Raw genomic sequence first — 142,788 nt, 5'->3', positions numbered from 1 at the left:
ACCTTCAGGAGAGCTTGGTCCTAAAAGGTGGAACAAAATCTAATTAACATTATACTGGATTTTTTAAAAAAGTGAGACGGGAAAAGGTAATGTGCATCCAACTTAAGATAAAAGAAGGTGTAATGTGCACATAGAATCATAGAATAGCAGAGTTGGAAGGGGCCTACAAGGCCATCGAGTCCAACCCCCTGCTCAATGCAAGAATCCACCCTAAAGCATCCCTGACAGAGGGTTGTCCAGCTGCCTCTTGAAGGCCTCTAGTGTGGGAGAGCCCACCACCTCCCTAGGGAACTGATTCCATTGTCGTACTGCTCTAACAGTCAGGAAGTTTTTCCTACTGTCCAGCTGGAATCTGGCTTCCTTTAACTTGAGCCCGTTATTCCGTGTCCTGCACTCTGGGAGGATCGAGAAGAGATCCTGGCCCTCCTCTGTGTGACAACCTTTTAAGTAATTGAAGAGTGCTATCATGTCTCCCCTCAATCTTCTCTTCTCCAGGCTAAAAATGCCCAGCTTTCAGTCTCTTCATAGGGCTTTGTTTCCAGACCCCTGATCATCCTGATTGCCCTCCTCTGAACACGCTCCAGCTTGTCTGCGTCCTTCTTGAATTGTGGAGCCCAGAACTGGACACCATACTCTAGATGAGGCCTGACCAGGGCCGAATAGAGAGGAACCAGTACCTCACGTGATTTGGAAGCTATACTTTTATTAATGCAGCCATATCGCACTGTTGGCTCATATTCAGCTTGTGATCTACAACAATTCCAAGATCCTTCTAGTTTGTAGTATTGCTGAGCCATGTAGCGGAACCATCAGGTACTTACAGTAGATTGTAAAATGGATTGCACTACTCCAGAGTGCCAGTAAAGGAACCATACTTTTGACTGTTCCCCTACATCTAACTCCCTGCAGGTAACTAGCCCAGCAGTGTGCAGGATGAGCTAGAATCTCACCCTCCAAAGTGCTATTATTATTTTCTTGCAGGGAGCATTGTGTTGTTGTTGTTGTTGTTGACGGAGTTCCTGAAGACAGAACTGATACGCTACACTTCCTCAGAATTCTACCAACTTATTCAGATTTTGGCCTTTCAAATAGTGAACAAAACTTTGGCGTTATCACTTATTTCTAGGAGGAAGTTTTAAAATTTTACATTTCCTTGTAGTAAAGTCTGGGGAACCATAACTTTAGTTTAGCTACTGCCTTGTGCAAAAGTGACCTCTATCAAATGCTATGTCCAGAATGCACATACCTTGAGAAAATTACCTCTCGTTTAAGGGCTTGGGGGGAAGCACAGGGGCTTTGTTCAAATTTTGGTGCTAGTAGGAAGTCAGTCCATAAGACCCGTTTGGCTACATTGCTTCCTGAGCATAAGCTTTTAACATTCCAACGAAAGATATTTATGTCCCCGTCAAAAGTGTAAAGCCATATTCCTGTAAGCTAGTTGGCTCTTCTAGTATATACATGCAGTCTAGAACACAGCTTTTTTTTTTTATTAGGCTGAAGGGATGTCTCTGCAGTTAAGATGAACTATATAAACAAAATGCTCTACAACTACAGTGGAACACCACAGATGTGTTATTTCAACCATGACATTTGAGGTGTCCACTAGTAATATTCAAATACCAACATTCAAGATGGATAGAAGAATAGAAAAAGGAATAAGGCCTTTTTTCAAAAAAAAAAAATTGCACATGTGAATACAAGAGCTTTACAATAAAGCTCCTGATTGCGAAAACAAACTTACATTTACCAGAAAAGGGGTGGGGAGCTGCAGTCAGGAGAAGTTTGAAGCGACTTTATATTCTTGATTTAAACTTCTATGCTATAAGTTCATGGTTATTTCACCCCCCCACCCACCCCCAGCAAGACAACTTGGGTGGTCCAGTTGGCAGCTCATTCACAAAAAATGCTGGTTTCTCAGGAATTCAAAGTTCATTTGTCTTTCATGACTGGCCAAGACAAATCAATGAACATATGCTGTTGAGCCCTCACTAGAGTTACTACAATTATGTACCTTTTACAGGACCAGCGGCATCTATCTGGTGTAAGAATGGTAATTCCAAGATTTTCAAAAGTTCATGTACGCCTACACCATGAGAGGTTCACACTTACTGTCTCATGGATTCATCTGGTTTATGCTGGTTTTTTGCTTCACTACCATATAGCAACTTACAAAGCAGCAACAGCGTATAACGTAAGGTGCCCTAAAGCTTTACTGTATCAGGACTAATTTAAGGTTCTCGACATTTAAAAAAAGCCCAACTTAAACAAAATAACGCTTTCAGTCCAGCACCCTATTCCCACAGTGGCCGAGCAGAAGTCTCCAGAAAGCAGATAAACAGGGCAGGAAGGGAACGTCCCTCTCCTATACACTGTCTCCATCATCCGGTATTCAGATACATTGCCCCTGAACATGGAGGTTCCAGCTATCTATCATGACTAACCATCATCATGCCCTCTAAGGGCATGTCTACACCAGCCCTATATCCCGAGATCGTCCCAGAATCGTTCCTGTGCATCCAAATGCCACACAGGGGATCCCAGGAGCAGGCAGGGACGATCCCTCCATTTTCCTGGGATAATGCTTGGGTGTAGAAAGGGCCTAAAGTCTGTCTAATCTTCCTTTAAGGACTTTATTACCATTATTTATACGCCGCCTTTCAGGATACAATTCGTAGCAAGGCAACTTACAAGTAACATAGAAACAGTAAAATCACCACAATGTTATTTCTTGATTGAAAGCCACTTTGAGTGGCTATCAGAAAGGGAGGTATAAAGGACAGAGATAGCCTAGCTACAGTTATCCATGCTCTGATAACCTCTCATTTGGATTACTGCAATGCGTTATACGTGGGGCTGCCTTTGAAAACAGTCCGGAAGCTTCAGCTGGTACAAAACAGGGCAGCCCGTTTACTAACAGGGACTGGCTGGCGAGATCACATTATGGCAGTCCTTTTCCAGCTTCATTGGCTGCCAGTCCAGGTCCGGGCCCGATTCAAAGTGCTGATATTGACATTCAAAGCCCTAAACGGTTTGGGGCCAGGTTGTCTGAAGGAACGCCTCCTCCCATATGTACCTGCCCGGACCTTAAGATCATCTACAGGGGCCCTTCTCCGTGAGCCCCTGCCAAAGGAAGGGAGGCAGGTGGCTACTAGGAGGAGGGCTTTCTCTGCTGTGGCACCCCGGCTGTGGAATGAGCTCCCCAGAGAGGTCTGCCTGGCGCCTACACTGTACTCCTTTCATCACCAGCTGAAGACCTTTTTATTCTCTCAGTATTTTAACACTTAATTTTAACTTAAATTTAAATTTTACTGTTCTAACTCGGTATTTTAATCTTTTATCAATTTTGCTGCGAGGTTTTTATCCTGGTTGTGCTTTTTATACTGTATTTTGTATTTGTGCTTTTAACCTGTTGGTTGTTTTATTATGGTTTTAATTTTTTGTGAACCGCCCAGAGAACTTCGGCTATTGGGCGGTATAAAAATGTAATAAATAAAATAAATAAAATGCAAAAGTGAGTGGATGAATCTGTTCTGGCAGCTATTGGAACCAGGACGTTGGACTTAAGATGGACCTTTGGTCCAGCAGGGCTTTTCATGTGATCTCATGAAGGATAAGAACGTGGGTGGAGAGGCAATACCAATTATAAAGGTAAGCACCATTACCTGCATAGGTCTTTGGTGCTTTTAAGGAACTACAGCCCAGGCAGGATGTTAGTAGAGATTACTCATGAAGGCTTCACTGTGCCCATTGCAAGCTACACTATTCTTTCTCCCTGCTCACCATTGGATACGGAGGCTACCACAATCTTGTTGCTAACAAACACTGAGCCACACCTTCTGAATACACACTTCGGGATTCACCCAACGTGAATCACCGGTTTGCGACTTATTTATAATAGCACGGTACAGTAGTACGACATTCACAATGAAGCCTTTATCGAGAGCAGTCTTCCCCATGCAGGCATCCTCCAGGCTTTAGAACAACAACTCCCAGCATCCCCAGCCAAGTTCATCAGTGGGTGATGGGAGTTGTAGCTCAACACGTCAGGAGGGCACCCGGTTAGGAAGGCTGCTCTAAAGCCAAATCATAGGGTTGCCAAATGCCTGCCCTCTAAGCAGCCACGACTCCCCTCCAGGCACCCCAAGTATTGGAGTCTTATGAAAACGCTCAACATTCCCGAGACAGGCTGTGGCACCTCAGTATAAACCTATACTGTTTAGCTTCACCCTACCCAGTGCCTGTTTACACTTCCCTGTGCCTGTTTGCATTCTCTTTCCCTCCTTATTGTTTACTACAACTTTATTAGATTGTAAGCCTATGCGGCAGGGTCTTGCTATTTACCGTGTAATCTGTACAGCACCATGTACATTGATGGTGCTATATAAATAAATAATAATAATAATAATAATAATAGAAGCTGCTTTATTATGACATAAGCAAGTGGCAGGCTGCCTCCTTCAACAGGTCTACGAAGCAGACTGAGAATGCAGTCAGGACATATATTCTCATGGGTTGAAATGCAAATTCTCAGAGATTATTATTATTATATTTATTTATATCCCGCCTTTTTCCCAGAACTGGGAAATCCCCAGGACTCTTCCAGGAGGAAGCTATGCATCTAAACCACTTTATGTTTATGGTGCAGTTAACTGTAGCCACAGGTATGACTAGAAAACGTGGCAGACAAGTGAAGCATCTCCCAAGAGTTGGGGAAGGGGTCACCAGGCATCAGTCTGGAGAGGTTTTGTCCTGAAAGTAGGACTAATTAGGAAACGGAACTACCGTATTTCTTCTATTGTAAGACGCCATCAATTGTAAGACGCACACTAATTTCAGTACCAACAACAGAAAAAAAACACCCTACGACACACCCGCAATTCAAAGACACACCCCATTTTTAGAGATGTTTATATGGGGGGAAAGTGCGTCTTAGAATCGAAGAAATAGGGTACCTGTTCATTCCAGTTTAGTAGACAGTGGAAACCTTTAGTGAAGGGTGACAAGAACATAGTCCAAGCCTTTATGACAGGGATGGGGAACCTCCAGCCCAGCTGACCCATGGTGCCTCAGGTACGCCCCTGTTCCTCCCCAAAGCCACCGCAAGGCAAGGTAGGAGGGAAATCCCCACTGTTTTATCCAGTCAGTGAAGTGGGGTTTCCCATGTGTTCTGCTCCCACCCACCCCAATTGGCAGGGCAAGTGGTGTGTGCTAAGGGGAATTCTCACTGTTATATTGGAGGTAACAGTGGGGATTGCTCTGCCCGCTAACATTGCACACCCTCCAATGTTCCCAACGGGGGATGGCGGACAAGGCAGGCACTTCAGTTACCCCGATATCTGTTGGGAGACAAATTCTGCCAAAAGTGGCCCTTCCAAGGAATTCCTGACATGTGCAGCTAGAGGAAGGAACTAGAGGATCGGCTATCCTTGACTTGATATTGACAAATAAGGATGACTCAGTGGATAAAGTGGCAATTATGGGAACTCTGTGGAAAAGTGACGTCATGCTTGAATTCAAGGAAGCAAAAGCTGAGTGTAGCCATACACATACTCTGGATTTCAAGAAAGCTGATTTTAATGAACTCAGAAGTATGATAAGTAAGGTCCCGTGGCAAGTGGTCCTAATGAGAAAAGGAGTCTAAGATGGGTGGGAGTTTTTGAAAAGGGAAATTTTAAAGGCACAATTACAAACAATTCCAACAAGGAAAAAAGATAGAAGACAACAGAAGAAACCAAGGTGGCTCCACTAAAAGCTTAAAAATGACCTGAAAACAAAAAGGGATACATATAGGAAGTGTAAAGAAGGCCAGGCTACAAAAGAAGAATACAGATAGGTGGCACAGAAGCGTCGAAATTACATCAAGAAGGCTAAAGCTGAGAATGAGCTGAGATTAGCGAGGGATGCTAAGAGCAATAAAAAGGCTTTCTTCAGATTCGTGAATAGTAAAACACAAGAGGAAAGAAATAGTGGTTCAACTGCTTAATGAGGACGGCAAATAGATAACAGAGGACAAAGAAAAGGCTGAAGTGCTCAATTCCTACTTCAGCTCAGTCTTCTCCCAAAAGCGAGTCTATGACCCCCCTGGAAAAAGTGAAGCACAAGCTGAAGGGGCAGGATTGTGGTTTGAGATTGTTAAACAAATGGTCAAGGAACACCTAATTTCTTTGAAGGAGTTCAAATCTCCAGGGCCTTGATGAACTGCATCCTAGAGTAATAAAGAAGCTAGCATAAGAACTCTCAGAACCACTGTCTTATGATTTTTGCAAAATCATGGAAAACAGGTGAAGTGCCGGACAAGTGGAGGACGACTAATGTTGTCCCTATCTTCAAAAAGGAGGAACCTTGGAACCACAGACCAGTTAGTCTGACATCCATCCCTGAGAAAATTTTGGAGCAGATTATAAAGAAGTCAATCTGTAAGCACCTTGAAAACAATGCAGTGATTACTAGAAACCAGCATGGATTTGTCAAAAACAAATCCTGTCAGACTAATCGGATCTCATTTTTTGATTGGGCAACCTCCCTTGTGGACTGTGGGAATGCTGTGGATGTCATATATCTTGACTTCAGCAAAGCTTTTGACAAAGTGCCTCATGACATTCTGATTAACAAACTAGCTAAAAGTGGGCTAGATGGAACAACTATTAGGTGGATTCACAGTTGGCTACAGAATAGGACTCAAAGAGTACTTTTCAATGGAACCTTCTAAAATTGGGGGGAGGTAATGAGCAGGGTACCGCAGGGCTCAGTCCTGGGCCCAGTGCTCTTCAACATTTTTATTAATGATTTGTATGAGGAAGTGCAGGAAATACTTATCAAATTTGCAGAAGACACAAAATTGGGTGGGATAGCTAATACCCTGGAAGACAGAAACAAACTTCAAAGTGATCTTGATAGGCTGGAGTGCTGGGCTGAAAACAACAGAATGAAATTTAATAGGGATAAATGCCAAGTTCTTCACCTAGGAAATAGAAACCAAATGCAGTTACAAGATGGGGGATACCTGGCTCAGCAATACTATAAGCAAGAAGAATCTTGGAATTATTGTAACTCACAAGCTGAATAGGAGCCAACAGTGCGATATGGCTGCAAGAAAGGCAAATGCTATTTTGGGCTGCATTAATAGAAGTATAGCTTCCAAATCACGTGAGGTACTGGTTCCTCTCTATTCGGCCCTGGTTAGGCCTCATCTAGAGTATTGCGTCCAGTTCTGGGCTCCACAATTCAAGAAGGACGCAGACAAGCTGGAGCGGGTTCAGAGGAGGGCAACCAGGATGATCAGGGGTCTGGAAACAAAGCCCTATGCAGAGAGACTGAAAGAACTGCGCATGTTTAGCCTGAAGAAGAGAAGATTGAGGGGAGACATGAGAGCACTCTTCAAATACTTAAAAGGTTGTCACATAGAGGAGGGTAAGGATCTCTTCTCCATCCTCACAGAGTGCAGAACATAGAATAATGGGCTCAAGTTACAGAAAGATAGATTCCGGCTGGACATCAGGAAAAACTTCCTGACTGTTAAAGCAGTACGATAATGTAACCAGTTACCAAGGGAAGTTGTGGGCTCTCCTACACGAGAGGCTTTCAAGAGGCAGCTGGTCACCCATCTGTCAGGTATGCTTTAAGGTGGATTCCTGCATTGAGCCGGGGGTTAGATTCTATGGCCTTACAGGCCCCTTCCAACTCTACTATTCTATGATTCTATGATCTGCCCCCCTCTCCCCCACAAACCTAAAAGAGCTCCCCCCCCCCGCTTTTTGATTTTAGGGCCAAGGTCTCCCTTCAATACAATTTACCACTTTAGCAATCTGAGGACACAAAAGAATCCACAATTCTTCTGTAAGTTCAAAGCTTCAGTGCTTGAGCTAAAATACAGAACGTTCGTTAGGCCTATGGTACTAACTAGAAAGCAATCAAGAGGCAGGATGGATAATGTTACAGCAATGCATTCTTCTGCTGCCACCGCCATCTCTGCCCCTTGCCAGTTCCAGTGCTTTTCAATCCACCAGCATCTGCTGCAGTGACTTCCTATTTTTAGTCTCATTCTGTATGTCTCCTTAACTCTTGCCCGTTCACTATATAAAGTAACCAACATTTACAAACTATGATCAAATCTGGAAACTCGCCACTTAAAACATTCAAGCAGGGGGAGGTTTTAGAGATGGAAGCAGGACTAACAGGTTGAAGGGCAGTCATGGGTTACCTAAGTTTTAAATGGAGGTGGGGGTGGAAGAAGCAAACACTTGTTGAATAGTGCCCTGAAAGATACTGTCATCAGCCTAAGATGTACACAATAGGTAAGATATTTCGCAATGGATCAACGTTTGTTGGCACAGGCCTATATCAACAGAGAACTCCAGTGAAGTTACCCATTTTGTTTCTGTCTTTTTCTGGGGCCAATATGACAGCAAAAGATCAGTCTGAATGTCAGGAGAAAAGCGCAGGCATTTTTACAGACCTACAATGACGTCAGCAAGACAAACCTAAGAATTATAGAACTTGAACTGCTGAAAATTAACATCTGACCTTTTACCTTGCTGGCTATGAGTGTTAAAACGGTTGTGCACGTTCAGATGTGAACACTGTTTACACAGGGCCTTTGCAGTAATTTGTACTGCCTATGCATGATACAGAACAAAGTGCACCTTGAGGGGTGTGAGCTCCGGGCTCCTCTTGCTCAGGCGACACTTTTGTTTAAACAGGCCAAATTAAAACAAACCATGCCATCTTGATTATACTTGGCACACCTTTTCAAGACAAACCTTGGCTTGAACCATTAAAAACGCAGCAGATTTGATGTGCCGGCATTACCATACTTAATTTTGTGGGACAGTATACAAAGCCATTTCAATAGGCAAAAGCATGCTGAAGTGGTGGGCTTACCAGAGGCCACAATCTATTTAGAGCAGTACGACAATGGAAGCAGTGACCTAGGGAGGTGGTGGGCTCTCCCACACTGGAGGCCTTCAAGAGAGCTTCAGCTATTGGGCGGTATAAAAATGTAATAAATAAATAAATAAATAAATAAATTCAAGAGGCAGCTGGACAACCATCTGTCAGGGATGGTTGTATTGCGTTCAGTTCTGGGCTCCACAATTCAAGAAGGACGCAGACAAGCTGGAGCATGTTCAGAGGAGGGCAACCAGGATGATCAGGGGTCTGGAAACAAAGCCCTATGAAGAGACTGAAAGAACTGGGCATGTTTAGCCTGGAGAAGAGAAGAAGGAGGGGAGAGACATGATAGCACTCTTCAAATACTTAAAAGGTTGTCACAGAGAGGAGGGTCAGGATCTCTTCTCGATCCTCCCAGAGTGCAGGACATGGAATAATGTGCTCAAGTTAAAGGAAGCCAGATTCCGGCTGGACAGCAGGAAAAACTTCCTGAGTGTTAGAGCAGTACGACAATGGAACCAGTTACCTAGGGCGGTTGTGGGCTCTCCCACACTAGAGGCCTTCAAGAGGCAGCTGGACAACCATCTGTCAGGGATGCTTTAGGGTGGATTCCTGCACTGAGCAGGGGGTTGGACTTGATGGCCTTGTAGGCACCTTCCAACTCTGCTATTCTATGATTCTATGCTTTAGGGTGGATTCCTGCATTGAGCAGGGGGTTGGACTCAATGGCCTTGTAGGCCCCTTCCAACTCTGCTATTCTATGATTCTATGCTTTAGGGTGGATTCCTGCATTGAGCAGGGGGTTGGACTTGATGGCATTATAGAATTATATTCTATAATTCTAGATTGTTTTCTACCTTTTTAATGTTACAACTCCACTAGGCCCCTCATAGGATACACAAGTGATTCAATTAGATGGACAAGACAGGGGCAGGTGAAAATTCAGGAGTTGGGCCTGGCGGCAATGGGATGAGGTTTGGGAGTGTCAACAGCAAGCAGGAAGGCGAGAGTGTGCCAATTCAGGAGAAGCTTTGCTGGAAAAGTTGCCCTCAGAGGGAGGAGGGCTTGATGAAGACTGAAGGAGTGCCACAACAGCAGGCACAGAGGCAGCAGTGGGTGAAAGAGGAAAAGGTGGCTGATTACTATTCACCTGACGGGACGCACGTATGCCTTTCAGAATGATCTCTCCCAGCTTGGAGTGTGTTTACCAAACTGAAGACAGTGAACCCTCGGTTCTTCCAAAGGTTGGGTGGGATGAGGAGATTCTAAGCAATCTGACACAATCACTGGACAGAATCATAACTGCGTTGTGCCAGCCCTGCTTTGATACTTGTTCTGAGTTGAAAAAAACTACACATGAACCCAAGATTTTTCATATATATATATATATTTCATTTTAAAAGCAGTGAAAAGCTTTCCCAAAACTGTGAATCCACTTTAGAGAAATCATAAGTAAGGCTGATTTTTTAAAAGGCCACACAGAACCATTAACTGTAAAGGGAGGCAGTGACTGGAGATCAACCTCCCATAAAACAGAATTAATCTTCATTTACAAAGAAGCCGTAACAGCTTTTTGACTTTGGAGTCCAGCAATACCACTTTCCAGAAGAAATATTTCTCCCTCCCACTCTCAAGGTTCCTACTACAGTGGTATCTTCCGAGAAGAAGAAGCAAAAACATATTCCAGTTAGTCAAGGCTCATCAGAGGATTTGTCCCTGAACTGGATATCTCTTGAGAAGCCAAGCGCTCCATAAATCCCAGTCTCACAGTATTTACTTGTGTTACATTGCCCAGGGAAAAAAAATTAAGCTACATACAGGAAAAGTACTGTGTATACTCTGAAGGCCAGTTTACTTTGCCATGCAAGCAGCGTGTTCCAGGGGCAATACATTACAATACAATTTTAGTCAATTTTTGCATTTGTTTTCTAAAAAGGCTCATTTCTGCATGAAGACAACCTGAGCCAAGAATGCTACACCTTTGATAGCTCAGCTAAGTTACTGCTCAATTTGTATGGGGATTCTAAGAAGCCTCATGCACATCTATCTGTACACTCGCAACCTAGGGACAAGCCGTACATGCTAAGAGATCGAGGCACAGAAGTTTGCTTCTTGCAGTCTGCACATACGGAATTTCGTGTCGCATCTGGTATCTACTTCAGAAAGTGGCACCTTTGGCTGAAGAGATTCCTTCAACGCATTTGGCACTGTACATATTTTTATTTTGTTCATAAAATGTCTTATCTCACCTTTCCACTGTATGCAATAAAACAATTTAAATCTGCCATATAAACACGTATTTAAAAATCCTCACAGACATAAACGTTCTAAAAATAACTAAAAATAGAAATATTAAGCAGCACAGTCTTAAATGAATAGGGAAAGGACAGGGTGGAAAACAGTTGGAAAAATTGTAGGATTTGTTACATTTATAGCCTTTCTTCCAAAGGGCCCAAAGCATACATGCTCCTCCTCCTCTTAATTTTATCCTCACAACAACCGTGTGAGGTAGGATAGGCTGGGAATCATCGAACAGCCCAAAATCACAGTGAGCTTCAAGCCCAAGTGGGGATTTGAACCTTGGCCTCCCCAGTCACAGCCCAACACTCTAACCACTACACTCACACAGATGTCCCTGTTCATGATGATTTAAAAAGAAAATGCATAAAACTAGGTATAGGGAATCCTTTTCTTATTGTTTATCCTACAAAGAAAATGCTGTGATTTTCCAATCAAATTAAAATTATAATAAAAATGCAGAAGCAAATTTCTACCTCTCAAGGCCACAGGGATGAGTTTGGAAATGTGCGAAAGGCTTCAAGAAATGCATTCTCTGTGTCCCTAGGTCTCAACGTCAGAGCAAGTAACTTTATATTCTTTCAGGCGTTGGATTTACCTCTGTTGGCAAGTGGGTGGAAATATGTTGGGGTTGAACCTGGGAGATGTAAGTTCAAATTAGCTGGCGACTCTGTGGATGGACTTTGGGGAAGTTGCAATCTCTCTGTCTGTTTCCTATCAGTTAAATGGGAACGATCATATCCTTTCAACTACCTTGAGTGAATGGTCAAGAGCAAAAAGGAAACAACATTGCCCACCACGAATCTTTAAGGAAGGGTGGACCAGAAATGGACACAGCCATTTTACTTGCTAGAACAATCATGCCAAAATGTTTTAATTACCTTAAGATCGAGGCTACAAATACTGACAACATCATCGTCTTTCTCTCTCCGCTTCCTCTTCTGTAAGGAAAGAAAACACAAGTTATACCAGTTACATGCCTGGCTTTGAAATCTATTTAAGGCAACCTGCTTTCCTGCATTTGATGGGCCGTTGGAGAGTTCAAAACCAATCCTAACGCTGCCCTCCTGTTTACAACTCTGGATATAAACAAGCTGGAGGAATTTCAATCCAGCAATTAACGTCATTTGACTCAACATAAAAAGCGATACGTTTTAAAGTTTTCTTGCCTCCTTTGTGCTCACTAAGTTATGAGAAAAGGTTTAAAAAGAGAAACCAAGGAAAAGCTAGAAGGAAGGAGAGTGACAAGCATTAATGCAGCCATTAACACTTGGAATTCTTTCAAGAATTTACTTAATGAAATAAGATACTGGTTCAGATTCTTAAGTTCTCAGTTATGTTTAACGTCATAAAAAATTACCACGTGTTATAGGACACTGTAAGCATCTCCCACTTTGAGGTTTTACGCACCACAGTACTCTTGTAAATACCTCCTTACCCGCTCACCTCTGGTGAGTAAGACTTGCCTCCAGGTGACCAGGCGAGTCCCCCACTGTCATAGGATAAGAGTTATGTGTTCCTCCACCACAGCATTGTCCAGTGTTTATGAAGGATCCTCCATGCAATTATGTAGGACCCCTTTGTAAACTTAAAAAGTAGTATTACAGCTCCGTGTGGGGTCTCTGTAGCATGGCCTTCTTTAAACACAAGACACTGTGATTGTGGTGGCATGTGCACTTGGATGACCACAAGACAGGACTGTGCAACATAGGTTACATGTGCCACTGTCTTTCTCCATTAGTGTACAGCCCACATCACCATAGATGCTAGAAGTCCTGCTTCTTTTCCGCTTTTTGGACCTTCAGTGCTCATGAATAGTGCAAATGTGGCTCACGCATAATGAATCCCCCCTCCAAAATTGGCATGTGGCATGGTGCCGCACCACCCTCGCACACCCTGTTTAGCTACCTCTGTCTCCTTCCCCCTCCCCCTCCCTGCTGGTGGTGACAGCATTTGCGCCACACTGATTGGCCAAGCAGGGCTGTCCGTCATTGTGGCAGAGGGGCTGTCCTGCCTGCTTGGCACAGAGGAAATTAATTGCTATTAAAGCTCAAGCTTTGAACTTTGTCAAACTTTCATAGAAGCATAGAATAGCTGAGTTGGAAGGGGCCTACAAGGCCATCGAGTCCAACCCCCTGCTCAATGCAGAAACTTTCAAAAGTTTCTGCATGTCTACACTGCTCAAGTTTTTTAAAAACGAGCAAAATCAGTCTGGTAGTTCTCTAGTAATCACACTTACACTACTTACACTCTTCTATAAGATGCCAGAGTAATGCAATAGAAATATAGTGGAGAAGCATAGAAATAGGATTCAGACAAGTGAAACAGGATGGTAGACACAGACACATATTTTCTTTTTAATTTATAAAATAGTACCACAGTATTAAAGAGTAAAATGGGGGGGGGGAAGTCCTTTGTATCCTAAAGTATTCCTATCAATACCTATTAGATATTTACAAATGATTCAAAGAGACAATTTGTATATTAATTGTTCACGCACATGGGAAGAATATAAAACTATAAAATCCTCTGGTTCCATAATTTTCTTCGTATTAATCATGCAATGCTACACGAATTGCAGGCCACCAAATGTTTTAATCAAAAAATATATAGTTCTTGCAATTCAATTTTCCTCCCTGCCTATAGGCTATCGTCCCTTCCAACTCCAGACGCTAAAGGAAGTCCAAAGGTTTGTTTTTAAGACTGGCTAGACTAGTTTAATAGGTCTTGCCTTGGCTGGATCCTTCATTTTTCTCGGCCCAGTTGAGATTCATACAAGCAGCAGACATCTGACAGCAAAGCCAGCTGTTTCATGTCTACTAAATCAGATGCAGACTCTTAAGAAAGCCAACTGCATTCAAATGGCCCAGAGTAACAAAGGCCTATCCAGCTGATCTGCTGTTCTCAGACTGGACGACACTTTTAAACTCTCCTGAGATCAGTTCATGTGGAAAAGATATTTCTGCAAGAGGCACTAGACTGAAAAAAGGCAGGAAGTCATATTTAGACTCAGCAAAAGGTGCTGAAATGGTCTTTTGTTTTTTTAAAAAAATGGAACTTCTGAGAAAGGGAGACCATCTCTATAAAATAAGAGTTCTGAAGGATCTAGTAAGAGGAAGCATTTACAATGAGAGAAAGCTTCTTTGGATAAGATGGGTTTCTCTTTGTTTCGACACACAATATTACTTTAATCACATTTATACACTGCCCTTTCAAGGAGCTCAGAATAGTGTACAGATGTGTCATTGTCGTCATCCCCCACTTTGACCATGTTCAAATAACACGCTGGTCAAGCATTTTGAGCTAACCATTATAGCTTATAGTGTCAGGTGAACCATTCCTAACCATGGTGGCTACATAATCACCATTTAAACATGCTCACTAACCATTTGCTGCAACCATGGCTTAGCATGTTGTCTGAACAGGCCCATAATCTTCACAATTCTATGAGATAGTTAGGCTGAGAAATGGTGACTACTCCAGTACCGCCCAATGAGTTTCACAGTTGAGCAGGGATTTGGACCCTGCTCCAAGTTTGACACTGCCTCCATTACACCACAGTGAAAAAACTAAGAACCAGGAGATGCCAAGGTCAAACTAATCAAGCTCTTTCACCATGTACAGGCTCATCTTGCTACAAACTTAAAATCAGCTTATCATAACCTCCCTATTAGGGAACCCTGGGAATTGCATTACCAGGCTAGATGAAGTAGGATTCTTGGCATTCTCATATAAATATAAAGTCTCCTTGGGAAAAGCCATGTCCATTAAACTTGTATAAACATTTATAAATACATTTTAAGGCTTGCAATATACAAGCACCCTGATGGTGTTCCCTTTTTCTAACTGCTTTAAACGCACCTTTACATATTTTAAGCATTAATAACATAACGAGCTTCAGAGCTAAAGTGAAGAGAAAACAAAGTAACTTCCAAGGCAAGTGCTTAAGAGTACACAGATAGTCTCATTCTACTGCATGACCATAATCTTTTATATATAATCTCTTTATGTTTACAGAGTACCGGTAAGAGGAACTGCAGCCCAGATCTCACACAATCATGACAAGGAAAACGCTTCTTTCGCCAGGAGTTCCACGCCCAGCCCCAAATTCCTGCTCAAAACTTAAGAACTGCACTAACTTCTTAATAGCTTGCTGCACAGCCACAATGGCTCTGCAAATCAAGAATTTGCTACCCAAATGCAACCAACTGAATTCTTTGGAATCCCAGCTTTTGTCTTGTCCAATAGAAGCCCCTTTCAAGGCAATGCCAGTATTTGGTGAAAGCTCATATATGAGGGGCATCTTGATTTCTGGCATGAGTGAATTTCCCCACTTCTCACAGCTCTTTACATTGTCCAGAGTATCAGGAGGGGATAGTGGTGAACTTTTTGCCCCAGGGCAAAAAAGCAAGCAATTGTTGCCAGTTCACATATACTTTAATACTTTCACCCCAAACTGTAATAAATTAAATTAATAGAGAACATTATCATACTTGTGTTCCTAGCTTGAGCATGGTTAAAGTAAAACATCATCTTCTCCAATGGCACATGAAGATAAAAGTTGGATGTAGTAAATCAAACAAAGCCCATCATGAATTTGCATGATTTTGAGACAGGACTGCAGTTTCCACTTGTGTCTGTAGCCTGCACAGCAAAAATTACAGAGGTGAAACTTGCCAGCACTACCACGGTACCACAGAACACATCTGTGGCCAAAGTATGATTTTGATGGCAGTTTTGGGAGGATCCTTTGTAAAAGTGAAGATCCATGGCTAAGATTCACACTTTCCCCTCCTTTCTCCCCCTGCCTCCATACAGCTTCTTGGCTTCCATCCTTGTAAGTTCGTATCTATTTTAGATTTTCCAAAATGTATTGCCCAATATTGAGCCTTTAGTGCCCCCCCCCAAAAAAATATAGTATTTCTTTACAAAAAAGATTTAATCCGCCCTTCATCGTAACGGATTCCAGGGCAGTGTACAATAGTAAAAAATATAATATGATTTTTAAAAACCAGCAGAATACATCAATTTTCAGACAATAAGGCAAAAATATCATAAAACAATCCAGCAGAACAGAAGCAATAAAATTAATTTAATATGACTGGGCAAGTAAAATTATCTTGACCTGGTGCCGGAAACATTGTAGAAGCACCGCCGCCCACCCTTGCAAGGTACAGTAGGCATTATGGTGCCGGCAAGTGCCCTATTGGGAATGCCAGTTCTACTTCAGGTGCATTATAATACACAGAAAGAAGAAATTAATGGCAGCAATCACTGGTCTACGACATGGAAATACACTGCTGCACAATCTGCAGGGCTGTTGAGGCACGTCAGGTACATCGACTACCGTACAATAGCCGGCAAAGCTGGTTTGATCAGCACACTGAAAGGAAGAGATTATATTGGTCTTTCCAGGCAACGAACAAACAATCAAGAAAATAGGCATATTACGTGTTTCTTTGTGCAATATTCTAATTGTTAATTAATAACACTGTTTACTTCACTCACCAGAGTAAAATCCCAGTGGGGCCCAGGAGTTAGAAAAGTGAATGAGCTTCCTCTGCGCAGAGGGTACCTATGGACAGAAAAGGTTTTCTTGTTTTATGAGAGTAGTACCAAGGAATGAAAGTAGGAGAACTCTGTGACTTTTACCAAGTTCTGGATTTTTGGGCCTTCAAGAACATCCGCTAATATAAAAGGTCTAAATTATAGGTCGAATGTAACTACGTCTTCAAGCAGTAACACATTCTCATGCATCTCCCACCCTGGAACCCTTCTAGAAGGTAGAAGCGGAGCACATTTTGTTATTGGTATAGTAACTTAGGCTAGGTTCAGTCTGGTGCACCATGCAATACAGATGGTAGCATTGCTGTAGGGGGAAGGAGGGAGAAGAAGAGGGGCATTCTTCTGCTTTAACATTTTAAAAGTTAGTCATGCCAACCCTTGAGCTGGAATACAGAGTCTCCAAAGACAATTCATAAAATTGCAGGAGATTGCTAACTCCCCCCTCCCTCCATTTTATTTTATTTTAAATCTGAATGGTCATGTCTGTGCTAGAGCACTCAGCTTCTAGCAAAGTGAGTGTGGTTGTATTTTGAAGAAGCCATATATTTCTGACAAATATTCCAATTGCAACATTACCGTGATATTTCAATGGCCAATTCATCCTTACCCAGGTGGAACACTGCCAAAAGGTACATCATATGATGCTTCAGCTGTGCGATATACACTTTTTAATGGTGTTAAATCAACTGCCTTAAATCGTACTCCAGGACTAGCAAAGACTTAAGCAAATATGTTCACTCCTAAATTTCACTGCGGCAAAGGCTTTTTCATTTTATTCGTACTCACAAGACTTTACCCAAAGCTCAATTTTATACATCTCAAAAGAAATAATATAATACAATTGGCTAGCAATACCAGTTAATTTGACTAGATAATAGAATTCTGTACATGTTCGACAACTAGCACGATGTAACGTTTCCAGCCTATTACTCCATCTACATTGTAATGTTGGTAGCAAAGGAAGCTTTATACATGCTATTTGCTGCATTATATAATTGCCTAGGTCTCGCTGTTTACTGAGCATCAGTGCTATCCTTGAGGCAACTTAAACAAATACCTATTCTACGTAATTTTTACTGGATACATCCAAGATTGTGTGCAGGTTCAATTTTATATATAAAAAAAAAAAATTGGGAGGATGAGAGAGTTCATGTGTGATTGCTACTCAGTTCCCAGTAGATGTCAATGTGGGAGAGGAGTTCTTAAAGGCAAAAAGCCTAAAAAGCCACAGTCTCATAGCATGAACACTGATGTTGCTGTTGCACCTATGCAAGAGAAACTCTTTGTCCTGACCACTACCACCACTGGTAAGAACTCTGTACTAGCTCCTCCCCTGAAATCACTGGGTAGATTTCAAAGCCAGGGTTTTGTTATGCCCTTATGTGTCTGCTGCTGCTGAGAGCTCTTTTGTGCTAGACGATAAAGCCACATGTGTATACTAGAAGCTCCTAAATATTTACTTAAGGAAGACTGAACAATGCGAAGACTTCCTCCAGTGGATAGCTGCCATCAGTCTGGGGTTTGACAGGAAGCCTTGGTGCCTCTCTGTTTGGCTGCATAATATGCTAATTAGTCAATTGCCTTCTTTCTCCTGGCGCCATCAGGGACACTGTTAAACACTTAAAGGATCAGGCCCCAGGCCCATAAGGCGCAAATCTGCATAACGTTTGCATATGCCAAATTATTATTAGTAGTATTAGTATTAGTATCCCGCCTTTTGCCCAATACTGGGCCTCAAGGTGGTCTTACAAAGTTGAAAACATGCGTTGTAAAACCTAGGAAAAGAAATGTAAAAACAAACAAACCAACAAAAAATGTTTAAAATACACAACAAAATTATAAGTCATTAACATAGATGGAGGACCAAATTACTCTCCAAAGGCCTGCTGGAAGAAACAAGTTTTAGCCTGCTTCCGAAAGCCCATCAAGCAGGGAGCCAGCCTAGCTTCCCGGGAGCAGCCACCAAGAAGGCCCTCTTCCCTTGTTCCCACTAAGTGCGCCTGTGAAGATGGTGGGACTGAAAGAAGGGCCTCTCCAGAAGATCTCAAAGCACGGGCAGGCTCATAAGGGAGAATACAGTTTTTCAAATAACCTGGACCCGAGCCATATAGGGCTTTATAGGTCATAACTAGCACTTTGAATTGTGCCCGGAAACAGACTGGAAGCCAGTGGAGCTGTTTTAACAGGGGAGTTGTGTGCTCCCTGTAACCAGTCCGGGTCAACAATCTGGCTGCAGCTCTTTGAACCAGCTGGAGTTTCCGAACACTCTTTAAAGGCAGCCCCACGTAGAGCGTGTTACAGTAATCCAACCAGGATGTAACTAAGGCATGTGTCACCGTGGCCAGGTCCGACATCTCTAGGAACGGGCGCAGCTGGTGCACTAGCTTTAACTGTGCAAATGAACTCCAGGCCACTGCCGAAACCTGGGCATCCAGGCTCAGGGCTGAATCCAGAAGCACACCCAAGCTGCGGACCTGCATCTTCAGGGGGAGTGTAACCCCATCCAGCACAAACTGAATCTCTATTCCCTGATCTGCCTTTCGCCTGACCAGGAGCACCTCTGTCTTATCTGGATTTACCTCAATATATGCAAATTTAGAAATAATTACTAGCATTTATTTAAATTTCACAAAGCCAGGCAATTGATTTCCCATCCAAATCACACCAAATAAAATAAATTATTTCATTGATTCCCTCCTCAGGCTCAGAACACCCCAAATTCGTAGTTGCAATTGATCTGCAATGAGGAGGTGTGAAAAAATGCACCCAAGAGAATAGCTGGTAGGGGTTTCTCCCCGTCCCCCTGAACCCTTTTTTCCATGAGCCAATTCCCTGCTCAAAAATGAAGTTGCCTTGAATTAATTATCCCCCATTCAATTACTTATTATTGCTTCCAGAAAGTAAATTCAAAATATAGTGTGGTGCACAACTTGCTTCCAGGGAGGATTCAAAACCCTAGATGAGTGATGCGAGGAGGGAAGACTGGAGAGTGGGGGGCAGAGGTTGTAGAAGAAAAGTGGAAAGGAAGAATACCAAGAGGTGGAGCCAGGTTTGGGGATGGGAAGGAATGGAGCAAGGAATGTGTGGAGGAGACAGAGGGAGCCTGGAAAAAGGAAGTACAAGCAGGGAAGTGAAAGGATAGCTCCCCCCTTCTCCCGCTGTGCAGTTTATGGGGTTCTCTCTCTATACGGTAGGGACTTGTAACTTTTCCCCCACATGCAAATATATACAGAGGAAGACACAAGCAGAGCAGGTTGGAACATAAGGAGAGCCATGCTTGATGAGACCAAGGGCCCATCTAGTCCAGCTATCTGTTCACACAGTGGCCAACCAGCTGCCGACAAGGAACCCACAAACGAGACACACGGTATCTGAAGAACGACCTTCTGCCCAGATTAGTATTTTAGGAGGGCAATAAAACACCTTATCTATGTCTTTATCCCTCAACAATTTCTACGTCCCTTCTCCCACTTCTGTTTTGTTCCTCCCAAATTTTTCTGTTTCGTATCCCCAGGCTTTCGCATCTCTACCCCAACACATCTCTTCACACCCTCACATAGGTATAGTATTAAAGTGGAGATGGGAGCCTTTTTTTTCTGTAGAGAGCTCCATTCTCTCAGGGAAGGCATACCAGCGGTGGACAGGGCTAGCCGTGACCATCTTCAAACGTACTTCGCTTCCTCAGATGCAATCAAATCCAGAAAGGGTATCTCAGAATCTTGTGTTCTACAATTTTAGGCAAAGGAAATAATACTATTCTGATAAAACTCCACAGAAGGAACTTCAGATTATTCTAATCTGAAATAGGTTAGTAATTCTTAATACCTTTCCTCTTCAAGCACTTGCAATACATTTTCTTATCTAAGGTTTATTGTGTGTGTGTGCGCCTCTGTTCCTGTTCCAGCTGTTTGCTTCGCTTCCTTTTCTTACCTCCCAGCGCAAACACAGCAGGCTGCTAAGGGTTTTTGTTGTTGTTTTTAAACGGTATGTTCTGTGTTTTAGAATTTTAAATTTTGTATACTCGTTTTATCTCGATTTTAGAATTTCTGTAAACCGCCCAGAGAGCCCTGGCTATGGGGGCGGTATATAAGTGAAATAAATAAATAAATAAATAAATAAATGCTACAGGATGGATGGGAGCATACCATCGGCAGGATCCAGCCTGGGGGGTTGACTATTCCTCACCCCTGCAAGGTAAACTAGGCAAGTGCTCGTTTCTGTACAGACCACTTTCTGCCACTGAAAGCGTATGTGTGAGTGCTCCCTCACTCTTCATGGGCTTGGATAACCGCTGTTTGACTTGAAAGCTTGCGTAATGTTGCATCAACACAAAATGGTGCAGCGTTCAATGTCATTTGAACTGCGATCCGAAGTATGTCTGCTTAAATGTAAATCGCAGTGAACTGAATATCTGCTCACAGATACGTATGTACAGGATTGCAACCTTACCAAACCTTTTCTTATCCTTCACAGTCAACTGTGTACGTCTGACAGCCTGATGCCAAGGGCAGCAACGCAGGGCACCGCACCAGCACTCTCACTGACCCAAGCCTTTGGGTTTTTCTCCTCCTGGCTTTTGGAATCTGTTTCATGGCTACAGTACTGCACCAATACAAGGGCATCCCTTGAATGAATTCTCATTGTTGCCAAACACACACACACACACACACACACACACACACACACACACACAGAGCCTGCCCCTGCATCTAACTCACAGTTAGAAGTATTGGCTCAGCAATACTACAAACGAGAAGGATCTTGGAATTGTTGTAGATCACAAGATGAATATGAGCCAACAGTGCGATATGGCTGCAAGAAAGGCAAATGCTATTTTGGGCTGAATCAATAGAAGTATAGCTTCCGGCTGGCTCCTCCTTTTATGGTGGCGGCCATTTTGGCCGGGTGGAAGTGGGAGCACGTTGTCTCCGTGTCCAGCTGTGATTTTTTTTAAAAAAAGAAAAAAGAAAAAGAAGTATAGCTTCCAAATCACGTGAGGTACTGGTTCCTCTCTATTCGGCCCTGGTAAGGCCTCATCTAGAGTATTGTGTCCAGTCTTGGGCTCCACAATTCAAGAAGGACGCAGACAAGCTGGAGCGTGTTCAGAAGAGGGCAACCAGGATGATCAGGGGTCTGGAAACAAAGCCCTATGAGGAGAGACTGAAAGAACTGGGCGTGTTTAGCCTGGAGAAGAGAAGATGGAGGGGAGACATGAGAGCACTCTTCAAAGACTTAAAAGGTTGTCACACAGAGGAGGGCCAGGATCTCTTCTCAATCCTCCCAGAGTGCAGGACACGGAATAACGGGCTCAAGTTAAAGGAAGCCAGATTCCAGCTGGACATCAGGAAAAACTTCCTGGCTGTTAGAGCAGTACAACAATGGAACCAGTGACCTAGGGAGGCTCTCCCACACTGGAGGCCTTCAAGAGGCAGCTGGACAACCATCTGTCAGGGATGCTTTAGGGTGGATTCCTGCATTGAGCAGGGGGTTGGACTAGATGGCCTTGTAGGCACCTTCCAACTCTGCTATTCTATGATTCTATGACCCTGGTGGAGGAGAACAGGCTTAACAGGGCCGTGGATCTGTGGAAAAGCACCTGCCTTGTATGCACAAGGTCCGAGGTTCGACCCTGAGCAACTCCAAGTTACGTAGGGAGGTAATGGGCTCTCCCACCCTAGAGGCCTTCAAGAGGCAGCTGGACTACCCTCTGTCAGGGATGCTTTAGGGTGGATTCCTGCATTGAGCAAGGGGTTGGATTCGATGGCCTTGTAGGCCCCTTCCAACTCTACTATTCTATGATTCTAAGGGCTGGTGCACCTCTGCAATCACACTTTCCCTGAGTTGCTGCACCAGTGCAATCATCTGGCCATTTTGCCAAATGGTCACATCTTGCACCACTGCACTGGTGCGCGGTCTCCTGCTCTCGATCCCAACATCAGCAAATCCATCATGGGGGTTGAAAGCAGTGCACAGCATCCACTTGGATAGTACAGAACAGGTCATTCCCCTGTTGTGGTTGGATGGTGCCTTCGCTTTGCAAGCAACCAGAAATCTAGCCGGAGCATCTTGATGTTTATGCCATCTGGTTCTTTTTCTCATTTCTGCTTCGCCTCTCCAAAGATGCTTTGACAGCAAGTTCCTTTTGGCTGCCTGGCTGGAAGCTCAGCTTGTTTGTCTAACCTTCCCCACCCTCTCCCCTTCCAGCATTAATGTGCACCAAGGGAGGTAAACCAGAGCAGGAAAAACAAGAGAGGTTGGCTACAGACAAATATACTGGACCCTTGTGGCAAGCTTCCTGTTCTCCCTGCTTAACTTGAAGGAAAGTCAGCTACCCATCCCAGCTATATGTGCAAATCTTGTCAATCTGTTGTTGGAGAGGAAGCGTGCTGGAAACTTCAAAGCGAACGATATGCTTGGCTCCTTCCCAAAGGAAGATAACAAGGCAGATGAAGGGCCCCAGTTCATGCAACTCTTAAGTGAAGCACACCATGGAAAGGCAATCAGGTCAACAAAGACCCAGATAAGTACGATGTAATAATAACCGAGTCGTCAGCTAATTAAGACGTTTTAGTTAATCAGTCACCTGCCTTTTAACCGACAGATTAATTTTAACTAGGTTGACTCGTGCAGAGCATCCATACCCTAGTACTTTATTGCTCAATATCATACTTTTCTAGCTTTTCTGCGAGCACCCAGAAAAGCCAGGGGTGAGGCCGACGGGGAGTCCATTGATCTCCCCACAGAGCCACTGCCTCCCAGCCACCCACCGCTCACCTGCCCACCAACTCGTGAGACTTATGTGAGGCCTCTGTGTGCACCAGCGAGCCACCAGGCCTCCTTTCTGGGCTCCACTCTCCCAGTTCCTCCCCCACCGCTCCCTCCCAGCCCCTCTGCTTGCTCATTCCCAACCACTGCCCCTCTCCGCTCGCCTGTCTGCTGAGCCACGGGACTTACCTGAGGCTTCTGCGCAAACCACTACAGCAATGATGTTTCAGAGCCCCCACGCCCACACTCCTTCCCAGATGCTGCCACGTTTGCTTGCCTGCCAACCCATGGGACTTACCTGACGCATCTGCACACACTGGTAAGCTGCTGGCCTCCTCTCTGGGCTCCCCCTACAGCCATTCCCTTCTTCCCCGGGAACCTCACTAGACAACTAACATCCACTCGCAAACACCCCCTTTCTAGGGAAAGTACCATATTTCTTCGATTGTAAGACGCCATTGATTGTAAGACGCACACTAATTTCAGTATCACCAACAGAAAAAAAAACCCTAAGACACACCCGCGATTCTAATACGCACCCCATTTTTAGGGGTGTTTATATGGGGGGGAAGTGCGTCTTACAATCGAAGAAATAGGGTACTTGAGAGTGCCGTGGTAGAGCAACTGCAGGCATTCTTGAAGGATACTGATTATCTAGACCCATTTGAGTCTGTGTTTTGATCTGGTTACAGGGCCAAATCAAGAGAGGGACAGGGGGAGTGCAACCCAGTTAATTCTGCTTGATCTCTCATCAGCTTTTGATACAATCGACCATGGTATCCTCCTGGATTGACTCTGTGAGATGGGCATCGGAGGCACTGTGGTACAGTGGTTCCGGTCCTAACTATGGGGCCAATTTCAGACAGTAACATTGGGCTATTATTCAATGGTACCTTGGCAATTGAGCTACAGGGTTCCACAGGGTTCCATCTTGTCCCCAATGTTGTTTAACATCTATATGAAGCCCTTGGGAGTGGTCATTAGGAGAATTTGGAGCCGAATGCCATCAGTATGCTGATGATATGCAGCTCTATCTTCCTGTAACATCTGAATCAGGTGAGGCTCTGCAAGTCCTGGACCAGTGCCTAGACTCAGTAATACGCTAGTTGAGGGCCAATAAACAGAAACTAAATCCTGGTAAGATGGAAGCCCTTTGGGTGAGTGGTCCCTGCATCCAGGAGACATGGCTCTTTGCCTGTTTTGGATGTGGTTGCACTTCCCTTGAAAGATCAGGTTCACAGTCTGGGCTTATTCCTAGATCCATCATTGTTGCTGGAGACCCAAATGGCCTTTTACCAGCTCTGGCTGGTTCGCCAGCTGCAACCTCTCCTGGGCAAGGATAGCGTGGCCACAGCGGTACAGGTACAAGACTGGATTACTGCAATGCGCTCTATGTGGGGCTGCTCCAGAAGCTGGAGCTAGTGCAGAATGCAGCAGTTCAGCTGTTCTTGTGAGCTGCCCCTTTTCAGCATTCAACTCCTTTCCTGAGGAAACTGCACTGACTGCCTATCTGCTACCAGGCCAGGTTTAAAGTTTTGCCGCTAGTATACAAAGCCATAAACAACTTGAGACCAGGGTACCTGAGAAACTGCTTCCTACCTTAGCAATCTGCCTGGTCACTGAGGTCATCCAAGGGCCTGCTCCTGGTGGTTCCACATAGACCCATCCTCTGATTGGAGTCCACCAGGGGAAGAGCCTTCAGTGTGGTGGCCCCCTTCCTATAGAACTCCCTGCTTTTGGACATCAGGCAGGTGCCAACACTGGGTTGTTTCCGGTTCCTCCTGAAAACATCTTTATTTCAGGAAGCCATCCTTGATTGACCAGCCACGTTTTTTTATCAGATTTTTTTTAAAAAAAAAATAATTATTTAACATAATGTTTACATGTTTTATCCTATTTTGTATTTTTATTGTTCACTGCTCCGGAACCTGTCTAGATGTGGTGAGGTATACAAATATTGTAGATAACTATGTAAATAAAGCTTGAATGCCCTTTCTTAAGTTATCTAGAGTTCTACAGTCAACTTTTGGGGCACTGTTGATCTCTACTTCAACACACACTAAAGGCTACAAAAGAAAATGGCAGACCCACCTGGAGAGTTGTCGTATTTCAAATTGTGTCCTTTTGAAAAAGGAGTTCCCGACGAGACGTTCCTATCACTAGGCGGTTGAAAGAGAACTGAAAGAATGGGTGGGAACCTGTTAGGACACGTGCAGCGGCGGTGTTTTTTCCTCAGCTACACGAGTCACAAAACGAGGCTCTGCGCAGGCACAGAGCCCATACGGGTGATGTACAGAGACACCACGAAGAGGAACACAGCTATGTTGATCCATCCGTAGCCAGCACTGCCACTGGGATAGCTAGCACTATTAAGTCTGAACCGCCCAGAGAGCTTGTGAACCGCCCAGAGAGCTTCGGCTATTGGGCGGTATAAAAATGTAATAAATAAATAAATAAATAAGTCTGGAGAGGTGTGCACTCCTCTTAGGTAACAGTATATCTTGCAGCCCAACTTTTCCAAGCTGCAGAAATTACTTCAAGCCTCAAAAGCTTCTATCCGCATATTCAAATCTTTGCTAGCTGTTGTATGATGGGCTGTACAGAAAGCGGCAAGAATTTAATCTGGCAGCCCTGTTAACCTTCAACACTCTTCACTATCCAAAATAAATTCTTCAGACTGGGCAGCAATTCTCCATTTCCTTCCTATCTGGCTTCCAATCATCTTTGTGTCTCCAGTTTTAAAGAAGTGGAGTTCAGCTACTCAATTATGCTAAAGACATTTTGAATAACACATTTTCAGGCAGCTAGGCAATGCTAGTGACAATGTTCAATTATGACAAGGAAATAATCTTAATCATCCTTTAACATATGTAAACAGGGTAGAGACGGGCACAACTTTGAACATCTGTGTTCATCAGGGAAATTGTGCAACATGTATATGGCTTGGTAATAAAGAAGCTGCTCTTGCCAGGTTTGATTAGCATTGGATGGTGCAGCAGCATCTCTTACTATGTTCCTCCCCCAATCCTGTTGCCCACCTATCAGTTTGCCGGGGCAAAATAAAAGCCCTGCGGATTCCAATTCGCAAGGAGGAAATGTGGTCAAAGGCATACAGCGACAGTGTGAACTGAAGCAGGAGACCTTACGGCTGCACTACCTTTACGGCTGCAGTTGTTACAACGCCAGACATCTCTCGTTATGACCTAGCATACTTACCAGTGCCGTACCAGCATACTGCCGGTGCTTCAGTGACTGGGATTAGGTTGGCAGGGGAGTTCTTTCGGCCGTATACAAGTTATAACTTCTCAGACTGCAACTGTGAACCACCCAGAGAGCTTTGGCTATTGGGCGGTATAAAAATGGAAATAAATAAATAAATAAAATTCTAAACATGCATAGGATTGCACCCATAACTGGCTAGGGAATGCTGGGAGTTGCAGGACTTCTCCCTGTATAAACATGCATACGATTGCGCCCTTAAACTTCTGGGAACAGGAGGTACAGATTAAAAGGGGTGCTCGACTTTCTGGCAGTTTCAGAGAAACCACTCGCAAAGCATTCTAGCAGAGCTACCACTCGCCAATTTGCAACCCATGGGCAATTAGTAATTCTAGCAGCTGCCTCCAGTTCCCAAACAGCAAAGCCATGAAAATGACACAGTTCGGCTGGAAAAGGTTAAATAGTAATCAACGGGATGGAGGTGCAAAACAAAGCCCAACCACTAAACCCAAGTGGGTAGGACACTACTAATGATTTTAGGACGGCTTGTACTTTCCAGACCATCTGCAATAACCATTACATTGTTCTTTTTATATCCTTTGATGCTTCTTTTTATAGTCTTTAAAATTTCTGGAGGAAGCCCTTTAGGCCCCTCTCAGAAACGCAAATGCTGCTTGTCCTAAACACACTTAGTTTTGCATAAGACCTATGGACATAATAGGGCATACTTCTGAGTAAAGATGCATAGGATTGTGCTGTACATAGGCTTGTATTTGACTTTTCTGTCCTGCCTGAAGAAGCTAAGCAACACTGTTAAATTGATCAGAGAAGATTAAAAGTGTCATTTTTCCAGAGTAATTTGTAGGGTGGAGCATTATGTAGTGCCACTTGGCACTGACCCCAAATTCTCCACTTAAATCCTCCACTATCTCCCAGCATCAGACTTCCTGTATTGGAGAAGGGCCTTCCTTTCAGGTTGACTCCGGATTTTCCTCCCCACATGGGACTTCTGGTCCAAGCCAAACTGCCTAGCAACTTCTACTGTGTATGGATGTAGCTACACTGCAAAGGAAATTTAATCTCTGACAATATTCCAGGCTTACAGATACTACTCGGATACCTGGGGAGAATACTAATCACCTACAGGTTGGAAAAACTGAACAAACACACACGGCTGTCACTCTCACAAATAAATGATCGACACTCGCATATAAATGACTAACATAGGTATGCATAGCTGAGCAAATCTGTAACGTGGCTTTACAAATAAAGTCACAATATTATTACCCTTCAGAAACTCACAGAAAACTGCTCTACCATGGCTTCAAAATATAAAGCCACATTCAACCTGTAGATATTTAGGTATACGTTTAAGGGAGGAATCTATGGCTCCTAGACATCGTCTGAAGAGCAGTAGGGTAATTCGGATTCCCTGATCCAAGGTTGGAGACAGCACTTCAACCTCGGAGGGGTCACAGCCAGCATGGAAAGAACTGCATCGACTGCTCTCTGAGGTCGGGAACTCAGCGCAGTAAGAGGCGAGGGGAGGAGAATGGAGAGGCCAAGGTACATGTTATCCTAAGGCCTCTCAAGTCTCCTTCCCTTTCCGAGGGCTAAAAAGTGAAAAATTCAGGGTGGGAGCACGGGGAGGTGAAGATCGCCTCCACCACTCCTCCCACCCCGGTTAGGATTGTTGTGACCTCCTGGGTTCAGCACCTTATGAACATCAAGGGCAAATCCCATAGGATTGTGCCCTAAATAGGGCACAATTCTATGGGATCTTCCCTTGAGACTTTTAAGCCTCTGAACCCAGAGGCTTTGGAGTGTCCAACACAGAGTGGGATGCGTGGAGGAGACAATCCTTGCCACTGCTGTGCCTCCTACTCTGTATTTCAACTAGACAGGCCTTTTTGGCAGGAGGGGGAGGGACGCTGGGGAGGCTTCAGGATATGGCATAAACAGGCCTCCCCAGCCCCCTCCCCACCCATGGGAATGCTCCTTTGACCTCATCTCTGAGGATGCAAAAGCAACCTCAGAGAGGCAATGAATGTGGTACTCTCTACACAGGCTGCAAGGGGCAGGGAGCTCAGATTCCCGAGTTCGAAGTTGGAGACTCGGATCCAGGAATACGAAATTTCCTATGGACCCCCAGACTCTGCCTAGGGGCGACAGGATTGCTCCCTTAGATGTACAAAGTGTGAGGCTGCACCATGAAGCAGTTGTTATGGAAGACAGAGATGTGTGCTGGAGCTACCAAGGTGAAGAGTAACGCTGAGGCCAAGACAAAGCATTCAGCCAGATACAAGTTTTGCAGGACTTCTAGGCAGGCAGGCAGGCAGGCAGGCAGGCAGGCAGGCAGGCAGGCAGGCTTCCTCAGACAACTTAAAAAACAGAGCTGAGGCCCTATATAGAGAAGTGCAAACCCACAAGCTCCGCCCCCTCAGTGAAGGTAGCATCTATCAATGAGAGTGTACTTTGCTTATAGTCCTTCAACGCTCTATTCTTCTGGAGGGTTGGCATCGTGGGTGAGGAAAAGTTATTTATGTATTTAATGTGCTGCCTTTCCTCCCAAGTGAGCCCAAGATGGTACGTGAAATGATGTCTGGGCCAGCTATTCAGAGAGCTTGGATTGGCTACCTGGGGTTCCATTTGTACTGGAACCCCTTGTCTGATCATCCACACACGTGGCTTCAGGTCCCATGAGGATTTATGAGCTCTCTGACCCAACAGCAACCAGGTCCTTCCTGGGCCATTATTTGGGTCTACAGATGCAACAGCAACCTCCTCAGGGTGGGTTTGAATCAGCCATGACGAAAAGAAGGCCCCAACCTGGAACTGAGAAGCCATTCCCAATCTCGATACCCTTCCCTCTCGCCTTCTGCTGCTATTGGAATCCATGTCTAAGCTTCTAAATTCTGTACAAGACACAATTTTCCATACAGAACATGCATATTTGCACAATTTATTCTGTTTACAGGATTTGGGACGAAGAGCAAAGTTGCAAATATACACAGCTCTAGCTCTAAGGGGGTGGGTAGCACATTTTGGCCCTTCCCCACTTCAGGAAATGGCAATACAAACCAGGGCTTTGGGGGGGTTGTGTTTTTAAGGCTGCATCAAATTTCTAAGGGTCCAGATTCCAGCAATGTTCTCAGCCCTGCTCTTCACACAGAGAAGTTGCAACATGCTCAAGGCCCTCGACTGAGTTCATAGCAGAGCTCAACAAGAATCCTTACATGATTTAGGGTGGATTTCTGCATTGAGCAGGGGGTTGGACTCGATGGCCTTATAGGCCCCTTCCAACTCTACTATTCTATGATTCTGGGTCCAAGTCCAACACACACTCCACTGGCACTAGCTTATCAATTAAGACACTTTATCTCTCACCTCCTGTCCTAAAGGAGTCACAAGCAAACTTGTGCACACAACTGAAAAATGGAGGTGGACAGATCGTACCAACAAAACCTGGACCTCGCACTAAACATCTGTCACAACAGCCTCAGCAATCAATAGGCTTACTGTGGCCAATGTTCAAGGGGAAAAGTGAACTCTAATTCCAAAGAGGAACAGCAAAGAGCAGTCTTGATGGGAAAGTGCAGCTTGTGCTGTACTGATTTCAGTGGCAAGACACACGCCAGATTTTTTCCACATGGGTTATGGCACAGGCCACTTGCTCCTTGCTGCCATCCACCAGCCATTTGGGTTTTGCTTTGCCTCCTTTTTAAGTCAGCTCTTCAGCCATTCCAGACTAACAGCATTGCATTCCAAGGCTAGCTGAACACACTGTACATTCCCCCTACCCTGCTGAAATCTCTACCTATTTCAAGTGCTTCTTCAGGACAAAAGAACAGAAAATAGCAGTGGGCCAAATCCATGAGCAAGAACTTCACTCAAGAGACCATGCCAACTCAGAGCCATCTTAAGTCCTTGTGGGAATTATGCCCAACTAAGATCAACAGAAGTCATGACATGGGATTTGCCAAAAACCATATTTCCCACGGTCACGATGTTGTTTTCCTTTTAGTTCTTATTATAGATTATAGATTTATTTATAAGACAAGCTCTGCTTTAGCCTGAAGCAGTATTTCCAATGAACAGTTGCAACATTTTGGACCTATCTTTAGTTACTGGAACATCTGGGGGGGGGTGGAGAACAAATATAATCCTAATATAATCAAAATCCTTTTGATACTGTATTTTGTATTTGTGCTTTTAACCTGTTGGTTGTTTTATCATGGTTTTAATTTTTGTGAACCGCCCAGAGAGCTTCGGCTATTGGGCGGTATAAAAATATAATAAATAAATAAAATAAATAACAAAGTAAGGAGGACTACAGAGGACCTGTATTCTCTCCAGGAAGCAAACCCCCTTATTTTTAATCTATGGGATTGGGATCTGTATATAATAGGCCATGAGTTGCCTATTGTTGACTGGCAAGATCTTGCTTGTCCTTTCTAGCCAGAAGATTATCAACAGCCATGCTGGATCAGATCTAGTACAGCATTCCGTTCCTATAGTGGTCTGTGGGAAGCTCACACCATGAGCCACTATGAAGTCATGGAGTGTAAACAAACATTTCAACTGATGAGATTGGAAACTGTCTTACCAATAGAATACACACACAATCAGTTCAGATTCTACAAACCAGAAAGGCTGGTTTTGACTGTGGAAAGCCTCTCACGGGGCCTAGAAACAGGAGGAATTTTGTGCTCAAGAAAAGTGGTTGGGAGAGAGAAAACAGACAGGAAGGGTAAGAGCTTGGGAAGACTGAGAAAAAGGTCTATTCCCCCAAAATTAGTCAAAAGAGATAGTCAGAGTAGGCAATGGGGTTGAGATGCATAGTAATAAATAAATAAATAAATAAATAGTCTTAAAGCCATTTTGGTAGCAGAAGGCAGAGGCCTGAAAGAAAGAGGGGCAAAAAGAAAGGAGGGAATACGGTAGACACAAGAATGTAATGGTTAAGAAAAAGCACTTTGTGGTGAGGGAGAAGAGGCGGCATTTCAGATAATTCGATGAACAAGCAATATGTTTACTTTAGAGGTCTGCATAACTTTTCTCATGAATTTCATGAGTCAACGAACTCAAGCTAGCAAGCAAAAAAAAAAAAAGATAGAGACAAGGACAGAGCAAAAGAAATGACCAGGAAAGGGCTGAGGCTGGCGGCTCGGAGGAGGATGAGCAGGAAACACCTCTGGACTGGGGTCTGCTAGGAGTAATGCCTGCGCTATTTAAACAAACGTTACTTAAGAGAGTGGAGTGTGGGTGGCCCTTTCATTTCAATCCTCTGGTGGTTACGTTGAATTAAAGGCCTGTACTGCTCATAAAAGCAACAGAACAGCCATATGTATGTTCATCTGGTAGCTGCCTTTCTAAGTCTTTCTCTCTTGCCAATATCTAGGTAGCTGGCAAGTCGATGGAGTCAAGAAGCCTGTTGTAAGCCCATTTAACTGTGTGTCTGCACTAAGATTTGTGGTCAGTAAACAAATGTGCTGAATTGGCTATTAAATTCCAAAGAAACCCATCTTATTTGTGGATGCATAAAATGGCCAACCACCCCATGGCTAATTCCCCTTTTGCCCACCCATGAATCTTTTTCTCATACCTGGCGTTTGGCCACGAGCTTTTGTGCATGTACTTTCTTCAACCATTTACCAGTTGTGCCACAATTTTTTTAAATTACAGAACCACCATGCTGGGGCTATGAAGAGTCCTTAATGCCAAACTATACCTTATCATTTAAGGCAGTGGTTCCCAATTAGCTAAGGACTGCGGACCCCTTGTTTTTCAAATGCCAAGCCATGGACCACCCCTACTTTTGAAAAATTTGTTATCTCTATGGTAGTTACCTGTGCGAAGCAATTTTTTGGAGAAAATAAGGGGTAGCTCCTAATAAGCAAAGGATTTTAGGGATACTAAAAAACAGGCCATAAAATTTGTGATATTACCATGCAAAAATGACAATGATTTAGAGTTAGGAATATAACAACAAATTTAATTTTGCTAACATCTAGTTTACAATTGAACAAATTATGACTTGTCTAGCAGCTACTAAACCTAAATGTGATGGGAGAAATCATGTCTCTTTTTGTCCCGAGCAATCCCTTCCACATCTGGTTCAATATTTCCTACTTTTAATCTCAAATCTGGATCAACATCGAGCCAATTTCTATGCTTGTTCTTCATATAACAAAATGTCGAAAATGTTTGCTCACAAAGATATGTGGAACAAAAGGGAACTAGATGTTTCAAAGCTTTTTCACCTAACTTCTTATAATCAGGAAAAACCTTCAACCAGAACTGGTCCAGTCTATATTCTTTGAAAAATGATTTCAGTGAACCATCACAAGTCACGTCAATAAGTGTGTCTTGCTCTTCCGCAGAGTTGTTAGTTGTACATCACCACATTCAAAAGGATTCCTTCTCCATGAGTTTTCAGGATTAGGTGCAGGGAAGTAATTACTGAAGCTAGTCGCTAAATCACACAGATGCTCAGTGATGTTATATTTTACTTCTGGTAGGAATTCGTCATCAGTGGACTCCAGAAATGAATGGTGAATATGTGAATAGTGCCACGGACCCCCTGGGTGGGTTATGCGCACCCCCAATTGGGAACCACTGATCTAAGGCAAACTCAAATGCCTGGGACAATGCAGCCGCCACTGCTTGTGGGGAATAATGGCTTAATTTAGCTGTTTGAAGATAAAAGTAGGAGAGGCAACTGAGGTGATGAAGTCTACCCTTCATCCAGGTTCTCAACAGATTGCCCTAGATTAATACTACGTGAAAGTTAATACTAGTTAAAGAGGAACAAACCTCTAATTACGTTCTTTATCGTCACCATTTTCTAAAGTTGCCAACTTTTTAGTCGGTGCCTGCTGCTATTCTTTTAATTGCAGCTAGATATAAGCAGTTAGAAGATAGTTTTACCTACATGCCATGAAAAGCTCTACCTGCTAATCCATGCATATCAATCTGCTTGTTAGCGAGAACAGTTGAAAAGCTAGCAACTGTACCATTTCCCCGCCCTGCTATTTCATTGCACCAGCCTTTTCCTTTAATGTTTTAGAGCTGCTTTGAGGCATATTTAGCCTGCCACCCTAGCTAGCTTACCAATTCCCTCTGGAAAGAGGAGCTTCTGACATTCCAAAACCCTGGTTACTTTATAGTCTCACAGACATCTCTCCCTCCACTCCAACCCTGATTTATACCATATCAAGGTCTCCCAAGTTATAACTATGCATAATAAGAAAGATTTGTTTGTTTTGCTATTTGATAGTTGAAAGTAAAGGCATATTTGATATTTTTCTTATTACCATAAGAAAGGGTTAGTACAGAAAATCATGCGAAAAAACAGTACCAAGATAACAAATAAAAAGTGCAAACATTCCTCAGGCAAAAAGGATGGGCTTGTCTGGAAGAGAATCATAGAATCACAGAATAGCAGAGTTGGAAGGGGCCTACAAGGCCATCGAGTCCAACCCCCTGCTCAATGCAGGAATCCACCCTAAAGCATCCCTGACAGAGGGTTGTCCAGCTGCCTCTTGAAGGCCTCTAGAGTGGGAGAGTCCACAACCTCCCTAGGTAACTGGTTCCATTGTCGTGCTGCTCTAATACTCAGGAAGTTTTTCCTGATGTCCAGCCGGAATCTGGCTTCCTTTAACTTGAGCCCGTTATTCCGTGTCCTGCATTCTGGGAGGATCAAGAAGAGATCGTTTGGCAGAAATCAGGTTCTGAGTTAATCTACACAATGGCCCGGGTCACATGATCACAGGGATAATTAACAGACTCCAGGAGCTTGTTAACCCCCCTGTGCCATCTAATTTGCATAACTACCCTCACTGGGGCAGCTCCATGTGTCATCTGAACCGGGCAGGGATAGCTTGTCAGAGTGGTTAACAAACCACCCAGAACTCACGGCCTGTTGTAGAGTTGAGGAGTGGTTTGTTAATCACCGCAAAAAGCCACCCTTGCCAGGTTCAGATGACACAAGAAGCTGGGGGGGGGGGAGTTGGCAACCTGACACCTGTGGGCAGAACAACCCACCATGGCAGTGAACATGCAAACCAGGTCAAAGAGTGTATACATAATATCACTTTTATTTCCCTAATGATATGGCCTGACTACGCAGCAAAAATGCACCCGTCTGATGGTTCCCTGGCCTTCACAAGAATAGGAATCCCTATTTCTGCAGTGTGTTCAGTCAGTGAGAGGACAAGATGCATCTGCTTTCCACACAGTCATTGTGCAGAGTGCCCTATAAACATTTTGGGGGTAGAAGGGCAAGAAAGGAGCAGTTATCTCCCTCTGAAACCAATACTGGGAAAGATTCTGTACCTTTCCAATTTTCTTAAGAACGCAGGGTGCTTCCCTCCTACTTCCAGTTTTATTTAGCCGACATGATCTAATTAAGCAGAATCCCAGCATCAGCTTCTGCACTGCTCCAAGTTAATGTGCTCCAAGTAAATGACATACTCAACAATAGTTGTGACGGTGAACAATATGCATATTTATCTGGGAATAAGCCTCACTCACTTCTAACTAGCCATGCATAAGATTGTGCTGTAAAACTTTCTATTGCGAAATTGAGGCAGAAATAATTGATGCAATGCAACATGACTGGTGTAACTTAGGTCGAACCTTCTTCTGATTTACTTGTGGGGTGGAGCTCAGGCTGAGAGAAAGCATACCTTTCTATTTAAGGGAGGAAATAGTTTGTCAGGAAAACAAATTACACCCAAGCACAGAATAACCTTTATAAACATTGACATTGTTCTAACTACCCAAGACTGAAAGATGTTCCATTCAGAACAAAATATGCTGCCATTTCCAAAGTTCTTTCCAAAAGCAGAACCATGGAGCTACCAGATCAGAATGCGAGAAAAAGCTTCATTTATGCCACCTTGCGTTTGTGCATTTACACTGCATGTTGATTCAAGGTTACAAAAACATACAAAGTGTTAGACAAAGGCTGTGATGAATTTGGAGGGCATTCCCTTTAACACCTGGAAAGAATTGTAAATTACACACATGCAGTATAAAATTAGGTGCACATGTAATTCATTTTACAGGCAGCAACTAAAAATCTGGGGCCTTTGCAGGCAAGTGAGGAAAAAAACCGAAAACGCAGTTAGCATTGAGCAACAAAGATAGCTTGCAATAGATAAGTGGCTATCTAAACAATTACAAGCTTTTAAGATTGAGGAGTTTTAAGGGAGGCAAAATTCAAAGGTGGGGGACACCGCAAGATCAACACCAGTGTCAAGAAAGAGCCATTCTGACAAAGCCCCAGCCTACCAATTAGAGTGAAATATGCTGCTCTGTCATCTTTCTTCATAAACCTTTCTTCATATGGCTGCTTGAAAAGAATTGGGCTTGCTTTGCTTTTCCTGCCAGCGACACCAGTCATACTTAAAGGTGGACTACAGCCATAACACATTTTAAGGGGGTGGGGAGGTGTTTGTGTAGAAACTTCTATCAATTTTACTTGTTTTCAGAAGCTTGCAAGTCAAATTGATCATGCTTTTTCATTCACTTTCTAGTCTCTTTCAACTGTGTCCTACATAGGATAAGCAGGAGGAACCAAAGAAGGGCCTAGGAAACATAGCAAGCTACCTTTTGAATCAGAACATTGGCCCACCTAGCTCAGCCTCCCACTACATGATGCCCTTCAGGCGTATCGAACTGCAGCTCACATCATTCCCCATCAGTATGGCCATGGAACAACACACACACATACATACATAAGTCTTTTAAGTACATTTTTTTCAAATGCTTTTGCTAGTCAATTTCTTCTCCTTGGTGCTCAGCACCTAATTCTGGTACAACAGACTAACCCTTCTGATCGTGCTAGTGTGTTTTCCACTCTACTTCTTCACAATTTGTGTATGTTCTACCTAATTTACATTGCAATGTGCAGGCAAGGGTTGCCCATATTACAGGTAGTTTTTACACTGCCCAGTCTCCACAGTGCTTGATAACGAGATAGCACCATCTTCTACTGACATCTAGTGGATACAAGCTTACTTACAGGCCATACTGTAAGAAGAAATTGGAAAGAGCATGAGAAAATAGGTTTTCCCTGCTGAAAATCTCTCTTCTTCCCTTACACACACACACCATACTCCCCCTCCCAAAAATGCTCCAAAAAGCCAAACGGAGGCTTTTTAAAAGCCCAACTGCAATATAGTGGGACATTTACAGAAGGATTGTGTGTAAGAGAATGAGAGGGCAGGAGACGAAGAATGGGGTCTGGGCAATCACGCTGGGCCGGCACATACTAGCAGTAGAGTGCCCCCATCCACTTTGGAATACAGCCCCACCCACTGCTGGCCTGAAACCACTTTGGTCCACTGACTTTAGACTTAGAATTTAGGGGGGGGGGACTTAAAATTTAGACCCAAGTGTTTGTGTTTTGGATTGTTCCACAGTGACAGAAATCAAGCTATAGGCCAAGCGACACTTTTAACAAGGGACAGCTGAACTAAGGGTTCAAAAACAAGAGATGTGTTTAAAATCTCATTTTAAAGGCCAATTTCAGGGTATCATTGTCTGCCTGCTTCCTTAAGGTCCAAACCCCCCAGAACTACGCATTTGTTTTCATTTGCTAAGTAATATACATGTACCCACTGTTCTATGAGCCACCTTTAAACACTCTGACTAGGTTGCACAATCACAGAAAGAAAACAAGGCATGGTAGCTTATTTTGGCTAGCCCCTGCAAAGGGAAGTGAGGCAAGTGGCTACCAGGAGGAGGGCCTTCTCTGCTGTGGCACCCCAGCTGTGGAATGAGCTCCCTAAGGAGGTTCGCTTGGCACCTACATTATATCCTTTTAGACGCCAGGTGAAGACCTTTTTATTCTCCCAGCATTTTAACAGTCTATAAATTTTAACTCAGTGTTTTAAATTTATAATTTTGCATTGCTGCTGTTTTTATCTGGTTGAGCTTTTAGATTGTATTTTATATTATGGTTTTATACTGTTGTTTTATACTTTGAATGTTTTTAATTTTTGTGAACCGCCCAGAGAGCTCCGGCTATTGGGCGGTATAGAAATGTAATCAATCAATCAATCAATAATTTTCCCGCCCCATGCTTGCACGTCATGAGCCGCCAAATTATCCTTGCTGGGCATGGGTTGTCATGACATCCAAAGCCGGCAAGGATTGGTGGCTGGGATGATTTACAACCCACCCTGAAACCTATGGTGTGTTCCTGCCATCCACACTTGCTAGGTTCAGACGTCACAACAACCTGCACCCAGTAAGGGTAATTATACGTAGGAAGGTAAAATAAGCCACCATGGCTTATTTTCCCTCTGCGATTGTGTGAACCTGCCCTCTGCCTTTAACCAAATTTACAGGATTGCTCCAAAATCAAATTAAAATACATAGAATCATAGAATCATAGAATAGCAGAGTTGGAAGGGGCCTACAAGGCCATCGAGTCCAACCCCCTGCTCAATGCAGGAATCCACCCTAAAGCATCCCTGACAGGTGGTTGTCCAGCTGCCTCTTGAAGGCCTCTAGTGTGGGAGAGCCCACCACCTCCCTAGGTAGCTGATTCCATTGTCGCACTGCTCTAACAGTCAGGAAGTTTTTCCTGATGTCCAGCCGGAATCTGGCTTCCTTTAACTTGAGCCCGTTATTCCGTGTCCTGCACTCTGGGAGGATCGAGAAGAGATCCTGGCCCTCCTCTGTGTGACAACCTTTTAAGTATTTGAAGAGTGCTATCATGTCTCCCCTCAATCTTCTCTTCTCCAGGCTAAACATTCCCAGTTCTTTCAGACAAATAAAACCTGTCACTTGCTCTAAGAGCCTATTGATCATTTTGCTATAAAAAGGACCTAGAAACTTACAAGAAGTGGCCGCAAGCACTGCAATCCATAAAAATAGATATAAAATTCTTGTAAGATAGCTTTGCTGAAAGACAAGCCAAAGCTAGTATTAATAATGACAAATGTTCTGGCTTGTCTCACCATTGATAATTGACACTTTTACAAGCAAAGTGTCTGTTTATTAAGGATCAATCCATAAAAGCAATTTCAGGGCTGGGAAGCTAGTCATAATCAAATAACTATTTGATGATGATCAAATATTCTATGAAGTCAGAAAACTTTGGTGTAATAACTGCATTATTAGGTCATTTGATAGCACTAAGAGGAGGATTTGTTGCTCTCCTCTGCAGGAGGAGGAGCCCATGTGCCTATCACTCACATGCATCCCTCACTCAAGGGTGATCACACGTTGTACTTCAACTCCCTCCAGAAAGCTTCTACCTATCCTCCTTGCTTCCAAATTAACCAGCGGAGTCTAACTTCTCCCAGCATCTCTGAAAAGATACAAAGAATTCAAGAGGAAACACGTTAGAGCCATCACTTACTGGCAACAGAGGCCCACTCCTAGGATTTCAAGTGCTATCAAGCCAGCTATCTGTAGGAAGAATTGTGTGGTAGGAACAGCCCTGGCCTCCTGACTCTGGACATCGTTATCACTACCAGATTTGATGGGGATGCTTCCATGCTCATTGCCTTTCCCGCCCCACCTTCAAAATTGGGACGGGAATTATCTCTGCCTTAAAAAGTACATAGAGCTGTAAGGGGAACACGGTTGTCCTTTTTCACTTGCTCTCTCAACTCCATGTACCTTTTAAGGCTGAGACTGGTACCTGAGTAGTTGAGCAAAAACAGGAGTGACTAGGCAGGAAAGCTCCCTCTAAAGATATTTTAGAAGGAAGACAAAAGGTAAACTGGGGAATAAAAGAGTGATACCAAGCAAATTGTAAAAGGTGGAGTGTGTCTGTTTGTTCCTTTCTCCAAGTGCAGGTGGTGGTGTTTTCTTCCATTTCTGGGTCTGTTTTCACTCTCCCTGGGCCTGTTTTTTTTCTATTTCTTCTCTCTCTCCTTTCTCTGGGTCTGGTGTGTTTTCCTCTTCTCTCTCTCTCTCTCTCTCTCTCTCTCTCGTGTGTGTGTTTCCTTCTCTTTCTCTGAGCAGTAAAGTGTGTGTGTGTGTTTCCATCTCTTTTTCTCTCTCTCTCTCTCTGAGCAGTAAAGCGTGTATGTGTGTGTTTGTCTTGTGTGGATTGGGTGTTCCACTGGAGCAGAAAATGGAAAATTCAAATGAGTGGTTTTATGTTTGGGGCTCAGACCCTACCTCTATGTTACTCAAGTTTTGGAGCAAGTTACTTGTCTCTTAACCTCACCAGTTTTCCTTCAGTGATATGGGTGTTGTGTTACTCAACACCTCCTGCTGCAGCCATTCAGAAATGGCACTATGATACTATCTCAAAAATCTCAGTGGGAATTTGCACAGTCTCCTGTAATCTAGAAGATTGCTGGATGACTTGGAAAAGTTAGATATGGAGAGAGGTGAACAATACAGAGCCATTACCCAAGATTTAAAACACACACACACAACATCTAATTACAGCATGACAAAAAGAACTCTGCATGGCCTTATAAGCCTCAATAAATGTTGACCAGCTTAAAGGAAGTATAAGTATGTTGGTGGATTTTAATTGGGAGAGCTACAAAGAAAGGTCAGCAGAAGGCCATCTGGCAGTCAGAGGACTATTACAAGTTCAAGGCTGTGTCTCTACCCATGCAGCAAAATGGTCTGAGGTGGTAGAATGGACAGTACAACTTCAGACTGCGGATGGGGGAAATCGAAGTTCAAATGTTCCCTCAGGTTAAAAAAGTAAACAGACTCCCCATTCCAAGTTAAAAACAAAACTAGCACAGAGGTTGGGTTAGAACATTCCTCTTTGGTGTGCTTAGCGCATTTCTCTTTAGTGTGCTAACGTGTTTCCAGAGATTCTTTTTAATGAATTTTTGAAAGTGCAACCTCACCTCCCCACCTGCAATCACACAATATGCTGGGTGTAGTTGTTTTGTATTTTTTCTCCTTTCTTTTTGCCTTTTACACCACCTCTATACTTTCGGCCCTTGTCAACCCCTGGAATGCCCCACCCCACCCCCCGCTCCCTGCCAGAGCTTCTCCAAAATTGAACTTAGTCCTCAGGCTGAAAGGGATTTCCCACCCTTGGCTTAAGCCACTATTGATGCAGTGTTCAGTGTTTGCCTGTGCCATGGTTCCTGTGAATGTCAACGCTGCCTAGGCCTGCAAGGTAACCTGGTTTTAAAAAATGATACTCTAAGGCTAAGCCAAAGGACGACTGCCATCCTGTTTACATCTGGCTCAATATATAGTTATGGAGGAGAAGGGAATGAACCTGCCATCATCACTAGCCTTGTCATTCTGTCTGTTCCTGCTCATTTTCAGTACTGAGGGACTTGCTTCGTCAATGAAAATATATCCTTGACTTTCAAAAGGGATCAGAAACCTGACAGGAGATTATCATCTTGTACTGTAACTTAAAAGCCAAACTAAATTTTGGTGAATTTAGTGAATTCTTAACATTTGGTGGGCACATCCACTGACCAATTTCCTATAACAACTGTACTTAACAGGAATTCTTGCAAAGAATGTGGGATTAGCTTGGATCTTGATTTGATCCAGCAAAGCACTTCCTATGCCCTTATGCAAGAACGCCTCTCATAAAAACTTCACGCAGATTCGCTGTGCCTTAACTGTTAAATATGAAGCTACTTTATATAGTCACCTACCCTAGCACTATCAACCCCAGCCCATCCACCCCAAAAGTATCAATTCTAACCTTTCTCCAGGGTCTCAGACACCGGTCTTTTCCAAGCCCGATCACCCAATATCCTTTTTAACAAGCAAAGCCCATAAGTGAACCTAGATCTTTCTGCTTGGATCCACAGAACCACGCAGCTATGAATCCTACATACACAGGGGAACTTTGGGCTTGCATTTCTCAAACAGCAGCCCACCTGCCCCCTTGGTAAATCCCGTTTGAAACTCAGGGAGCTTTCAAAAGCAGATTGTGATATGTCAGGGAGGTATGCTATTCAACTGGGAGTGGGGGAGAAGCCTAAAACCCCACTGGGCATACCCAAGTTCTTGGGTGTATTTGTACTTGAAGCAGTTAGATGCGAGTCGGTTTGTTGTACCACTGAGCAATGAGTCTGGGCCATTAAACTTGTGCATGTGCTGAATACCAGCAGTGGGGTGTATTGGCTAGAGTGTTGGACTGGGAGTCAGGAGATCCAGGTTCTAGTCCCCATTCGGCCATGGAAACCCACTGGGTGACTTTGGGCCAGGCACAAACTCTCAGCCCAACCTACCTCACAGGGTTGTTCTTGTGAGGATAAAATGAAGGAGGATTACGTACGCCGCCTTGGGTTCCTTAAGGAGGAAAAAAGGCAGTATAATTGTAAATAAATAAACAAATAGATAATAAATAAATAGAGGAGGGCTATTGCTTTACACCAGCCCTGCCTGTCACCTGCCCGAGGGCATCTGGTTGGGCACTGCTGGAAACATGATGCAGAACGCAATGGACCTTTGATCTCACCCAGCAGAGCTCCTCCCATGCTGCTCTTGTTGCGACAGCCTTCCCCAACTTGGTGCCCTCCAGATGTGCTGGACTACAACTCCCAGCACACCCCAACCAACCAACTTGGGAGCTGTAGTCCAACACATCTGGAGGGCACCAGGTCTGAGAGGGAAAGGCTGCAATATGAGAATTTCAGGGCACATCACGGCGGTCTCTAATTGAAAGCAACAACAAGCCACTTACTAAAGCAGCCTTCCCCAACCTAGTGCCCTCCAGAGCATTGGGCTGCAACTAGTCCTGATGGCTACATGCTACCTCTAGGATCAGAGACAGTTGCTGGGGAACATGGGTGGGAGGCTGCTGTTGGACTCCACGCCCTGCTTGTGGGTTCCCAATCGACAGCTGGTCGGCCACTGTGTAAACAGAATGGACCCTTGTTCTGATCCAGCAGGCAAGGGCTCTTCTTATGTTCTAACTCCCAGCATACCCCAGCCACCACGCTGGGAGCTGTAGTCCCTCTGGAAGGCACCAGGTTGAGGAAGAATGTACTGAAGAGCCTGGCTGACTATATCCAGCCATTCTTAGGATTTCTGCCTCAAGGTCAGATCCTGATGTCTGCACTACGACACGGTTGCATTTACTTTGGGGGGGGTGTGTGTACGTGATCCAAAGGGAGAGGCGGGTAAGAAATAAATATATTATTATTATTATTATTATTATTAAAGTCCTTCCACTAATTATCATCAATAATCATTACCTGGCTGTAGTCGTCGGTTCATCCCTGCAACATAGAATCATAGAATAGCAGAGTTGGAAGGGGCCTACAAGGCCATCGAGTCCAACCCCCTGCTCAATGCAGGAATCCACCCTAAAGCATCCCTGACAGAGGGTTGTCCAGCTGCCTCTTGAATACCTCTAGTGTGGGAGAGCCCACAACCTCCCTAGGCAACTGCTTCCATTGTCGTACTGCTCTAACAGTCAGGAAGTTTTTCCTGATGTCCAGCTGGGCTCTGGCTTCCTTTAACTTGAGCCCGTAAACTTAAGCAACAGATGTTATAAGAGGGGGGGGAGAGAGAAAGGAATGCGCTGCTCCTTCATAACAAGCCCTCCCCCTGGCTTGCAGACCCACCCAGGCCCGCGCTAAACCCGGGATAAAGTGGGAAGAGGTGGGGGCGCCGACAGGAGGCACCCCCTCCCCCTCCCCCTCCCCCTCCCCCCCCACCCCCACGACCCTTCAGCTCCTCTCCACACGCTCGCCTGCACTTACCGCCCACAGGCGACCGCGGCCTGTTGGCTCCCGCCGGGGGTCTCCGTCGGCGAGGCGCTTCCCCCGCTGCCGTCCTCGTCGTCGAAGCCGCCAACGCCGCTACTGCGCCTCAGAGGCGCTCGCCCCGCGACGCTAGGCCTCCCCTCGTGCCGCCGCCTCCCCTTCCTCCTCAGAGGGGGCTTCTCAGCCAGAGGGCCGCTCTCCATGCCGGGCGAGACCAGACTCGTTGCTCCTGCTGCTGCTGCTGCTGCCGCCGCCGCCGAGCCCGGGCGAAGAATGGTTAATGGCGGCGACGGAGGAGGAGGAGGAGGAGGAGGAGGGAGGCTCCCTGCCCGGGCAAGCGGTTTGAAAATGGCAGCGGGAGCGGCCCCAGCCAATCAGCGTCGCCGTCCGGTTGCTAGGAGACGCTCGGGAACGAGGCCTAGCTGCCGGGCTGAGGCATAGCTGGGTTTATTATTGTTGTTGCTAGTCTTGTGGGACTTTAAATAGGGTGACCCTATGAAAAGGAGGACAGGGCTCCTGTATGCGGCAGGGTCTTGCTATTTTATTGTTTTACTCTGTACAGCACCATGTACATTGATTGCGCTATATAAATAAATAAATAAATAAATAAATAATAATAATAATGGGATTTCAGCAGGTGTCGTTTGTATAGATGAAGAACCTGGTGAAATTTCCTCTTCATCACACCAGTTAAAGCTGCAGGTGCCCTGCCCTCTTTTAAATCTGGTCACTCTAGTATAGCTCCTGCAGTTTTAACTGTTGTGATGAAAAGGGGATTTCACCAGGTTCTCCATATATACAAAGGACACCTGCTGGAATTCCCTTTTCAATGCAACTGTTAAAGATACAGGAGCCCTGTCCTCCTTTTCACAGGGTCACCCTAGCATAGCTGGGTTTATTATTGTTGTTGCTAGTCTTGTGGAACTTTAAATAGGGTGACCCTATGAAAAGGAGGACAGGGCTCCTGTATCTTTAACAGTTGCATTGAAAAGGGAATTTCTGCAGGTGTCATTTGTACATATGAAGAACCTGGTGAAATTCCCTCTTCATCACTACAGTTAAAGCTGCAGGAGCTAGACTAGAGTGACCAGATTTAAAAGAGGGCAGGGCACCTGCAGCTTTAACTGTTGTGATGAAGAGGGAATTTCACCAGGTTCTTCATATGTACAAATGACACCTGCAGAAATTCCCTTTTCAATGCAACTGTTAAAGATACAGGAACCCTGTCCTCCTTTTCATATGGTCATCCTAACTTTAAAGGCATTTAGGGGGGCAATCCTGTGCACGTCTATTGGGGAGTAAGCCCCACTGAGTTCAATGGGGCTTACTCCCAGCAGGTACCTGTGTAAGGCATTACAGCTTTACTGCGGGTCCGCAACTTGCGTGGGTCAGAAGTTCGTTTCGGCAAATCAGATTTGCCCAGCCAGGAAGGCTAGGATAGTGCAATGCTTGACACAGGCCTACTCAAGAGTAAGCCCTACACAGGCCTACTCGGGAGTGATTGCAGTGGGTGATTACATTTAGCTCAGGCTTTATAGAAGGTTAGCTGTGTTAGTCTGGTCTGGTAAAAACACCAAAGAGTGCAATCCTATGCATATTTTAGACAGGAAAAAGTCCTGGAAGTGCTGGGAGTTGTAGGACTTTTTTCTGTCTAAATATATATAGGCTTATGTGCTTTTTTCTATCTAACATCTATAGACTTATGCGCTTAACCCCATGACCATTTTGGTTGCCCCCTCACCTTTTCCAGCATTTGCAATAGCCTCTTTTAAAATGGGGCAGCAGCAACTGTACACTGTATTACAAATGTGAGTGTATCATAATTTTGCATAAAACAGTGAGGACACAAGCAGTTTTATTTTTCAAATCTTTTCCTAATAATCTCAAGCACAGTTTGCCTCAGCTGCCAGACACCAGCTATGTTCAGACAACATGATAATCAATGGCGGGGTAACAACTTGACAGTTATTTATCTAGTGGGTATTCCCCATACAACATGATAATATTCAACTGTGGTTTAGATTGGGATCACCATCGTGTTGACCATGGCTGAGTTTGGACGACATACTAAAAACTTCATCCCACGTACCTGCTTCCCTTGGATTATCCCTGTAGCGCTAAACTTTCGCAGTTGTTGTTGTTTTTGCTACCGGGCGACAGCGATCCTTTGCATACCAGGAAGTGAGTTTAAGGGGGAAAATGTAAAAAATCATTAAAAAATCAACGGATGACTCAATTCAATTCAAATTTTGTGTGCTTAAAGCTCTCCCTAATATCTATTACTGTGCCAATGTTGGTGTCTTTATCTTTAAAGCTTACGCAGATGTAAGCATTTGTTTAAAATCCTGCTCCTGCGCCCCAGCGGCGGCTCGGAAGATACGCTCAAAAAGTAGGGTCTAAATACGGCGAATCTTTTTGCTTTATTGCACAATTAAGGCAGGATGCATGGGAGTACTTCACAATCAAAGCAGATTATAAAGTGGAAAACTTCACATGCATTTCGCAGTGATTGCGCAGTATACGTTTGTATACGTTTACTGTTTTTAGCGTTTGTGAACCGCCCAGAGAGCTTTGGCTGTGGGGCGGTATATAAATGTAATAAATAAATAAATAAAATAATAAATACATAACGCTGGTGTGATAAAGTTCTTATTAATGGTTGTTTCCCATTCTGTTCATATTACCGCCCCCCCAGCTAATTAGCGTGTTGTCCGAACTCAGCCTATTAGTCCATGCTGAGTTGACTCTTCACCCCTCAGTCCTCCTGCCAGTATCCCATCAGCCATTGCTGCCAAAAATCTATCCAGCGAGCTGGACTAGAGCGGCAGCCGCCACTTTGACCACTCTTGCCCTGTGACTCTGTGGCTGACAAAATAACCAACGGTGGCCGCCACACAACACGATAACCAACGGTAGCTCAAATAGCCAACTCTGCACAGCGCTGGTTATTTGTGTTGATTATTTCGGCCAAATAATCAACCAACGGCTAAAAAAATCCCACCATACAACGTGATAACCCACGGTGGATTAAATAACTCCACCTCTCAGTTTTCACGGAGTATCCCTGACTGCTTTTGTCACTTTTTTCCCAGCTCTCTCATGTCCGTTCCAAAGAACGTTTGCAGTGTGCCCCCCCCCTTTGCGAGGTTGTTGCTGTTTGCTGCGAGGTCTGGGCTCAGTGAACAGCCAATCAGCTATGAGGGGCGTGTGCCTGGGTATCAGAGGTGTGCCAGAGTGTACCTGTCTGCCATTTTCGCCACATGTTTTGGATGGGTATCCAAAACATGTTTTACCGCTGAGTGTCCTTGTTCTTTTTTTAATACAAACATTTCTCTGCACAGGAGCGCATATTCAACAGAGTTCCTATCCCCCCCCCCAATGTGGTGTTGTGCATCTGTGCTCATGCGCATCCCTCGTGAGTCATTAAAAAAAACCCTGCCCCGTACCCATCTCCCTAGCCCCGCCCACTTCTACCGATATACATGCGCAAACACCATAACATGTTACATGTGGTCCCGCCAGGGCCGGTGCCAGACTATTTTGCGCTCTAGGCAAGGCAAGTTGCACCCCCCTAAAAAAAATTGCTAACTTCGATTCAGCTGTTCAAGAAGAGTTTCTGAACTATTATATTTTATTATTATTATTATTATTATTATTATTATTATTATTATCATCTTAAAATAGCTAATTTATATAAAACCATGACCCTTAAAGGGCAGTACTGCGCCTCTCTGAGGTCTGCGCCTAGTTGCCCTAATGGTAGGGCCGGCCCTGGCTCCGGCCACGGCACTCCTGTAATTGCAGTAAACATTGGCCATGTGTGCCCCATGCACGCCAATCGCGGAAGCAGGGAATGTTCAGAAGCAGCACTCTTCCGTTGCGAAAGGGCTGCAGGTGTAGATTAGGCCTTCGTCTTCGGGAGAAGCTGATAAAGTGGTCCCTAGAAGATTCCCCCCCCACCCATGCCCCTGCTGCCATTTCTTTCTGTATCTCTCACCTCCTAAAGCTCTCGTACATTACGTGCCTTTACTGAAGTCAGGAGGCCTGCTTCCAGGTACTATAGCAAATTTCATTCACTGCAGTGAACAGTTTTGGCAAAGAAACGTCTATCTCAAGTTTCCTTTCTCCTCAGAAGGGCATCGAAGGGAAAGAAAAGAGAAAAAGATCTACATTTAGAAGCAGTAAATGAGTGTCATCTGGTGCAAAGCAGTTTTGACCGGTTTAGTTATTTTAACGTTGCTTTTAAGCCAAAGTGTACAGTTTAGAGTGGCGGTACCAATACTAATGAGTTTTATGTTTATTACTTGGCATGCATGTGGGGGTCACAGCCTGCCAATAGCAGAAACCACCGTACAATGCAGGACTGGGTTGATACGTTTTACTGACTTACTTCCAACTCATTGGCCAGGGTGTCTATTATTTCCATATACTCCAGGTAAACTCTTTCATCTGCCCCACTGTCGCAGCCCCAAGGACTCCAGTGTGTGACTCCCCACTCTAGAGTCTATGGCTATGATTTGCCTCTGATGTATGGGGCAGAGATATTACTAGATATGGGCATGCCTAGGTGATGCAAACATCTGCTTTGTAGAAGGAGATGGTGGCTTCTCATATCTCACCCAGTTATCCGTGGTGGACGTGATCTTCATAGGTTCTAATTCCCGTACAATTGGCAGGTTCAGAAAGCAGCTTTCTCAGCAATTGCACCAATGCTGGTATGGTGGGAGATGCAGGACAAGGAAGGACTTCTTCACACAGTGCATCGTTAAACTATGGAACTCACTACCACAAGATGTAGTGATGGTCATGAATTTGGATGGCTTTAAAAGGGGGTTGGATCAATTCCTGGAGGAGAAGGCTATCCATGGCTACTAGCCCTGAGGGTTGTGTGCTATCTCCAGTATTCGAGGCAGTAAGCCTGTGTGCACCAGCTGCTGGGGAACATGGGTGGGAGGGTGCTGTTGCACCATGTCCTGCTTGTTCATCCCTGGCTGATGGCTGGCTGGCCAGTGTGTGAACGGACTGCTGGACTAGATGGACCCTTGGTGTGATCCAGCAGGGCTCTTCTTATGTTCTTATGTTTGTTCGTACACCCTGCCGGTCCTTCCAGAAGCAATACATTTTCCAGATCTTCGAGATGCTGATTCTTTCTTGTCATGACCTTTGGACCGTCCTGTGTATAGCAAAGAATTCTGATGTGGACGAGGCACAGGCTACTTTCTCAGGGGTAGGACAGTCAGTGCCATATGAAGGGCCCTTCTGGGCAATGGACATGTCCCTGCCATCATCTACTGGCCCAGAGGATGAGTCCCAGGAAGAAACTCTATCCTTCCTCAACCTGGTGCCCTCCAGATGTGTTGGGCTACAACTCCTATCATTCCACAGCCAACATGACTTCCGCCTAAGGCTGGTCTACACCGCTGCAGGCTTCAAACACATGGAGGCATTGAAATTAATTAATTAATGCATTTTAAAACATAATAACCCTGAAGTGCACGCCCCTAGGATCCCCTTAGTATTCATACCACATTTTGCATATCTAGGTTTCAGCCTTGGCACTATGGGGCAGACAGACAAACAAACGCCCTCCTTTATTATTGATTAATTTATTTCTTATATTTCTTTCCCACTTTTCCGCTTTCAATAGTGCTCAAGGTGGCGAAGATAAAAGGCAGATAAAATAGCAAAATTAGCATTAAATCATTAAAATGTATTGAATTAAAACAAACCAAAGAAAAGCACATCGAAAAGAAAGCAGTATGTCAGGGCCTCGCGACTCAAGCCAAGATTGAGGCAACCCTGCAAGAGCTTGCAGCATTGACAGAGCTATCCTGTACATGGCTACTCAGAAGTAAATCTAATCAGGTGATAGCTTTTTACCCAGATTGACTTGCACGGGTCTAGGATGGGGAGAAGGATCATAGAATCATAGAATAGCAGAGTTGGAAGGGGCCTACAAGGCCATCGAGTCCAACCCCCTGCTCAATGCAGGAATCCACCCTAAAGCATCCCTGACAGAGGGTTGTCCAGCTGCCTCTTGAAGGCCTCTAGTGTGGGAGAGCCCATAACCTCACCAGGCAACTGGTTCCATTGTCATACTGCTCTAACAGTCAGGACGTTTCCCTGGTGTCCAGCCGGAATCTGGCTTCCTGTAACTTGAGCCCGTTATTCCGTGTCCTGCACTCTGGGAGGATCGAGAAGAGATCCTAGCCCTCCTCTATGTGACAACCTTTCAAGTATTTGAAGAGTGCTCTCATGTCTCCCCTCCATCTTCTCTTCTCCAGGCTAAACATGCCCAGTTCTTTCAGTCTCTCTTCATAGGGCTTTGTTTCCAGACCCCTGGTCATCCTGGTTGCCCTCCTCTGCACACGCTCCAGCTTGTCTGCATCCTTCTTGAATTGTGGAGCCCAGAACTGGACACACTACTCTAGATGAGGCCTAACCAGGGCCGAAGAGAGAGGAACCAGTACCTCACGTGATTTGGAAGCTCTACTTCTAGTAATGCAGCCCAAAATAGCATTGGCCTTTCTTGCAGCCCTATCGCACTGTTGGCTCATATTCAGCTTGCGATTTACAACAATTCCAAGATCCTTCTCGTTTGTAGTATTGCTGAGCCAAGTATCCCCCATCTTGTAACTGTGCCTTTGGTTTCTATTTCCTAAATGTAGAACTTGGCATTTATCCCTATTAAATTTCATCCTGTTGTTTTCAGCCCAGAACTCCAGCCTGGGAGTTTCTGGGCTGAAACTGACCTGGGAGTCCCAGGTCAGAGGGCCTAAACTCCAGGTGGACTCATTTTCCACTATGACCACATCCAGAATGCATGCCATATATTAGCACTTACTCACTGCGAGTTATTATTTTGTCTCACTCCACCCTTTGCTCAATAGCCGGGAGCTTGGAGCCTCATCTTCCTGCAGAGCCCTGGAGGATCGTGCCGTCCGGCGCATAACGCTGTAACCCTTCTGACACTTCGCTCTCCTTCGTACCAAGACGCTTTGCTTCATGCCTCTGCCTTTTCGTGCAAAGAGCCATTGTCAAGGGACTCTCTCTGACTGCTTTCTTCTCTTTCAGAAGACTTCCGAGGACGAGAGGCAGCTTGGCAATTTGTTGGGGTGCTATAAAATCTCAGGTGGTTGTCAGTGCTGGTAGTTTATGGCTGTTTTCATAAGCTAGCTTCGGTATGTAGCTTGGCTGCAACCGACCGCATGCCTCCGGGGGCCCAACTGCAAGAAACGTACAGAGATGAGTTCATCCGAAGAAAGAGCAGCCACGGTGCCACATCAAGCAGCAGATGTAGGAGGTCCTCTGTCTTTTCATGCCCTGGAGACTTGTAGATGGCTCCAAGCAAGGACAGCTAGTGTCACAGCTTCCCTTCAGATCTGACAACAAGGCACTGAGATCAGTGCTCAGATTATGGTAGGGGGGAAGGTAGGAGGCCCCTCCAAGCTCCATCTTCTAACTCCCCGCCCCCCCCCCCCCCAGTGAGCTCCCAAACCATACCACCTAGCTTTCTAAAAACACTAGCTAAGAGGGTAATCACAAAAGCTAAGGAGGGGCAGGACTCTGGTTAGGCCTCATCTAGAGTATTGCGTCCAGTTCTGGGCTATGACTCCTCTGGCCCACAGGTAACTTGAACAGTGATTAACGAGCAAGGAGAGATATTCCCACGAGGCCCAGCGTATATACTTCTTCGAAGCTACTGTTCATGGGCTTCTTCACACAGTGAGTGCATAGTTAGATTATGGAACTCACTACCACAAGCTGTAGTGATGGCCACCAATTTGGATGGCTTTAAAAGGGGGTTGGATAAATTCCTGGAGGAGGAGGAAGAGAAGGCTATCAATGGCTACTAGTCCTTATGGCTAAGTGCTACCTCCAGTATCTGAGGCAGTAAGCCTGTGTGCACCAGTTGCTGGGGAACATGGGTGGGAGGTGCTGTTGCACCATGTCTTGCTTGTTCGTCCCTGGCCGAGGGCTGGTTGGCCACTCTGTGTGAACAGAGTGCTGGACTAGATGGGCCCCTGGTCTGATTCAGCATTAGGGCACACCAGGGTTATACTGTGAAATCACTGTGAATTGCGTGCAGAGGACTCCGAAGTTTTCCATCTTATAATCTGCTTTGACTGTGAAGTACTCCCAGGCATCCTGCTTTAATTGTGCTTCTTAGCCAAAAGAACTGCCCTATTTTGCTACCTCTTTAGGAGCGAATCATTTGTTGTTCTCTGAGCGGCCACTGGGGGTGCAGGAGGAAGATTTGATATGTTTAAAGTACAAATTAAACAAATGCTTACATCTGCGTACGTTTTAAAGATAAAGAATTAAAATTGGCACAGTAATAGATCTTAAGGAGGGCTTTCAGCATACCAAATTTGAATTGGATTGGGCCATCCGTTGATTTTTTAATGATTTTTTTACATTTCTCCCCCTTAAACCCTTTCCTGGTATGCAAAGGATCTTAGGAGTGCTGCTGCCCGGGGTGTGATTTAGCTAACAACAACAATGACAGCTTTACACTATGGGGAAAATTCGAGGAAACGGGTATGTGGGATGAAGCCCAGTGTCTCTGACTCACCTCTGTTAAGAACCATCAGATTGATAGGCACCAAGGACAGGGCCTTTTCACTGGTGAGCCGAAGAGGTCCATCAGAAGAGTGTTTTATCACACACTCACTACTGCCTACTTATGGATGTTCACACATCCTTTAGACGAAGACGTCCGCCTCCCGCACACCTCCTGCTCATTTTTCTGTAGCAAAATAGACTCCTTTTAATCCAACTTTTTTTAAAAAAACACGGAACGTGCCGCAATCTCCTTTTGTCTGCAGGAAAAGCGGCACATTAAAAACAGGCCATGTGGTCTTTGTTTACTTCCTCTTTCCCCTTCGGGAAGAATGAGGAGGCAATGAGGGACAAAAGCAGGGGTGGAGAAGCGATGGTAAGGAAATGCGATTTCTGCCCCGTGTGATGACGCAATATGTCTTTGGCACTCCCTCTCCCAAAAGAGGGTCTGGAAACAAAGCCCTATGAAGAAAGACTGAAAGAACTCGGCATGTTTAGCCTGGAGAAGAGAAGATGGAGGGGAGACATGAGAGCGCTCTTCAAATCCTTAAAAGGTTGTCACACAGAGGAGGGCCAGGATCTCTTCTCGATCCTCCCAGAGTGCAGGACACGGAATAACGGGCTCAAGTTAAAGGAAGCCAGATTCCAGCTGGACATCAGGAAAAACTTCCTGACTGTTAGAGCGGTACGACAATGGAATCAGTTCCCTAGGGAGGTGGTGGGCTCTCCCACACTAGAGGCCTTCAAGAGGCAGCTGAACAACCCTCTGTCAGGGATGCTTTCGGGTGGATTCCTGCATTGAGCAGGGGGTTGGACTCGATGGCCTTGTAGGCCCCTTCCAACTCTGCTATTCTATGATTCTAAGACGTATATGGCCCTCACACTGATGGCTTTTAAGTGGATTTTAAAAACACTTTTGGTGCTTGCTGGATGGTTTAATCTTGCCTTCAGGTTTTATTTACCGCGATTTTAGTTGTTAATTTTTTTTGTTCCTGTTTTGACATTTGTTGTGATATCTTTTAAGGACACTCTAGCTCCTCCCCCTTTCCAAAGCCCCACCCCTCAGACGGGATCAAGAGCCCCACGTGGGGAACACAAAAGAAGAGTGGAGCTAGTGTCTTGGTTGGGGAGCTGGCCAGGTTTTCCCTGGCTGGTTCTCTGGCCGCCACCTTGGCCTGGGAGCTGGGTTTGCAGTGCCTGGACTGGCCACAGCCCAGATGGAGCAAAGCAGACTCCCTGACTGACGTGCCAGCCAGCTGGCCACCTTGAGTGCCATTGCTCTCGGTAGAAAGGCGACGTACAAATCAAATAAATAAATGACATCATGGCCAGGGCTGTGCGCATGACATCATCCGGCCATAGGGTGGTCCGGGGCCAGTCCGCCCCCTGGACCCAAAAAAGTTCTCCACCTCTGGTCTAGTTAAAACAGGTGTGCAAGACCTCCAGTCTGCAGAGACTTTGGAAGGGGAGTCAAGGGGAGAAAGAGAAGAGGGACGCAGACGGTGAGATAGAGCAAGAGAAAGAGAAAGGGGGGCAGATTGAGAGAATGAGAGAGAAAATTTAAAAGTCCGTGCAAGTATGGGGTGTATGGATGAGTGTGAATGTGGTACGTATATGTGTGCATGGATGGGCGTGAATGGGATATAGGTGTCTATGGGGTATAGATATCTTATGGGATGTAGTTATCTTATGTAAACTGCCCAGAGAGCTTCGGCTATGGGGCGGTATGGAAAGGAAAGGAACCTCTCATGCAAGCACTGAGTCATTACTGACTCTTGGAGGGACGCCAGCTTTCGCCAACGTTTTCTTGGCAGGCCTTATAGTGGGGTGGTTTGCCGTTGCCTTCCCCGGCCGTGATTCCCTTTCCTCCAGCTAGCTGGGTACTCATTTTACTGACCTCAGAAGGATGGGAGGCTGAGTCGACCCGAGCCGGCTGCCTGAAACCAGCTTCTGCTGGGATCGAACTCAGGCCGTGGGGAGAGTTTCAGCTGCAGGAAATGCTGCTTTACCACTCTGCGCCACACGAGGCTCTGCATGGGGCGGTATAGACATGTAATAAATAAGATGAATGGGGCATGAATGAGTGGGTGGATGGCTGTGTGTGAATGGGCTCTGCCCCATCTACTTTGCGGTGTAGCCCTGCCTGCCACTGGCTCGCAGCTCCCCGGAAGTTTTCCCACGGGGGAATGCAGTCCTCTGGGTGAAAAACGTTTCCCTCCCCACGAGTTACGTAGCCACAACAGGTAGAAGAAGACAATCTTCTATAAGAAGGTCGAGCTTGGGCTGGGGGCGGCCTGCGTTGCTGCTCAATATCTTTTGTAAAGATACCGTGCCTTTCAGAGCTTGGAAACAGATGTTTTTAACTTAATCCTTGGAAATTTTCTGGCTCGATGCCTTTCAAATTGACAAGAACAGCCAGGGCTGGTTCGAAAGTTTTGACTCGTGATAAAGAACAGCGGAGAAATCCATGAGTAGCCTTATAAGTACTTGCGCAAGTATCTCCGTAGAGTCACTTTGCTACTTACATTCAGCCTGGGCCTCTGTGCGCTCACTCGTCAGCAGTTCAATCCTATACGTGTTTACTCTGAAGTAAGCACCACTGGGTTCAAAGGGACTAAAAATGCTTCCGGCCTCGTTCCGATCCTCTTCGCGCCGCTCTGTCTGTCTCCCGCTCTGCGGAGTGGAGCGAGATCCGGCTTCACTGCCGTCGCTACATGGACGGCGGCAGCGGCGGCGGTGCAAGATAAGCCACCACCACCACCCGCCCCCTTACCTGCATCCATCACGGGCTTCAATTGAGGCCCCAGTTGAAGCCGGACTTCCGCCTTCAACCGGGGCCTCAATTGAAGCCCGCGACGGAGGCAGGTAAGCGTCCCTCCTCCCTGCTCCCTTACCTGGCGCCGCCACCGCCACGTGGATGGCGTCATTGTTGGTGCCAGGTAGGCCAGCCCCCCGCCCCCCGCCCCTGCCCCCTTACCTGCATCCATCACGGGCTTCAATTGAGGCCCCGGTTGAAGCCGGAAGAGGCCTCGGCCTTCACTTCCGCTTTCAACCGGGGCCTCAATTGAAGCCCGCGACGGAGGCAGGTAAGCGTCCCTCCTCCCTGCTCCCTTACCTGGTGCCGCCATCGCCACATGGATGGCGTCTTTGACGGTGCCAGGTAGGCCAGCCGTCCGCCCCCCGCCCCCTTACCTTCATCCGTCACAGGCTTCAATTGAGGCCCCGGTTGAAGCCGGAAGCCGGAAGCCCGCAACGGACGCAGGTAAGCGTCCCTCCTCCCTGCTCCCTTACCTGCTGCCGCCGCCACCCGCCACATGGATGGCGGCGCCGGCAGCACCAGATGAGTCCCCCTCCCCCCCCCCACTTACCTGCAGGCGAAGCTCCGGATTGAGGCGATCCTCTTCGCCTCAATCCGCAGCCCCCCGACTCTCTTCGCCTCCGCCTTTTCCGGAGGCGAATTAGGCCGCCTCGCTCCTGCTTCTATGAACCGAAGAGAAGCAGAGCACATCCCTATTATATACTAGTTTTAATAACTTGATTCATGGTTTAATTTGTTTTTAGCTGTGTATATTTATTGTTTCCTAGTGATATAAGGTGGGATACAACTGTTTTAAATAAATGAATAAGCCCCTGAGCCCATGTAACTCCTGAACCGGAGGGCACTCTTTGGTCCTCAGCTCTTCCTCCTGCCCATGACATTTCTCCCGTGGCTTCCTCTCCCGCCCACGGAATCCCTCCGAAGTCCTTTCACCCACCCTTGCTCTCTCCAAACCCTCTGCCACATTCCCACCCTTCCCATGTCTGGTTGGCCACCTGTTAAGACATGCCTGTTATTTTTAACAGGGCCTCTGGCATCCGCTCCTTTCTCCCCGGGGGCATGTCGCAAACCGATTGTCAGAGCCGTGTTTTGTGTGCTGAATCTTGAAAACCTATTTCAGGCTGCAACATCAAGAGCGGTAATGGGGCAGGTTCATTAACCTGGGTTCCCTACAGCGTTTGACCGGGGCTCTTCGCACAGCCCTGTGGCACTGTTCCTCCTAGCCCTGAGGAAGAAAGGGAGGGTGGTCTGGAAGCAGGGCTGGCGTCATGGGTCAGCATGGATGGGCACCCACCAAGGGCCCACATCCTGGCAGAAGCCCACTGGGGAGAGCCCTCCGGAGTTCCTTGCCCATTGCATCCTGGTAGCCATGTTGAGAAAGTGGTAGCCACATTGAGAAAGAGGACGAGGAGTAAGGACAGCTGGTGACAATGCCAGTGACTAGGTAGGGTGACCCTATGGAAAGGAGGACCGAGCTCCTCCATCTTTAACAGTTGCATAGAAAAGGGAATTTCAGCAGGTGTCATTGGTATACATGCAGCACCTGGTAAGATTCTCTCTTCATCACAACAGTTCAAGCTGCAGGAGCCCTGCCGACATGACCAGATACAAAAGAGGTCAGGGCTTTTGCAGCTTGAACTCTGATGCCATGTTTCTCACCTGCCCAAGGGTCTCTCCTTCCCTTGCTCGGCTTCGTGCATTTTCTTCCGCTGCCCCTTACGCCTGGAACGCTCTTCCAGAACATTTGAGAACTACAAGTTCAATCACAGCTTTTAAAGCTCAGCTAAAAACCTTTCTTTTTCCTAAAGCTTTTAAAACTTGATTTTGTTCTGACTTTATACTGTTAGTTTTACCCTACCCTGTGCCTGTTTGGTGCATTCTCTTCCCCTCCTTATTGTTTTATTATGATTTTATTAGAATGTAAGCCTATGCGGCAGGGTCTTGCTATTTACTGTTTTGCTCTGTACAGCACCATGTACATTGATGGTGCTATATAAATAAATAAATAATAATAATAATAATAATAATAATCTTCACTAGGTGCTGCATGCATGCAAATGACACCTGCTGAAATCCCCTTTTCTAGACAACTGTTAAAGATACAGGAGTCCAGTCCTCCTTTCCAAATGGTCACCCTATGACTAGGTAGACTCACACAGGGAGGGTGTCTTGCCCAGGGGTCCTCCAATACCTGGAACCGGCACTGTCTGGAAACTGGGTTGTATATGACGAAAAAAGTGCACTCAGTTGGCTCTCTGTGCAGGACACTGAGAGGACGATTAGTAGCCCTGTGGAGTTCACACATCTTCACATTTCCCTTGCATGGTTTAAAACAGGAATGGGGAACTGCTCTGTCCCTTTAATACAAGATGCCAGCATGAGCATTTGCAGTGATCGCGGTAGACAAAGGCCTGCCTTATTCTGACTCAGGCTACAGGCTCATCTTCTCCCTTTGAATTCTCTTGCTGCACCTCTCCCTCTGCCTCCTTTCCCCATCCATCCCAACTGTCATGTCTAACCCTACTGCCCCTGTTTTGGGAGAAGATGTTTCAGGTAATCAATCAGAATCCAATTCGGACCTAGAGGAGGAGGCGCCAGACACCAGCCAGCCTGTACCAGTGGGGGAGGAAGCTCTCACGGACGATTCCCCAGCTGGGAGTCAGCCCTCTCCAGAGCTTATCTCTTCAAGGCCAAATCCTACACACTCAGTGGGAAGTGAGCTTTCTTCCGGAGGTGAGCATCCCAACAAGCTAGCTGATGATAGGGTCTGCCGGAAGCTCAAACGCACGGGGCGGAAGGAAGGTGTGAGAAAGTCGGTCCGACTAGGATTGCGCCAGAACCTGCCTCCGCACCAAGCTCTCTGAAGTTACGGGCATTTGGGAAAAGGGGCTTCCTGATTATTTATTTATTTATTACACTTATATACCGCCCTCATAGCCAGAGTTCTCTGGGCGGTTTACAGAAATTCTAAAATTGAGATAAAAAAAGGTCCGCATAGTTAAAGCAATGGTATTCCCCGTAGTAACCTATGGCTGCGAGAGCTGGACCATAAGGAAGGCTGAGCGAAGGAAGATAGATGCTTTTGAACTGTGGTGTTGGAGGAAAATGCTGAGAGTGCCTTGGACTGCAAGAAGATCCAACCAGGCCAGACTCCGGGAAATAAAGCCAGTCTGCTCACTTGAGGGAATGGTATTCAAGGCAAAACTGAAGTACTTTGGCCACATAATGAGAAGACAGGATACCCTGGAGAAGAGGCTGATGCTAGGGAAAGTGGAAGGCAAAAGGAAGAGGGGCCGACCAAGGGCAAGATGGAGGGATGATATTCTGGAGGTGACAGACTTGACCTTGGGGGAGCTGGGGGTGGCAACGGCCGACAGAAAGCTCTGGCGTGAGCTGGTCCACGAAGTCACGAAGAGTCGGAAGCGACTGAACGAATAAACAACAATAATACAAAATTAAAAAATTTAAAACACAGAACATACACACATAAAGCATTAAAAACCGTTAAAAAAACTAAACATGTGGGTGATTAAGATGTGCCGCCATATGCCTGGGCAAAGAGGAAAGTCTTAACCTGGCGCCGCTGGAAAGATAGCAGCGTTCTCCTTGGTCGGACAATTGTCTCGCTAAGTTTGCATAGTTTTGCCTAGGGGGACGTTTCCAAGAGATTATTAGACTTTCCTCAGATGGAAGAGACTGTTTGTTGCTTAATAAAAGCTTTGTGGATTACCTAGCAGGCCTCGTCATTTGCCTCCCATCGAAAGCAGGAGTTTTCAGAGAAACACGACACCAACCTAATACAACTATTACAATATAATAGTTCACTAACTGTTGAACTATTAGATTGTAAGCTCCTTCGGGCAGAGACCTGCCTGTTAGTTTGCTCATCTGGCGGCACAAGGATGGCCCTGTATCAAGAAGAAAATGTCGTTCAGGTCTCCCGAGAATAGGTCTTCTGGATCCCACACAGCCACTGGTACTCAGGGCTGCTGGAGATGCCAAGGATTGAACCAGGGCGGGGGTGTCGTATTTTGGAAAGGGGCTACATCTCAGTGATAGAGAGCGCACATTTTACAGGCAGGAGGCCTCCAGTTCGGTCCCTGGCATCTCCAGTTCAAATGATCATGGGTGGCAGAGAAAGGTCCTTCTCTGCAGGGGTCCCTGGAGAGATTCTGACAGTCAAAAATAGAAGATATTGGGCTACCAGTGGAGGCTGGTGGCTCCGAGGTCAGTGGGGCAGTGAATCCACTCCAGTGCTTCACAACTTGGATAGCTCCCTTAAAGTTCCAAGCTGGGGGCGGGGTGGGGGGAACCTCACCCACCAGTGCAGGCCAAATTCAACAGGTACCGCTCTTCGCAGTACAGAGAGACCCATGCTGTGAGTGCATCCTGTGCCACTCTTAAAGATGGGGATCTTATAAAAAGAAAACTCTAACTTAGTAGCACAGTCATGGTTGAATACACAGGGATTCAAATCCAGGCTTTGAAGAACACCGCAATGGATCAACGGATCTGCCCATTTCAGTTTCGCCTATATTATTTATATATATATATATATATATTTAATCTCAAGTCCTGTTTCCAGAGAGATTTGCGAATTGTGGGACTCACCCCTCCCTAGATTGACCCCTTGCTACAGTACGGCCATGCTGCCACATCCGCATGGATGAATGTTTGGCTCTTCCTCCCAGCTTTGTTCGCCTCTTGAGAAGGATGGAGTGTTTATTCCATGTTCCCCTGCTTTGGATAAGGGGGGATGGTGCCTCTGGAAAAAAACTGTTTAGCAGGGGTGCAAAAACCTGCAACAATGAAGATGTTTTGAATTACAAGTGCTATCATCCTCGGCCACTTGCCATGTTGGCTTGGGCTGATGGAAGCTGGAGTCCAATAGCATCTGGAGTAGAGTGACCATATGAAAAGGAGGACAAGGCTCCTGTATCTTTAACCACTGTGTAGAAAAGGGAATTTCAGCAGGTGTCATTTGTACGCATGGAGCACCTGGTGAAATTCCCTCTTCATCACAACAGTGAAAGCGGCAAAAGCCCTTGCCCTCTTTTGTATCTGGTCACTCTAATATAGCTCCTGCAGCTTTAGCTGTTGTGATGAATATGGAATTTCACCAGGTGCTGCATGCATGCAAATGACACCTGCTGAAATTCCCCATTTATTTATTTATTTATTTATTACATTTCTATACCGCCCAATAGCCGGAGCTCTCTGGGCGGTTCACAACAATTAAACAACTGTTAAAGATACAGGAGCCCGGTCCTCCTTTTTGTATGGTCACCCTAAGTAATCTAACTAGAAGGTTACTAGACCATGGATAACTGTAACTAGAAAATGCTGAAAGGCAAAATGCTTTAACGATTTGAAATAGCCCTATGTTGCTATTAGACGTACTTTATTTATTTATTTATTTATTTATTACATTTTTATACCGCCCAATAGCCGAAGCTCTCTGGGTGGTTCACAAAAATTAAAACCATAATAAAACAACCAACAGTTTAAAAACACAAATACAAAATACAGTATAAAAAGGACAACCAGGATAAAACCACGCAGCAAAAAATGATATAAGATTAAAATACAGAGTTAGAACAGTAAAATTAAAATTAAGTGTTAAAATACTGAGAGAATAAAAAGGTCTTCAGCTGGCGACGAAAGGAGTACAGTGTAGGCGCCAGGCGGACCTCTCTGGGGAGCTCATTCCACAGCGGAGAACCCCTGAAGCTTTGCCTATCAGCCACATCTACCAGGCTGCTAAATCTCGACCTGTTGAATTCCTGCCTAGCCCCACGCTCTGCAAGACAGAGCAGCCTAGAGGTGGTTGGATGAGTTCTGTGTGTGTGTGTGTTTCCCCAAACACAGCATCAGTGGAAGGTATCCAGAGATAAACCACCAGCCAGCAATTGGGCTGAATTTCAACATTTTCCTGAAAAAGCTTTTTTGAGTGACTCTGTTGCTTTAAATGAGCACAGGGCTTCATCTTCAGGTGGAGTCAGTTCCTGCTGGGTTATAAATTTGCTGGGAGCAGTGAAAGCAGCTGTTTTGCTGAAATCATAGCAAGCGCACAGCACCATCATGGTAAGTCTTTGCATTGTGCTCTGTTTTGTTCCGATTTTAGGCTGGAGGATGATGGCTACATTGATTTCTCCGGGGGTGGGTGGGGAGCCTTGTTGATCGCCCTGAGTTCGCTTTTCTGGAGAAGTTATTGATGAGTCTTCAGTTCATTGGGCTGGTGCTTTGCTCCTTATAAGGTAAAAACTAGGCTGTAGGAAAAGGGTACTTTAGATGGGTAACTTCTTCTCCAATCCAAACCCCCTACTGTTATTTTTCAATCCAGTGACTTAGCTGATCTTCTTGCAAAGTTATGGGTCTGGTTTCTGACAGCTGAGCTCTCTTTTCCTGTCTGGATCTTCAGAGGCAAAGTAAAAAAAAAAAAAGTTTTAAAAAGTGTTAGTTTGCAATATGAAGTCCAAATCTCTGCCCCCCCCCTTCGTCTCTATTTCTCCTGCCCTTTCCCCTACATTATTTCACACTTCAGTTATGAACGTGGTTGGGTGGGGGAGACCCCTGTACTTTTGCAGATTTCAAACCCCCCTTTCTTTCCTCCTCCCCTGTATAAGAGGAAACTGCCATATTGCCTTTGTCTACTCTAATCCCAAGGGTTGATATGCTAAAAGAATAGAGTAACATTTGTTCTTTACGTTTAAAATTCCTTTTAAGGCTTTGGACTCCGGGTCAAGCTAGAAATTACTTAACTGTAACTCTGGGGAAAGTCTCCAGAAGACTCAAATGCTTCCATTTATGCTATTGTGCTTTATTAAGTTAAATACTTTCACAGGGAGGAGAAATCCAATTATATATATATATATTTTTCTCTCCAGTGCAGAGCACCTTATGCTGAGGCTGAGATCCATTGTCAATTTACTCGCAAGCAGGCCCAGGAAAGTCAACAGGACTGTTGTGGAGTCAGTGTAGCTTAGGGCTGGATGTCTGAAGTGTGACTTCACTTCTTCCCAAGCAAAAAAATTTTGGATTCAAAGAGCTATTGTTCTCCGTTATCAAGTCGCCCCGTTGAATATTTGCATGGAAGTTTAAGTAGGAAAAGCAGCCACGCGGTGCTTTGCCTGCACTTGAGCAAACTGGGAAATGTGTTCATCTTTTATGGTAGTAGAGCAGAAAGTGTGTTGGGCGTTTTGGAGGTTTTGAGCACAAGACGGCTGTCGCGATCTGTGACACCTCCTGCCACTCTCAGGCTAGATTTCCTGCTTGTCACAGGCTCTGTTAAAAGGGTGGGGGACACCAGCCGCCTGCATGGAGCAGGTGGTGGTGCCCACAGGGCAAGCAGTTGAGAGACCAGGGGCGGGGAGGGGGGTGAACGAAAGGAATGTCCTCTGAGTGACTCTAGCGAATAGGGGGGAAAGATCTATGGCCGGCGTTCCCATCGTACAGAGATGGACGGGGTCGGTAGTGGGGCAGTGGATGGCTGTGGCGTTTGTGCCACGAAGGGAGGCAGAGCGTGAAACAGCCTCCAGGTCTGATCAGCAGATGCTGGAGCGAGGCTACAGGCCGTGTGGCTATCTCCGCTCGGCTCCGGCCATTGCTGCATTCTTACACATGAGTCACTGCGTCTGCCAACGTTAGTTGCGGTTAAGAGAACATGGGAGAAATCCGTGGCCGGCTAAAGCCATCTCGCTCGGATAAAGCGCCATTCGAAATAGTCGTGTCCCGCTTGTGGTATCTCAAATATGCCAGGCAATTGAACAGGGCTTACACCTGTTGCTGAGGAAGGCTTGTGTCTCGGGCTAATTCTGGGCTCTGAACCAAAATCTTATGGCAACTCAGCCTCCTCGCCCCCTCTCTCCTCTCAAACGCTACGTGGAGTCATCTCATGTAACTGATTGGCAGTAAGTTCAGGACAGGTGAACAGAAGTGGCACTTCTCGTGAGACATTCTCATGCGACGTTTCTCTCCCTCCCCCATAATACTAGAACCCAGTGGGGTCATCTCATGAAGCTGATTGGTGGGAAATCCAGGACAAAGAAAAGGAAGGGCTTCTTCACACAATGCAGAGTTAAACTCTGGAATTCGCTACCATGAGATGTAGTGATGGCCACCAATGTGGATGGCTTTAAAAGGGGGGTGGATCAATCCCTGGAGGAAAAGACAACTAGTCCTTATGGCTATGTGCTACTTCCAGTATCAGAGGCAGTTAGCCTGTGTGCACCAGTTGTTGGGGAACATGGGTGGGAGGATGCAGTTGCATCGTGTCCTGCTTGTGGGTCCCTGGCCGACAGCTGGTTGGCCACTGTATGAACAGAGTGCTGGAACAGATGGACCCTTGGTCTGAATTTATTTATTCCCTAAATACTAACTCAGGCACTGGCTAAAACCACCCTTGGTGAGTGCCCAGGCTAGGTAGTGCAAACCAGGAAGTATGTTACCATGGCTGAAGAGACCAGAAGGACAAGGCAGGTGACGACGCTTCAGGAAGGGCCCATTTGGAATGGATCATAGAATCATAGACTAGCAGAGTTGGAAGGGGCCTACAAGGCCATCGAGTCCAACCCCCTGCTCAAGGCAGGAATCCGCCCTAAAGCATCCCTGGCAGATGGCTGTCCAGCTGCCTCTTGAATGCCTCTAGTGTGGGAGAGCCCACCACCTCCCGAGGTAACTGATTCCATTGTCGTACTGCTCTAACAGTCAGGAAGTTGTTCCTGATGTCCAGCTGGAATCTGGCTTCCTGTCACTTGTGCCCATTATTCCGTGGCCTGCACTCTGGGAGGATCGAGAAGAGATCCTGGCCCTCCTCTGTGTGACAACCTTTTAAGTATTTGAAGAGTGCTATCATGTCTCCCCTCAATCTTCTCTTCTCCAGGCTAAACATGCCCAGTTCTTTCAGTCTCTCTTCATAGGGCTTTGTTTCCAGACCCCTGATCATCCTGGTTGCCCTCCTCTGAACACGCTCCAGCTTGTCTGCGTCCTTCTTGAATTGTGGAGTCCAGAACTGGACTCTAGAGTACTAGCTCATACTCTAGATGAGGCCTAACCAGTTCAAATTGAGCAGGGGGTTGGACTCAATGGCCTTATTTATTTGTTCATTTATTATTACAGTTATATCCCGCCTTCTTCCCTCCAAGACACCCAAGGTAATCCTTCCCTCCATTCTATCTTCACAACAACCACCCTGTGAGGTAGGTTGGGCTGAGAGTCTGTGACCAGCCCAAAGTCACCCAGTGGGTTTCCATGGCCGAGTGGGGACTAGAACCCCGACTCCCAGTCTCAACACTCTAGCCACTACACCACGCTGGCTCTTTTATAGGCCCCTTCCAACTCTACTGTTCTATGATTCTATGATCAGAAGCTGTTGCCATCCCAAAAGCATGGAGTGCATCTACAGGTAACGTCCAGACTGTGAATGCATGCTTTGCTCCTGATAATTATCAGTGGCGCTGGGGAAGGCTTTATTTAGCGTCAAGGTTAGGCATGGTTGACACCTGCTAAGGGGACACATCCTAGCAAGGGCCCCTGCTGTTGCTGACCGGGCTTGTCAGAACATCTGGATCTGTCTCTTCCTTTCCAGAGGGAGTGCCTGTCAATCCACATTGGCCAAGCTGGAGTTCAAATGGGCAATGCCTGTTGGGAGCTCTACTGTCTGGAACATGGAATTCAGGCGGACGGAACCATCCCCGGAAACCAGGCTGCCCAGAAGATTCTGCCAGAAGCTGAGCAAGTGGATTCCTCTTTTGAGACGTTCTTCTGTGAGACTGCATCTGGGAAGCACGTACCCAGGGCCGTGTTCATTGACTTGGAGCCTACTGTTATTGGTAATGTCATTGCCCGGAACTATTGGGAGAAACAGTCTTCTGATTCTCCTGTTTGGTGTCTTGAAAATAGGGATAGCTGAGGTTTATCAGTTCAAACTTTGCACTTTCAACTCAGTACATCAGGAGTACAGAACCTCCAGCCCTTGTGACATCCCAACCCAGGTGATGCAGTGTCTGAGGGTTGTCAGTGCCCCATCCCCTAGAGGAACCTCCTTGGGGGTCATCACCTACTGTTATCTCCGATATGAGATTGGAGATAACAGCAGGGATTCCTCTGCTGGTCCATGGCAGCAGCAGAACCCCTGCTGTTCTCAATAACCTCAGATCAGAGATAGAAGCAGGGGTGTTGGGCAAGGGGAGAGCAGTCATGGTGCACCACGGAGGTGAGTCCCATCTAAGATTGGAGAGAGCAGCGGGATGGAGGGCGGCCTGCACCTCAGTTCCTTTTTCCATGCTGGGAGGAGGTACAGATCCATGCCTCCAATTCAAAGTAAAAATAAATAAATGAGGGTGACAGGCCATGACCCCTGACATCATCTGGCCCACGGTGATGGCCCACTCCTAAACAGTTCAGTCCCCCAGCACTGCCCAAACTCAAACTCCGTTGTTTTTCAAAATTCGCACTTCTCTAAATTTGGAGAATTGCGAACGGAGTTCTCTGGTCACAAAATCCATACAAGCAGGCATGTGTTAGGGAAAAGTGCACACACAGCTGTGTATATTACTCAAAATCGTATTTTTAAAAAATGCATGATTACATTGAGGAAATTGCTTGCAAAATATTTGTATATCAGACAAAACTGCATGGAAGATACTGTATGTACTATGAGAAATGCCTTTGAATTTTCATGTGTGTGTTTTGAATTCTCAAAATTTGGGATGAACGGAATTTAAGATTGGAAAAATGAGGGACTGAGAGAAAACAGGCTTTATGGATTTATCCGTTCCTACTTAATAATGGATCCTGCTAACCGGTCCCCATCCTTAGCTAGTGTTAGTACATAGGAAACTGTTTTATCTGAAGTTGGCCATATGGTTCTTCTACTTCAGTCCTACCTGGAGATTGAACCTGGGACCTTCTGTACGCAAGACAGATGTTCTACTACGGATAGGGTCACCCAACAAAAAGGACAGGGCTCCTGTATCTTTAACAGTTGTCTAGAAAAGGGGATTTCACCAGGTGTCATTTGTATATATGGAGAACCTGGTGAAATACCCTCTTCATCACAACTGTTAAAGCTGTAGAAGTCCTGTCCTCTTTTGTATCTGGTCAAGGGGGCAGGGCTCCTGCAGCTTTAACTGTTACGGTGAAGAGTGTTACTGCTTTTAAATTATATATTGTTTTAACATGGTTAATGGTTTAATTTGTTTTTAGCTGTGTATATTTACTGTTTTATACTGTATCCTTTTATCTGTACGCCGCCCTGAGATCTTATAAGGCGGGATATAAATGTTTTAAATAAATAAATAAATTTCACCAGGTGCTACATGCATAATAATACCTGCTGAAATTCCCTTTTCAATCCAACTGTTAGATACAGGAGCCCAGTCCTCCTTTCCATAGGGTCACCCTAACAACTGAGCTATGGCCTTTCTTTCCATTTTATTCCCGGGAATCTTCCTGTGCCTTTCTGTATAACAGATTGAAATAAAACAGATTCCACTGCTCCTAATGGGCTGTAATGACTAGTTTCCCTGCATTATTTTTCTTAATATTTTATAGCATTCTTTTGCTATTTTTTTAAATAAGGAAATCTGTAACTAAAGGTTTCCCCCACTGTGGGAACAGAAACTGACATTGAGGCAATTAAGAAGCTGTTCTCATGAATTCCCCAGCCTAGGCGTACAAAAATATGCATGGTACGGAGAATTTGGATAGGGAGACATTTTTCTCCCTCTCTCAAAATACGAGAATCCAGTGGGGTCATCCCATGAAGCTGATGAGTGGGAGATTCAGGACTGATAAAAGGAAGGGCTTCTTCACACAGTGCATAGTCAAATCATGGAACTCACTACCACAAGATGTAGGGATGACCACCCATTTGGATGGCTTTAAAAGGGGGTTGGATCAATTCCTGGAGGAGAAGGCTATCAATGGCTAGTAGCCCTGATGGTTGTGTGCTATCTCCAGTATTCGAAGCAGTAAGCCTGTGTGCACCAGTTGCTGGGGAACATGGGTGGGAGGGTGCTGTTGCACCATGTCCTGCTTGGTTGGTCCCTGGCCGATGGCTGGTCGGCCCCTGTGTGAACAGAGTGCTGGACTAGGTGGACCCTTGATCTGATCCAGCATCAGGGCGCTTCTGATGTTGTTGATCAACAGGATGTAATAAAATGCTCAGGACCTTCAAACAGGAAAATTTAAATGCATAGGAGCCCTGGAAAGTCTGCTTAGGGTTCAAACTGTCCCCACTGGGCAGGCTGGTTCTGCAGTTGCATCTTATTACACCCCCTGACCCAAATCGCCACAAATCATTCCTGAAAAGATGCAGGAAGATGAAAGAACACTGAACAGCAGTGATGTAACAGCATGAAATGTGTGTGAATACAGGCTGATGGATCCAAAGTAAAGGGCTAGCATGGAAGTAAGGTAAACTTGCCTGTTTGGGCTTCTCGTGTATAGAATCATAGAATAGTAGACTTGGAAGGGGCCTACAAGGCCATCGAGTCCAACCCCCTGCTCAGTGCAGGAATCCACCCTAAAGCATCCCTGACAGATGGTTGTCCAGCTGCCTCTTGAAGGCCTCTAGTGTGGGAGAGCCCACAACCTTCTTAGATAACTGATTCCATTGTCATACTGCTCTAACAGTCAGGAAGTTTTTCCTGATGTCCAGCTGGAATCTGGCTTCCTTTAACTTGAGCCCGTTATTCCGTGTCCTGCACTCTGGGAGGATCGAGAAGAGATCCTGGCCCTCCTCTGTGTGACAACCTTTTAAGTATTTGAAGAGTGCTCTCATGTCTCCCCTCCATCTTCTCTTCTCCAGGCTAAACATGCCCAGTTCTTTCAGTCTCTCTTCATAGGGCTTTGTTTTCAGACCCCTGATCATCCTGGTTGCCCTCCTCTGAACACGCTCCAGCTTGTCTGCATCCTTCTTGAATTGTGGAGCCCAGAACTGGACGCAATATTCTAGATGAGGCCTAACCAGGGCTGAATAGAGAGGAACCAGGACCTCACGTGATTTGGAAGCTATACTTCTATTAATGCAGCCCAAAATAGCATTTGCCTTTTAAAGCAATGATTAATATAAGGATAAGGGGAGATTCCGGTTCATCATGCTTGTCAGCTCCACCTATTTCTCTTCTAGATGAGATCCGCACAGGTGCCTACCACTCCCTCTTCCACCCTGAGCAGCTGATCAGTGGCAAAGAAGATGCTGCCAACAACTACGCCCGGGGCCACTACACCATCGGGAAGGAAATTATTGACACGGTCCTTGGCAGGATTCGCAAAATGGTGAGCGGCTCAGCAGTTTCCCCAGAGGCCCGTCAGCAGCAGGAGTAGGCTTGGTGAATGGAGATGATGTGGTGGCACCTGGTTTCCAAAATTCAGAAAAACTTCAGGCTCCCAAAGCTGAACACGCTCACTTGGCATTCGCGGTTGAAACCTGGCTGGGCGAGGAAGGTGGGGGTCAATGTGACCCCCAAGTTTAAGAGTGCAGCAGCAGACGGGATCCGTTGGGTGGGAAGGGGGAGTAGTTGCAGTAGTCTGTCCCCCAATTGAGGTACTCTGGTGGTTTGGGAAGTGCTAGTAGTCCCAACACATCTGGAAAGCACAGCAGGTTGGGGAAAGCTGGTTTAGTGTATGCACCTGGCGATGAGGCATCGCGGTCAAATTGGGATGGTGTTGGTGTACCAGTACCACCCATCCTGCAGCCCAAGTCACTCTTCCTAAGCTGATAGAGCTGATTGTGTTGGGGGAACTCCAACACTCATGACGAGGTCCCCTCATGAGGATTTCATGGCTTCTGTGGCAACTGTGGACCTGTCTGTCCCCACACGTGTGGCAGGGCATACTTTCAAGACGTTTTTTGTTGACCAGGGTGAAAGTAATCTGTGGGCAGGGTTGTTCTAAGAACTCCATTGTCGTGGAGAGATCGCTAGCTAAGAGACCCACCTTCTTCAATCTGGTGCCCTCCAGATGTTTTGGACTTCAACTTCAAGGCCAATGGTCAGGAATGCTGATAGGTAGTTCAAAACATCTGGAAAGTATCAGGCTGGGGGAGATTGTACTGAGGATGGGGTTCTGAACTTCTACAGGGGTAAGGGACTTATTTTGATGGTCCATCCTGGACACGAATGGATCCAGGAGGATTCCTGAACATGCAGGAAAGGTTTTCTAGTTGCTAGAGCTGGTGATCCTGTTGAAGGTTTGTATGAACTATGGAACAGCCAAATGAGCAGGTGGTTGACATGATTAGAAGCTTGGCTATCAAAAGCTTGGGAAATACTGTCAAAGAGTCATCTCTTTCAATCTGTTGTCTGTCCACCAAAGGTCTCAAGGACAGTTCCAAGAACAGACTAGCAACATCCTTAACTTACTCACCCAACTCTTGGCATGCCGGCAGTCCATCCTAATAACCAAATTCCTTTTCCTAATACAGGCTGATCAGTGTAGCGGCCTCCAAGGTTTCTTGGTCTTCCACAGTTTTGGTGGAGGTACAGGGTCAGGCTTCACTTCTCTTCTGATGGAGCGACTCTCGGTCGAATATAGCAAAAAGTCGAAACTGGAGTTCTCAGTGTACCCTGCCCCACAGGTCTCCACTGCGGTGGTGGAGCCCTACAACTCCATCCTGACCACTCACACCACTCTGGAGCACTCTGATTGCTCCTTCATGGTGGACAACGAGGCCATCTATGACATCTGCAACCGCAACCTTGACATCGAGCGTCCGACCTACACCAATCTTAACCGACTGATCGGGCAAATTGTCTCCTCCGTAACAGCTTCCTTGAGGTTTAACGGTGCCTTGAATGTTGACCTGATAGAATTCCAGACCAACTTGGTGCCTTATCCCCGCATCCACTTCCCCTTGACCACCTACGCCCCCATCATCTCGGCGGAGAAGGCCTACCACGAGCAGCTCTCGGTGCCGGAGATCACCAACGCCTGCTTCGAATTCTCCAACCAGATGGTGAAATGCGACCCTCGCCGAGGCAAATACATGGCTTGCTGCCTGCTTTACCGGGGGGACGTTGTGCCCAAAGATGTCAACGCTGCTATCGCAGCCATTAAAACCAGGAGATCCATCCAGTTTGTGGACTGGTGCCCGACCGGCTTCAAGGTGGGCATCAACTACCAGCCCCCCACGGTGGTGCCCGGGGGAGACCTGGCGAAGGTGCAGCGGGCCGTCTGCATGCTGAGCAACACCACGGCCATCGCGGAGGCCTGGGCCCGACTAGACCACAAGTTTGACCTGATGTACGCCAAGCGGGCCTTTGTGCATTGGTACGTTGGCGAGGGCATGGAGGAGGGGGAGTTCTCCGAAGCCCGGGAGGACCTGGCTGCCCTGGAGAAGGATTACGAAGAAGTTGGGCGGGATTCCGCTGACGGGGAGGAAGAAGACGCTGAGGAAGAGTATTAGAACCGGTGTTTTTCTGTGCCAAATCTGCATGTAACCAGGCCAAGGAGGGGAAGGCAAAACCATACGGTTCTGTCAATAGTATTAATTGTTTAACATCAGGATTCTGATTTCATTTTTAAAAACAAAACACTTTTAACAGACTTCTGTAGCGGAAGGACTCTTAACACGCTGTACTTTGCCTAGAATGCACTCCCTGTCGCCTTCTTTATCTTGACTTCCTGCCTTTTAGTATTACACGAAGTAACGCTTGAGTGTGGGTCTGGGGAGGGGTGGGGGATGAAGAAAGCCTTGTCCTTGGCTATTGTGTGACACTTCACAGCACTGCTCAACAATGGGTGTGTGTGGGTGCAGGGGAGGGGTGGGGTGTAGCCTGTATTATGAAGGGTTACAATAATCTGCTTCTTTGTACTTTAATAAAAAGTTGAACAACTCCAATATAGCTTTCTTCCAATACAGCAGTGAGATCCCAAAAAACTGCAGGCAGGGAGGAGGCTGTTCCGTGCTCGGATGTAACAGTCTGCAGCTGGGAAGTCTTTGTGTGCAATTCTGCGAATTTTCTCTGGCATAATTTTCATTTTGCTAGACGTGAAAAGGAGTTCTCTAGGCCGTTGGATCGCCAATCCCAATATCATTCACCCATATTTTTTTTTGGTGCACTGAGACTTCTGCAGGCATTGGCTTCACATCCGAGCGTTGCTGTGCCTTAGCTTGGTTTAAAAAGCAAATAACGAAACGAAAGCTGAATTCAGCATTCCTGGGGAATGCCACGGTTAGAGCTGCATGCATGCAGGTAAACTAGCCATTCCAAGTCGCGAAGTATCCTTCCTGGCCAGTTCTGACTCCAGGTCTTGGAGAATCCGTGGACAAGATGCCTTCCACAGGCCCCCTCCCTCGGTGATATTCTACCTTCTTACTGCCATGGTCGCCAGCTGCTCTTGTTCCTCCTCCGCCTTCCAATCATTGCGTCCATTTGCTTGACAGACAGAGAGGCAGGGAGCAAGTAGGCCGTGGCATCTGTTCCTTTTCCTCCTTATTGCCACTGTTGTTTGGGCCGGAGCAAGACGCAGGTGAAGAAGCAGGTTGCAATGAGGAAGAGGAGTAAACCGTGGGCTCTTGTTCGTGGTGGTCCCCTGCTGGGACATATTCTAAGGGACTTGAACCCAGACAGACAGTGGATTTTGTTCACACTCACACCCAGGGCTCCATCACACGTGGGAAAACACGCTCCCGACTGTTGCTTCTACACTCCTGGTTCCGTGGCTCAGTTACTTCCCATTTCAAAACAGGAAGTAAACAATGACCACGAGGCCCATGCAGTTGGGCGTTGTAATCATGCAGTTTCTCCGGCACACAATAGGAGCGAGCAGCAACTTCTGGTTTTAAAAATCTGTCCATCTGTCAGGGATGCTTTAGGGTGGATTCCTGCATTGAGCAGGGGGTTGGACTCGATGGCCTTGTAGGCCCCTTCCAACTCTGCTATTCTATGATTCTATGAAATATTTTGGGCTTTCTGTGGGTTTTCTTGTGGCGTAAGGAAGGCCAGAAGGGGTGGAAGGCGCACGGGAGGCAGCCAACGTCGTGGGAGGGCCCGCCAAGAAATCTGTGAGGGCCCAGTCACGAGGGTAATAAAACGCTCGTCGGATGGAACACACATGTCTCCTCCCAGCTGGGAAAGGGGAAGTTAAGAGTGCCTAGGGATCTTGAGAATGCAAATGTTGCTGGAGCGCTGAAGTTCTCATTACTCTGCTTTCTATTCATAAAGCAGTTTGTCTTAAAACAAAGCAGAAGTCCCGGCTGGCTGGTTTCTGTTTCTGATTTCTCCTCTTCCCCTAACAATGGCTAAACATAGAACGCTGCCTTATACTGAATCAGACCACTGGTCCATTTATTCCTCTACTGCCAACCCTTCTCTCCACATTTCAGGCAGGCGTTTTTCCAGCCCTACCTGGAGATGCCAGGGATTGAATTTGAGACCTTATGCATGCAAAGCAGGTGCTCTGCCACTGAGCCACGGCCCCTCCCTGCGGTAATGCTGAAACAGCCCCAGTGAAAAGCTGCAATGATGTCGCTCTGCCTGGTATGCAAGCATCTGAGGAAGCAAATAGCAAACTCCAAAAATGCTGAAAGTTTGATGCAGTATTATTTTGTCCCTATGGAATGATCTTTTCCCACTTGTCCAGTGTAGGCCTAGGGTGGGCATCTGTTATCCTGAAGGCAGAAGGTATGCTCCAACCACTCAACCTAGAATGATGATGCCTTTCAAGCAATGCCTTAAGGATATTTCGGAGAGATGTACCAGAGTCCTTGTTAACTATAATTTATGTATTTCTGGGTCAAGGGGAACACATTGCCTGCTCTGTATTGCATTGCCTTTTATACACCTCCCCTAGGAAAAGATTTCTGAAGGGCATTCCTGACAATATTTTTGTTCCTTGGTCATGATGGATAGAATCACAGAATAGTAGAGTTGGAAGGGACCTATAAGGCCATTTAGTCCAACCCCCTACTCAATGCAGGAATTTACCCTAAAGCATCCCTGACAGATGGTTGTCCAGCTTCTTCTTGAAGGCCTCTAGGGTGGGAGAGCCCACAACCTCCCTAGGTAACTGGTTCCATTGTCGTACTGCTCTAACAGGAAGTTTTTCCTGATGTCCAGCCAGAATCTGGCTTCCTGTAACTTAGAATCATAGAATAGCAGAGTTGGAAGGGACCTACAAGGCCATTGAGTCCAACCCCCTACTCAATGCAGGAATTTACCCTAAAGCATCCCTGACAGATGGTTGTCCAGCTTCTTCTTGAAGGCCTCTAGGGTGGGAGAGCCCACAACCTCCCTAGGTAACTGGTTCCATTGTCGTACTGCTCTAACAGGAAGTTTTTCCTGATGTCCAGCCAGAATCTGGCTTCCTGTAACTTAGAATCATAGAATAGCAGAGTTGGAAGGGACCTACAAGGCCATTGAGTCCAACCCCCTACTCAATGCAGGAATTTACCCTAAAGCATCCCTGACAGATGGTTGTCCAGCTTCTTCTTGAAGGCCTCTAGGGTGGGAGAGCCCACAACCTCCCTAGGTAACTGGTTCCATTGTCGTACTGCTCTAACAGGAAGTTTTTCCTGATGTCCAGCCAGAATCTGGCTTCCTGTAACTTAGAATCATAGAATAGCAGAGTTGGAAGGGACCTACAAGGCCATTGAGTCCAACCCCCTACTCAATGCAGGAATTTACCCTAAAGCATCCCTGACAGATGGTTGTCCAGCTTCTTCTTGAAGGCCTCTAGGGTGGGAGAGCCCACAACCTCCCTAGGTAACTGGTTCCATTGTCGTACTGCTCTAACAGGAAGTTTTTCCTGATGTCCAGCCAGAATCTGGCTTCCTGTAACTTAGAATCATAGAATAGCAGAGTTGGAAGGGACCTACAAGGCCATCGAATCCAACCCTCTGCTCAATGTTAATTAATTTTAATTAAGCATTTAATTAACTGTTTAATTTTAGAATTTCTGTAAACCGCCTAGAGAGCCCTGGCTATGGGAGCGGTATATAAGTGCAATAAATAAATAAAATGCAGGAATCCACCCTAAAGCATCCCTGACAGATGGTTGTCCAGCTTCTTCTTGAAGGCCTCTAGGGTGGGAGAGCCCACCACCTCTCTAGGTCATTGGTTCCATTGTCATACTGCTCCTAACAGTCATGTACCTGTTATTCCGTGTCCTGTATTCTGGGATGGTGGAGAAGAGATCCTGGCCCTCCTCCGTGTGACAACCTTTCAAGTATTTAAAGAGTGCTATCATGTCTCCCCTCAATCTTCTCTTCTCCAGGCTAAACAGGCCCAGTTCTTTCAGTCTCTCTTCATAGGGCTTTGTTTCCAGACCCCTGATCATCCTGGTTGCCCTCCTCTGAACATGCTCCAGCTTGTCTGTGTCCTTGAATTGTGGAGCAATGGGAGGGGGAGCATCTAAGGAAGCCACTTTATGCTGAGTCAAACTACTGGTCCATCTAGGGCAGCCTTCCTCAACCTGGGGTGCTCCAGATGTGTTGGACTACAACTCCTAGAATGCCCCAGCCAGCTCTGCTGGCTGGGGCATTCTGGGAAATGCAGTCCAACACATCTGGAGTGCCCCAGGTTGAGGAAGGCTGATCTAGGGTCCCATTTATCTACACTGACAACCAGTGTTCTCCAGAATTTCAGGCAGATATTTTTCCCAGCCATACCTGAAGATGCTGAGAATAGAAATTGGGACATCCTAGGTGTGGCCTGCCACTGAGTTACCTACAGCCCCAATGGGGATATACATCTAATAGACAAATGTTTATTCCCACTGCCTAAATCATTCTTTTCAACATGATTTAGCAATAAAATATTTTGGCATGTTTGCTGTGCTAGCCCAGGGCAGTATCCAATGTTAGTCCTATGTACCCATTGTACTATAGATAATTGATGATAAACTGGACTACAATATTTGTTCTGCCTTACTGGGTAACTTAAATTGTGCATAAAACATTTCCTTGCCAAATGTGCGCTGATCAATTTAATAGTTCAGACTTCCTGGATATGCAACTCTTTCTTTGTAAATTTGAAATGCACTGATAGCCCATGGAAAGTCTGATTATGGATGGGGGTCAGGGAGGAAGGTAAATTCCACAGTTGTCCGATTTAAATTAGGGTTTCAATCCAATGTATGTTTTTGTGGGTATACATTATATTTATACCCACAATGGGACCTGTTTGCCTAGTGATTGTGCAGCAGGGATAGTTCAAAATGAACTTTCAAGTCCTCCAAAACTCGTCATCAGGCCTGATGTTAAGTATTGTGTGTGATAGCAGGAGAAACCGGCATGGTGTCGAAGTTTGCAATTCTTAACCCAAAGTACTGAAGAAGTTATGCAAATTAAATTAGATTAGCACCTAGCACAGGGGCTTCTAGAACAAAGAACAGCTGCTTAAAAAAAAATCAAGCAGTTACTCAGCTCTGACTCCAGCACTAAACAGAACACAGGACTCCTTTGTCCACCACCAGCAACAAAGAATCTTGTGGCAACTTAAAGACTAACAAATCTTCCTCTGGGCCATGGCTCAGTGGTACGGCATGTGTTTTGCATGCAGAAAAACCCAAGTTCAATCCCCAACTTCTTCAGGGTGACCATATGAAAAGGCGGACCGGGCTCCTGTATCTTTAACAGTTGCATAGAAAAGGGAATTTCCACAGGTGTCTTTTGTATGCACGCATCAGCTGCTGAAATTCCCTCTTCATCACAACAGTAAAAGCTACAGGAACCCTGCCCTGAGTGACATGATACAAAAGAGGGCAGGGCTGCTGCAGCTTTAACTGTTGTGATGAAGAGGGGAATGCATGAGGTGCTGCATGCATGCAAAGGACACCTGAAATCCCCTTTTCTAGACAAGTATTGAAGATACAGGACCCCGGTCATCCTTTTCATATGGCTTGAAAAATCCCACTACCAGTCAACATCCATGCCACGGAACAACGGACTGGTTTAAGATAGGTAAAGGAGTACAGCAGGGTTGTATACTCTCACCTTACCTATTCAACTTGTATGCAGAACACATCATGCGATGTGCTGGGCTTGACAAATCCAAGGCTGGAGTTAAAATCGCAGGAAGAAACATTAACAATCTCAGATATGCAGATGACACCACTTTGATAGCTGAAAGTAAGGAGGAGCTGAGGAGCCTTATGACGAAGGTGAAAGAAGAACGTGCAAAAGCGGGGTTGCAGTTAAACCTCAAAAAAACCAAGGTTATGGCAACCAGCTTGATTGATAACTGGCAAATAGAGGGAGAAAGATTACTGCAGACGCTGACTGCAGCCAGGAAATCAGAAGACGTTGACTTCTTGGGAGGAGGGCAATGACAAATCTCGATAAAATAGTTAAGAGCAGAGACACCACACTGACAACAAAGGTCCGCATAGTTAAAGCAATGGTATTCCCCGTAGTAACCTATGGCTGCGAGAGCTGGACCATAAGGAAAGCTGAGCGAAGGAAGAGAGATGCTTTTGAACTGTGGTGTTGGAGGAAAATTCTGAGAGTGCCTTGGACTGCAAGAAGATCCAACCAGTCCATACTCCAGGAAATAAAGCCAGACTGCTCACTTGAGGGAATGGTATTAAAGGCAAAACTGAAGTACTTTGGCCACATAATGAGAAGACAGGATCCCCTGGAGAAGAGGCTGATGCTAGGGAAAGTGGAAGGCAAAAGGAAGAGGGGCCGACCAAGGGCAAGATGGAGGGATGATATTCTGGAGGTGACAGACTCGACCTTGGGGGAGCTGGGGGTGGCGACAGCCGACAGAAAGCTCTGTCACTGCTCCACGAAATCACGAAGAGTTGGAAGCGACTGAACGAATAAACAACAGGCTAGGTAGCCCAATGGTCTGACTCAGTTATGAGGCCTCTTCCTGTGTTCCTAAATGTATTATGCAATAGGTTTTTATGGATTATTTGAGCCCATTTCATCAGATGTATTCAGTGTGGTCCTCAGGTGTATATACACACACACGCACACCTGCAAAGAGAGAGAGAGAGAAACCGTGTAGCTTGTGCCATAATAAAATGTGACCCCCAAATCCTTGGTTCTGCGGCCTCCTCCCCCAGCCAGCCTGGCCCAGGAGGCTCGATGGAAGAAAACGTACCCCCACCCAGGGAGGCCGCTGTCCCTTTAAATAGCCGGCGGCTCCCTTGCTCCCCCCCTCCCCTCCTGGGGTTTAGTCAGCTGTGGGAGGGGCGTGGCCACAACGGACGGCATTGGGGCGCGCCGCATGCAAATGAGGACCAGGGCGTCCTTCCGCCTGTTCGCAGGCTGCGTCAATACGTCAGCGGCGGAGGCGGAAGAGTGGGCGTGGCCCCGTCCTGAGTGGCGTCTTCGCGAGCCAATGGCGTAAAAGGCAAGAGGACTCGGCTAGGGCGGGACTTCCTGCCCGGGTTGTGAGCGGTTGGAGGCTGAGGTAAGCGGCCAGAAGCCAGCAGGCCGCTGCCGCCGCCATGATCAAGAAGTTCGATAAGAAGGATGAGGAGGCTGGTAGGCGCCTGGGCCGGCGGGTGGGCCGCGGGGGTGCGGCGGGTCGGCCGCCGAGGCCCGGCAGGGATGGGAAGCCCCTCCGCCGGAGGGCCGGAAGCCCCGTAGCGCCCCCTGAGGGCGGGAGGGCAATTGCCACGCCCTCTTTGGGCGTGGCCTGGGCGGAGCTCCCTCAGGACGGATCCAAGCGGTCCCTCTGCCGAAGGGGGCAGGTGGGTTGGGCGATACCATTTCGGACTGCGGGGGGCGGCGGCGCATCGCGTATCTTCCACCGTTCTTTTCTTGTGTGTGTTTTTCCCCCCTGTGTCAGTGTCTCGTTAGCCGCTTTGAGTTATCAGACAAAGCGGGGTACAAGTTGTTCCCGTCAATAAACAGTACAGGGAGGCGACAAATAAAATGTAAAGCGCCCTGCAAGGAAAAAAGGTAGCATCTCAGGGAACGAGCTGGGCTCGAACCTCTCGCTTTTATATCGCCCTTCCTCCCCAACCTCGTGTGCTGGGATATGAGCTGCACTAGCTGCAGCCAGCACGGCCCTACAGACCTGCAGGACCACAAAACCCATCACCCCCAAACTGCGAGTGATGGGAGTTGTAGTCCAACACATCTGGAGGGCGCCAGGTTGGGGAAGGCTGTGCTAGGGTTTTACACGCAGGGAGGTGGCCGTGTGTCTGTAAGGATTTGTTTCCCCTCACAGAGGCCACGTTTGTCTGTGCAGTCCGGTATTTATTTATTTATTACATTTTTATACTGCCCAATAGCCGAAGCTTTCTGGGCGGTGCACAAAAAGTAGCCCTCTTGGCTGCTTCATGGCTATCAGCAAGGCTCCGGTGGGAACGGAGTCCTAAGAAGAGCCCTGCAGGGTGGACCAGGGGCCTGCCCAGTCCAAATTCAGCCACCAGGATGCTTCCGGAAAGCCTGCCGGAAGAGCAGGAAGGCAGGGGGAAATCATAAGCCTTCTCGGTTGCCTTGGTAGAAAGGCAGCATAGACCTGTATTTTAAATTAAATGATACAGAAATAAATAGATCACTCCCCTGCTCTTGCTAGCGCTTCTGACACTGAGGCTAACTGCAGCCTTCCTCCACTTGGTGTCCTCCAAAGGGGTTAGACTGCAACTCCCACCATCCCCAGCTGGTATGGCCGGTGGTTTGGGAAGGCTAGGTACTGTCTCAGTTTAGCTATCATGCAGAATAGCTGTTGGTATGCCAGGCCTCTGCTGTGGCAAACAGTCTGAGTTGGGCCATCCCGTTTAAGCGGGAGGATCCAGCTGGGGATAATGGGAGCTGCAGTGATGGGAGTTGCAATCCAACACATCCGGGGGGGGGGGCAACAAGTTGGGCAAGGCTGTTTTAGAGTGGACTGCTGGGCGGGCATCCTCACAGGAACATCAGAAGTGCCAGGCTGGATCAGACCAAGGGTCGATCTAATCCAGCACTCTGTTCACACAGGGGCCCACCAGCCATCGGCCAGGGACCCACAAAGCAGGACACGGTGCAACAGCACCCTTCCACCCATGTTCCCCAGCAACTGGTGCACACAGGCTGACTGGGATACTGGAGGCAGCACATCCTCGCCACTGTTCTGCCTGACAGCAGACTCGCTTAAAACACCTTTTGGCGTTGCAGAAGAAGTTTGCTAGTGTCAGGGCAAGCTGTCTGTCAGGGGAGCGCTAATTTTCTCCTGGAGTTACCCTGTGAGCCTTTTTCTTCTGACCGCTGTTTGAAAACTGGTTTACAGAAATGTCACTGTGGGGTTCTGTTCCTTGCTAGCACCTGGACGTCTGCCCAACACAGTGCTTTATTTTTCAGGTAGTGGCTCAAATCCCTTCCAGCATTTGGAAAAGAGTGCCATTCTCCAGGAGGTACGACTGAGTCTTTCTTTACATCCTTTCTTCTAGGCAACAGCCTCTTTTTGCAATCAAGTTTGGGGTGTGCAGATCAGAGCTGGTGGCCAGCTAGGCTTCTCTTCCCTAAACGGGCCACTGCTGGCCCACCAAGTCTCTGCCAGACCTTTCTACAACTACTTCCCTTGGACCTGCCTTTGTGGCTGTCAGGCAGCCGTGGGCCCCGTTCAGACAACACGCTAAACCATGCTGCTTAATCACAAAATGGTTCCTTTAACCATTTTGTGGTTAAGCAGCATGGTTTAGCGTGTTGTCTGAACGGGGCTGCTGACTTCTCAGCCCCAAGCACCAGGTTTCTGCAGAGAAGGATGGCTGCTGGCACTGGAGAGTCAGGAGAAATGGAGACATGATAGCACTCTCCAAATACTTAAAAGGTTGTCACACAGAGGAGGGCCAGGATCTCTTCTCGATCCTCCCAGAGTGCAGAACACGGAATAACAGGCTCAAGTTAAAGGAAGCCAGATTCCAGCTGGACATCAGGAAAAACTTCCTGACTGTTAGAGCAGTATGACAATGGAATCAGTTCACTAGGGAGGTGGTGGGCTCTCCCACACTAGAGGCCTTCAAGAGGCAGCTGGACAACCATCTGTCAGGGATGCTTTAGGGTGGATTCCTGCATTGAGCAAGGGGTTGGGTTCGATGGCCTTGTAGGCCCCTTCCAACTCTACTATTCTATGATTCTGATAAAAAGGATAAAAGATCAGGAGTGGGCAGCTTGCAGGCCAACACATCTGGAGGGCCGCGACTCCCATCAGCCCTGGCTAGTAGAGCCAGTGGTTAGGGATCATGGGAATTGTGCCCCCTCCCCAAACGATTTGGCTTACAATTTGGGTAGATTTAGATCCAGCGTGAAGTAGCTAACCCCGTCTTTGGCCAAGTGTGCCGTGGCTATGTTTACACCATCAGGTCTTCAGCTGGAAGGGTCTTCTGCATGTTGTATGGGTGTCACAAATCTAAGTATCACCTTTCAGTATTTTGCAAACATTCCATGTTGTTTAAAAATGATACCTGCAGGTATAAAAATCAAGAGGTGCTGCAGCTTGTTGCCTGGGAGGTATTTGCAAGGAGTATTTTCTCGGAGTGAGGGCTGGAGGCTCACTTAGCTGCTGCTGTCGAGCTCTAGGAGAAGGAGCTGCTGGAGGAGGGGAGCAAAAGGGACTCTGCAGCCATCTCCAACCTGGTGCACCCCAGATGTCCTGGACTGCAGCTCCCAGCATTCCTCACTGTTGGCCATCTTGGCATGGGGTGCTGGGAGTTGCAGGTCAACTCTGGAGGGCACCAGGTTGGGGAAGGCTGTCTTAACTGTTATCCCTGTTTTCTACACCGTTTCTTTTATTTCCACACAGGCACGTATCTTTAACGAGACCCCCATAAATCCAAGAAGATGTCTGCACATACTGACCAAGATCCTTTACTTGCTGAACCAGGTAAATGCAGTCGCTTTCACGCAATTCAGTTGCAGGCGTTGGCTGATGAGTCAGGGTCGAACCAGAAGTGACGGTGGCAGCTGTGTGTGTGTCATGGAACTGTCCCGGTCTCATAGAAACGGGTGTGGGGCAGCAGGTCTGATTTTAAAAGCCGGAGCTGGTTGTGGTGGGGGTGGTGAGAATAACTGAACCCTCCCCTCCTTTGGCTTCCTTCCCTGTGGCTTTATTTATTTATTTATTACATTTTTATACCACCCAATAGCTGAAGCTCTCTGGGCGGTTCACAAAAATTAAAACTATAATAAAACAACCAACAGGTTAAAAGCACAAATACAAAATACAGTATAAAAAGCACAACCAGGATAAAAACCACGCAGCAAAATCGAAATAAGCTTAAAATACAGAGTTAGATACTGAAGTAAAATTTAAATTTAAGTTTAAATTAAGTGTTAAAATGCTGAGAGAATAAAAAGGTCTTCAGCTGGCGACGGAAGGAGTACAGTGTAGGCGCCAGGCGGACCTCTCTGGGGAGCTCGTTCCACAGCCGGGGTGCCACAGCGGAGAAAGCCCTCCTCCTAGTAGCCAAATTCACCAAGGTTATGGCAACCAGCTTGATTGATAACTGGCAAATAGAGGGAGAAAACGCGGAGGCAGTGACAGACTTTGTATTTCTGGGTGCAAAGATTACTGCAGACGCTGACTGCAGCCAGGAAATCAGAAGACGTTGACTTCTTGGGAGGAGAGCAATGACAAATCTCGATAAAATAGTTAAGAGCAGAGACACCACACTGACAACAAAGGTCCGCATAGTTAAAGCAACGGTATTCCCCGTAGTAACCTATGGCTGCGAGAGCTGGACCATAAGGAAAGCTGAGCGAAGGAAGAGAGATGCTTTTGAACTGTGGTGTTGGAGGAAAATTCTGAGAGTGCCGTGGACTGCAAGAAGATCCAACCAGTCCATACTCCAGGAAATAAAGCCAGACTGCTCACTTGAGGGAATGGTATTCAAGGCAAAACTGAAGTACTTTGGCCACATAATGAGAAGACAGGATACCCTGGAGAAGAGGCTGATGCTAGGGAAAGTGGAAGGCAAAAGGAAGAGGGGCCGACCAAGGGCAAGATGGAGGGATGATATTCTGGAGGTGACGGACTCGACCTTGGGGGAGCTGGGGGTGGCGACAGCCGACAGAAAGCTCTGGCGTGGGCTGGTCCATGAAGTCACGAAGAGTCGGAAGCGACTGAATGAATAAACAAGAACTACTACTTGCTGTGTGAAAAAATCCTGGGAAGAGGGACTAAAGGGGACAAAAACGGGATGGGGCCCAATTTTAAAAGCAAAAGGGTTGTGCATGTGAGGAGTGCAAACCCTCTCCCCACCCACTTTCCCCTTTTGCTGTTAAAATTGATCCCCATCCCTTGCAGTAGGAGTAAGTGAAGCTGATCGGTAGGAGATTCAGGAAGAATGAAAGGAAGGACGTCTTCACACAGTGCATAGTTGAATTATGGAACTCACTACCACAAGATGTATTATTTATTTGTTACATTTTTATACCGCCCATTAGCCGAAGCGCTCTGGGCGGTTCACAAAAAGCTCAAGGTATTTCCGCATTCATACGAAGCTGTTGGGCAGTCAACTTTCATGCTGTTTTATGATCCATCGGAGTCTGTAAAACTGTGTGTAAAGCTGTGTGCGTGAACAATTGGGGGTTTGGTCTCTTGAAATATTTAAATTATGGAACCCGCTACCACAAGCTGTAGTGATGGCCACCAATTTGGATGGTTTTAAAAGGGGGTTGGATCAATTCCTGGAGGAGAAGGCTATCCATGGCTACTAGCCCTGATGGTTGTGTACTATCGCCAGTATCAGAGGCAGTAAGCCTGTGTGCACCAGTTGCTGGGGAACATGGGTGGGAGGGTGCTGTTGCACTGTGCCCTGCTTTGTGGTCCCTAGTCAACAGCTGGTTGGCCACTGTGTGAACAGAGTGCTGGACTAGATGGACCCTTGGTCTGATCCAGCATCAGGGCTCTTCTCATATTCTTAAGTGTGACGTGGCAGCAATCTGCAGTCAGTGCACGTTCTAGGTAGTTCTCGAGTCACCTGAAATGAATACAGCTGAAAGAGATTTTTGGAGCTAAAAAACAATCTTCACCGAACATTTTTTTTTTATTTTTAATGCACGTTAGCTTCATGTTTGATGTTCTTTGGTTTCTTTTCCTCTTTAGGGTGAACATTTTGGAACAACAGAAGCCACAGAGGCCTTCTTTGCAATGACAAGGTTATTCCAGTCAAATGATGTAAGTGGCTAATGCTCCAGGACAGGCGATTTCCTCTCCCCCTTCCTCTTGACTACATGAAGAGTCCTTGAGTTGTTGTTTTTAAGTTTTCTGTATGGGATTTTCACAACCAAATGTGTCTAAATTTGTGAACCGCCCAGAGAGCTTCGGCTATTGGGCGGTATAGAAATGTAATAAATAAATAAATTTAACGGTACAAGATTCAAAAGAGATTAGGGTACAAATTAGTCTGTCTCTGTGAATGGCATCCGGGCCTATTCCCCCCCCCCCCCCATTTTTCTATTAATCAAGAATGCTGGCCCATTTTCTGCAGAATTAAATTCTCACTGTTGCACCTGATACAAAAGATGGATTTTAAAAAAGCACTAGTGCACAGGGATCCGTGGTCTGTATTGTGCAGGCTTTTCCTAGGAGTTGTCCAGTAAACACTTCGGCTTCCCCAAGAGTGTTAGCAAAACCCGGCGGTTGGTTTGTAGTGCTTTCTTTTGTCCTAGGTCCAGACCTAGGATTGTCGAAAAGAAAAGGACCAGAGCTTGTGTGGACTTCCAGTGTCCTTTAAGGTCCCCCTCCAGGTGCCCTGCGCTGAAGAGCATCCGTAGTACAATGGGGCCATCACAACAGGCAGAGAGTGGAGGCAGGGCCTGTCCAGTTTATCGCAGGGGGAGGATGGGCGGGTTGGGTGGCGCTGCTGTTTATGGACCGGTCAAGATGTTTGCAGATGGAGAGGACTGATGGGAGAAGCTTGAAACACCACCACCACCTCCTTCCCTCTAGACCAGCCTTCCTCAACCTGGAGCACTCCAGATGTGTTGGACTGCACCTCCCAGAATGCCCCAGCCAGTTGGCTGGGGCATTCTGGGAGTTGTAGTCCAACACATCTGGAGCGCCCCAGGTTGAGGAAGGCTGCTCTAGACCTACCTGCACAGTCAGAGCATTTCCCCAACCTGGTGCCCTCCAGCTGCATTGGACGGTGACACCCAGCATCTTCCAGCCAGCATGGCCGATGGTAGAACAACATACCTGGAGGGCACCAAGTTGGGGAAGGCAGGTTTAGATCTTCAGTGGAGGCCCTGCCTTTCATCCCACTCTCACCTGAAGTTAGCCGAGTGGGAATGTGCATTAACGCCTTCTTGGTTCTGGATCTCCTAGCCCCAGGAGACCCAGCTGACGTCATTTCTTGAAAGGTCGTCACACAGAGGAGGGCCAAGATCTCTTCTCAGTCATCCCAGAGTGCAGGACACGGAATAACGGGCTCAAGTTACAGGAAGTTGTAATTCTGGCTGGACATCAGGAAAAACTTCCTGATGGTTAGAGCAGTACGACAATGGAATCAATGACCTAGGGAGCTCTCCCACCCTAGAGGCCTTCAAGAGGCAGCTGGACAACCATCTGTCAGGGATGCTTTAGGGTGGATTCCTGCATTGAGCAGGGGGTTGGACTCGATGGCCTTAGAGGCCCCTTCCAACTCTTCTATTCTATCATTCTCTCTCTATTTATCTCTCTCTGCCTTTAGAATACAGGCCAAGCATTCCTGTTCAGGTATGCATTTGGCTGGGCAATCCATGAGTTAACTTTGATGTGTCTACGTTCTGCTGAAAACCTAATATTACAGCTTTTGGGTTGTATCCAGTGTTGGCCCTACTTAGAGCAGACCCATTGAAATAGGCGGCACTTCAGTTAGACTGGCCTTCTTGATGTGTTGGACTTCAGCTCACATAATCCCCCCCCCTTGGGGGGTCACCAGATTGGGGATGGCTGAGTTGGACTGATGTTGGATTCAACCAGGTCTCCTTTTTTAAAATGAGTTTTATAGGGATGTTTTAAACGAGGATGAGCCTCGTGTGGCGCAGAGCGGTAAAGCAGCAGTTTCTGCAGCTGAAACTCTCCCCACGGCCTGAGTTCGATCCCAGTGGAAGTAGGTTTCAGGCAGCGGGCTCGGGTCGACTCAGCCTTCCACCCTCCCAAGGTCGGTAAAATGAGCACTCAGTTAGCTGGGGGAAAGGGAATAATGGCCGGGGAAGGCAACGGCAAACCACCCCGCTATAAGGCCTGCCAAGAAAACATCAGTGAAAGCTGGCGTCCCTCCAAGAGTCAGCAATGACTCAGTGCTTGCACGAGAGGTTCCTTTCCTTTTCCTTTTAAACAAGGGTAAGTGGCCTCTCGTTTTAGGAACAGAAAGGCAGGATACTCACGGTCTGCCCTTCTCCCTTAGAAAGGTCCACCTTCCGTCTTGAGAGACGTGTCATGACGATGTCCTTGACCATAACCCCAGAATACAGCGCGGATTCTCTCCTGTCTCTCGCATACCTGTGAGAGTAGTTGGTGTTTCCAGGGTTGACTTTGCGGGGTGTTTCGGCCTAATCCTGCTCTTTCCGCAGCAAACCTTAAGGAGGATGTGTTACCTCACTATCAAAGAGATGGCCAACATTTCGGAGGATGTTATCATCGTGACCAGCAGGTAACAGTGTTCTCATCTCAATGATTGGGGCCTCCCCAAATTTTTCTCCTGGCGTTCAGTTGGGCGTGGAGGCCCTGGCTTCGGTCAGTAGGGTTGGGCTAGTCAACCTCCCTGTCTCTCGTGTGCTGTTGTTTTGGAACGATCATTTCATTAGGGGTGTGCTCCACTCTGTTTCGGATCCCCGAATCCGAAGCGAAGCGGGCCGATCCGGACCTCCTAAACCCAGTTCCACAGCCTAGTTCCGGCCTTAGGCATTGGCGGCAGTTGAAGCAGCCACACAGACCGCGGCGGAGCCAGGGAAGTGGGATGGGGGGCTTACCTGGCTCCGCCGCCGTGGTCCATGTGCGACGGCAGTGGAGTCGGGGAAGGGGGGCTTATTCTGCCGCCATTTTGTCCCCCCTTCCCCACTTACCTGCCTTCGCTGTCCGCCACGGAGGCAGGTAAGTGTGAAGGGGGGGGCAAAATGGCGTCTGAATATCGATGCGGACCTCTGGGTTGGGGGTGGGGTGGTTCCGGATTGACCCGAACCAGTTCAGGCCCGATCCGGAAGGTCCGGATTGAGATCCGAAGTGGTTCGGGGGAGGGGGGTCATGCACAGCCCTACATTTCATTTCTATACCACCCAGTAGTCGAAGCTCTCTGGGCGGTTTGCCACAGTTCATTGTTATGCAGCCTTTTCTGCCATCTAAGGGGCTGTTTCACACACGGCACGAAGGCAAACCTGTGCTTGCTCCTGAGGAGACAACTCGCATGTATGAGACACACCGTTCCAATTGTGTCTTTGTCATCTGAGGGGGCGTCTCGAGGTGTACAGTGAAAATTGTGGAGCTTCTCCTGATGAGGTGACATGCCCCCATCGTATCCCCGGGAGCTTTTTAGGACTTTAAAGACCAAAAGAACCACTTTGAATTGAGCCTGGAAGCAAAAGGAAGCCCGTGGAGCTGTTGTAAGATTGGGAAAATGTGCTCTAACCTGCAAGCGACAGAAAAATGTCCGGCTGCCGCATTTTGGGCGACTGAATTTTCCGGCGGTCTTCAAAGCCAGCCCCGTGTTTGAGGGCATTATAGGAATCTAGTCTGGGATTGTTTAGCTTGGAAAAAAGGAGGCTGAGGGGAGACATGATAGAGGTGTACAAAATTATGCCTGGTGTGGAGAATGTGGACAGGGAGACATTTTTCTCCCTCTCTCAAAATACTAGAACCCAGTGGGGTCATCCCATGAAGCTGATGGGTGGGAGATTCAAGACAAATAAAAGGAAGCACTTCTTCACACAGCGCAGAGTTAAACTATGGAACTCACTACCAGAAGATGTAGTGACGGCCACCAATCTGGATGGCTTTAAAAGGGGGTTGGATCAATTCCTGGAGACGAAGGCTATCCATGGCTACTAGCCCTGATGGTTGTATACTACCTCCAGTATCCGAGGCAGTAAGCCTGTGTGCAGCAGTTGCTGGGGAACATGGGTGGGAGGGTGCTGTTGCACTTGGCTTGCTTGTTGGTCCCTGGCTGACGCCTGTGTGATCAGAGTGCTGGACTACATAGACCCTTGGTCTGATCCAGCAGGGCACTTCTGATGTTCTTACGATGATGCATGGGTGGCTGAACTCATGCCCACCTGTGTCCTGCAAAGAGCACTGTGTGAAACAGACCCCTCCCTGCCTTCACTCTTCCAGCTTGACCAAAGACATGACGGGGAAAGAAGACGTGTACCGAGGCCCGGCCATTAGGGCGCTCTGCCGGATCACGGACGTAAGTACAGAATCTTCCCGTCCTGAAAGTCTTTGCTTGCAACATTAAGCCCAAACTTAATGAAATTCCAGTTTTGTCACCAAGGCGTCTTCCCTCCAATGCGTCGTCCCGAAATATTTCTCTCCCCCCCCTTTCCTCTGCCTTCCGGTCATTTTTTCCATGGCTTTAAGGAAGTGTTGCCTATAAGCAGGAACCACAATTTGAGCTGCTTGACAATGTGTTAAAATCTGCACGGATCCACTTTCAGGCCACTGTCTCTCTTGCTCCACCTGGACATGTGAATTGTTCCCCCACCCCCACCCCCAAACTGCAGGAGGAGAAGCTTGGTGAACACATTGTTCTCACAAAACTCATGAGAGCCGAGCCTAAACTTCTTCGAGGCATTTAACAACGTGTGTCGAGTTTTTAACCTACCCAGAACATTTGTTTTAAATGGATATTGCATCTAACCTGGTTTTATGCTTTTAATGGTTTTGTGTATCTGTTTTTAATGTTCAGTGTTTTCATTTTTGTAAACCGCCCAGAGAGCTTCAGCTATGGGGCGGTATATAAATGTACCCGTATTTCTTCGATTGTAAGACGCCATCGATTCTAAGGCGCACGCTAATTTCAGTACCACCAACAGAAAAAAAAAGCTTTGATTCTAAGAAAAAATAAATTTCTTAGAATATCTTTTATGAGTAGAATTTCTTAGAAATTTCTTAGAAATATCTTAGAAAGAGCTGGGTTTTGGTGCCACTGGGCTGGGAGGGGCTTAGGGGTAAGCAAAAAACCAGGCGCTTACCCTCCCAGCTCCTCTTGGCTCGCCTGGCTCGCGGCTGCTGCAGGAACTTCCTCTTTTGGAGGCCTGCCTGCACGCGGAGGAGAGAGACGGCTGGAGCTGGAGCTGCCGCGTGAGAGCAGCTTGGGTGGAGCAGCACTTCTTTAGCCTCCGGGCACAGGTTTTTCCGCGGGCGTAAGGAGTTCCAGGCGGGACGCGCACTTCCCAGCGCGGCGGCTGGGGGGGGGGAGCGGTGCTTGGGGGTGGTGAGCCTCCTGACTCTTGGAGCCACGTGTCTTCCCGGCGCAGCTGACGAGGGCCGGAGCTGCACGGGGCGCGCTGTAGGCCCCAATCAACCTGCAAAGCAATCTTAAAAAGCCCTGCTTGCTCAGCTTTCTAAAAGCAATAAAGCTAGAGAGAATGGATGTTTCAGACCGTTTTTTAATAGGATAGAGTCTTTTTGCATCTACCATATTGCTTCGGTTCTAAGACGCCATCGATTCTAAGACGCACTCCATTTTTAGAGCTGTTTATTTAGGGAAAAAAGTGCGTCTTAGAATTGAAGAAATACGGTAATAGTAATAATAATAATTAATCTGAAGTTTAGCGCTGTCCATTTTCAAGGCCGTAGGTTACGGGTTATCCCGTGGCAATCTGGTCCTTGGCTTTTGGGCTCTGGACCCAGATCACCTCTTCAAATGTGTGCAGACGGAGAGGGCAGATCCTTGTTTAGAGCTTAACCGATCCGGGGCAGGCCCGTTCACACAACCTTCCAATTCTGCGCTTCCGTCCCAATGTCGTTCTTCAGCGTTAGTAAAATGTAGCTTTTTCAAGACCCTTTTTAAAGGCTTAAACTTCTTTTTTTAAAAACCGTGTTGCCTAATTTTTGAAAAAGCACATTTAAAAATGAAATAAATGATAAGAAAAGGTGAGTGGTGTTGGGGGAAGAACGTCTGGAGATAGTTAAAGGGGGCTTTGTGACGGTGATGGAAAGACGCAACGCCAGACCCAGAACCGTGACCTACTGAACACAGGAGCTAGCAGCAAGCGCCGTCCGTGTGGTTATTTTCATAAGTGGGAAGACGAGAAGCTTTTATTTTTAAAAAGGAACGTGAACCCCTTAGGAATCGAGGCCAAGATCAGTGCATTGAGCAGGGGGTTGGACTCGATGGCCTTGTAGGCCCCTTCCAGCTCTACTATTCTGTGATTCTTTATCAGGTTCTGTTTGAACTTGCAGAACACAAACGATCCTGAGACGATGCAATTCCGTCTTTTCGTATTTCTGGCAAATGTGCTGCTTAGAGATCCATCCCCATTGTTGTTTTCTCCTTGATTTCGCAGGGAACGATGCTGCAAGCTATTGAGAGGTACATGAAACAAGCCATTGTGGATAAAGTCCCCAGTGTATCCAGTTCGGCGCTGGTGTCTTCCTTAGTAAGTGAAGCAGTGTCATGGCCGTCGTCTGGATGGATTAATTCTGCTCAACAACTGGGTGGAGGGTGTGTGTGTGAGAGAGAGAGAGTGACCTGTTGGTTCCTGGGCAACTGCTTTTCCATCTATATTGTCGTGTTTCTCGGAACACTCCTGCTTTTGATGGGAGGCAAATGACGAGGCCTGCTAGGTAATCCACAAAGCTTTTATTAATCAGCAAACATCTCTCCTACCTGAAGAGAGTCTAATCTCTTGGGAATGTCCCCCTAGGCAAAACTATGCAAACTTAAGTGAGACGATTGTCCAACCAAGGAGAACAGGAAGCCCCTTCCCAAAGGCTCGTAACTTCAGAGAGCCTGGTGCGGAGGCAGGTTCTGGCGCAATCCTAGTCGGACTGACTTTCTCACACCTTCCTTCCGCTCTGCGTGTTTGAGCTTCCAGTGGACCCTAGCGTCAGCTAGCTTGGTGGAGCACTCTCCTCCGGAAGCAAGCTCACTTCCCACTGAGTGTGTAGGATTTGGCCTTGAGGAGATAAGCTCTGGAGAGGGCTGACTCCCAGCTGGAGTATCGCTCGTGAGAGCTTCCTCCCCCACTGGTACAGGCTGGCTGGTGTCTGGCGCTGCCTCCTCTAGGTCCGAAACGGATTCTGATTGATTACCTGAAATACCTTCTCCCAAACAGGTGCAGTAGGGTTAGACATGACATATATTCATCCCTGTCACCCAGCCTGACTTGCCACATTCTCAAGCTTCCTATATCCCGTCCTGTCATCCAATCCCACAATGAAATGTTGGAGTCACAGACATGGTTAATACCTAATAAGGATGAAATACCACCTCCTCTCTTTGTCCCGGATGAAATATGAACTCTCCTGTGTGCTTCTTTGGAGGCCTGCCTGCACACAGATTCTTTGCAAATGCAAGAAAAAGCAAATCCTAAAAGGAAATTATTGCCTTACGCCTGATTCCCTGCACGTAAGGGCACCTTGGCATCCCCACATGTCTGCCCTCCAACCCACACCCGTAACCGTTCCATTGTTCCCCTAGACAGGTAAAAGCTTTGACTGTCACTGAAGCAGAAAATTAAATAATTCCCCACCCTCCTTCCCTCCAATACCTGTATATCCTACCTGCCAAGGCTCCACCTGCTGGTTGGACATTGAATAGCTAGAGGAGACCCCCGGGTGCATTCAAGCCACTGTTCTTACTTTGTTTTGTGTCTCTGTATTAGTTTCTATGTGTTCATATGCATTTCCTTCTGCTGCAATTGCAGGCTGGGACATTTAATCCCCCCCTTTAAAAATAATGCTACACCTGTGCAATTTCACCCATGTAATGGTGGTTTAAGCCAGGTCCTCAGCCAGCATTTAGAGAAGGGGTTGTGGGCTCTTCCACCTTAGAAGCCTTCAAGAGGCAGCTGAACAACCATCTGTCAGGGATGCTTGAAGAGGGATTCCTGCATTGAGCAGGGGGTTGGACTCCATGGCCTTGTAGGCCCCTTCCAGCTCTATCATTCTATGACCATGGAGCTATGGCACGTGCTTTGCATGCAGAGGTTCAATTCCTGGGACCTCCAGGTAGGGCTGAAAATAATCCTGCCCGTAACCCTGGGCAGCCCTTGGTGCCAGTCAGCCTTGACCGTACTGGGCTGGATGGACCAAGGCTCTGCCTCAAGATAAGGCAGCTTCCTGCGTTCCTCTTCATTGATTCTGGACAATTCTTTCCAGCACATGATGAAGATCAACTATGATGTGGTCAAACGGTGGATCAACGAGGCCCAGGAAGCTGCTTCCAGCGACAACATCATGGTGCAGGTACGTGACCCAGGGAAGGGGGGTGAGGGTGTCCTGGTTCAGTCCTGCCGATGGGTCATCAAGTGGACCTTTCGTACCCAGAAGAAATGACACCACTAAAGAATTGAGATAGTCTTTTAGGGCAGCTGAGGAGTAGGTGGGTCTATTGACCCAGGTCTTGACCTGCCCCCACTTCAGCACGGGGGGGGGGAAGCAGCTGTGTGGCTTTCGTGCATTTACTGCTCTGAACGAAGGACGACCCCTTATTTTGCCAGCCTCCCTTGCAAGCTCAAGGAGCTCTGAGCTTTTCCTCCTCCTCCTTCCTGCCCTGGGACACGCTGGGGGAGGCTGATCACGCCCCGCTGAGCAGCTGCTCTTCGTTTGGCCCTAGCATCCGGCAGCGTCAAGGGTCTGGGGGTAATCGAGACCCATTCTTTGCCTGAGCCCCCTCCGTAGATGTCCCCCCCCGCTCCTAACAACGGTCCTTCTTCAGGGCGCAGTGCACTGCACTGCAAAGGCACGACAGAAGCGTTCCGGCTCCCTGGTTCTTAGCTACCCTTTGGGAGACCTCGGTAGTTGAGGCAGTTCATTGAGGCCAAACTTCAGGACACCCGTTGATATTGGGAGTGTTGGACCTTTTGGAGAAACCATCGAGACTCAATTTGAGATGGAAGCCAGGTGTTATTTTTTTTACTAATGGCCTTCTAACCTAAGTACTGTCATCATCATATTATTATTGTTGTCTCTTTCTAGACCAGCCTTCCTCAACCTGGGGCGCTCCAGATGTGTTGGACTACAACTCCCAGAATGCCCCAGCCAGGCTGGGGCATTCTGGGAGATGCAGTCCAACACATCTGGAGCGCCCCAGGTTGAGGAAGGCTGGTCTAGACGGACATGACGGGCTTTGCCAAGTCATGCTGTCTTTTACAGATTCAGGAATTTTCTGACAATTGAGCATGTTTTAAGTATGCCTGCTTTCTTGATGTTGGTGTGGATGTATTTTGGTAGGCCCAGTTTCTGAAGGTTTTGGTAGGCCCAGTTTCTGAAGGTTTTCTGTATAGTTTTTTGATGTGATGCCAGTGACTGATGTGACTAACGGAATAATTGTGACTTCCATGGCCAGTGGTTTGTTGTTGTTGTTGTTGTTGTTGTTGCATTTATATCCTGCCCTTTCTCCTCTTGCAAGGAACCCAGGGCAGCTAACATGGTCCTCCTTCTCTCTGTTTTTGCCTTTGGGCCTGACACTCTAACCACAGATGGCTCTGTACTTAACTTGCAAAAGTGTAACCAAACTTCATTATACATTGCACAGCAAGAGCAGTGGATTTATTTGGTTTTCCCCCCCCCTCCCTTCTGCCTCTCCAGTACCACGCTTTAGGACTGCTCTACCACCTTAGGAAGAATGACCGCCTCGCCGTTTCCAAGATGCTGAATAAATTCACGAAATCTGGACTGAAATCCCAGTTTGCGTACTGCATGCTGATCCGGATTGCCAGCCGGCTGCTGAAGGAGTCTGACGAGGGGTAAAGGGCTTTGGGGGGTGTTTGGCAGAGAGGGTGCATCCCATATCAGTTCTTCCAGCGCCCTACAGACAACCTGGTTTGTAGTAACAGGAGAGTCCTTAGGGTCGTAGCCCTGCTTTCTCAGAGGCATATGAAATACAGAAGGTAGTGAGTGTAGTACATGCAGGGTCTTCTACTTCACACAGCACAGAGTTAAACTATGGAACTCACTACCACAAGATGCACTGATGGCCATCAGTTTGGATGGTTTTAAAAGGGGGTTGGATAAATTCCTGGAGGAGAAGGCTATCAATGGCTACTAGCCCTGATGGCTATGTGTTACCTCCAATATCCGAGGCAGTAAACCTGTGTGCAGCAGTTGCTGGGGAACATGGGTGGGAGGGTGCGGTTGCACCATGTCCTGCTTTGTTGGTCCCTGGTCAAGAGCTGGTTGGCCCCTGTGGGAACAGAGTGCTGGACTAGATGGACCCTTGGTCTGATCCAGCATCAGGTCTCGTCTTATGTTCCCTGTCAAGGGAGGGTTTCTTCTGGCAGTGAAATAAAACAGAAATCTCATCAGATTTTATAAAATCCAAACTTTGCATTTGTTCCCACAGAACTTGTGTAGATAATCTCATAGAACATAGAATAGCAGAGTTGGAAGGGGCCTACAAGGCCATCGAGTCCAACCCCCTGCAGGAATCCACCCTAAAGCATCCCTGACAGATGGTTGTCTAGCTGCCTCTTGAAGGCCTCTAGTGTGGGAGAGGCCACAACCTCCCTAGGTCACTGGTTCCATTGTCGTACTGCTCTAACAGTCAGGAAGTTTGTCCTGATGTTCAATCTGTGATAGCTTTCCCCCCAAAAAAGGGTAACAATTAAGACATAGGATAGAAGGAAATCGGGGTGTGGGGTGGGCGAGCTTTGGAAGTGGAATGTTCATAGCTCCGTGTTGCCCGTTTTAGTCTTTCCGTTTATGGCCGCCTGACAAAGAGGCGCCATTCCGAGCACGGCGGCTCTGGGCTCATGACCGTTCCGTAAAGGCCGCTTTCCGTCTCTTTTTCCGGACAGGCACGACAACCCTCTCTTTGACTTCATCGAGAGCTGCCTGCGGAACAAGCACGAGATGGTCATTTACGAGGCGGCCTCCGCGATCATCCATCTCCCGAACTGCACGGCCAGGGAACTGGCCCCGGCCGTCTCAGGTGGGCTGCGGGAAGGGCCTCCCCCCACCGCACACTTGATTCAGAGGGTGTTTCAGACCGGCAGAAGCAGCTGGTGGGCACGGCTCAGGCAGAATGTTAATCCCAGGGGCCTTCCGGTTTGTGCTTCTAGGTAGAGTCAGGTTTAAAGCCTAAGAGGTATTGGAGTGCATTTCCCATCATTCCCAGCCAGCTGGGGATGATGGGAGTTGCACTCCAATACCTCTGGCAGGCACCAGGCTTGGGGAAGGCTTGCTTAAGGGGTTCGTCCCTCTTATCTCAGGGCCGTGTGCTCTGCCAGGCAGGGTGAGCCATCTCTCCTAGCCCTGCTGCCTCAGGACGCCCATGACTGAGCCTGGGAACTTCCTGCGTGCAAAGCGCGTGCGCGACCCCTGAGCCACGGCCCCTTCCCCTTCTCTCGCCGTGTAAAGCAGCCCCATGTGAACTCTCCTTTCGTTTCAGTGCTTCAGCTCTTCTGCAGCTCTCCCAAGCCTGTCCTGAGATACGCCGCAGTCAGGACCCTTAATAAGGTGAGCGTTCCTCAGGCCCCTCTCACATCTCGGGGGCAGGGAGGAGGGCAGGGACGGGACGCTGTTCCTGTACGTTTGCCTGGCCGCAATTCTCCAGCCGGTTCTCTGCCTCTTCTTTTCCTTTGAGCCGTTCTCTCACCGTGGCTGGCCGGCCAGCAAGTTACTTGACACCTGCCTTCCTCCACCTGGTCCCCCCTGGATTTGTTGGCCCACACATTCCATCATTCCCAGCCAGCATGGCTGGGAGTTGTAGCCCAGCACATCAGGAGGACACCGGTTGGGGAAGGCCACTTTATGTGATCACGCATAACGCCATGGTTTTGTAAGAAACGTGGCCACTGCCAGGGCGGTTACCTTGAGCTACGGAATGAGTGGGGGACCCCAGCGCGGGTGGCGGGTTTGAGCCACGGCAAGGAGCCATTCCAAGCCTTTTGGCTGCCGCTTTTGATTTCTAGCCCCACCCATCAGAGGCCCGGAGGTGGATGACAACCGTGTCAGCTCCAGGGTTTGGGAGTCATAGAATCATAGAATAGCAGAGTTGGAAGGGGCCGACAAGGCCATCGAGTCCAACCCCCTGCTCAAGGCAGGAATCCACCCTAAAGCATCCCTGACAGATGCTTGTCCAGCTGCCTCTTGAAGGCCTCTAGTGTGGGAGAGCCCACCACCTCCCTAGGCAACTGATTCCATTGTCGTACTGCTCTAACAATCAGGAAGTTTTTCCTGATGTCCAGCTGGAATCTGGCTTCCTTTAACTTGAGCCCGTTATTCCGTGTCCTGCACTCTGGGAGGATGGAGAAGAGATCCTGGCCCTCCTCTGTGTGACAACCTTTTAAGTATTTGAAGAGTGCTCTCATGTCTCCCCTCAATCTTCTCTTCTCCAGGCTAAACATGCCCAGTTTTTTCAGTCTCTCTTCATAAGGTGTTTCTCACGTGATTTGGAAGCTCTACTTCTATTAATGCAGCCCAAAATAGCATTTGCCTTTCTTGCAGCCCTATCGCACTGTTGGCTCCTATTCAGCTTGCAATCTACAACAATTCCAAGATCCTTCTCGTTTGTAGTATTGCTGAGCCAAGTATCCCCCATCTTGTAACTGTGCCTTTGGTTTCTATTTCCTAAATGTAGAACTTGGCATTTCTCCCTATTAAATTTCATCCTGCTATTTTCAGCCCAGCACTCCAGCCTATCAAGATCACTTTGAAGTTTGTTTCTGTCTTCCAGGGTATTAGCTATCCCACCCAATTTTGTGTCATCTGCAAGTTTGATCTGTCCATCAAGGTGGGCTCCTTAACCTGGAAGGGGCCGGCCCTCCAAAGATAGGATTCTCTAGCCAGCTTGGACGACCCCTGCAAAACATGAAGGGTGGTCCTGTTGGTGTGTCGGCCTGCTGCTGTTTTCAGGGCCTCCAGCAAAGGCTTGAGCCACCACCCTCCAGAGGAGACTCTTAGTAATAACAGGAGGTCGCTCGTATGGTCTCTGTGATGGTGATTGAGCAGTCAGGGGGCCCTTACAGCAGGGGTGGGCAACTTGCACCCCTCCAGATCTTATGGCCTACAACTCCTAGCCAGCATTGCTGATGGTGAGAGACATTGGCTCAGTTCAGACGACACATTTCTCTATGGAGTGTGAAAACTCCACTCAAGGGTTGAGTTTGTAGGGGGTGCCCCCACCTCCACAACACGTTCTAACTCCGCTGTTGTGTAACACTGGGCTACCGTGGAGTTGTGTAAAATCCGTTGTGATGTTTGATAGATAGTTCCTCCGCCCTCTCTCTTCCCCCAATCCTCCCAACGGTATCCCATCAGCCATTGCTGCAAAAAGAAAAACAATCCCAGCGGCTCTCCTAGAGCGGCACTTGCTCCTTTTGCCGCTCTTGCCAGGAAACTCTGTAGCCCATGGGAAGAGTCAACTCAACACAATGGAAAACCACACAACAGTTGTGCAGAAACTCTGCTCTGCACAGCGTGGATATTCTGCATGGCGTGTTTCCCCAAAAACCTCCACTGTTGCATGGAGACTTCCCTCCAGACAACACGTTTCTCAACGGTGGTGTGGAGTTCTAAAACCACCGTTGAGAAACGTGTTGTCTGAACTGAGCCATTGAGAGTTGGCTTGCTAGTGACCCACCGCTGCCCCACAGGATTCTTCCGTTCAGCCAGTTGCTCTTGTCTCCAATGTCTGGCTGGTCTTCCAGGTGGCCATGAAGCACCCCTCGGCGGTCACGGCCTGCAACCTGGACCTCGAGAACCTGATCACGGACTCAAACCGCAGCATCGCCACCCTGGCCATCACCACGCTCCTGAAGACGGGGAGCGAGAGCAGCGTGGACAGGCTCATGAAGCAGATCTCTTCCTTCGTGTCCGAGATCTCCGACGAGTTTAAGGTGAGGCTTTTTGCTTGTAGGGAAAGGGCAAGTTGATGTGAGCAGCTCAGGGAGGACCAACGGTTGGAAGTTGTAGGTTGGGGCTTCACACCGGATAGCTAATTTGGGAGGTTTAAACTCCAAGGTAACTCAACAGTGTATTCCGCCCCCCACACTTACGTCCTCTGGGGAGAATTTACACCAGTCAGCCAAAACTGGGCTGACAACTGTTACCCAGAGGACCTTCTCTTCTGCCGCCCCCAGACTGTGGAACGGCCAGCCGGAGGAGACTCGTCAACTTAACAGCCTTAATAGCGGACAATGACCCGGCTCAGGGTGGACTGCCATAAATTTTATCTCAATGTATTAATGGAACTGCAATTAATATATCTTATTGTGACTAAACTATGATCATGTTCTGTTATTTATTGTATTGTAAGATGTCTTTTGTTGATGTTGTGGATGATATTGGCTAAAACCTATTTTGGCTGCATGATAAAGACTAGTAACTAGCAATAGTCTTTTCCCTAATTTAAGAAGGCTATAAAGACGGATCTCGAATTTTAAGATATTCGACTGTTATTTTAATATTGTATTAGTTTTGGATGTTTTAATCCATTTTATGTATTTTATGGTATTTGTATCTAATGTTCGCCGCCTCGATCCAGAGGGGGAGGCGAGTAATAAATTATTATTATTATTATTATTATTATTAATAATAATAATAATAATAATAATAATAATAATAATAATTTTATTTTGTCCCTGGTGTGAAAGGGTGTCTGTCCCAGAGGCAACATTTAGGGTCCAATCCTTTACACATTTAGATAGAAAAAAGTCCTACAACTCTCATCATTCCCCAGCCAGCCATGCTGGGAGTTGTAGGATTTTTTGCCCTATCTAAACATGCATGGGATTGCACCCTTAAAGAAGCTGGTTGTGGACAGGGAGTCGGGACGGGGCTGTGTGCGAAGGAAAAGGTGATCTTGCCGGACTAGCCTGGTTGGCCAAATTTGGCCCATGGGCCAGAGGTTCATAGAATCATAGACTAGTAGAGTTGGAAGGGTCCTACGAGGCCATCAAGTCCAACCCCCTGCTCAATGCAGGAATCCTCCATAAAGCATCCCTGACAGGTGGTTGTCCAGCTGCCTCTTGTAGGCCTCTAGGGTGGGAGAGCCCACAACCTCCCTAGGTAACTGGTTCCATTGTCGTACTGCTCTAACAGTCAGGAAGTTTTTCCTGACGTTCGGCCGGAATCTGGCTTCCTGTAACTTGAGCCCGTTATTCCATGTCCTGCACTCTGGGAGGATCGAGAAGAGATCCTGGCCCTCCTCTGTGGGACAACCTTTTAAGTATTTGAAGAGTGCTCTCATGTGTCCCCTCAATCTTCTCTTCTCCAGGCTCAACATGCCCAGTTCTTTCAGTCTCTCTTCATAGGGCTTTGTTTCCAGACCCCTGATCATCCTGGTTGCCCTCCTCTGAACACGTTCCAGCTTGTCTGCGTCCTTGAATTGTGGAGCCCAGAACTGGACACAATACTCTAGATGAGGCCTAACCAGGGCCGAATAGAGAGGAACCAGGACCTCACGGGATTTGGAAGCTATGCTTCTATGAATGCAGCCCAAAATAGCATTTGCCTTTCTTGCAGCCAAATCGCATCATCCTTATCTCTGCTGAAGAGTGAAGGATTTGAGGAGGAGCAACTAGAGAAAGAAGTGGAAATGGATGAAGGGAAGCAAGGCCAGTGAAGGCCGCAAGCTTCTGGCTTCGAATAAGCGTCTCTGTGGCACCAAGATGGGACAGGACCATCCCTGGGGTGCCCCAGAGAATAATGCTTTGCTGTGTGGCTTGCCAGTGGGACCCCCCTCTACCCCTGTTGCCTATTGCCCTCCCTGCTCCTCTATATCAAGGCTGCACTTCGTTGGGAAGTTTTCCAGGCCTCCTGAGGTAGACGATGCTCACCGATGCTCTTCGCTTCCACTTTGTGCTCTGTTGCCTTGCAGGTGGTGGTGGTCCAGGCTATCAGCGCCCTGTGCCAGAAGTACCCGCGGAAACACAGCGTGATGATGACCTTCCTCTCCAACATGCTCAGGGATGATGTAGGTTTGGGCTTGCCTGCCTCGTGGGCACATCCTTGGGGGAACAGATATCCGGAAGCCCCCTGTTCCTCGCTGTGGGACATGCAGGGGCTGGAAGGAAAGGAAAGGAACCTCTCATGCAAGCACTGAGTCATTACTGACTCTTGGAGGGACGCCAGCTTTCGCTGACGTTTTCTTGGCAGGCCTTATAGCGGGGTGGTTTGCCGTTGCCTTCCCTGGCCATGATTACCTTTCTCCCAGCTAACTGGGTACTCATTTTACCGACCTCGGGAGGATGGAAGACTGAGTCGACCCGAGCCGGCTGCCTGAAACCAGCTTCTGCTGGGATCGAACTCAGGCCGTGGGGAGAGTTTCGGCTGCAGGAACTGCTGCTTTACCACTCTGCGCCACACGAGGCTCGTCACAGGGGCTGGAGACTTATTTATTTACAATATTTATATACCGCTCATCTAAAATAGATTCCGGAGCGGTGCACATGGGGATAAACAGTAAAAAGAAAGAAGATTAAAAACACAATTTAAAATTGATTCAATTTAAAACAAAGGACCCATAAAATCAGTGGCTAGTCAGTTGAGGAAGGCTTCTTGAAATAGAGTTGTTTTGAGAAGGCGCCGGAACTAGCCTAGTGTTGGCAACTGCCCGACCTCCAGGGGCAGGGAGTTCCACAGAGAAGGGGCCACCACACTGAAGGCTCTTCTCCTGGTGGACTTCAATCGGGCCATAGGTCCATGTGACACTACCTGGAACATCGCCTCCGATGACCTCAATGACAGGGCAGGTTGGTAAGGGAGAAGGCGCTCTCTCAGATTGTCAAACACGGGCAGTCAAGTTGAAAACGTTTAGTTAAAAGCCGTTAATGCTCCTGTTTTGGTGACGCGTCCGTAATGTAGCCAGCACATATTTTTCTGCAACCTCACTTAGAGTATGGTGCTGTGTTGAGATTATATTCCGCATCATTTGGCTGTGCTTGTAGAAATCGAGGTAGCTGTAACTTATCCTCATTATTTCGGGTCCTGATTTCTGTGACCGTGGAAAATAGTTCTTGACAGTCTTCCCTGTGGCATCCTTTTAGGTACCTGAACACTGCTAGCGTGGCTCCCCTCAGTCTCCTTTTCTCCAGCCAGAACATCCCAAGTCATAGAATCATAGAATAGCACAGTTGGAAGCGGCCTACCAGGCCATGGAGTCCAGCCCCCTGCTCAATGCAGGAATCCACCCTAAAGCATCCCTGACATGGTTGTCCAGCTGCCTCTTGAAGGCCTCTAGTGTGTGAGAGCCCACAACCTCCCTAGGTCACTGATTCCATTGTCGTACTGCTCTAACAGTCAGAAAGTTTTTCCTGATGTCCAGCTGGAATCTGGCTTCCTTTTAGCCCGTTATTCCGTGTCCTGCACTCTGGGAGGATCGAGAAGAGATCCTGGCCCTCCTCTGTGTGACAACCTTTTAAGTATTTGAAGAGTGCTATCCTGTCTCCCCTCAATCTTCTCTTCTCCAGGCTAAACAGGCCCAGTTCTTTCGGTCTCTCTTCATAGGGCTTTGTTTCCAGACCCCTGATCATCCTGGTTGCCCTCCTCTGAACACGCTCCAGCTTGTCTGCGTCCTTCTTGAATTGTGGAGCCCAGAACTGGACGCAATACTCTAGATGAGGCCTAACCAGGGCCGAATAGAGAGGAACCAGGACCTCACGTGATTTGGAAGCTGTACTTCTATTAATGCAGCCCAAAATAGCATTTGCCTTTCCTCAAGTCCCTGTTCCATCTTCGTTGCCCTCTTCTGAACCTGTCTTAACCTGTCCATGTCCTTCTGGAAATTAGGTGTGACCTTTAGGCAGGACAGTGCAGCCGACGCAGGCTGAGCACCTGGACCCGGCCCATGTTCTGAGCATCCTCTGGCCTGGGCCTCTTTTTCCCCCTCCCCCAGGGTGGCTTTGACTACAAGCGCGCCATCGTCGACTGCATCATCAGCATCATCGAGGAGAACCCCGAGAGCAAGGAGTCGGGCCTGGCCCACCTCTGCGAGTTCATCGAGGACTGCGAGCACACGGTGCTGGCCACCAAGATCCTCCACCTGCTCGGCAAGGAAGGGCCTAGGACCCCCTCGCCCTCCAAGTACATCCGCTTCATCTTCAACCGGGTGGTGCTGGAGAACGAAGCCGTCAGAGCCGGTGAGTAGGGCCCCGTTCAGCCATGGGGCGGCTTGGCTTCGTGGGGCTGGAGTCCAAGAAGCAGGAGGGAAGCTGGTCTTCCAGGAGAAGGCGGCTGCATGTAATTGGTATGCCGACATAGGGGGGGAAACGCACCAATAAGCGTAGATGCTAAAAAGAGAAATCAACTCTGGTGCTTGATAAACGTGTTAAAAACTATTTTATTCTTAAACTCCAAAAATGCTCTGCTCAACGTTTCGGACGTATCGTCCTTCATCAGGAGCTATAATAAAATATACAGGTCTTTTAAGGAATAACAAAACAGGAACAACACCCATGCATGAATGAAACATTTCATGTAGAGATCTCAGCTACTCCTATCTACAGATTTTGTAGTTGCCATAAGTCATGGAGACTAAAGGTTTTTCTAGGGACACTTTTGTCCTTATCCCTCCTCAGGATTGCATAACAGTATTTGTTGACCCTAGTCCACAAATCTTTCACTTCAAAAATCTAAGCTTTTCTAGTGTCCCTAAAACAACCTTTAGTCTCCTTGACTTATGGCAACTACAAAATCTGTAGATAGGAGCAGCTGAGGTTTCTACATGAAATGTTTCATTCATGCATGGGTGTTGTTCCTGTTTTGTTATTCCTTAAAAGAACTGTATATTTTATTATAGCTCCTGACGAAGGACGATACGTCCGAAACGTTGAGCAGAGCATTTTTGGAGTTTAAGAATAAAATAGTTTTTAATACGTTTATCAAGCACCAGAGTTGATTTCTCTTTTTAGCATCTATGCATGTAATTGGACCTTTGGATCACACCTCTGGCTGCCTTTATCCCACAGCTGGTATAAATGTCCTGGACTTTTCTGCTTAAGAACTTCAGAAGTGCCATGTCCAGCACTCTGTTCACACAGGGGGCAACCAGCCGTCAGCCAGGGACCAACAAAGCTGGAGATGGTGCAACAGCACCCTCACACCCATGTTCCCCAGCAACTGGGGCACACGGGCTTACTGCTTCAAATACTGGAGATAGCACACAACCATTGGGGCTAGTAGCCATGGATAGCCTTCTCTTCCAGGAATTGATCCAACCCCCTTTTAAAACCATCCAAATGGGTGGCCATCACTACATCCTGTGGTAGTGAGTTCCATAATTTAACTATGCGCTGTGTGAAGAAGTCCTTCCTTTGATCTGTCCTGGATCTCCCACCCATTAGCTTCATGAGACGACCCCACTGGAGTTCTAGTATTTTGAGAGAGGGAGAAAAATGTCTCCCTGTCCACATTCTCCATATCGTGCATAATTCTGTATACCTCTATCAGGTCTCCCTTTAGCCGCCTTTGTAGGAGGCCCAGGAGTTGAGGAGTAAAGTTAGGGTCAGCTCTCCCTTGCAAAAGGATGATCTGTGGTTTTTAATTTTTGGATATTGTTTTTAAAAGTTTTATCTGATGTGAACCGCCCAGAGAGCTTCGGCTGTGGGGCGGTATACAAATGCAATAAATAAATAAATAAATAAAATTGAACGAGCCTGGCCTAGCAAGCTGCCCAGTATCGGTTGCGAAGGCACACATGCCTTTCTTGCCGCTACCAACTCTCCGAGTTTGAGTTTTGATATGCAAGCAGATGGGGAGAGGCTGAAAGCAACCGCCGAAGAAGTGCTTATCCAATTAAGCATCAGGACGGACGGCGTTCAAGGAGAATTTGAGGAAATCCGGAAAGCTGTGGTGGGGCAGGAACCAGGGACTGGGAAGGAAGGAAGGAAATGGCTTGCCGGTACCAGGGCATTGAGAGGTCAGGCACATCGGGGAAAGTATTCATAGAATCGTAGAGTTGGAAGGGGCCTCCAAGGCCATCGAGTCCAACCCCCTGCTCAATGCAGGAATCCACCCTAAAGCATCCCTGACAGAGGGTTGTCCAGCTGCCTCTTGAAGGCCTCTAGTGTGGGAGAGCCCACAACCTCCCTAGGTCATTGGTTCCATTGTTATACTACTCTAACACTCAGGAAGTTTTTCCTGATGTCCAGCTGGAATCTGGCTTTCTTTAACTTGAGCCCCTTATTCCGTGTCCTGCACTCTGGGAGGATAAAGAAGAGATCCGGGCCCTCCTCTGTGTGACAACCTTTTAAGTATTTGAAGAGTGCTATCATGTCTCCCCTCAATCTTCTCTTCCTTGCACACAGAAGGCCAGCAGAGAAACCTTCGCCCTGAGATGCTACCTATCTATGTGCAGGAATTTTTCCTTTGTAGCAGAATGCTGGAACCCGCAGTCTCCCATCTGCGTTCCAGTTGGGGCCGAGCACAGCGGCACACGATCCTGGGAATGAATGGAAAGAGAAAGCTTTGGTGGAAGCCGGCAAGTGGGGCGACGGGGAGGGGCTTCCTCTGTTCAGGGCTCTTGACAGGAGCTTGTTCGTTTTGATCTTCTCATGGAAGAAGCTGCTGCCTTCACCTGCTTTTATTTATGTAGTTATTTTCATTGCTGTCCTGCTCTTCTCCGCTGAAGTGAACGCATAGGAACCTATCAAGGTGGCATCCAGTTAGGATACAAATATTAAATAGAAACAGTGTAAAAGCAGTATAGAAGCGTGTTCAGAGGAGGGCAATGAGGATTATGGAAACAAAGCCCAATGAGGAGAGACTGAAAGAACTGGGCATGTTTAGCCTGGAGAAGAGAAGATTGAGGGGAGACATGAGAGCACTCTTCAAATCCTTAAAAGGTTGTCACACAGAGGAGGGCCAGGATCTCTTCTCGATCCTCCCAGAGTGCAGGACACGGAATAACGGGCTCAAGTTAAAGGAAGCCAGGTTCCAGCTGGACATCAGGAAAAACTTTCTGACTGTTAGAGCAGTAGGACAATGGAATCAGTTACCTAGGGAGGTGGTGGGCTCTCCCACACTAGAGGCCTTCAAGAGGCAGCTGGACAAGCATCTGTCGGGGATGCTTTAGGGTGGATTCCTGCATTGAGCAGGGACTCGATGGCCTTTAGGCCCCTTCCAACTCTACTATTCTATGATTCTAAGCAGCATAAAAGTAAATTACTCCAAGAATGCCTGCCTTAACTTTTTTTTAAAAGTATTTTTAAAGCCCATCTAAAAATGGGAGAAGAGGGAGCTTGTTGGATCTCTTTTGAGGGTATTGCCAGGACTCCAGCACCACCACCGAGAAGGCCCTGTTTTTCTTGCCTGCTAACTGTATCTCCAGTGGAGACTGGCTAGAGATCGGGGCCTCGGGCACGAAGGCCCCCCCGTGGTTCCCAGGCCATTTTGAAGGTGCTTTCGCTTGCCTCTGGCTACAGGCTCTGTCTTCTTCTACAGCTGCCGTCAGCGCGCTGGCCAAGTTTGGGGCCCAGAACGAGAGCCTGCTCCCAAGCGTCCTGGTGCTCTTGCAGAGGTGAGTGACGCAAGGCAGGCGCTTCGAGCCTGACGCCTTTCCCAAACTGACCCTCTGGGTTGGGTTACGCAGGAAGACCTTGGAAAGCAGATGATAGGAACGTTTGTCCTTCTTGGCATTTGGGGTGGGGGTTGGGGCAGCGGATGCTGCTGAGTGGAACTGTGGTCGAAAGCATGCATTTGAATTCAGTGTGGGATAGGTGTCAGGCCATTGTTGATTTTTAGGAAGAACAAAACCCAGCAGCCACGCAGGGAAACGTAGCGGGTTTTGCCACGCTAATGATGTCAGATTATGACGTCGGTAAGAACGCAAGAAAAACCCTTTTAGCTAGAGATACAAGAAAGGAGAGAGAGAAATATATTCCGGGAGGTACTGATGGCTCTGTTGTGCAATCCCACCCTTTCACCTTTAACTACCCCCCATTTAGCACCGCCCCCTCCCAGCCTTAGCCACACCCCTTCTCTAAAGATCGGAAGCGACGCAAAACGGCACGGCTGCGCACGCAGGGGAGAACCTCTCTGTCGTTCCTGAGCAACTCCAGCCTGCGCTTCCACGCCCTTAAACACTACGGGGCGCCGTCCTGCGCTGTCCGTGTGGGCCTAATCCCACCTCTCTTTTGAGAAACTGCCAGGCCATTTCGAGAACACCGTCCAAAAGCGTTGCTGAGGAACTTCTAGAGTTTGCAGTTTACGGCTGCGTTTTGCAGCTGCAAAAACAGAGACCCGCTCTGGCGCAGCTCTCAGCGGGGACACCCAAACGAGAAAGAAAAAGTCGAGGACTTTCCAATTACTATTATGATGATTTTAGATGATAGTAGCTCTCGTCTTTCTTCAGCTACTGAGGAAGGATTTTTATCCAAAACGTTTATTTATTTATTTATTTATTTAAAACATTTCTAACCCGCCCTATATCATTAAGATCTCAGGGCAGCGTGCAGATAAAAGTATACAGTATAAAACTGTGGCCGACGAGACCACATCACGCCAGTCCTTTTCCAGCTTCATTGGCCGCCAGTCCAGGTCTGGGCCCGATTCAAAGTGCTGGTATTAACATTTAAAGCCCTAAAAGGCTTGGGGCCGGGCTATCTGAAGGAACGCCTCCTCCCATATGTACCTGCCTAGACCCTAAAGTCATCCTCAGGGGACCTTCTCCGCGAGCCCCTGCCAAAGGAAGGGAGGCAGGTGGCTACCAGGAGCAGGGCCTTCTCTGCTGTGGCACCCCGGCTGTGGAATGAGCTCCCTAAGGAGGTTCGCTTGGCACCTACATTATATGCTTTTAGACACCAGGTGAAGACCTTTTTATTCTCCCAGCATTTTAACAGTCTATAAATAAATTTTAACTTGGTGTTTTAAATTTGTAATTTTGCATTGCTGCTGTTTTTATCTGGTTGAGCTTTTAGATTGTATTTTATAGTATGGTTTTATATTGTTGTTTTATACTTTGAACGTTTTTAATTTTTGTGAACCGCCCAGAGAACTCCGGCTATTGGGCGGTAAAGAAATGCAATAAATAAATAAATAAATAAAACAGTAAATATACACAGCTAAAAACAAATTAAACCATAAACCAAGTTAAAACAATATATAATTGTTGAGCCTATTGAAGGAATAAGTAAAGATAAGATTTTTTACCAGCACCACCAGAGCGTGTCTGTATTTTAGGAGATGATTTGTGGTGCTTTTTCTCCCTTTTCTACACCTGCATTTTTGGGCTGCCTTTAATGCTGTGCTGGCGCTGCGGCCACTTCCTCTTCCCAGCCCTTCTTTCCGCTCCGCTTCCTTGCTGACCGTTGCGCTTCTCCCCCTCTGCCACGCAGGTGCATGATGGACAGTGACGACGAGGTCCGTGACCGAGCCACCTTCTACCTGAACGTGCTGCAGCAGAGGCAGCTGGCCCTGAACGCAGCGTACATCTTCAATGGTGGGTGCTGGCTGGCTGGGAAGCGGCATCCATGCCGGGCAGGTCTTAGGAAAGAAAAAAAGGGGAGCACAGCATCTGGAGGGCACCGGGTTGGGGAAGGCTGCTCTGGGCACTCAGGAGACCATATCCTATGTTCCCCAGTGTGGTCGTACATCAGGCCCTCGTCTTGCTGTCCTACAAGTGCCTGTGCCTCTCAGCTCCAAGTGGATCTTAGAATCAGAGTATCATAGAATAGCAGAATTGGAAGGGGCCCACAAGGCCATCGAGTCCAACCCCCTGCTCAAGGCAGGAATCCACCCTAAAGCATCCCTGACAGGTGGTTGTCCAGCTGCCTCTTGAAGGCCTCTAGTGTGGGAGAGCCCACAACCTCACCAGGCAACTGATTCCATTGTCGTACTGCTCTAACAGTCAGGAAGTTTGTCCTGATGTCCAATCTGTGATAGCTTCCCCCCCCCCCCAAAAAAGGGTAACAATTAAGACATAGGATAGAAGGAAATCGGGGTGTGGGGTGGGTGAGCTTTGGAAGTGGAATGTTCATTTTTGGAGTAATTTACTTTTATGCTGCTTAGAATCATAAAATAGTAGAGTTGGAAGGGGCCTCTAAGGCCATCGAGTCCAACCCCCTGCTCAGTGCAGGAATCCACCCTAAAGCATCACTGACAGGTGGTTGTCCAGCTGCCTCTTGAAGGCCTCTAGTGTGGGAGAGCCCACAACCTCCCTAGGTCACTGGTTCCACTGTCGTACTGCTCTAACAGTCAGGAAGTTTTTCCTGATGTCCAGCTGGAATCTGGCTTCCTTTAACTTGAGCCCGTTATTCCGTGTCCTGCACTCTGGGAGGATCGAGAAGAGATCCTCATTTTCATCCTTTCCCTATTTTGCAGGTCTGACGGTCTCCATTCCCGGGATGGAAAAGGCCCTGCACCAATACACGCTGGAGCCATCGGAGAACCCTTTCGATATGAGGTCTGTGCCGCTAGCCACGGCCCCCACCTTTGAGCAGAAATCAGGTAAATGGCCCGGACGTCTTCCGAGTGGAGCATATTGTGGGGCTTGGGGGGAGTCTCTGCCCCTCATCTGGAGCCCCCGCCATGCATGCGCCCAGCCCCTGTGACCAGGACTCAGGAGAGGGGCGTTCCTGGCAGAAGCTCTGCCAGAAGTTCCTGCCAGAAGTTCCTGCCAGAAGCTGTGCACCTTCCACATCTGGGTGTTTCTTGGAAGCAGCGCAAGACGCCTGCTCGAGCGGCCATGTTCAGTCACATGGGGTAATGGGTCAAGGATATTTGCTGCAGATTTTATTCTGGTTTACGTCAGGCGGGGTGAATTTTTTAAAAAGCTAAATACATTCACAAGCTGTTTGGATGGCTTCGGCTGAGCTGCCAGACGGGTGGGACAAGTGTTTGAAGAGACCAAAAGCTCATCAAATCCATAGAAACATTGGAAGGGGCCTATAAGGCCGTCGACCCCCGCTCAATGCAGGAATCCACCCTAAAGCATCCCTGACAGGTGGTTGTCCAGCTGCCTCTTGAAGGCCTCTATTGTGGGAGAGCCCACAACCTCCCTAGGTCACTGATTCCATTGTCATACTGCTCTAACAGTCAGGAAGTTTTTCCTGAAGTCCAGCTGGAATCTGGCTTCCTTTAACTTGAGCCCATTATTCCGTGTCCTGAATCTCCAGTGCCAAGTCCAGGTTTTTATTGTTTTATTTATTATTCATTTACAGTATTTATCTACCACTCCATATCTAAAATAGATTCCGGAGCAGTGCACATAGAAATAATACAGTAAAAAGAAAGATTAAAAACAGCAAATTAAAATTGTTCCATTTAAAACAAAAGGACCACGGGAAACAGTGGCTGATCTCTTGAGGAAGGCTTCTTGGAATAGAGTTGTTTTGAGAAGGTGCCGGAAGCAGCATAGTGCTGGTGCCTGCCTGCCTGACCTCCAGGGGCAGGAACTTCCAAAGAGAAGGGGCCACCACACCAAAGGCTCTTCTCTTGATGGTCTCCAGTCGGGCCAAAGGTCCATGTGGAACCACCAGGAGCATGCTCTCCAATGACCTCAGTGACCGGGCAGGTTGGTAAATTGTTTAGGGCTTTGCGTACTAGTACCATAACCTTAAACCTGGTGCAGTAGCCAATAGGTAGCTAGTGCAGTTCCCTCAGAAAAGGAGCTATATGCTGAAAAGAGGCAGCTTGTGAGAACAGCTGAGCTGCTGCGTTCTGCACTAGCTCCAGCTTCTGGGGCAGCCCACATAGGGTCCCCTTAAGACCTCTACCCCTCTCATGGCACCAAGGCTGAGCAAGTAGGAAGTAGTAGCTGCAGCTCGCTACGCTGAGAGCAGGGCGGTGAAATAGTAGCCGACACCATTCATCTGCTTCCTTAATTCTCCAAAACCACAGTACCTACGCAGCTTTTGGCAGGTCTCTTTGGAGAAGCCATCCAAAATGTGTATGATGTTAAAATGAAGGTTGTTTGTTTCTGTGTGTTATCTGGAACCTTTTCAGCACAGCCTGGAACCTTTTAAGTAAATCTGGGTCTTCCTTACTGGCTGGGCTTTTCTCTCCATCGGAGGTTGCCCTGGTCCACCAGCCCTCCTTGGTTGGAAATGTTAACGGCTGCTTGTGTGTCTCCCTTCAGAGGTAGCCCTCATGGCCAGCAAGCCAGAGAAACTGGCTCCTTCACGGCAGGACATCTTCCAAGGTAATCAAGTGCCTCCAGCGGCACACGGGCTTGACGCTTGAGCTGCAGAGAGCTGTGTTTTTAACGCCGCTCTGCGCAGAGCCTGGCGTCCTCCAGCTGCGTCGGATTACAGCTCCCATAATCCCCCAGCCAGATCATGGGAGTTGTAATCCGACACATCTGGAGGGTGCCAGGATGGGCCGGGCTGCTGTAGAAGTTTCAGGGGGGATCACGTTGCCCACCTGCCAGGCTGACTCGGCGCCCTTGTTTCCCCCCACGTAGAACAGCTAGCGGCGATTCCGGAGTTCAAGAATCTCGGCCCGCTCTTCAAGTCCTCCGAGCCAGCGCAGCTCACCGAGGCGGAGACGGAGTATTTTGTTCGGTGCATCAAGCACGTCTTCTCGAATCACGTCGTCTTCCAGGTAAAATGAACACTGGAGTTGTTGCCAGGACAGCAATGTGAGGCGCGGGGCCCCAAGCCAGGTAAACCCAGTCCATGCCTTCGGTCGCCTTTCCCCACTTCCCCATTTCCATCGGAGAGGGTGTTGCCTAAAGAGCGTTGAGCTAAGCCAGCCCCGATCCATATTCTTGCTCAGCGACAAAGCTCTCACCAAATGACCTTGGGCTGTGTCTCTCAGCCCAGCCCAGCCCAGCCCAGCCCAGCCCTACCTCACAGGGTTGTTGTGAGGATTTTAAAAAATGTGCACCCCTTTGAATTCTTTGGATGCAGATATGAAAACTGCAGTCGTGATCCGGTGCAGTCTGAGAGCACACGTAGTCAAAGGTCACTTGCTCTAGATGAATCATAGAATCATAGAATAGCAGAGTTGGAAGGGGCCTACAAGGCCATCGAGTCCAACCCCCTGCTCAATGCACGAATCCACCCTAAAGCATCCCTGACAGATGGTTGTCCAGCTGCCTCTCGAAGGCCTCTAGTGTGGGAGAGGCCACAACCTCCCTAGGGAACTGGTTCCATTGTCGTACTGCTCTAACAGTCAGGATGTTTTTCCTGATGTCCAACTGGAATCTGGCTTCCTGTAACTTGAGCCCTCAATCCTCCCACTCTGGGAGGATCGAGAAGAGCTCCTGGCCCTCCTCTGTGTGACAACCTTTCAAGTATTTGAAGAGTGCTCTCATGGCTCCCCTCAATCTTCTCTTCTCCAGGCTAAACATGCCCAGTTCTTTCAGTCTCTCTTCATAGGGCTTTGTTTCCAGACCCCTGATCATCCTGGTTGTCTTTAAGGTTCCACAAGGCTCTCTTATGTCTTTGCTATAACAGACTTGACATGGCCACCCCTCTGGAAACCATTTCAGACAACAGACAACCAGATCTCTCTGAGAAACCCACAAGCAGGGAGGAAGGCGAGAACCAGTCCCTGTGGCCTACAAGGCCATCGAGTCCAACCCGCTGCTCAATGCAGGAATCCACCCTAAAGCAACCCTGACAGATGGTTGTCCAGCTGCCTCTTGAAGGCCTCTAGTGTGGGAGAGCCCACAACCTCCCTAGGTAACTGGTTCCATTGTCGTACTGCTCTAACAGTCAGGAAGTTTTTCCTGATGTCCAGCCGGAATCTGGCTTCCTTTAACTTGAGCCCGTTATTCCGTGTCTTGCACTCTGGGAGGATCGAGAAGAGATCCTGGCCCTCCTCTGTGTGACAACCTTTCAAGTCTTTGAAGAGTGCTATCACGTCTCCCCTCCATCTTCTCTTCTCCAGGCTAAACATGCCCAGTTCTTTCAGTCTCTCTTCGTAGGGCTTTGTTTCCAGACCCCTGATCATCCTGGTTGTCCTCCTCTGGATGAGTTACCTCTTTGCACCCTGAGGTCCTTTTCACAGTGATGCTACATTCACCCACCCTTTTACTGCATGCCTGAGGAGCTGACAGGATGATTCCCGTGGTTGATTGTGAGCAGGAAATCAGGGTTGATGATGTTTCTTTAAGGATGTGCACTTCTCCGTGTAGTGAAAGTGGGGCTTGGCACGCAATGCGGAGACGCTGGTCACCGGAGAGCCATTGTTGAAGGATCTGGAGAGGGTGCTGTATTCTCCAACTACCGCTACACTGGCCATGCAGTACTTCTGCCAAGCCCGTGTCACGGGTCTAGTCCCCAGGTACCAGAGGAATGGGGAGACGCCACCACGTTTTGCCCTTCCAGCTAGAACAGACTCGGTTCTCCTGACTTGCAGCGATGGACTGTCGCTGCTGCTTTGCCCGGTCCCTTTCAGCCATGTTTTTGTGGCGGTGTGAGGAAGCCGGGCAGCTTTTTGGGCAGTCTATTCACTGGGAGGTTGCTGACGTAGCGTTTGAATTCAGGTTGATTTCTGGGGGATATGATGTGCGTTGCGAGTGGTTATTGCTTTTAAAAGGGTGTGATCTGTCCTGCCTAAACCCTGCAGAAAGGGCTGGATCGAAATCCAAACCGGACAGAAAACCCGCAGCTGTTGAGTTCTCCGTCTGCCTCTCTCTTCTAGTTTGATTGCACAAACACCCTCAATGACCAATTACTGGAAAAGGTGACCGTGCAGATGGAGCCATCAGAAGCGTACGACGTCCTCCGCTGCATCCCAGCCCCCAGTCTCTCCTACAACCAGCCTGGCATGTGCTACACACTGGTCCGGCTGCCCCTGGACGACCCCACGGCAGGTACTGGTGGTGGAAAGGGACAAGGCGTTTGCTCTCCATGGGCTCTCCATGGCTACTAGCCCTGATGGCTGTGTGCTACCTCCAGTATTCAAGGCAGTAAGCCTGTGTGCACCAGTTGCTGGGGAACATGGGGGGGGGTGCTGTTGCACCATGTCCTGCTTTGTTGGTCGGCCCCTGTGTGAACAGAGTGCTGGACTAGATGGACCCTTGGTCTGATCCAGCATCAGGGCTCTTCTTACATTCAGAGGGGCCCGTAGAGCAGGCCGGCCAGCCAGCCAGCTGTATGGGAGTCACGAGTGCCTGGGCTAGCTCTCGACATTCTCCCCACTCCCCGTCTGCCCTTTTCGTCTTTTCCATTTCTGCTTTGTTCTTTACGTAGATCTGTAAAGGGCCTACAGGAAAACAAAAAGTAAATTAAGAGTGGAAGGAAAAGGAAAGGAACCTCTCGTGCAAGCACTGAGTCATTACTGCCTCTTGGAGGGACGCCAGCTTTCGCTGACGTTTTCTTGGCAGGCCTTAGAGCGGGGTGGTTTGCCGTTGCCTTCCCTAGCCGTGATTCCCTTTCCCCCAGCTAACTGGGTACTCATTTGATCGACCTCCGGAGGACGGAAGGCTGAGTCCACCCGAGCCGGCTGCCTGAAACCAGCTTCCGCTGGGATCGAACTCAGGCCGTGGGGAGAGTTTCAGCTGCAGAAACTGCTGCTTTACCGCTCTGCGCCACACGAGGCTCTTATAAATTAAGGGTGGGGGGATCTTTTTCTTTGGCTATTAACCTGAAGAGCCAGGCTTCGCTTTCACAAGAGGGCCAAGGATGCGTAGAACAGTTTGACGCTTGGTTTTCTCCTGTTGGGTCTCTCTTTGCTTCACCTCCCTCATGGAGCAGCTGTTTCAGGCAGCTTCTTTGTGTATTTTAAGGCATTCCCCCCCTATTTGTTTATTTACTTAATTACAATTTATACCGCCCATTAGCCAAAGCTCTCTGTGCAGCTCGCAAAACAAACCTAAAAGCTTAGATTACAATGTAATGAAACCTAATATAAAAACCATACATTTAAAACAGAATAAAACCAAGGAAGCTATATAAGAGCTAGCAGCAGTGCAAAGATCTAAAAATGCAATTCAGCTGGCGACTAAAACACTACAGTGTAGTGCCAGGTGAGCTGCTCTGGGGTGGTCATTGCACAACCGGAGTGCCACCACTGAAAAGGCCTTCTCCTTAGTAGCCTTCTATCTCATCTCGTTCAGTGGGGGGCAGCTAAAGAAGGGCCTCTGATGTTGGTCTTAGGGTACGGGCAGGTATATATGGAAGGAGATGGTCCTTCAGGTAACATCATCATTATTATTATTTATTTATTTATTTATTTATTTATTTATATAGCACCATCAATGTACATGGTGCTGTACAGAGTAAAACAGTAAATAGCAAGACCCTGCCGCATAGGCTTACATTCTAATAAAACCATAATAAAACAATAAGGAGGGGAAGAGAAAGCAAACAGGCACAGGGTAGGGTAAACAGGCACTGGGTAGGGTAAAACTAACAGTATAAAGTCAGAACAAAATCAAGTTTTAAAAGCTTTAGGAAAAAGAAAAGTTTTTAGCTGAGCTTTAAAAGCTGCGGTTGAACTTGTAGTTCTCAAATGTTCTGGAAGAGCGTTCCAGGCGTAAGGGGCAGCAGAAGAAAATGGACGAAGCCGAGCAAGGGAAGTAGAGACCCTTGGGCAGGCGAGAAACACGGCATCAGAGGAGCGAAGAACACGAGCGGGGCAATAGTGTGAGATGAGAGAGGAGAGATAGGAAGGAGAGAAACCTGCCCCCAAGTTGTTTCGTAGGTTAATACTTTGACTTGGGCTCAAAAAAGGACCGGCAGCCAGGGCAGATCATAAAGCACTGGCATATTAGGACCATATTGTCCAGTCCCAGTTAACAGTCACGTTACCCTATTTTGGACCAGCTGAAGTTTCTGGACTATTTTCAAAGGCGGCCCCACACAAAAGGCATTGCCGTAATTTAGACAAATGATTACCAGAGCGTGGATAACCGTAGTTAGATCCAACCTCACCCGGCTCCTCTCGCCAGGGTGTATGCAAGGCTGTTATCTTCCTCACTTGGGTCTCTTGCTACGTAGTGATGCTTTTCAACACACACAAGTAAATATCCTGTCAAGGGGATCACTGTCAAAGCGCTTGGCACGATAGGAGTTGTGGAGATCCATGCCCAGGAATAGCAGCCACGTATTTGTGGCTTGGCACAAAGCCGATTCCTTGTGGGTCACTAGTTGAAAGACACAGCGTAATATGGACCAAACGTCGATGCCTCAAGATTTTAGAATCATAGAATAGCAGAGTTGGAAGGGGCCTCTAAGGCCATCGAGTCCAACCCCCTGCTCAGTGCAGGAATCCACCCTAAAGCATCCCTGACAGAGGGTTGTCCAGCTGCCTCTTGAAGGCCTCTAGTGTGGGAGAGCCCACAACTTCCCTAGGTCATGGGTTGCATTGTCATACTGCTCTAACAGTCAGGAAGTTTTTCCTGATGTCCAGCCGGAATCTGGCTTCCTGTAACTTGAGCCCATTATTCCGTGTCCTGCACTCTGGGAGGATCGAGAAGAGATCCTGGTCCTCCTCTGTGTGACACCCTTTTAAGTATTTTAGGACTTAAAATATCTAGAGGTGTCTCTTTCTGACTTTGTCCTTGCGCGAGAAGGGGTGGGCATTTTTCAGGCCACCTTCACTCCCTCTTAACAAGTCCTGCTTTATGCCTTATTTCTCCCACCCCAGTCGCTTGCACTTTTAGCTGTACAATGAAGTTCACTGTCCGGGACTGTGACCCCAACACTGGAGTGCCGGACGATGATGGTTACGATGATGAATACGTGGTAAGTCCAGAGAGTTGTGTTAAAAAGCTGTTTAAACCCTCAAACGGCAATCCAGAGATAATATACAGCGGTCATGCCATCTATACCGGGGTGGGGGGGAACCTTTCCCAAAAACTGTGTTAACAGTGCTTTCAGATAAGTCCAGAATCTACTGCTGTGTGTTATGAAGACTGACATTCCTCCTTCAACACTCTTTTTATTTATTTATTTATTTGTCTGTTGATTTATTTATTGATTGCATTTTTATACCGCCCAATAGCCAAAGCTCTGTTTCAGGGGTGAGCACCTCTTCCCATCTGAATCTCCCAAAGTTTAAGATCTGCTGGGGAGGCCCTGCTTCAAGTTCTAACTTATTTGGAAAACTGGTTGGCCTCCACACCAGGCAGATTTGTGTAGCTGTAGCACTGGATTGCTCTTTGGTGGGTGTTTCTCCATTCCATAAACAAGCCGTACGGCCATTCTGTTCCCTTCCGCCTTTGAGAGCTGTCATACTTCTTTGTGTTTCACTTGCTGTTTGTGCTTAATTTTCGCTGATGGGTTTTTATATGGATTTGAAGGGTTTGTGTTGCTGTGGCAAATTATATATCATAGAATCATAGAATACCAGAGTTGGAAGAGGCCTACAAGGCCACAAGTCCAACCCGCTGCTCAATGCAGGAATCCACCCTAAAGCATCCCTGACAGAGGGTTGCCCAGCTGCCTCTTGAAGGCCTCTAGTGTGGGAGAGCCCACAGCCTCCCTAGGGAACTAGTTCCATTGTCGTACTGCTCTAACAGTCAGGAAGTTTTTCCTGATGTCCAGCTGGAATCTGGCTTCCTTTAACTTGAGCCCGTTATTCCGTGTCCTGCACTCTGGGAGGATCGAGAAGAGATCCTGGCCCTCCTCTGTGTGACAACCTTTTAAGTATTTGAAGAGTGCTGTCATGTCTCCCCTCAATCTTCTCTTCTTCAGGCTAAACATGCCCAGTTCTTTCAGTCTCTCTTCATAGGGCTTTGTTTCCAGACCCCTGATCATCCTTGTTGCCCTCCTCTGAACATGCCCCAGCTTGTCTGCGTCCTTCTTGAATTGTGGAGCCCAGAACTGGACGCAAAACTCTAGATGAGGCCTAACCAAGGCTGAATAGAGAGGAACCAGTACCTCACGCGATTTGGAAGCTCTACTTCTATTAATGCAGCCCAAAATAGCATTTGCCTTTCTTGCAGCCATATCGCACTGTTGGCTCATATTCAGCTTGCGACCTACAACAATTCCAAGATCCTTCTCGTTTGTAGTATTGCTGAGCCAAGTATCCCCCATCTTGTAACTGTGCCTTTGGTTTCTATTTCCTAAATGTAGAACTTGGCATTGATCCCTATTAAATTTCATTCTGTTGTTTTCAGCCCAGCGCTGAAAACACATATATGTATGTATGCTAGTTTGGTAGCACAATGCAGAAAGGTGGCATATAAATTCCTTAAATAATATAAAGTGCCTTTACTTGAAATGCATCAGGATGTGATATTTTCTGTTAAAGAAATTTCAGCCATTTTGATAACTTGAATTTTACCTACTACATGTGTGGGCAGTGAACAAATATGGCGGCAAAGGGCCAGGATCCCCTGATGCCATTATACAACTTCCTCCATTTTCCCCTTGGGGGAGGAGGGGGAAGAACCCATGTTGGAGGCAAGGGAATGAGATAAGGAGTTACTCCCTTGGTTGCGGGGCCGGTTGGTGCTTGCGGGCCTTTGTCTTGTACATGGCAGCAGACGTGGCTCATCAGGGCTCAGGTGTGCTTACCTTCCTTCGCCGTCCAGCTATCCGCTTGAGAGCGCTTCACACGCCCAAGTGCTGACATCCATTTGCATTTCAGCTGGAAGACCTGGAGCTCACGCTCTCCGACCACATGCAGAAAGTTCTGAAGCCCAACTTCGCAGCTGCCTGGGAGGAAGTGGGGGATGACTACGAGAAAGAGGAGACCTTCGCTCTCAGTACCATCAAGACCTTGGATGGTAAGATGATGGCAACGTCTTCTGTTTTTAGTGGGAATGACTTCCAAGGAAGGTGGGAGACACAAGTTTGCTAGACTGGTTTTTAAAAATGCTGTCCTGGCGGGTGCGGGGAGAGAAAACAACAGTGTCTTCTAAAGATTTGGGGGTTCAGGCTTTCTAGATTCGACTTCAAGCACTGATGTACCTTCTGGTACCTAAGATATAGAAAAATAAGGCTACCCTTTAGCTGAAGTGGGCAGAGGGGGGATCCTGTATCTCCCATTGCCAGTAGCAAGCCAGACATCCCACCCTTACCAAGGTGACTGGCTGCTGTCTCCTAAATGTCCAGCTGGACATCAGGAAAAACTTCTTGACTGTTAGAGCAGTACGACAATGGAATCAGTTGCCTGGTGAGCTTGTGGGCTCTCCCACACTAGAGGCCTTCAAGAGGCAGCTGGACAACCACCTGCCAGGGATGCTTTAGGGGTGGATTCCTGCATTGAGCAGGGGGTTGGACTGGATGGCCTTGTAGGCCCCTTCCAACTCTGCTATTCTATGATTCTAAATCCCATGATCACCTTTCTTTCCACTTTGGAGCTGACCATACCCTTGAGGCGATGCAGGATTAAGCCCAGCTCTTTTTGAACCCCTCTCTGAATGTAGAAGCTGTCAACAACATTGTGAAGTTCCTGGGCATGCAGCCGTGCGAGAGATCAGATAAAGTGTCAGAGAACAAGAATTCCCACACCCTCTACCTGGCTGGTAAGAATCTGTCAAGGAGGCAGTTTAGTGATGATACCTGAGCTTCCCGTAGCTGAAATTGTGCCCTAGCAAAAGAATTGACTCCCCAAATCCTGTCCCGAGAACCTAGTGCGAGGTCCTTTGTCAGGAGGGAACTGTATTCATTCTCATCTTCGGGGGCAGATATCCTTCAATATAGTCTTTCAGTACAGAGCATCTAAGTGACTCTTTCTGTATGAAGGGATCACATCTGTCTAAATCCTTGCCCTATCTGCTCTTAAAGGCTTTTGAGTGAAGAACCAATGCACTGAGGTTATAACTAGTTAGAATCTAAGTATTTTTGGCTGTAGCCTGAACTATTTATTGTCTCGGTTACACTAGGCACAGGGAATGGACTCTCCTTAAATGTATAATGAAGTCCCAAAATCGGAGTTGAAGTTGCCCAGCCACCATTCCAGCTGGTCACTAGAACAGAACTGTCACTTGAGGCACAGGTGAACTCAGTGGCAAAGAGCACCTTTTATCAGCTTAGGCTGATATACCAGCTGCGTCCTTATCTGGACAGAGATAGCCTAGCTACAGTTATCCATGCTCTGATAACCTCTCGTTTGGATTACTGCAATGCGTTATACGTGGGGCTGCCTTTGAAAACGGTCCAGAAGCTTCAACTGGTACAAAACAGGGAAGCACGTTTACTAACAGGGACTGGCCGGCGAGATCACAATACGCCAGTCCTTTTACAACTTCATTGGCTGCCAGTCCAGGTCCCGGCCCGATTCAAAGTGCTGGTATTAACATTTAAAGCCCTAAACGGCTTGGGGCCAGGTTATCTGAAGGAACGCCTCCTCCCGTATATACCTGCCTGGACCCTACAGTCATCCTCAGGGGGTCCTTCTCCACGAGCTCCTGCCAAAGGAAGTGAGGCAGGTGGCTACCAGGAGGAGGGCCTTCTCTACTATGGAATGAGCTCCCTAAGGAGGTTCGCTTGGCACCTACATTATATGCTTTTAGACTCCAGGTGAAGACCTTTTTATTCTCCCAGCATTTTAACAGCCTATAAATAAATTTTTACTTGGTGTTTTAAATTTGTAATTTTGCATTGCTGCTGTTTTTATCTGGTTGAGCTTTTATCTTGTATTTTATAGTATGGTTTTATACTGTTGTTTTATACTTGGAATGTTTTTAATTTTTGTGAACCGCCCAGAGAGCTCCGGCTATTGGGCGGTATAGACATGTAATAAATTAATAATAAATAAATAACAATTTTGCAACCCTTGTAACTTTTTAAGAAGTGCTTCTTAAATCGGCTTGTTTTCCTCTTTGCTCCCCCCTCCCTGTGTTCAGGGACGATCCTCTTTCTTAATCTCTGTAAGCACCTAGATAATTGCAGGTGTTACAGATAACACTAGGGTAAAGCCCTGGGCGCCAGCGATCCGGTTCCTTTCCTGCTTTTTTGCCCCTCCCTTCAGAGGGGCTCACGGATAAAGCAAACGTGGCTCGTGCATAGTGAATCCCCTCTCTGAAATTTTCCTGCAGCCCGATGCTCCATGCCCCAGTTGACTGCCTCCGTCTTGCCCCCTCCCTGCAGGCAGCAATTGTGCAGCTGCGCCTGGGGCCTTGCCTTTGTGCCGCACCTGATTGGCCAAGCAGGGCTGTCTTGCCATCCCGCTGCCGGAGAGGACGCCCTGCCTGTTTGGCACGGAAGAAATTAATTGCTCTTAAAACCTCACGCTTTGAACTTTTTTGAAGTTTCGAAATGTTCTGCACGTCTACACGGCTCCAAGCTTCAGTTTTAAAATAAAATGGGGCAAAACGGGACAGGTATTCCTCGAAGAATAAGCCTTCTGCTACTATGTTCTCACCCTCTGACACTGCTCTTGCAGGGTGCAGCGTTTCTCTAATCCTCCCTCTCAGGAGGTTTTATTCCTTGCTCGGGCAACTGTAGCTTTGGCCTTTTCCATATGTGGTGGGATGGGGGCAGTTCTGAGCCACAGCAGTTGACTTCCACTGTCTTCCCCCTCAGGTGTGTACAGAGGCGGCTTAGATGTGCTGGTGAGGTCCAGGCTCGCCCTGGGTGATGGCGTGACCATGCAGGTGACGGTCCGGAGCATCGTGGAGACGCCGGTGGACGTCATCTTGGCTTCTGTTGGTTAAGAGTCGTAATGGTTCAAAGGGGCTCCCGGGATCTACAACACTGCATGTTTCGTCTCTCCACCCACCCCGCGCCTTTTCTCTTGATCAGTGGATTCTTGTGGTAACGGCCTGGCTTCGTCTCTTCCACGGCACTGGAGCTGAGCTACAGCCAGACACCAGCTCCACCTCTACATTCCTGTATAAATTATTGTCTCCGTGCTGCCAGTAGAATCAGGGCAGTGGGTAGAGGATTGCCTTTTTTTTTTCTTTTTCTAAAAAAAAAAAAAAGAGCGAAACTTTTCTTGAATTGATTTTTATTAGCAGAAAATAAACAGGGTCCGTTTCCAGCATTGACGTCTGTTTTAACTGGTGCAGTTAATAAAACACATTCCGTAGTAGCTGCCTGAACAATACTGCAGTATTTCATGTGACACTTCTCCCCCTGCACACACAAACACACCCGCCTGTTACCTGGACGTAGATGAACCTGTCACACCAACAACAGCCTGCAAGGGGTGGGTGCAACTGTGTAAGCCCAAACTTCCACACTTTGAGGGTTGCTTCGGGGATCACCATTGCAGGGTTGCCGGTGGGTGGAAGGAGAGAAAACCGATTCATTATTTTATTACTTTTGTCCTCCTCCCTTTCCCCCAGGATGCTGGCTCGGTCTCTGCATACAAGAGTGTGCCAGGCTTCTATAGGTTTGCTCACGGAGGCAGAGACTGCACTCATTGGTGACTTGTTGCATAGAGCAGATTTTGTCAGGAGTTCCAAGTCCGCAGTCTAGCCCTCTTGAGTGTAAAAAAAAAATGTCTTGGAGATGAAGCACCGTCCCTTCCCTCATCCTGCGTGTGGCTCAGAATGAGTTGATGAAGTTCAAGTAGGCGTTCAAGAAGCCCAGGGGGTCTTCCAGCTGTGGATAGTGACTGATGTGGTCATCCAGCACAGCCACCGTTGACATGGGAAGCACTCGCCTGCGGAAAGACGATGACTCTTAGAACACCACACACACCAGTGTTGTGGGGACATATTAATTATTATTATTATTATTACTATTACTATTTTATTATTTGTATCCCGCCTTTTGCCCAATGCTGGGCCTCAAGGCGGCCTTACAAAGTTTAAAATATACATGGGGGGGAAACAAAACCATAAACATTTAAAATACACAACAAAATTATAAATCATTAACATAGATGGAGGGCCAGATTATTCTCCAAAGGCCTGCTGGAACAAACAAGTTTTAGCCTGCTTCTGAAAGCCCATCAAGGAGGGAGCCAGCCTAGCTTCCCCGGGAAGAGAGTTCCAGAGCAGCCACCGAGAAGGCCCTCCCCCATGTTCCCACCAAGCACGCCTGTGAAGATGGTGGGACTGAAAGAAGGGCTTCTCCAGAAGATCTCAAAGCATGGGCAGGCTCATAAGTGAGAAGACGGTCTTTCAGATAACCTGGACCCGAGCCATATAGGGCTTTATAGGTCATAACCAGCACTTTGAATTGTGCCCGGAAACAGACTGGAAGCCAGTGGAGCTGTTTTAACAGGGGAGTTGTCTGCTCCCTGTAACTAGCCCGGGTCAACAATCTGGCTGCAGCTCTTTGAACCAGCTGGAGTTTCCGAACACTCTTCAAAGGCAGCCCCACGTAGAGCGCGAAGGACGCAAGTTGCTGGCTCAAGGACAATCTGCATGAAGAACACGGCGGCTGCTCTCCTGAGGCTGCAGCTTGTCTAAGTCCAGAAGGGCTCTTTCTAGCCCATGTCATGTTGGGCAGCATTTACTTTTAAGAGGACTCCTCTCCTTTTCAAATGAGGAATTGCATATGGTACAGTCCTTCCTGGACTGCTTAGGATTGTCGGAGCTATATTGCCCGTTTGATTGAGAACCACACACAACAGAACAGGAACAAGACTAAAAGTGTTGTATCTGATGTTATTTATTTATTATTGCATTTATATCCCGCCTTCCTTTCCTCCAAGGCGGAGTACATAATCCTCCTCCTCTCCATTTTATCCTCACAACAACAACCGTGAAGTGGGTTAGGCTGAGAATCTGTGACTGGCCAAAGTCGCTGAGCGGGGACTAGAACCCGGATCTCCTGACTCCCAGTCCAACACTCTAGCCACTACACCACACTCATTTCAATGGATCTACCGTAGGACTAACCTTGGAAACAGCCCAAAGTTGTTCTCTCGGGACATTTAAATTGAGAACAAGCTTTCATCAAGCCCCATCTGAAGCAGCACATCCAAGGACAGCAGCGTTGCTTCTGTCTACACCTATATCAGCCCTCCGAGGACAGGGTTTTGCTCAACATCTAACAGATTGCTCTATTGGGGGATTCCACTCTAGGTCCAATGGGCAGGAGACTCTGGCGTTCTGGTCTGGCCGTCTTTTGGCACTGTACCTCTGACTGGAGTCCTTTCCGGCTGTTTGTTCGGGGAAACTTCTTATTACAGTGCACCCACTGCTTGCTTGTGGGCCACAGTAGTCCACATTGTGATGGGCTGATCTATGGGTTAGTGGATGAACTAGAATTTTGATCTCTTGCAACTTGGCTACCGGTCTACCTTCTGCCCACCCCCGGAATACAGAGTGAAAGGATTCAATGTCCTCACTAAAAGAGGGAGGTCACACATGGATTGGTGCATTTCACCTTGGCCAAATCATAGAATAGCAGAGTTGGAAGGGGCCTACAAGGCCATCGAGTCCAACCCCCTGCTCAATGCAGGAATCCACCCTAAAGCATCCCTGACAGATGGTTGTCCAGCTGCCTCTTGAAGGCCTCTAGTGTGGGAGAGCCCACCACCTCCCTGGGTAACTGATTCCATTGTCGTACTGCTCTAACAGGAAGTTTTTCCTGATGTCCAGCCGGAATCTGGCTTCCTGTAACTTGAGCCCGTTATTCCGTGTCCTGCACTCTGGGAGGATCGAGAAGAGATCCTGGCCCTCCTCTGCGGGACAACCTTTTAAGGACACGGAATAACGGGCTCAAGCTAAAGGAAGCCAGATTCCAGTCCTCTCTTAATTGACTCTCCTTGTCACATAGGTCTCTGAATCAGGCCTCAACTGTTCCTCGGTCCCTTAGAAGCTGGAAGAAAAGCAGTGATATAAGTGTTACAACTAAATATCAGCTTGTCTTGCAAAAGAAGTGACAGCGCTTTGTACTTCGCACAGGCAGGCATTCAAGAGGGGCCTGCTTTTCCCCACCCTGCAAAGCACTGAAGGTAGAAGCTAAATTTCTGCCTCATGCAGCAAGGTAAGGAGCATCTTGGGTGGGGACATACAGATGGACAACACCCATCCACCCAGTGTGTATCAAGAGATCCTCGCTCATGTGCAAAGGCTCTGATTCGCTGCAGCTCCACAGAGGAAGAGATGAAGTGACATTTATTTGTGGAACCCTGAGACAATATTTGATGACATTATGGCCACAACAAGCTTACTTGTAGAGCAGAAGAAACTCTGGGTATGGATTCACTGGGTCCAGCGGCCCATAAATCAGATGCACTGTAAGAGAGGAAAGAAGAGCGTCAATAAATTGTAGGGAAATGGGAGAATCCTCGTTCGCATCCAGGGCACAGGCTCCAACGCTACTCCACACGCAAACACCTGCCCACCAAACTTCAAGATGCATCCAGGCTCTTCCCTGCATCCGGAGATGAAGTTATAACCCCTCAGTCTCGCTCCCCAGGGAGGCTTTTCCTACTCACAGGGAACAGAAGTAGACGTCAGAGCTCCAACCCAGCGGTCTCTGTGCTGCTTCCGTTGGTTGATGTACTGTAAAATGCTGAAGAGCAAAGACCATCAATGAAAACCTATTCAGAGGCCAGGGCAGAAGCGCCAGTCATCCTGGCAGAGGAATCGCCTTCAGGAATGCCTCCGGCTCAGATGAACGAACATATATACACACACACACACACACACACACACACACACACACACACACACACACACAGCAGGCATTTCTCAAAACTTGTGCCTTAGTTGTGGCAATCCCACCCAATTGCCTTTCCCCAATCTGCTGCCCTCTGGATATTTTGGACTACAACTTCCATCATCCCTGATAGCTGGCAAGGGCTAATGGGAGTTCTAACCCCAAACCTCTCGAAGGCACCAGGTTGGGGAAGTTCAGAGAGCAACCCTGTGCTTTGCCAGCTACTCGTAGTTGCACATTTGGGAAAATACCACCTGGAAAGTGGCCGTGAGTCAGAACAGACATAAGCAGAGCCTCCCTATCAAGGTACAGTTTGTAGCAATAATTGCTGGGCATCACCCAAACTACCTGGCTTTCTGGGGCATGGAGAGAGGATTCCCTGCATCCTGGATCTCTCATTCCTTCCAGCGCGGAGTAGGTAAGGCACAACTGCTTCCCAAGGGCCCACACCACGCACGAGCGAAATGGGACACTGAAAGCTGCTTTATATGAAGTCAGACACTGAGCTCAATATTGCTCACAGTTACGCCAACAGGCAGTGGCTTGCCAGGGTTCCAGACAGGAGTCTTTCCCAGCTTGCTTGGAGAGGCTGAGGATTGACGCTGGGTCCAAGTGCAGCAGTGACCATTGAGCCCACAACGTGCATCATTTGGGGGTGAGGTAAGTGAGAGGGGTCAGAGTATCCTGAGTAAGGATGTTTGGGAAGGGGAGCCAAGGCTCAGCCAAGACACCCCCCGTATTTCTGGGAGGTACTCACTGGACCGCTTAGTTGGTGCCTCTTGACCGGCTTTTCATCCGATTCTTTAACTGAACTCACCTCTACGGGTTATTCCAGGTAACAGTAACAGAACCTGGCAGAGCTGATAGTTTGCAGCCTCCAACACAAAGCAAAGCCTGATCACTGAAAGAGGATAGCCCAGGTGCCAGACCTCCTACACTGCTCTGAAAGGAGTCACAGGCCGGAATGTCCGAGACCCTTAACGACCTAATTGCACAGGTAACACTAAGGTCTGTGTTCTACTCAAGATGGCGGAGTAAACAGGGCATAAATATTAATTATGCAACTAGTTTAACGAAAGCACAAGCCTAGAAACTCGCTTTCACACGAAGAAATAACGACGCTGGTTTTTAAGGCAGCCACGAATATATACAGATGGGCTGGCAGTGTAACTTGGAGGTTACCAGAGCATAAACTACCAAAGCCAGGTTTATCCCTGTCCTTTTAAGAAGCGCTTTGGAGAGAGAGAAAAAAGCACTTTATGCAGCCCAAGTCACAATCGACTGCAATGCACAGCTATCAAAATGTCCCTTACTCAAAAAGAAAACAACCTCTACCCCAGAGGTTGATGGTTGCATCCAGTGTTAGTCCGACTTAAAGAGTAGATTCGCTGACACGAATGGGACTTAAGTTAGGCTACAGCACTGGATACAACCCCAAGGATCATTCACGGAATGGAATGGCTACTCCTTGCTTACAGTTTGCTTAGCTCTGCAACGACTCTTAAGCAGCAGATCCCGAAGCGTCCATGACCTTGACATTTTTGGTCTGGGGTCCCTTACCTGTCAACCACCAGGTTTCCATCGTTTGTCCGGACTGCTGTCCACATGTCCCAGTACTCAGCCTCCGAGGGCTGAGTGTAAGGGCCAAAGACAGCTGCAAGCCTGGAAGATTCCAAGAACAGAAGGAAGCATCACTAGAGAAGCGCATCAAGTCCTGTCCACAAGGTTAGCGTTAAAACGGATGCGCCGTAGGAGGGGTTCTTCAAACTGGATTGCAATTCTCATTGTTCCTTTTCCCTCATCTCGGAGAGGCCTATAACGACCCCATTTGAAACCTCCAGTTCTGGAATAGTATGAATTCAAGGATTCAAAATGCGAACTCACCCTCTGGCAAAGAAGAAGTAGTTCAATAACCTGGTCATAATGGGTGACAGCAGGCCACCATCTTTGAGAATCTTTAAAGAAAAGAAACAGGAGAAATTACTTGTCTAAACAAACCTTTTTCTTTCTTTCTTTTAACAAGCTACTTGTTACAGTCTTCCTGAGAAAACACGGAGGGGGGGGATTTCAGCTGACAGAGCAGCTGCAGTTCTTCCAACACTCGTAGTTCAAGATTTCCTCCACCAGATTCAGGTCATTGTCTTAGCAGCTTCACTCCCAGAGGCTGGGAGGTTCTGAAGCTTTGGAATTCAGGGTCTCCAAGCGTCTGAATGCAGTACGACTAAGAAGCAAACAGTCCTCTAACTAGGCCGGGGTCGAATACAGCAAGAATGCGCAAATTTTAAGATTCTGTTTTTTACTCGAATTTTGAGATCCACTAACTGGAGCCAGGGACAAAAACACACACACACACACACTTAGAATGAAAGGATTTTGAGCCCAGGGATTCATTTTCAGTACCAGAATTGAATGGAGCTCATGGCCCGCCCATCCTTACAAAACCCCACAACTAGTCACCACAAGTATGTTTTTGGGGATGGGTGGGTTCATTTTGTTGCTGCTATTGTTAAACAACTGAGAGTCAAATACTTGCTGATTTGATCTCTTCTCGATCCTCCCAGAGTGCAGGACACGGAATAACGGACTCCAGTTAAAGGAAGCCAGATTCCAGCTGGACATCAGGAAAACCTTCCTGACTATTAGAGCAGTACGACAATGGAATCAGTTGCCTGGTGAGCTTGTGGGCTCTCCCACACTAGAGGCCTTCAAGAGGCAGCTGGACAACCATCTGTCAGGGATGCTTTAGGGTGGATTCCTACATTGAGCAGGGGGTTGGACTCGATGGCCTTGTAGGCCCCTTCCAACTCTGCTATTCTATGATCTATTGCAAATCACCCATAGATCAAGTACCAGAAGAATCATAGAATAGCAGCATTGGAAGGGGCCTATAAGGCCATCAAGTCCAACCCCCTGCTCAGGCTGTTAAAGCAAAATCCTCCCGAGCAAGGCCTACTTTTACTTTTATTATTTATTTATTTACAATATTTATATACCGCTCCCCATTCAAAATTTTGGAGCTGTGTACAAGATAAAATGCAATAAAAACAATATTATTGTATTTATATCCCGCCTTTTTTCCTCCTTAAGGAACCCAAGGCAGCGTATATAATCTTCCCCCTCTCCATTTTATCCTAACAACAACCCTGCGAGGTAGGCTGGGGCTGAGAGTCTGTGACTGGCTGAAAGTCACCCAGTGGGTTTCCGTGGCCAAGTGGGGACTAGAACCCGGATCTCCCAACTCCCAGTCCGACACTCTAGCCACTATGCCACACTGGCTCTCTGTTATTGTCTTTATTTAGGAAAAAAAGGACTTGCATTTTTAGCAGCACCAACAAACTACAGCTAAATAAAAAACCTAAATCAGAATTTTAATTAAGGCTGCAAGCCTAAACATACATACTTGAATGTTACTTGAAATTATTGTAAGTTTCTTATGAGTAAATATATTTAAGACTAGAAACTTAATGTGAAAAATATATTTGGGGGGGACGTTTAATATGTGAAACTGAGCTTGCCCCTCAGAATCTACTCCGACCTTCTCCCACCCGCCCAATAACCTTTTTTCTAGTGCTTTCACTACCTTTGCTTTTTTAAAAATCAAACCCTGATCACTGGAGGATATAAAATTCTGTGCCAGTTTCCAGTCATAATCTAGATCAGCCTTCCTCAACCTGGGGCGCTCCAGATGTGTTGGACTACAACTCCCAGAATGCCCCAGCCAGCTGGCTGGGGCATTCTGGGAGTTGTAGTCCAACACATCTGGAGCGCCCCAGGTTGAGGAAGGCTGATCTAGAGAGAGAGCTGGATTTCATTTTTGCTGTTTGACAACCCAAAAATGAAAAGAATAGAGGAGAATGTACGTTCCTATCAGATTCTTGACTAGAATAGCATTGATAAAATACTTTTGCTGTGTTTCCCCAAGAAGAAAGCCGCTCACCTTCTGGATGAACCTGGGATGGTGAGTTTCTGGGAAAATACCTGTGATTTCAAAGAGAGAGGTGGGGGTGGATGAAAGTAACAATGCCATCGTAACTCTTCTGCATGCCGTCAAAGCAGCTTTTTATCCAGGGAGTCACATGCTGATTCTGAGCAAACATGTTTAAGCCCCAAATTGTGGAAGAGCACAGTAATAGGGCACGGGGCTTGTATGCCAGAAGCCCCGGGTTCAATCCCATGCATCTCTAGTCAGATTAGCACAGACAACAGTAGCCTAAATGGACAAATGGCTTGATTCAGTAGAAGGAGGCTTTCTTTGTACCTATGTCTACATATATGCTGTGCCTAAAATCCAGTACCGAGGAAACCCAAATTTACAACTAGAACGTAACTTTCGCCAAAACAGACACAGCCTCACAAAAGCGATTGAGAAGTCAGAGCACATACCCAACGTGGAACGGTAACAAGAGTTTGGGGTTCTTTAGTTCAATCAATCATCAGTTTATTGTGCTAGCCGAAGACCATGACAAATACATCCATAGAAAAACATACAACTATAAAAGTACACAACAGTTTAAAATAACCGAGAGCCATACAGACAAGTTTAATTTAATATGACTAAAGCTCTCATTTCGCTCAGCACTTTGAGTCTCCGTGGCAGTTTATAGCAATTTTATCAAGTTCTCTCTTCCTAATCTTTTTCGCTGCCAGTGCAAACAGGGCCACTTTATGAGTGACGTAACTGTTGGTATCACGAAGGAGGAAGAGAACTGTTTCTGCTTGGGCATTCATGCCTCCATATGTCAGCAGTAGCGGTTTCAGGAGTCTCTCTCTTGGGTCCCTATACAGAGGGCAAGTTAACATATAGTGTGCTATGTCTTCCACTTGTTGTTGACCACAGATACATAATCTCGATTCAAATGGTACCTTGCGGTAGCGTCCATCCAGCACTGCAGTTGGCATCACTTGAAACCTCAATTCAATGAAAGCATTTCTCAGGGGCAGTGGCCTCAATTTGGACAGATAACATGCTCTATAGTGGTTCTTTAGTTTGGGGGAAAGGCAGCTGGGACGGGACAAGACAAGAGATTTTTACAATTATGTTTTTCTCCCTATAATATTAGAATGTGGGGTCAGCAAATGAAACTGATGAACAGTAGACAGAGGACAGACAAGAGAAAATCCTCCTTCACACACTGCATCATTAATGTAGGGGATTCACTGCCACAAGATGCAGTGATGGCCACTATCTAAAGTGACTTCAGAGGGGATGAGACAAATTCATGGAGTGGGACAGGGTATGTGCCACGGCTACATGGAGCCTCCATGTTCAGAGGCAGTATACCTATAAATCACAGTTGCTCAAGGCAACAGCAGGAGAAGTCTGCTGTCTTCTTGCGGGTTTCCGCAGAGCCGTCTAGCTGGCCTCTGTTGGAAACGGTACTGGACTAGATGGAAAAACTTCCTGTTAGAGCATTACGACAATGGAATCAGTTACCTAGGGAGGTTGTGGGCTCTCCCACACTAGAGGCCTTCAAGAGGCAGCTGGACAACCCTCTGTCAGGGATGCTTTAGGGTGGATTCCTGCACTTAGCAGGGGGTTGGACTCGATGGCCTTGTAGGCCACAGGGACTGGTTCTCACCTTCCTCCCTGCTTGTGGGTTTCTCAGAGAGATCTGGTTGGCTGTTGTCTGAAATGGTTTCCAGAGGGGTGGCCATGTCAAGTCTGTTATAGCAAAGTCATAAGAGAGCCTTGTGGAACCTTAAAGACAACCAGGATGATCAGGGGTCTGGAAACAAAGCCCTATGAAGAGAGACTGAAAGAACTGGGCATGTTTAGCCTGGAGAAGAGAAGATTGAGGGGAGCCATGAGAGCACTCTTCAAATACTTGAAAGGTTGTCACACAGAGGAGGGCCAGGATCTCTTCTCGATCCTCCCAGAGTGGGAGGATTGAGGGCTCAAGTTACAGGAAGCCAGATTCCAGTTGGACATCAGGAAAAACATCCTGACTGTTAGAGCAGTACGACAATGGAATCAGTGACCAAGGGAGGTTGTGGCCTCTCCCACACTAGAGGCCTTCGAGAGGCAGCTGGACAACCCTCTGTCAGGGATGCTTTAGGGTGGATTCCTGCACTTAGCAGGGGGTTGGACTCGATGGCCTTGTAGGCCCCTCCCAACTCTGCTTTTCTATGATTCTATGACTAACAAATATGTTACAGGATTGGGGAAGGTGGCAAGAGACCTGCTCTACCTGTGGGACTAGCCACCTACAATCCAGCAAACAGCGGAAGTCCTTCTCCAGAGGCGGGGCCCAGCCTGCTATGTAAGACCCAAAAGGCCAAGGCAGTGGCTTCGGTCAGCCATTCAGAGCCCGTTTGGGGCCTGTTGCACTAGGAAGGCTAGACTTTGTGCTAAAAGTTTGGGTGAGGCTGGGGCTTCAAGGGCCAGTTCCAATTGGCATAGTGGGAAACCATTGTGTCCTGAACTCTGCAGTCCGTTTCAGCATTTAATGGTTTTAGCTGGATTTAACTGTCGCTATCGCTTTAAAGTTTGTTTTAGCTTTTAATGGTTTTAATTGGATGTCAACTGTTTTTTATCACATCAAGCATTTTATTGCTGCAAACATTTGATAGCAATAATTGTTTGAATTGTGTAGTGAGTCTTTGTAGTTGCCTTTTTTTTTTAAAAAAAAAAAGTATTTTAATTATTGTTTTATCGTTCTATTTTTGCACAATGATGTTTTATTGGGAGGTTTTATTATGCATCAAGCTTTTAAGGCGTAAACAAATACGTTACAGCATAAACATAGTCTGCTACACTGGGCTACATGGACTTTTTGGTCTGATCCAGCATCTGTTCTTTTAAGAAAAGAATGTGAAAGCTCTTGGCAATAAACGCCTTACCTCCATTTGAAAGACACAGACTATTGATGAGAACGCATCCCGTTTTGTTGTGCTCATACCTGAGAACAGAGAACAGGGTAAGGCAGAGCTAAACTAAGAACACACAGAACGGATTTGTGTTGACCAATGTGATTTAGGCCTGTGCCTGCACTGACTACACACTGCCATTGCAATCCTTAAATATATAATTTCACTGTTGTTACCCCTGGCTTCACAGGGCGACTGGGCTGTTCTTTACACCAGCATGAAGGCAGAGTGTTTTTCTTCCTTTCTTTCTACAACTGCTCACCACCACATGTATCGTCTTTATAAACACCTAAATCAATTACAGGAGGAACTATGGGGGAAGAGCTGAGTGTCTGGTATGGATATTGTGAACCGCCCAGAGAGCTTCGGCTATTGGGCGGTATAAAAATGCAAAATAAAAAATTGTTTAATGGACCCTCCAATTTCAGAGGCAGGTAAGACCCACATACTGGAGAGAAGGAGTATGGAAGGGGCCACGGCTATCATGTCCTGCTTGTGACCCTCTCAATGGCATCTCGCTGGGAAAAAGAATAATACGACTACTAAATCAACCTTCCATCAGAACCAGAATAGTAACTCCAAGGCCAGTTTGCAATTTTCTTACCCATCTGTATTAGATGGGCCTGCCCAGGTTCAAAACCAAGGGTGACAAGGGCTGGAGCAATGAGGTGAGGAAAAAGGGATGAAGAGAAAATTAGCGGCCAGTTTTAGCTTGAAGCGCTTTACTGCCATAACTAAGCCCAAGGAGATGTATGTCAATCTTTTGGAACGGGGGAAAAGGTTTCACAAAAGCTGGGTTTCACACCTGGGGGTTGGGAGAAAGGCGTAGGGACATCTGGGGAACCCTGGAGGGCTGCATTTGGCCACGGAGCCCGAGATCCTGTACCCCATCCCACACCAAATGGCCCTTTTAGTCCTTCCCAACTTTTTACAAGGATTCCCAAGATGGTAAAAATGTACATTTCCTGCACTCCCGTTTGTAGAGCCCTAGAATAAAGGGTAGTGCAGGTGTAAATGTAGAAATGGACCATGTAACAATGGAAGGAAGATGATGCCAATTTATATAGGCCAGCTATATAAATATAATGCCAATATAAATTCCTATACCATTTTTATGGTCCTGGCTGATACCAAGTCAGAGCCACTGGGTCTGTTGCACCTGTTCAACAACATTTTTTTATTGTGAAACAGCTACCTGATATTACAACAGCTCAGCTGGTAACGAAAGAGAAAGGAAGAGGAGGAAGGCAGGCTAGCAAGCAACAGCCAGTTTCTAAGGCCGTAACACATATTAAAACACTATGAATTAGGGATACTCCTCCAAATTTTCTGCCCCTTGCAATAAGCAGCCTGCTCACCTGATAAAAAATATACCGGTTATTCACTTACAAACTCCAGCGGCAAAAAATGCAGAGAATTTTCAGGGCAAAACCTCAGACCAAACTACACCCCCAGCTGGACAACAGGAAAAACTTCCTGTTAGAGCAGTACGACAATGAAACCAATTACCTAGGGAGGTCGTGGTTTCTCCCACCCTAGAGGCCTTCAAGAGGCAGCTGGACAGCCATCTTTCAGGTATGCTTTAAGGTGGATTCCTGCATTGAGCAGGGGGTTGGACTGGATGGCCTTACAGGCCCCTTCCAACTCCACTATTCTATGATTCCCTCTCTACACTGGAGCTTCCTGTTCCTCTTTTTCAAGCTTCACCTCTTTGGACTAAGAGCCTTTCCTTGCAACTCCAGACACACCCTAACTCTTCAATCACCCACACACAGTGACATGAATAACCATGTTACACAACAAAGACTCCTTTGCACCAAAGGCACCTAGATAAACCCTGCATGCAGCTGAGATTTCTGTAGGGCATCAGATTGGGGAAGGCTGATACCCATCTCAAACCCTTCAGAGCCGCAGTACTTCGCAGTAACCTGTGGAGCAGCTCCTGTGCGACCGTATCCCCGTAGTCGTGAGACAGAAGGTTGATCCGTTGGTTCAGGAGACCCAAGTGGCTGAGCAGCCCTTCCACAATGCTGGCTTGCTCAAAGATGGAATACTGATGGGGCCTCTGGAAAGCAAAAGGAGAACAGCGCTGCGGTGAGAGCACCAAGACGTATACAGACCTCAGCCGCTTAGGCCCAACTTATACAACTGGTAATGCTTTACCTGGACTGCAGCACTCGATGCGTCAAAGTTCAGTTGAGACAGAAAAAAGGTATGCCAAGCAAAACCTCATTCCCCAAAATGCTAGCTTTTGTCGTGGGTTTCCAAGCCCCTCCCGCTGTAGTGCGAAGCAATAAATAGGTCTGCCAAGTAATCCACAAAACTTTATTCAGCAAATAAACATCTCTCCGCACATGAAGAGAGTTTAAACACTAGGAACTTTCTTCTAGGCTAAAACTTGGCTAAGTAAGCGGGACAATTGTCCTTTCAACAAAAGGGAAGGGTTCCCCCCCCCCTCTGAGTCCCTTAATTTCAGGGAGGATTCCTCTGAAGAAGCCTTTGGCGAGAAGCTAGATGAGATGATCGCCTCTCACCTTCGTTTAGCTCCACCTGTTTGAATCTGCAATGGATTCTGGGATCAGCCAACTCTGAAGTCCCTTTTCCCCTCTGAGGATTGCTAAGTTCTCACAGACTCTGAGATGTTAGCATTTTCACTGATAAAGTCCGGTGAAGATTCATCCCTAGCTGCAGAAGAGCCTGGGAAAATCTCCCCGCCTGCTTCCTGTGTGGGTCAGGACATTTCTAGTCCTGTTTCTTCTGGTTCAGAATCTGATTCCAAAGCCTGAAACTCCTCCCCCCACACTAAGGGGAACAGGCCTGATCATGACACCTTTCTACACGCAAGGCCTTCTTTGGGGCAGGACTCAAAGCGAACCAACTCCAGCTGCAATCTGAACTGGCACAGTTTGAGATAAGACCAAGGGCCGGATTCCTTTATGGTAAAGCTGCAGGGAGCAAATTACAATGGAAGTAGGGCCAGAGGCAAAAGGGAGAGAGCAAAAACCAAGAATACCAGCCTATTTTATATATCATACAACGAGTAGTGAAGCGTTAGGAGAGGCATCTCAGTCTCTTAAAATGGGGAAAAGCCTGCAGAAAAGCCAAGAACTCAATCAAGGGGTAAATTAGAACTTGGTTCTACTATATGTTTGAACTGGTATTTTTTTTCCTGCACCCTGTTTGTTTTCTATTTTAAAACGGCAGAACTAAATAGCATAGCATCCGGAAACTTCAACTGGTACAAAACAGGGCAGCCCGTTTACTAACAGGGACTGGCTGACGAGATCACATCACGCCAGTCCTTTTCCAGCTTCATTGGCTGCCAGTCCAGGTCTGGGCCCGATTCAAAGTGCTGGTATTAACATTTAAAGCCCTAAACGGCTTGGGGCCAGGCTATCTGAAGGAACGCCTCCTCCCATATGTACCTGCCCGGACCCTAAGGTCATCCTCAGGGGTCCTTCTCTGCGAGCCCCTGCCAAAGGAAGTGAGGCAGGTGGCTACCAGGAGGAGGGCCTTCTCTGCTGTGGCACCCCGGCTGTGGAATGAGCTCCCTAAGGTGGTTTGCTTGGCACCTACATTATATGCTTTTAGACGCCAGGTGAAGATGTTTTTATTCTCCCAGCATTTTAACAGTCTATAAATAAATTTTAACTTGGTGTTTTATATTTGTAATTTTGCACTGCTGCTGTTTTTATCTGGTTGAGCTTTTAGATTGTATTTTATACTATGGTTTTATATTATTATTATTATTATTATTTATTTATATAGCACCATCAATGTACATGGTGCTGTACAGAGTAAAACAGTAAATAGCAAGACCCTGCCGCATAGGCTTACAATCTAATAAAATCATAGTAAAACAATAAGGAGGGGAAGAGAATGCCAACAGGTACAGGGAAGGGTAAGCAGGCACAGGGTAGGGAAAAACTAACAGTAGAAAGTAACAGTAGAAGTCTGCACAACATCAAATACTGTTGTTTTATACTTTGAACGTTTTTAATTTTTGTGAACCACCCAGAGAGCTCCGGCTATTGGGCGGTATAGAAATGTAATAAATAAATAAATAAAATAAATAAATAAATTTCTAGTCCCCACCCAGCCATGGAAGCCCATTGTGTGACTTTGGGCCAGTCACAGACTCCCAGCCCAATCTACCTCACAGGGTTGTTGTTGTGAGGATCAAAATGGAGAGGAGGAGGATTACGTACGCCACTTTGAGTTCCTTGGAGGAAAAAGGCGGGATATAAATGCAATGAATAAATGAATGAACAGATTTGCTTACAGGTTTGTCGCTGAAGCCAAAGCCTACAAAATCTAAAGCAATCACTCGGTGAAATCGCTGGGTCAGCCCTTCCCAAATCTGTGGCGAGAAGAAAAAGGTGAGACAATATCTATCAGTTACCAGGAAGTTCTCTGTCACCCACCTCCAATGTAACATTATGGTCCCCTTACCTTGTACCAGTCATAACTGGAGGTTGGAAACCCATGCAAGAGAACCACAATGTCTGAACTGCCAACAGCACCAGAGGAATCTGATTAAAGAACAGAAAATCTATTAATCTGTTATATTTATATCCCACCCTTTCCTCCAAGGAGCCCATCTTCCTCCTCTCCATCTTATCCTCACAACAACCCTGTGAGGGAGGTTAGGCCAAGAATCAATGACTGGCCCAATGTCTCCCAGAGGGGGGACTTGAACCTGGGTCTCCGTTGTCCCAGTCCAACACTCTAACCACTGTATCCCACTGGCTTTCATTAAGACACTGAAATTATGGTTACGTGTCATTTATTATTAATTAGCAAAATGCTTATTATTATTAAAGCAGAGATAGGGGATTGTGGAGACTGAGCAGCCAGGAGGGGACATTGCACCTGCGCACTAGGCGTTGTATGTGTCTATGCAAACGCACGTACCCTGACCAGCACAAGAGGTCAGACTGTCCAAAGTCAAGGGTTAGGGCTGATTTTGTCCGCAGCACAGCCTTATCAACTGCCACTCACTTCTATAGAAAGAAGTAAAGAGATACAGGCACCCCATCATGTTGGGGGTGTGTGTGTGAAGCCCTCGCCCTTGCAGCTATGGTGTCATCCATGTCTTGGGCAAGTTTGAGCTCCATCCCAAGAGAAGCACATGTGGCCCCCAATTTGGCTCACTTTTAGACGAGCAAAGATAGTTTTATTTCAACAGGCACCCACAGAATTATTGTTCTTCGTATACAATTGACTGCCGTTGCCTTTGGACAGCTTTTAGTCATGGCTACTATTCACGGCTGTGTTGTTTTTGTAGCTGTTCTAGCATAAGCCGCCTCAAGCTTTCTATAGAAAGGTAAGGGTAGAAACTTCAAAAATTAAGAATAAAACCTCTGTAAAAGATGTTCTGCTTTTTGTATGTGAAGTAACTTCCCGACGACCTCCATGAGTGCAGAGCGGGTGATAACTTCGGGGGTGGAATATGCAAGTATACAGCAATGAGCGGCACAGTCAAGAGGCCCACTTGAATCCACCACTCTCTCATTCTAGAAGAGAAAGACAGACCAAAAACCAAACTCAAGTCCATAAACAGCAGAGAAACTTGCAGTCCTCGTCTTCAGTCCTTGCTCTAACGTTCTCCAAGGTTGCAAACCACACACGAAGTATGGTTTATAAACCACACATTTTACACTTAACAATAACTTTGCCTTCCAGTATTATAAAAGCAAAACAATTGAAAGTAAACCACTCGGATCATTAAATCTGACATTGGGGCTATTTGTTAAAACACCAATGGGTTGTCACGCACAAGCAGGCAACACTCCCTGTTACACACCCGCCTGTTCCGCTTTACCCAACTCATGGCTGGCTCCTTCATAGACAGTGGAGCATGACGTCCAAACCTGGACTACTGGGTTGATTAGGAGCTAAACAACCCAGTGGTTAACCCAACAACAAACAATGGGTTAACCACTGGATTGTTTAGCCACTAAACAACCCAGTGGTTGTGGGGTAAAAACTGGAAGAGGCAGGTGCACTGAATGGGACTTCTTAATGAATGTATTTGTGGCTGCAGCCTTAATTACACACTTCATGGCACACTTACTTAGAAGCAAGCCCCATTCAATTGAATGGGATTTACTCTTGGGTAACTGTGTATAGTCGCTTCCTCCAACCTACTACTTTCCAGATGTTTTGGACTACAACCTTGGGCATGTTGGCTGTGGCTGATTGGACTTGAAGTCTAAAACATCTGTAGGGAACTAAGTTCAGGAAGACTGTGTTAGGATACCCAGTAGATAATGGTCTTCCAGTTATGATTTGGGAATGGCCCATGAGTTATTTGGAGTAGAAATTCCAGTTCCTTCTTCACAGCACATATTCTGTACTTCTCAGGGCAGAATATGTAAGTAAGGAAACAGAAACCAACTCCAGCAAAGACCAGCTAAGAAAAGCTAGAAGCCAACCTCTCTGGTGAAGGGAAGATTAATTTATCCCTCATTAATTTTCCACTTTGGAAGTCCAGGGGCATCCTATGCTTGGTTTTTTTTAAAAACATGCAATGTAACATATACTCCTTGAGAAGGGTAAAGGGGCAATAGAGAGAACACCTCTTCTCAGGTGTGTGTTTTTCTTTAATGAACGATTTCTACATTTTATTCAGAAATAAAATTTCTACATTTAAGAATTCAGTACACCCCCCTCCCATCCTCAACAAACCAAGGGACACACATTTTTCCCTGTGGGAACCTCCCACATCATCCTTCCCACGACCAGACTAAGACTGCAATCCTATGCACAGCTACAGTGGAGTGTATCCCATTGAACTCAGTGGGGCTTACTCTTGAGTAAAAAAGCAGAGGCTTAATGCTATAAAAACTCTCTGGGGAAAGATCTCCCTCCAAGGAGATCTACTGCTCTCCTTGAGGCTACCCGTTCTACCCACATAGAAACAAGGGAAACAAAGCTTTCCCCCACCCCCAATACCTCTTAGTGGGTGTAGACATCCCCCCCACCCCATTTCAGGAATAAGCCTCCCCTCCCCAAAATAAGGCACGCCATACAAAATCCCTTCTTCTAACGAGGAAGCATGGCTCTTTCTTCTAACCCCCAAGGAATAATAAAAGTGTCTCATGCAACAAGACCTTGCCAAGGAGAAATCCCACCCCACCCCCAATAATTCCCAAGCGTGAGACCCTCCCCCACACCCAAATTCAAGGGAATAACCCCCTCCTTCTCCTCCCCACCCCAATAAATGAAGAAACACCCCCCTTCTTCTCCCCCTCCCACCAACAAAAGCCCCCCAATTCTACCCCTTGGGAACAACAGCCTCTCAAGGAGAAACCCCCCCACAATAATTCCCAGGCATGAGACCCCTCCCCACCCAAATCCAAAGGAATAAACCCCCTTCCTCCTCCCCCACAACAAAAGTCCCCCATTCTAACCCCTGGTAACAACACCCTCTCAAGGACAAATCCCTCCCCACACAGATATTTTCCAGGAGTGAGACCCCCCCCCAACAACCCAGCCAAATTTTAAGGACTAAACCTCTCCTTTTTCTCCCCCCCCCAAAAAAATAAGGCACCCCTTCTAAAAAGCAAGATTTCTTCCTTTTTGTGTGTATCCAACCTCCCCCCCCCTCGGGGCAAAATACTTGCCCTATATTGCCTCAGGAAAGCCCCCTCCCCACCTGGAAATGCAACAAGCCCCCCCCCCAAAAAAAACCAAGGGCTGCAAAGAAAGAAAGAAAAAGAAAGAAACCCACATTTCTTCTTCTCTTTCTTCTCCCTCCCCCCATCCAAAAAAAAAAAAAAAAGAGGGGGGTCTCAAAATAACCCCTCCCCCACCACATCTGCTCCCTGAGAAGAATGGGGCCCCTCCCCCAGCTCTGGGGAGGGTGCGCATGCGCACTGGCTCACCTGGGGGCTGCAGGCAGGCGCGTCCCATGCTGCTCCTTGGGAAAAGGCTCAGAAGCGGGGGTGGGGGTGGAAGGCGCATGCGCGTCCTCCGCGCCGCTGATCGGGCACGCCCCCTTTCCCCTCTGCCAATGCCTCTCCTGGCAATCCGGAGAATCTCGTTCGTGGCACCCCCTGGCGACAAGAGGTGGCAGTGCAGCGCACATTGCTGCAGGAGCATTTTAATTCTTATTATGTGCATTGGACACGGCGGTTGGTTCCAGTCTCTGTACCGTTGTACGCGATGCCATACTTACGTTGCTGCAGTCTCCTGGTGCAATGCCCGTGCTCCAAACACATGCGTGCTTGTTTTTATACTTTAAAATGTACGTTATTCTATGTCACATCAAACTTCCCTAATCCCTATGAGGAAAGGGTACAGCAGCTGGAATTGCCCAGCCTGGAAAAAAGAAAGGCAAAGGGAGAAGTGAGAGAGGTGTGCAAAATATTGCATGGTGTGGAGAAAGTGGGTAGGGAGACATCTTTGTCCGTCTCATAACACAAGGGGGTCATCCTGTGAAGCTGATTCTTGGGAGATGAAGGACAGGACAGATGAAGGATATCGTCAGACAGTGCATATGGAACTCACTTCCACAAGACGCAGTGATGACTGCCAATCTGGATGGCTTTAAAAGGGGGCTGGACAAATTCACACGGGAGAAGGCAATCAATGGCTGCTATCCAGCATCAGAGGCTGTATGCCTATGCACTCCAGTTGCTGGGGAACATGGGCTGGACTCAGGTCCTGCTTGTGGGTCTCCCATTCACAGCAGGTTGGATCCTGTGTGTACAGAATGCTGGACTAGATGGACCCTTGGTCAGATCCAACATGGCTCCCCTTATGTTCTTAACTGTAGTTACTCCCAAGTAAATGTGTCACCAGGGCAGCAGAAGCAGACGTTCATTCTACTAACACCATTCATCACAATAGTGCTATGACTGAAGCACGTTAAAAATGTGAAACTGCAAATGTCCTGCATATTCCCTTTTTTCTTTTCTTTTTTAAAAAATCAGGATTGGCAAAGGATTTGGGAGTTTTGTTTTGCTCTTAAGATGCCAGGAATATGATAACAGTTGCAAAACATGGGATGGCAAGCAGGGGGAGAAGAAAATAAACATTACACATCACCGTCTTCTAAAGGGAGGGAGACCCCTGTAACATTAAACCCAGTGTCTTAATTTAACCAGGCCATATACCCATCTACTTGAGTCTATTCTAACTCACAAGAAGTCTTCCCTCATCTAGTGTGTGTGAGAGAGAAATCCTGGATTGTATGTTTAAAACCTCTTGGCTGTAGCTAGATTAGGGTGACCATAGGAAAGGAGGACAGGGCTTCTGTATGTTTAACAGCTGTATTGAAAGAGGAATTTCAGCAGGTGTCATTTGCATGCATGCAGAAGCTGGTGAAATTCCCTCTTCATCCCAACAGTTAAAGCTGCAGGAGCCCTGGTCTCTTAACCAGATACAAAAGGGGGAGGGCTCCTGCAGCTTTAACTGCTGGGATGAAGAGAGAATTTCACTAGGTGCCACATGCATACCAATGACACCTGATGAAATTCCCTTTGGAATACAACTGTTAAAGATACAGGAGCCCTGTCCTCATAGAATCATAGAATAGCAGAGTTGGAAGGGTCCTACAAGGCCATTGAGTCCAACCCCCTGCTCAATGCAGGAATCCACCCTAAAGCATCTCTCCTTTCCATATGGTTACCCTATGCTAGATGATGACTTGTAAAACATGTGAGTAGCAACTACCTGTTTGATAGCTCTGCTCTGACTAATAAAAAGCGAGATAAGGATGGTGCCATGAAATGGTCACATTTTAGTAGATCTAGGTTGGCCTTCTGGGTGATATGCAGAACATTGGCAAAGATTTCTAGCTTCCAATGATTAAATAATAGCAGCAATAAAATTACTCAATTCACTCCTAATTTATACGGCTCGTATAAAGAAACCTTCGGGTAACCAAAAGTGGATTTTTGTGTGGAAGGATTGCCAATTCCGTTCAGTTTTGGTACTCAAAAAAAATTCCCTGGGCTTAGAATTCTTTAATTCTAAGAGTATCTCTTTTGCACCGAACATGAGAAATCTTAGGAATTATGGAAGTGGAAAAACAAAAGCTCTACTGAAATCCATGCAACTTCTTTAGGTATTAAACAATGCACACCTGTCCACTCAGAAGTAAGCCCTGTTGAGTTCAGTGGGTCTTTCTCCCAGTATAGGATTGTAGCCAAAAGGTATTTACAATTTTATGTCCCATTGAAATACATGAGACTCAAGCCTGCAGTAAGAGGCTAACCCAAGTGATTTCAATGGGGCTTAAATATGCATCATAACTGATCCGGTCATAACCAACGCAGGTATGGGCTGGAGTGAAAGAGAGCAGACAAACAAAGAACCCAAAAAAGAAGACAGACAAAGAACCCAAACTGTATGTGCGATGGGGAGTGAGAGTGAAAAAAGAGGAAAAAATACAGGCAGGAAAAGTGAAAGAGGAATAAAAAGGATTGTATTCTCACATGTAAGAAACGTAAGAAAAGGATTGTATTCTTACACTTGTATTTGTGATGAGGACTAGAAACTTAAGAAATCTGGAAAGGTCAGGATCTGTGGCTGTTTAGACTGCCAAAGATCCAACAGGTGTAAGTCAATCATACCGCCAGGCCATGCGCGGTATGGGGGCACTGTGCTACAGTGGTTCCGGTCCTACCTCTCAGGTAGATTCCAGATGGTGATGCTTGGGGATAGTTGCTCCTCAAAAAAGGAGCTGTTGTATGGCGTACCACAAGGTGCCATCCTATCCCCAATGCTGTTTAACATCTACATCAGTGGTTCCCAAACTTTTTCAGGTAACCGCCCCCTTGGTTCCACAAACTCATGCCCAGTGCCCCCTACCCTACACTATAAAAATAATTATTCAGAATAGCCGTTTTCAACGACCCACTAAGGAAGATAATAACAATAAAATTCAAAACAGTAACAATTAATTGAATATTTAATCAAAATCTGAAGCACCTGCCACAAGCTTGCCAAGGGAGGGAGGGAAAAGAGAGCGAACGCCTCTGTTTTGCAGCCGGCGTGGCGGGGCACACCAAGCAGGGTATGTCTCTTCATTAACGTTTTGATGCTTTTGAAACATTTCAATTCACCATTAAAAGGACTCTTCTTAAACGGTATTAATACATGTGTGGATTCTTCCCCTATATGGCTTGGGACCAAACTACCTTCTCCCATAAAAATGTCCCTGGGTTTTAAGATCTTCTGGAGAGGCGCTTCTCAGAAAAGACCACCTCGAACGCCCCCCTGCCGCCTCCTTGCCTCTTAACACCCACCTATGCAATCCCACTGCCCCCCACTTTGGGAACCACTGATCTACATGAAACCGCTGGGAGAGATCATCCGGAGGCATGGGGCAGGGTGCTATCAGTATGCTGGTGACACCCAAATATATTTCTCTATGCCTTCAGTAATGGCATCAGCTAAGGATAGTGTGTCTCCTCTGAACGAATGCTTGGAGGCGGTAATGGGCTGGATGAAGAAAAACAAGCTGAAGCTGAATCCAGACAAAACAGAGGTGCTTGCTGTCAAGGGCTCTGACCTAGTCTGGAGGTGTGTCAACCAGTTCTGGATGGGGCTACACTCCCCCTGAAAGACTGTGTTTGCAGTTTGGGGGTGCTCCTGGATCCATCGCTCCAAATGACAGCCCAGATAGACGCGACAGCCCAGAGTGCCTACTATCAGCTTCGGCTGATACGCCAGCTGCGCCCCTTCTTAGAGTCCGAAGACCTAAAGACAATCGTGTACGTGCTGGTAACCTCAAGGCTTGACTTCTGCAATGCGCTCTACCTAGGGCTACCATTGTACCTGGTTCGGAAACTTCAACTAGTTCAAAATATGGCAGCCAGGTTGGTCACCGGTACACCTAGGGATGACCACATTACACCAACATTAAAATCACTTCACTGGCTGCCAATTAGTTTCCGGGCAAAGTACAAAGTGTTGGTCATTACCTTTAAAGCCCTAAATGGTTTGGGTCCAGGTTACCTGCGGGATCGCCTTCTCCCATACAGTCCGCCCCGCACACTCAGGTCCTCTGGGATGAACTTACTTCAGTCAGCTAAAACTAGGCTGACATCAGTTTCCCAGAGGACCTTTTCTTCTTTCGCCCCCCTGGATTATGGAACGGCCTTTTCGGAGGAGATTCGTAAAATTAACTCTGTGTGATTTTAAGGCAGCTTTAAAGACTAGCCTTTTCCGGCAGGCCTATCCAGATCAATGTAAAATCAAGAATTTTTAAGATGTATTGATTCCTGTTCTAATGTTGTTCCCCGCCTCGATCCCAAGGGAGAGGCGGGTAAGAAATAAATAGATGATGATGATGATGATGATCAAGAAGAAGGGGGTTTACATCCATCCCCTATGTTTGCTTACTCGGAAGTAAGGCGCAATGAGTTCAATGGGATTTACCCCAGGGAAAGGTGAGTAGAATTGCAGCCATTATTATTATTATTATTATTATTATTATTATTATTATTATTATTATTATTATTATTATTATTATTATTATTATCTGTTTTGCACTTCCACAACGGCGCTTAAAGAATGAGAGGAGGGGGTGATGGGGAGATGGACTATTTCTTTGCTGCAGGGCGCGCCCCCTCCCTCGCCGGCAAGAGCCGCGGCGGAAGGACACCAGCTTTTCAACAACCGCAGTGAGAGCGCACAACCCCTCTACGTCACAATGCCGCCCAAGCAAGAATAAGCCCAAGCGGAGGCATCCGCGTCTCCCCAGCAACCACTGACGCCCTTTTGTCATA

General features: G+C 47.1%; 4 protein-coding genes across 4 annotated transcripts in view; 2 read left to right on the top strand and 2 right to left on the bottom strand.

Moving 5' to 3' along the window:
• Nucleotides 1-43,459, bottom strand: part of NET1 (neuroepithelial cell transforming 1) — a 72,929-nt gene extending 29,470 nt beyond the window's left edge. Inside the window, exons 1-3 of the mRNA XM_063134583.1 lie at nucleotides 43,419-43,459; nucleotides 16,696-16,762; nucleotides 12,069-12,128 (exon numbers count right to left, since the gene is read on the bottom strand). The gene's annotated coding sequence lies outside the window, so the exon portion shown is untranslated. The remainder of the gene's footprint in view (nucleotides 1-12,068; nucleotides 12,129-16,695; nucleotides 16,763-43,418) is intronic.
• A 17,382-nt stretch (nucleotides 43,460-60,841) lies between these two features.
• Nucleotides 60,842-70,461, top strand: LOC134404023 (tubulin alpha-3 chain). Its single transcript, XM_063134578.1, has 4 exons — nucleotides 60,842-60,885; nucleotides 64,388-64,631; nucleotides 67,934-68,082; nucleotides 69,230-70,461. Exons 1-4 carry the CDS (start codon nucleotides 60,883-60,885, stop codon nucleotides 70,208-70,210), a joined length of 1,377 nt encoding a protein of 458 aa, XP_062990648.1. The 5' UTR covers nucleotides 60,842-60,882; the 3' UTR covers nucleotides 70,211-70,461.
• A 6,675-nt stretch (nucleotides 70,462-77,136) lies between these two features.
• On the top strand, nucleotides 77,137-119,645 carry COPG2 (COPI coat complex subunit gamma 2). The gene is made up of 24 exons (XM_063134613.1): nucleotides 77,137-77,242; nucleotides 79,046-79,098; nucleotides 80,487-80,567; nucleotides 82,791-82,862; nucleotides 85,241-85,320; nucleotides 86,994-87,069; nucleotides 89,171-89,263; nucleotides 90,987-91,073; nucleotides 92,418-92,575; nucleotides 93,626-93,759; nucleotides 94,219-94,286; nucleotides 96,479-96,667; nucleotides 98,650-98,745; nucleotides 100,666-100,909; nucleotides 104,211-104,286; nucleotides 106,103-106,206; nucleotides 107,088-107,213; nucleotides 108,844-108,906; nucleotides 109,168-109,307; nucleotides 111,357-111,528; nucleotides 114,306-114,403; nucleotides 116,256-116,394; nucleotides 117,037-117,135; nucleotides 119,138-119,645. The coding sequence occupies exons 1-24, from the start codon at nucleotides 77,206-77,208 to the stop codon at nucleotides 119,266-119,268; spliced, it is 2,616 nt and encodes an 871-aa protein (XP_062990683.1). The 5' UTR covers nucleotides 77,137-77,205; the 3' UTR covers nucleotides 119,269-119,645.
• MEST (mesoderm specific transcript) lies at nucleotides 119,545-138,012 on the bottom strand. Its single transcript, XM_063134629.1, has 12 exons — nucleotides 137,935-138,012; nucleotides 135,407-135,561; nucleotides 134,498-134,577; nucleotides 134,328-134,405; nucleotides 131,974-132,110; nucleotides 130,019-130,077; nucleotides 127,116-127,156; nucleotides 125,063-125,133; nucleotides 124,739-124,840; nucleotides 122,955-123,031; nucleotides 122,688-122,751; nucleotides 119,545-120,221 (listed from the first exon to the last, which is right to left on the bottom strand). Exons 2-12 carry the CDS (start codon nucleotides 135,558-135,560, stop codon nucleotides 120,104-120,106), a joined length of 981 nt encoding a protein of 326 aa, XP_062990699.1. The 5' UTR covers nucleotide 135,561; nucleotides 137,935-138,012; the 3' UTR covers nucleotides 119,545-120,103.
• Between the last annotated feature and the right edge of the window lie 4,776 nt (nucleotides 138,013-142,788).

This window comes from Elgaria multicarinata, chromosome 9 (assembly GCF_023053635.1).
Source record: "Elgaria multicarinata webbii isolate HBS135686 ecotype San Diego chromosome 9, rElgMul1.1.pri, whole genome shotgun sequence".
NCBI lineage: Eukaryota > Metazoa > Chordata > Lepidosauria > Squamata > Anguidae > Elgaria > Elgaria multicarinata.
The sequence above is the reverse complement of the archived record's forward strand: the minus strand, read 5'-3'. Positions and strand labels throughout refer to the sequence as shown.

What these genes read in the sequence shown, in the direction of transcription:
- LOC134404023 (XM_063134578.1), top strand. An exon ending in CTTGGAGCCTACTGTTATTG is followed by an intron (nt 64,632 to 67,933) that starts GTAATGTCATTG and finishes TTTCTCTTCTAG; the next exon opens with ATGAGATCCGCACAGGTGCC. An exon ending in TTGGCAGGATTCGCAAAATG is followed by an intron (nt 68,083 to 69,229) that starts GTGAGCGGCTCA and finishes TTCCTAATACAG; the next exon opens with GCTGATCAGTGTAGCGGCCT.
- COPG2 (XM_063134613.1), top strand. Translation starts at nt 77,206, where the DNA reads ATGATCAAGAAGTTCGATAAGAAGGATGAGGAGGCTG. An exon ending in CTGAAGGAGTCTGACGAGGG is followed by an intron (nt 92,576 to 93,625) that starts GTAAAGGGCTTT and finishes TTTTCCGGACAG; the next exon opens with GCACGACAACCCTCTCTTTG. An exon ending in CCTGGACGACCCCACGGCAG is followed by an intron (nt 111,529 to 114,305) that starts GTACTGGTGGTG and finishes CTCCCACCCCAG; the next exon opens with TCGCTTGCACTTTTAGCTGT.
- MEST (XM_063134629.1), bottom strand. Translation starts at nt 135,560, where the DNA reads ATGAGAGAGTGGTGGATTCAAGTGGGCCTCTTGACTGTGCCGCTCATT. An exon ending in GCAGAACATCTTTTACAGAG is followed by an intron (nt 134,578 to 135,406) that starts GTTTTATTCTTA and finishes TTCTTTAATCAG; the next exon opens with ATTCCTCTGGTGCTGTTGGC. An exon ending in GACGTCTACTTCTGTTCCCT is followed by an intron (nt 122,752 to 122,954) that starts GTGAGTAGGAAA and finishes CCTCTCTTACAG; the next exon opens with TGCATCTGATTTATGGGCCG.